Below are 141587 nucleotides of genomic sequence, written 5' to 3' on the forward strand. Positions count from 1 at the left end.
AAGAAAACTAGAAATGGCTTTTATTTATTTATTTAAATTTTATTTATTTGTTTATGTAAAGCTTTATTTATTTGAGAGAGAGAGAGAGAGAGAGAGAGCACAAGTTGGGGAGAGCGGCAGGGAGAGAGGGAGAAGCAGACTGTCCACTGAACAGGGAGCGTGACCCGGGCTGGATCCCAGGACTATGGAATCATGACCTGAGCCAAAGGCAGATGCTTAACGAACTTGAGTCACCCAGGCTTTTATTTTAAGTGGCTTTTATTTTAAAAACACTCAGTTTTCCTGGTTTATATTCCCTACATTAAAAGAAAAAGATTGTATGTATGTATATATGTATGTTTGTATGTATTTAATTTCTTTTAAAGATTTTATTTATTTATTTGACAGAGATCACAAGTAGGCAGAGAGGCAGGCAGAGAGAGAGAGACGGGGAAGCAGGCTCCCTGCTGAGCAGAGAGCCCAATGCGGGACTCCATCCCAGGACCCTGAGATCATGACCTGAGCCGAAGGCAGAGGCTTAACCCACTGAGCCACCCAGGTGCCCCTGTATTTAATTTTTGAGAAAGATTTTATTTTTAAGTAATTTCTACACCCTATGTGGGGCTTGAACCCACAACCTGACATCAAGAGTCACATGTTCCACCGAATTTGTCCGTGAGACTCCCCTTTCCGTACATTTTATTTTATTTTTATTTATTTGACAGAGATCACAAGTAGGCAGAGAGGCAGGCAGAGAGAGAGGAGGGGAAGCAGGCTCCCTGCTGAGCGGAGAGTGGGATTCGGGACTCGATCCCAGGACCCTGGGACTGTGACCTGAGCCGAAGGCAGAGGCTTAACCCACTGAGCCACTCGGGCGCCCCTTTTCCGTACATTTTAAAAGAATGTTCTGGGTGCCAGCATAGCTTGGTTGGTTGAGGGCTGGACCCTTGCCATTGGCTCAGGTCATAAGTCTGTTTGTCTTCTTCTCCCTCTAGCCCTCCCCTTGTTTACACACTTTCACTCATGTGCTCTCTCTAAAATAAATGAACAGATCTTTTTAAAAATTTTAAAAATAGAAATGTTCTTATAGAGTGAACCGATTTTTAAAATTTAAGTCTTTCACTAGACTACTTTGACTAGACTATATATATATAAAATATATATATTATATTATTATATATTATTATATTATATTATATTATATATTACTATATTACTCTACTTTGACTAGACTATATTACAAAATTCAAAAAGCATAAAATGGCATATGGTGAGGTTTCCCTGCATCCCGCAGCACAGTGCTACTGATAGACGTTAAAAATGCTATTATTTTTAAGGGGCACCTGAGTTGCTCAGTCAGCTGAATGAATGACTCTTGATATTGGCCCAGGTCGTGATCTCAGGATCATGAGATCATGCCTGAATAGAACTCCACACTGGGTGTATAGTCTGCCTAAGGTTTTCTCTCTTCCTATTTTGTTCTCCCCCGACTTTTAAAAATGTTATTAGTTGTCTTTTTTTAAGATTTTATTTATTTATTTGACAGAGAGGGATCACAAGTAGGCAGAGAGGCAGGCAGAGAGAGAGAGAGAGAGAGATGGGGAAGCAGGCTCCCCGCTGCGCAGAGAGCCCGATGCGGGGCTCGATCCCAGAACCCTGAGATCATGACCTGAGCCAAAGGCAGAGGCTTAACCCATTGAGCCACCCAGGCATCCCAAAAATGTTATTAGTTTTTTGTAAATCCTTTCACTGAAAAAAATATATAATTTTATATATAATATATATATTCACACATGCATAAAGTGCTTGCATATTCCAGTATTTCTTAGCATACTTTTCAGCACCTTGCTTTTTTTTTTTTTTACTTAACACACATCTTGAAGATCCTTCCCTTTTGTGCAGTTAAAGACTTTGTTCTTTTTATGAACACAGTATTCTAGTTAGTGGATTTTTAATAATTAATTTGTTTCCTACTCATGGACATTTCGGTTATTTCTAATCTAATGAATGTTTTTAAGTAATACAAAATTTGGACCTAATAAATAGATAGGGACCAATCTATTCTAGGGACTAATGATTTGACCATTGACTTTAAGAATTTCAAAGGCCATTTAGTCTTGTCCCTCACCCCTCCTCCCTTGAAACAAACACACAAATAAAAATCATAAAGAAAACAAGGGACCTGCTTCAGATCTTGTAGGTAGTTCATGGCAGAGTCTGGGCTAAAATCTGACAGCCCTTGGTTTGAGACTTCTTTCCAACAAATCTGTATAATTAACATTTTACTGCATTGTTAATAGCCTCCTTTAAAAAATATATCATCTTAGTGGTTTGAACCTGAGTTCAGAAAGGATAATGAGGCATTTTACTTCACTGTTCTCTCACCACCAGAACATTTTAATTTTTTAAGGACGTGGTTCAAAAAGAAAAAGCAAAGGGTACCTGGGTGGCTCAGTCTGTTAAGCATCTCATTTTTTGTTTCAGCTCAGGTCATGACCTCAGGGTTAGGAGATCAAGCCCCACCTCAGGCTCCCCACGCTCTCTCTTTCCTCAAATCTTTAAACAAGGCAAAGTGAAATGGTACTAAATAGTGTTAAAGACTCTTTGTTGAAAAGTAAGTGTTCCTCCCACCCCTGACCCCACAGTCCTCCACGGCCCTTACCCAGAAACAATCAGTGTTACTAATGTCTGGTGTGTGGGATACCTATTCAGAGACTCTGTGCAAAACCCTGCACACACACGTGTGTGCGCGTATGTCTGTGTAGCAAGCAGGACACTCTAGATCTCGTTCTGTGCCTTCCCGTTTTTGCCTTTTAAAGTTTCCCTAAAGTTGTTAATATGCAAGTTAAATCTGATTTTACATGTTTCTAACTCCTTGAAGGCTGGAATCCTCTCTTCTGTTTCTCCCACAAGACGTATAAAATATGCTGAAGGATTTTGGGGTTGGTTTTATTCTTCTAGTAATTAAGATCATACTTGACATCCTTCTGAATGGGAATCAGAATCAATGTGTGTTCTGTTCAACACTACTCCAAGCATTTGATGTAATGTATAAGTCAGAACTCAGTTATGAACATTGTTGGCTAGAGATAGTGATAGTGAAAAACAAAATAACAGAGTTCAAAGAGTCTCATTTTTACCGTTGGTCTTACCCAAGATTTCTAAAACTGGAGTTACTAAACAGTGATTAAATTGATGTATTTTTATTTAGTACATACTAAGCGCTAGGTATCCCATGGGACACAAAGATGACTCCGTCTCTACGGAAATTATTTCCTTTCTCTCTATTTGTGCTGTTGTACATCAAGAAATTAAGGGGCTAACTAACTAGTCTAGAACTAGATAAGCTCAAAGTAATCAGGCATTGGCTGTAGTTTTTAAAATAGAAAGTTTAAAAAACCATGGGAAACAGACTGTATTCTAAGTCACAAGATGCAAAATATGCAAGATATTATTGCCGGGCAATTTATGAATTATTTTCTTCTCTCCAACAATCATATATCTCATAGGTCAGTTTTCACCTGGTTGTGACTCTATCAAGTATCTCAGTATATCTCATATTTACAGGAAACAAAGTGGGCAAATACTACTGTCATTTACTAAGAACCTATCCTGTTCTGCTCACTGTGTCATACTTTGTGGTCTGTGCTTTATGTGCTCCAATCTAATCCTAACACTAGCTCTGAAATAGCTTTAAAAAAATACCTATCCCCTGGGTGCCTGGGTGGTTCAGTCCATTAAGTACCTTTGGCTCAGGTCATGATCCCAGGAGGCTGGGACTGAGCACTGCATCAGGCTTTCTGCTCAGTGGGGAGCCTGCTTCTTCCCCTGCCTGCGGCTCCCCTGCTTGTGCTCTCTCACTCTTTCTTTCAAATTAATAAACAAAATCTTTGAAAAATAATTATCCAGGGCGCCTGGGTGGCTCAGTGGGTTAAGCCGCTGCCTTCGGCTCAGGTCATGATCTCAGGGTCGTGGGATCGAGTCCCGCATCGGGCTCTCTGCTCTGCAGGGAGCCTGCTTCCTCCTCTCCCTCTCTCTGCCTGCCTGTCTGCCTGCTTGTGATCTCTGTCTGTCAAATAAATAAATAAAATCTTTAAAAAAAAATAATTATCCCCATTTTATAGAGAAGAAAATTAGAGTTCTAAGAACATAAACCAGTTGCCCAGAGTAATAGAGTAAACAACAAAGTTGAAATTTTTATCCTGCTCTATTTGACTGTGGGTTCTACTAACGGGTAAAATTTAGCAAAACTGGGGCGCCTGGGTGGCTCAGTGGGATAAATCCTCTGCCTTCGGCTTGGGTCATGATCCCAGTGTCCTGGGATGGAGCCCCGAATCAGGCTCTCTGCTCGGCAGGGAGCCTGCTTCCTCCTCTCTCTCTGCCTGCTTGTGATCTCTGTCTGTTAAATAAATAAATTAATTAAAAAAAATTTTTAGCAAAACCAATGGGACAATTTCAAATATAAAAACATTTAAAAATTAACCTTGTTACTGTGATAATTTACCTTTCTCCCATTTTGTATGAGTTAATATAGTTCATTGCACTAGATAAACATGGAAGACTATATGCTTTTCATTTTTTAAAATTTTTAAAAATTTCAAACATGTTTAAAAATAGGCTCCATGCCCATTGTGGGGCTTGAACTCATGACCTGGAGATCAAGAGTCACATGCTTTACTGACTGAGCTTTACTACCCCACACTATATACTTTTTAGTCATCTGCACACACACACACAAAAAGAGAAAGAAAACTGCATTTTGACAATGCCAAAATTCATAAATTATATTACAGTATAATATATATACAGTATGATATATGATATATGTATTAACTATATTACAGTATTATATATATACTGGAGATACACAGTTGAGATCTTGCATTAGTGAATGGAGTTTTTAGAAAGATAATTGATTCATGAACTAATTGTTGACTCTGGAAAGGGGAAAGGAACACATGAGATATCTCCCATTGGTTTTGCTGTTTAGAAATTGTTGACCTGGATCTTTCCAACCATTCAGCCATTTGGAAAGCTTTTTTTTTTTTTTTTTGTAAACATTTCTTGGACATTAATAGCTACCCTCTCATCCACAGCAAGTAAATTGGAAGCCATTGGGCACAATATGACCTCACCTGTCTGGATTAAGTTAGAGAAGGGCACTTGACTCAAATTTAGTCAATGAGAAATTCTTTGTTGCCTTAATATATCCTTGTATCCTTAGAAACAAAGTCTCCTTTTTTGCTTAAGCTAGCTCGAGATAGTTTCTGTTACTTTCAAGCCAAGAAGCTTGAACCAACAGAATTGCTCTAGGGATGGTTGTAAAATTCATCTCTCGGGGAAGACTGCTCTTTTGAAAAACAGTTTAATGGGTCTTCTGGGTATATGAAAGTAAAGCAAAGGTTCATTCTGGAATGAAGAAGCTCAGAACAATTATGAACAACTGCAATGCACAGTGATAAAAAGGAATGGCTTCATTGTGGGCAAGGCTGTCTTTGCAGGCTGCCGTGTTAATGCTTGTTTGCCTTTCTTTTTTATTTGTTTGTTTGTTTGTTTTTATTTTTGTTTGTTTGTTTGTTTGTTTTAGTACATGTGCTGCCAAAGCAAAAACTCCTTTTTATTTTATTTTTATTAGATAATCTCTATACCGAATGTGGGGCTTGAACTCAAGACCCTGAGATCAACCTACAGACTGAGCCAGCCAGGTGTGCCAGTCTTCACTTTCTTTGATTAGAGCTGGAGATAAAAAAGAGATGGGACTTCAGGGAAGGCAAGACTGGATAAAGAAAGCTTTTGTCCTGGCAAGATGAGTTGGCCCATGGAATAGGGTGACTGAGTAGAGGACCCCCAATGAAGGGACATGACCAAAGATCTTCAACAGTGAATTGTGCTATTTAGCTTTAAGACTTTCCTTGTATATGTTGAAGCTTCCTTTGAAAAATTGTTTAACGTGGAATCTAGTCTTAACTGTGCTTTGGGAAAATAAGGAGCTGTGCTCAAGCTTAAGAGAAAGGTATTGCTTGGGTGTATATTGGCACAATCACTTTGGAAAACTCAACTGTGTCTCGAATCCCCTCCAAGCCAAAAATTCTACCCTAGAAACATTTCTACACACATGATTCAGGAGACTATACAAGCATATTCACAGTAATATGTGGGGGTTGGGGGAGGAAAAAATAATCTAAATGTTGGTGATAAGAAAATGGATATATAAATAATGCTGCATGGCAGAGAAACACAACAGGGATGGATTGAAATCAAAAGTATAATGCAGAATGGAAATAATTTTATCATGGAAAGATAAGCAAAAGTATATATATATATACATATATATATAATAGTGTAGGAATATATATGGTAATTACATAAGAAAAGTTGAAATGGTTTTAGAAAGTTAGGGTAGTAATTAGCTTTGGGAAGAAGCAGAGAGAAGGTGGGACCTGTGAGGAACATACAAGAAGCTTCAACAATACAGGTTCAAGTTCTGTTTCATAAATTGGGCCATCATTCATCGGTATCCATTTTATTATAATATATAGCCTGCATTAACATGTTTTTTCATGCATGCCAGGCTTTTAAAAAAGAAAGAATAAAGTAATTGTCAAATTGTTTGACAGTGCAGAGTTAAATTTCTACTGACAGAGTGCCAATGAATGTGATTTAGTTTTTTTTTTTTTTTTTTCCTTCTGCTTTGGGGATGGAGGGGATGAGATTCCAACTTCCAAGTCTGTCTTGGAGTATCTGTGAGTTAGGGTGCAATTTCTTCTGCTCTCAGGACATTGATGATATCTCACCAACATTCCGAAGGAACTCTAAACCAATGGCATAAGAAAAGGTGGGACTGGGTCGCCTGGGTGGCTCAATGGGTTGAGCCTCTGCCTTTGGCTCAGGTCATGATCTCAGGGTCCTGGGATGGAGCCCCGCATGGGGCTCTATGCTCAGCAGGGGAGCCTGCTTCCTCCTCTCTCTCTGCCTGCCTCTCTGCCTTCTTGTAATCTGTCAAATAAATAAACAAAATCTTTAAAAAAGAAAAGAAAAGAAAAGAAAAAAAATGCTGGGACCGTATGGAGTTGGCAGAGCGTTACTGATTTTACACTGTTGCAAGATAGAACAGTGCTTTACATTTAACAAGTTGCTGTCGTTGGTTTAATATCCTTTTATGGTTCTATACAGTTTCCAAGGGTTGCAACATTTTCCATTCCTAGAAACTGAGGGGAGGGGCAATCCCTCTTTCCCTCTGCTTCCTTCCCACCCACCATGCCTTGGCACCTGCTGTTCCCCATGCCGGAAAACCTTTCGCTGCTTTGTTATCTGGCCGACCCCTGGACCTCCCTTAAAAATTTAAGTTTTAAACAATGAGGGTTTTGAAGGGGCGGGGGGTGGGAGGTTGGGGGAACCAGGTGGTGGGTATTGGAGAGGGCACGGATTGCGTGGAGCACAAACAATGAATACAGTTACGCTGAAAATAAATTTAAAAAATTAAAAAAAAAATTGAAGTTCAAAGGCTAACGCCTCTTGCAAACTGTCTCCTCTCACACATTGACTTCTCTCCCCAGACCACCACAGCGCGGGGATTTCTGGGCAAATCAAACCTCATCCCCAACATGAGTTTGGATGTCTGCGAGGGTAGCGCCAAGGGTACAGAGCCCAGGATGCTCGGTGGAGCAGCCTAGTTCGAATCCCCCGGCTGCCCCCATCGCTGCGCGGGTTTGGGTTAATTAGAGCCTCGGTTTCTTTACTTTGACTGAGGGATGCTTTGACTCCGACAAAGTAATACTCGTGGAACCCGGCGACCGCTTAGCACCTCCCAGGGGGTTCTTGCGCTTCCTTCACGACAACGGGAGCTGCTCGGAGCCGCCAAAGATCTCTTCTCCGCCAGCGCGGTGGCCACTCCGAACCCCGCACCCCGCGTTAAGTCCTCCATCTGCGAGGAGGGGCCCTGACGCAGAGCGGGGAGGAGAGCGAGCTTTGGCGGCGCTCTAGCCCGCCGGGATCGCCGCGTTCTGACTCGCGAATCCTGATTGGCTGGAGGCCGCCGCTCGCGCGTGCGTCTTCCGGGCCACAGGGCATGCCCGAAGGAGCACGACTTCCGGTGCGAAGCGCAGTCGTCGCGCTTGTTCGGCCCAATGGCGGCCCCGCTGCTTCACACGCGGTTTCCCGGGGATGCGGCCGCCCCAGCCTCTGCAGTCAAGACGCTGGGCGCGTCGAGGACCGGGTGAGAGTCCGGGATGCTTCCTTCTGCGCCTCTGGGACCGAAGCCAGGGTCCGGGGTTAGGACAGCGGATGTGAAAGGGCCTGGGGCAGAGCTGAGGGAATCGTGGGAGCAACGGGGAGAGGGTCATCTCAGGTTCTCGGGAGTAAGGCCAGGCCCCTTAAGTGGGTAGTAAAGGTGGGAGAGGGGCTGGGAAAATGAATCTGTTCTCCGTTCCAGAGTCCCCATTGCTCCCCACGGGGCTGTCTCGTAGCGCCCCAGCCCGGGGGACTACCTTCTCCTTTACTCATCCCTCCCGCTTCTTCGTCTAGACGTGGAGAGAGTTCCCTGAGCTCTTATTTATCAGGCGAACGTTGTCGTTGATGACAAATGAACTCGTAATTTTCTGTTGGTGTTTGAAATTAGTTTCCACATACACGTTTTTTAAGTCTTCCTCAACTGTTTCTTTAAAAAACTATTTGTCATCCGAGAGAGGGAGAGCGAGCTGGGGGAGAGCCCCAGGGAGAGCGAATCTCAAGCCGACTCCCCGCGGAGCTCAGCGCTGGAGGTGGGGCTCAGTCTCAGGACCCTGAGATCATGACCTCAGCTGAAATCAAGAGTCCCACGCTTAACCGACTGAGCCACCTAGGCGTCCCTGTCTTTCTTAACTTTGAAAGCACCTAATGCCCATAAAACATTTTGGGGTTTAACTTTTGGAGTCATTAGTAGGTTGCTTTTTTACCCCTCCCCCCAACTACTCCGCTCTGAGTAAAGGGAAAAAAAAAACTTTGTGAAACACTTAGCAATTGTATCCTTCATAGTATTTATTAAGTACCTATACTTTTGTGGTTATACAGTTAAAAACAGTAGCTGTCAAAAGAGACATCTGTTGTCAACAGAGCTTAAGGAGGGAAAGACGGTGATCAGGCAAATAAATAAAAGAATAGCATGGTTTCAGGTAGAGGTAACCTGAAGAAATAAAAACAAGGTAATAGGGGGAGTGAGGCGATGGATACTTTGAATTTTGGCCCCTCTGACATTTGACCTTTAGCTTGAACCAAGACAGGAACTCAATGTGTCTAGATCTGGAGCATGAGTATTTCAGAGTAAGAGAAATGGGAATCAGCTTGGCAAGTCTGAAGAATAGCAAGGACACTATGGTTGCAGCATGTTAAGTGGAGATGAGGTCAGGTAGGTAGAGGCCAGTTTAACGTAGGACCTTGAAGACAGTGACACAGAGTTTGAAATTGTATTCTTTTTTTTTTTTTTTTAAGATCTTATTTATTTATTTGACAGAGAGATCACAGGTAGGCAGAGAGGCAGGCAGAGAGAGAAGGAGAGGAGGAAGCAGGCTCCCTGCCGAGCAGAGAGCCTGATGTGGGGCTCGATCCCAGGACCCTGAGATCATGACCTGAGCCAAAGGCAGAGACTTAACCCATTGAGCCACCCAGGCCCCCTGTGAAATTATATTCTAAGTGAGGTGGAAGACCTTTGTAGAATGCTACAGGAGAGTAGAGTAGCAGAATCTGTTTTAAGTTTTGGAAAGATCATTAGATCCCTGATTGAAGACTTTGGGAGGTTAAAGTGGAAGCAAGGAGGCCAGGTAGGAGGCTTTAGCAATAGTCCCATGGAATGATGTTGGCTCCATAAATATTAACTGTTACAAGTTTTATTATTCTCTGTCCTGCACTTAATAGTGTGATAATCTTGGTTCTACAGGCTTTCAGATATGCTCACATTAGAGAATGATTTCTTCAATTCTCCCCCAAGAAAAACTGTTCGGTTTGGTGGGACTGTGACAGAAGTCTTGCTGAAGTACAAAAAGGTAAGAGACGATAATGTGAGGTTTGGTGTCCTGTCTCCTGCCTGCTTGCTTTAAAAGATTATATTTATTTGACAGAGAGAGACACAGCAAGAGAGGGAACACAAGCAGGGGTAGTGGGAGAGGGAGAAGCAGGCCTTTTGCAGAGTAGGGAGTCTGATGCGGGGCTCCATTGCAGGACCCTGGGATCATGACCTGAGCTGAAGGCAGACACTTAATGACTGAGCCACCCAGGTGCCCCTGCCCCTTGCTTTATTGAGATGTAATTGATATGTTGAGGTTCGGTGGTTCTTCTTCTTCTTTTTTAAATTTTATTTATTTGATACAGAGAGAGAGAGATCACAAGTAGGCAGAGCAGCAGGCAGAGAGACAGAGGGAAGCAAGCTCCCTGCTGAGCAGAGAGCCTGATGTGGGGCTCAATCCCAGGACCCTGAGACCATGACCTGAGCTGAAGGCAGAGGCTTAACCCACTGAGCCCCCCAGGCGCCCGAGGTTTGGTTAATTTGTTGCTGGTTAGGATACACTCAAGTCTTTATAAAACTAAAGACCAGTAGATGTAATAAAGTGAATTTGAGATGTTAGTCTTGAAGTCGGTTATTTAATAACAGCATTATGTTATCAGCTTAGAATTAGAGTAATAACCTCTTTGCTGAGGTTGTGTATCTTCACATGCTTTACTTACAGAGTATCTTTTAAAAACTTGAGCAAGTGCTAGAATAAAAGTCATTATTAGAGCGTTTTTCTTTCTTTACAAAAAAAAATTTTTTTTTTGAAGATTTTATTTATTTATTTGAGAGAGACAGTGAGTGAGAACACCAGAGCAGGGAGGGTCAGAGGGAGAAGCAGACTCCCCACTGAACTGGGAACCCATTGCTGGCCTGATCCTGGGACCCCGGGATCATGACCTGAGCTGAAGGCAGACTCACCTGACTGAGCCACCCAGGCACCCAAGAGCATTTTATATCTTTTTTTTTTTTTTTTTTTTTTTACTTATTTATTTGACAGAGAGAAATCACAAGTAGACGGAGAGGCAGGCAGAGAGAGAGAGAGGGAAGCAGGCTCCCTGCTGAGCAGAGAGCCCGATGCGGGACTCAATCCCAGGACCCTGAGATCTTGACCTGAGCCGAAGGCAGCGGCTTAACCACTGAGCCACCCAGGCGCCCGAGCATTTTATTTCTTAAGAAATTACCTACGCATTGTTTGGGACAATAAACCAGCTCTATCAGTAGTGGTTGGTTTTGTTTTTGTTTTGATTTTGTTTTAGTTTAGAAGTGCTTCTACTAAATCGCGGTGATGGAGGGAAATTAAGAATGTTTGTTTTTATACGTATAAGCATTTTAGATCCACATATGTGTATGGATGGTATCTTGTGTCATCAGTTGTTGTATTTAGGTGTCAGTACACAAGTATACCTAAATGTGAACAACCTTTCAATATTCATTTTTACTTTTTTCCAAGCCGCCTAGCTGCACTAACATGAGTTTTTAAATGTTTGGAGTTAACAATTTTATAGTCCTGATTTGTAAAAGTTATGATGTTCCTTTTGTAATAGTTAAAAGTCCTGCTATTCATCTTTAACAGGAAACTGAAGCAAGCAGAACTACTTTTTTTTTCTTTTTTTTAACCCTGTTCTTGTTTAGGGTGAAACCAATGACTTCGAGTTGTTGAAGAACCAGCTGTCAGATCCAGACATAAAGGTAATTAATTTACATTTGATCGTGAGCAGAGTTGTTGCCACTTCGTACAGATTTAGTTTGCACTTTTGGTCCAGTTCCATTCTCTAGAACTTGCTCTCTCTGTATGATCCCTCACTGTAATGCAGCCCCTCTCAACCAGGGGCACTTTTGCCGTTGAACTGGAGACATTTTTGGTTGCCCCGTCTTGGGGAGGGAGGGCTGCTACTAGCATCCAGTGAGGTGGGTGACGGGGTTGTGGCTAAAAGTCCAGCAATGCACAGGGTGGCCCTCCATAACAAAGAATTTTCAAGTCCAGGGTGTCAGGTTGAGATTGAAGTGCCAGTTCTCAGATTGAGATCTGTGCTTTATCTTTCCTTTCTGGAACCTCTTTCCTCTCTGCTCCGTGCTGCTCTCCTGTCTCTTAAATGCGAAAAGAAAAACATAAGTTGACTTGTCTTTCAGGCTAGTTCCCTTTTCAGTGTTTTTGGAAATGTTTCAAGAGATGTACCTTTTGGGACGCCTGGGTGGCGCAGTTGGTTGGACGACTGCCTTCGGCTCAGGGCGTGATCCTGGAGTCCCGGGATCGAGTCCCACATCAGGCTCCCAGCTCCATGGGGAGTCTGCTTCGCTCTCTGACCTTCTCCTCGCTCATTCTCTCTCTCACTGTCTCTCTCTCAAATAAATAAATAAAATCTTTAAAAAAAAAAAAAAAAAAAAAGAGATGTACCTTTTAAGATATGTACCTTAAAGCTATGGGTCATGTAGGCACAAGTAAGTGAATTTTGTTTCCCTTTTCTTCCCTGTATTTTCCAATTTTGGAAAGAGTTGTCTCTTACCATGGCCCTAGTAGTCAGATTGCCTGGGATCAAATCCTTACATGGTTTTCCCAGTGTGTGATCTTGGGCAACTTGTTTAACCTCTCTCCCTTTGTTTTGTCTTTGTAAAACCAGGAAGACAGTAGAGAGGGGTCTTTTACATGTAGAGGTTTTAGAGGATCCAGTGCGTTAATATATGAGAAGCACTTAGAACAGCCCCTGACACAAAGGGCTTTGTAGTTGTTAGCTCTAGTTCCTGCTGACAGCCTGCACTTTCTCATTCCCGTGCATGTTTAAGTCGACTGTGAAGTCCTCTGTTGTGACAACTGGGACAGAGAATACCAGTCCTTTCTTACGTGCTGATTTTAGCGGACTTCCCCCCCCCCCCCCCCCGCCGCTGCCAAAGCCTCACATGAACTTGTAGCAGTTGACACTGTTGGCTGCCCACTTCTTAAAACCTTCCCTTCAGTTTCTGGGATCTTCTTGTCTTCTTATAACTTACATTTAATCATTCCTGTGACTGGTTCTTAAATTTGGTGTTGGTGAGGTTTCCAGACTTGACGCTTTCCTTCCTCCGAAGATTCTTCTTTCATGATCTCCTTAGGCCGTCGTGGCTTTGGAACTCACCCATGGCCTGGTTAACTTCCAGGTTTGTATCTACAGCTCAGAGTGCTCATGTGGGCTCCAGACTTGTTTGTTTTAAAGGTTTATTTATTTATTTGAGAGCAAGAGAGAGAAAGAACGAGCAGGCACACAAGCAGGGTGGGGTTCAGGGAGAGAATCTCCAGCAGACTCCTGCTGAGCACGGAACCTGACATGAGACTTGATCTCAGGACCCCCAAGATCATGACCCCAGCCAAAATCAAGAGTAGGATGCTTAACTGCCTGAGCCATCCATCCTCCCCTTCCCAATTTGTTTCTTTTTTTTTTTTTAAGGAAATTTTTTTTTTTTTAAGATTTTTATTTATTTATTTGATAGACAGAGAGAGATCACAAGTAGGCAGAGAGGCAGGCAGAGAGAGAGGGGGGAAGCATGCTCCCTGCTAAGCAGAGAGCCCGATGTGGGGCTCGATCCCAGGACCCTGAGATCATGACCTGAGCCGAAGGCAGAGGCCTAAACCACTGTGCCACCCAGGCGCCCCCCAATTTGTTTCTTAACTGCTAGGCCACAAGTATTACAAATGCCTCAAATTTAGTATTTTCTCTCTCCCAAATGCACTCCTCTATAGTCTTCTTTATGGGCCTAACTGACGTGTTGCTGACCTAGTTCTTGAGCTAGTAACCTTGGGGTCTTTCTCGACTTTGTCTCCTCTCATTTCCATTGATTCACCAGGGCCTTTGGAGGAAGAAAAAAATCTTTGAAGCCTTCTTGCTTTGTTGGTACTCTTTGTTCTGGATTCTTCCCTTTACTCCTTTAGGTTATCTACATTCCATTCTCCTCTAGCTCCCCTATTGACCCTCCCCTCCCCCGCCAAATATTACCCTCCACAGTGCAGCCTAAATAATCTCTAAAGCATATACTAAACATGTTATTTTCCCGAGGGAGACCTTCATGGCTTTTGCAGGAAGGCCCACCTTAGCATGATCTGCTGCATTTCTTTGTATGTTCAGTCTCACTACTTTATTCCATGAATTTGCCACATTTTTTGTCTTTTTTTCTTTTATAAATTTTTTTAAAAAGTCATCTCTACACCAAGCATTGGGTGCCACTTCTTTTAATCTTTATCTCTTTGCCTGTGCCTTTTGTGGCAGCAAGGCCTCTGTATCCACTTTAGTTAGTCCCTGTTGGAGCATGGGCTCTGGCTTCATGGCCTCTTCTACTGGCTTTGTGACTGAGAGTAAATATACAGCACTTCCGTGCCTCATTGCCCCCAGCTATAAAGTGGGAAGCAATGTTAGCACCTGCCTCATGGGATGGTTGTAAGGATTAAACGACTTACTATATGTTCAAATCTTAGAACAGTGGCTGGCATGGTAAATTACTATATTAGTTTTACTGTTATTATTACTTTATCTACAAAATTCCTGTTTGAGGTCCAGCTGAAGTATCCTTCCCCCCCCCCAAGATTTTATTTATTAGAGAGAATGAGCAGGGAGAGGGGTGAAAGGAGAGAGAGAGAGAAACAGACTCCCTGATGATCAGGGAACCTGAGGCAAAGCTTGAGCGTAGGACCCTGGAATCATGACTCATGCTGAAAGCAGACTCTTAACCGAGGTGCCCGTGAAGTGCCCGCTTTAATGGAACTTTCCTTGGTTCTCTCTAAGCTCATGGGTGTTCATTCACTCTGTTCCCCACCCTTCCAGCACATCTTCCTAATTACAAATCTGACTTACAGGGACTTTGGTAGCCATTTATCTCTGCCCCCTTTTGACTCCCAGATTTGTCTGTTGACTTGTTTGCCATATACTCTAGCTGAAACGGAACTGCTTTTGGTTTTCTGAATACATGCTTGTTGCTCTATGACGAATGTAGCCCCCAGAGAACATTCGGTCTGTTGAGAGACAGCAGAAGTGTCACTTCCTGTTTGAAGCTCTCCCTGACCCTTGTGTTCTTCCATTGGTACAAAGGACCATTTTCTTTGTGTTCTGTTGTTGCTTTTAGGATTTTATTTGTTTAAGTCATCTCTTCGAGCGCCCGTGTGGAGCTCAAACTCACAGCTCCAAGATCAGGAGTTGCATGCCTTCCAACTTAGCCAGCCAGGTGCCCCACTGCGGTTTTTATCAGCCGTTCTCATTGTATCTTGATGTACCAACAGTTGCATCATTGTGTCTCTTGTTCGTTCAGAGAGTGTTGCAAGTGATTTTCAGTACTAAAGCACCAGAGTCTGCGACGAGTTTACTTTGAAAGAAGGAGCAGTTCAAATGCTAGCTTTATCATTTTGTTGCACCTTTTTTTTAGTGGAAAAGGGATAGGATAGAGTTAACTCATTTTTTATTTGCATGTACCTTAACTTGTCTTCTCTGCTTCAAGCCTCGGTGAGCTACCAGTAAAGTTACCTTTACTGGTGGTGGACATGATGAAATTACCATAGTGCACATGAGTTGCGATTTACTTGATTTTACTGCCCGCTTACTTGGGGTTTCATCAGGAAAAGGTCGGTCCCATTGAAGTTTGTCGCTGCACATCACAGACGGTCAGCGGTTGAATGTATGGGGATGGGCTCCTTCTCTTTGTGGAGCAAGGCATTGTGGGAAAGTGGACAGTGTCGTTTTTGACCCAGTCAGACAGGTTTGAACCCAGTTCTTTATTAGCTTCTCAAATGGGTAGGTTGCTTATTAATTTCTCTTGGCCTCAGTTTCCTCAGCTGTAAAGTGGGAACACCAGCAGTCCCTTTTCAGCATTGTTAGGGTCGGTAAGAGATGCACTTGTGTGCTCTTGGCACCATGCCTGGAGCCTGCTGTGATCTCACTAAGTGGCGCCCCCATCAGTGGTCTGTAATTGCAGGCACAGCCCTGGCTGGTTGTCACGTAGGTACGATATGGTCTGTGATAATCTCCCTAGAAGCACAGCACTGTCTGTTAATCGTCTCCCGTGATCGTCTTTTGTTTGTTTATATGGTCCTTTCCCTCCTGAGCCTGAATCAGCATTAACCATTTCTTTAAAAATTGGGGGTTTATAGTTTGTTCTTATGTATGTTGTGCATATGCATTCATACAAACAATATGTTTTATGTTTACCTAACCGATAACATATTTTATACATGGCTTGTTTTCTTTTAGCCGTTTTTTGCATGTTACTAGAAGTTATTAATAATAAACAGTTATTTTCTTGCCTAAAAAATGCAGGCTCCCATGCTGAGCAGGGAGCCCAATGCAGGGCTCGACCCCAGGACCCTGGGATCGTGACCTGAGCGGGAGGCAGACATTAACCGACTGAGCCACCCAGGCGACCTGACACTTTTTTTTTTGAGAGAGAGAGAGAGTTGGGGGGAGAGAACATGCATGAGCCAGGGGAGGGAGCAGGGAGAGAGAGATTCTTAAGCAGGCTCTATGCTCAGTGCAGAGCCTGATGTGGGACTTGATCTCAACAATACCGAAATCATGACCTGAGCCGAAATCAAGGGTCAGACGCTTAACCAACTGAGCCACCCAGGTGCCCCTATATGTAACAGATCTGAATATGTGTGTGTGTGTATTAAAAAAAGTATATATATATACTTTATATATATAATATTTATATATATTATAATATTTATATATACTTATGTATTTACATATTTTATTGTAATATATTATATTATACATTTAAATATAATGCTTGTATATATGAAAAGTATGTGCATATATACATAAATATATAAATATATATATTTATATGTAAGTATATATAATATATAAAATATATAAATGTATGTATTTATATAAATATATATTTAAATATATAAATATATATACTTAAATATATTTATATATAAATATTATATTTAAATGTATAATATAATATAAATATTATATAACATATATATAACATATATACACACACACACACACACTTTTTTTTTTTTAAGATTTTATTTATTTATTTGACAGAGATCACAAGTAGGCAGAGAGGCAGGCAGAGAGAGAGGGGAAGCAGGCTCCCTGCTGAACAGAGAGCCTGAGATCCCAGGACCCTGAGATCATGACCTGAGCCGAAGGCAGAGGCTTAACCCACTGAGCCACCCAGGCGCCCCTGGATCTGAATATATTTAAGTCTAGTTATAGATTGGCTTGAGAAGAAGTTACATGTATTGACATCTCTAATTAATTAGCTTAGACTGAATGTTAACATGTTCGCACATCAGCATGAAATTAGAGGAAATTGAGGTAACTCTTGGTCCTTATGGTGTTACAGTGTTTGAATTTGCTATCATCATTCTGCAGTTTGAAAAATTCTCACGTGTCAACATTTGAGGTGTTTCCACTTAGGGCAGACAGAAGCAATCAGAATGAAGTATTACATTTAATTCTCTTTCCTCTGTGTCAGAGTTCCTGTGTTACTTTTTTTAAAACAGGGAAAGGTATCGTATCGTCCTTCTGTTTTGATACAAACTAAGAAATTTTCAGTTCAATTTTGGTTTTAGTACAAGTTTGTGACTTTTTTCTCCTAATTTAAATATTATTGGCAGGTGCTTGGTGCAAGATAGGTATCATCTTTTCAGTTATTTTAGAGGATTTTGTGATTTTGACAGGACTTTTCTTTGTTTGCCTTAAGGATGACCAGATCATTAACTGGCTGTTAGAATTCCGCTCTTCCATCATGTACTTGACTAAAGAATTTGAGCAGCTGATCAGTATTTTATTGGTAAGTTGGCCGCTTATGTCATTGACAAGTTTGTGATTCAGTACTTTGAAAGCAGAACGCATTGTATCAGTAAAATATTTCTTTTGTGTGTCTCTCCCTCCCACCCTTAGAGACTGCCGTGGTTGAATAGAAGTCAGACTGTGGTGGAGGAGTACTTGGCTTTCCTCGGCAATCTTGTATCAGCGCAGACTGTCTTCCTTAGACCCTGTCTCAGCATGATTGTTTCTCATTTTGTACCTCGTAAGTGGTGTTTTGCTTTCTTTGCTTTTTCATTTTTTTACACACCTCTTTATTAAGATACTACCCTCTCAGAACCCTGTGGGGATTGTACCAACATGGAAAATTCTGAGATGCATATTGGCAGCAGTTTTGGTACCTATCTGTTCCCTGTAAGGATTTCTGTGGAGGCATCTAGATTTGTTGCTGGGATTATTACTATTTTTTTTTAATGTAATTTGCTTTAGTGAGATTTTCAGGAAGTGTGAAAAGTCAGGAATTTTTAGCTTTACCTGTAAAGTTACTTGACTTTTTTTCTTCTTCTTCTTTAGACTGCACATTCAATCATTGTACTAAGTTTGGACAATGGAAAAATCACTTTTTTGTGTACCTGTTGATTGTTTAGGTTGGTGACACAAAGAATGACATAATTTTTTTTTCCCCTCAAAAGCCCGAGTGGTCATTAAGGACGGTGATGTCGATGTTTCAGATTCTGATGATGAAGATGACAGTAAGTATAAAGAGGACTAAAGCGAGGGTTTCCTGCTGAAGGATAAAGTATAGAGCAGCTCCAGGATTTATTCTAATGCTTAGACTGCAACAAATGACAACCTCTGATAGACTCTTTTTTGTTACATTCAGCAGTCACATGTAATCAGTTGCCCTTAGTGCATTACTTATGTCATCAATCTACTTAGTCTTCATTGATGGTTGGTTCTGGAGAAATATCTTAAATTTAATATTTTGCTAATAAACGACTCAGTTTTGGTTAGGAGGTGGTTTTAGCTAAAAAACAAAAAACACATAATTTTTTGGTTTTCAGTTTTATCTTAATGCTCATACTCTCACTTTTCTCCTTGTAGATCTTCCTGCCAATTTTGACACATGTCACAGAGCCTTGCAAATAATAGCAAGATATGTCCCCTCGTGAGTATCCTTTTGCTTCTTACTTTGATCATGGTCTTTAAGTCTCAAGAAAATGGTAATCAGTTAGTGGGGATTTACTATGTTTATAGCATCAAAACTCAAGTTGTATGGTACATGTTTTTGTATCCTGTGATACAACATTCTACAAAAATGGCATTTTAGTTCTCTCTTCATTGTCTGTATTGAAATTATTTAAAAATTAATTTATGAATTAAGGACTTAATTTAAATTACGTAAATTCTTAAAGCTTGTGTGCAAATTTTCCTCCAAATTTTGTATAGTGGTTGAAATTTTGTTTTTGTCTTCAACAAGATGTGATACCCCAAAATTTTCAGTGAACAACCCATGTGTCATTCCATATAAATAAAAATTGTAGTTCTAATTTTGTATGTTGATTATATTAAAAAAATTTTTTTTTCTAAGGATTTATTTTATTTTAGAGAGGGAGAGCCTAAGCAGGGGGAGGTACAGAGGACGAGGGAAAGAATCTCACACAGACTGCCCTCTGAGTGTGGAGCCTGACGTTGGGCTCCATCCTACAACCCTGAGATTGTGACCTGAGGTGAAATCAGGAGTTGGTTGCCTAACCAACTGAGCCACCCAGGCACCCCATATTTGCATTTTTAAAAAGTTAACAGTTCTAAGAAAAGCTTGGGTTTCTTTTGGAAGGGTGGACTTCAAGTTCCCCCTGTGTTGCGGCCGGCGCGACAAACCGACCAGGAACGTGAGGGTAAGAGGATGGTGAAAAGAAATTAAGAGACAAAGAGATGGGGGCAGGAGGAGCACCAAGGAGGGTGTCCCCTAGTGCCCAGGTTTATTTTGCAGAGTTCTGATTTATACCACACAGCAAGGGAATCACCTCCTGTACATCTGGTGCTCGTTTCTGTTTTGGCCTGAGAGTAGCTGGCCATGCAGAGCTGTCAGACAGCCTTGACCTTCATGGTTTGGACACGTAGGCCATAACACAATATTCACAAAACACAGGAGCCTTATTAGCTTAGTCTTGAGACAGCAGCTGCAGTGGCAACAAGCCAGACCTTACAATGTTCTCATAACCATCACCAGGGAAACATGGTGGCAGTCTAGCTCGCCACCCGGGAAAGTCCTCAGTTGAAGAGGTTCCCAATAACTGTTGCTCTATTGGGTTAACCCCTTCTAGGCACGAGGCTCCCAACACCCCTGTAAGTTTATTATTTGCTAACTTAAAAAAAAATGCTCAAGATGATACTTTTTTTCTGCTTTTAAAAGTAAGATATGTGAAAGCATTACAGAGGGAAACGTTTAGATTTTAAACTGACGCTCTGTTGCTTTTGTAGGAAAAAGAATCCCCCTTTGATTTGCCATTGATATCAAAGTTAATAGGAGGCTGTTTCCCGCTAAGTTGACATAGATCTTCTCTGAAGCTATGTGTTTATGTCAAGTTGTGATTATTTGAAGTAGTTAGTGACCATTTGCTTCCTGCATCCATATTTACTCTTAGAATGGAAATGTCACCTTCCAAGAAAGTCCAGTTAACATGGATTGATCTTTAAATTTTTTTATTTTTTTAAATAGGACACCATGGTTTCTTATGCCAATACTGGTGGAAAAATTTCCATTTGTTCGAAAATCAGAAAGAACACTGGTAAGAAATTTTTTCATGGGGAAAATAATGGAAAAGTTATAATTTAGTTTTAGGTGATTTTTTTTTTTTTTCTTAGCAGTTGTCTTCCAGATTAAACTCAAGACTAAGAACTCAAGACTAAGATTCCTTTCTTAGGAACTCACTGAGGATCCCCAGGCTCTTTTTCCCTTACGCAAGTCAGGGAAATAGTCCATTTCAGAAATATCTGAATAGGCTTAGTGATAATATAGATAAAAATTACTAGAAGGTAATAGTTTATACATTACCAATTGTAAACAAGCCTTATTTGAATATGAAGGCAGAACTGTCTATGGATGATTTTTTCCCAAGTTTTGTGTAATATTTAGATGACCTGTGGTTTTCAGTAATGATTATTGAACAGTGGTTTCTTACTAAGCATGCTTTTTTTTTCTAAGTAAGGTATTATATGTATTAAATACAGAGTTAATAAGGTTTGCTAATGTTTGTGATAGTCTGTTTCAAGTGGCATATTATAAATCTTGTATCTCTTATGACTATTGATGTAAAAATACTCAACAGCCCACTAGAAAATGGCATTTAGCAACATAAAGAGTTAATGGACTATGACCAAGTGAAATTTATGCTGGGAATGCATGGTTCGTTTAATACCTGTTAAAATCAGTTAATAAAGCACACCATGTCAGTAGAATAGATGACAGGAACCACGTGATTATTTCAGTAGATTCACAAAAGTATTTGAGGAACACCAAAACCCTTTCATGACAAGAATAGAAGGCAGCTTTTTCAACAGGTAACTTCCCACTCAATGGTGAAAGAGTGAGAACTTTCCCCTAAGATAAGGAACAGAACAAGGATGTCTGCTTTTGCCACTTTTGTTTAGTATTGTATTAGAGATTCTAACAAGGGCACACAGGAAGAGGAAAAGACACCCAGATTGGAAAGGAAGAAGTAAAAATGCCTCTATTTACAGATGACATGATCCTGCATTTAGAAAAATCCTGAGGAATTCTCAAAGCACTATTAGAACTAAGATGAGTTCAACCTGGTTATAGAATACAAGATCGGGGCACCCGGGTGGCTCATTGGGTTAAAGCCTCTGCCTTTGGCTTGGGTCATGGTCCCAGGGTCTTGGGGTCGAGTCCCGCATCAGGCTCTCTGCTCAGCAGGGAGCCTGCTTCCCTTCCTCCCTCTCTCTGCCTGCCTCTCTGCCTACTTGTGATCTCTGTCAGATAAATAAATAAAAATCTTAAAAAAAAAAAAAAGAAAATAAGATCAATATACAAAAGCCAGTAGTACCAGATAATTTAATGGGGCAAACAAGTCATTTCCACAAGTGGTTGTGGGACAAGCGGAAGTCTACATGAAAGAATGAAGCAGGGCCCCCCTACATGTTAAACAAAAATGACCTCAAAGTGGATGAAAGACCTAAATGTAAGCTAAAAAAAGGGCTCTTAGTAAGAACACATAGATGAGCACTTTTGTGACCTGGGATTAGGCAACAGTTTCCAGATAGGATGCCCGAAACATGAGAGCCACAGAAAACCAGACCAATTCGACTTCCTTACAGCTAGCCAGCTCTGCTTCATGGACCCCTTCCGGAGAGTGAAAGACTGCTCAAACCTAGGAGAAGATACTTGCGAGTCGTATAGTGGATAAAGGAGTAATCTAGAATATACGAAGCACTCTTCCAATGTCTTGATAATACAAAGGCAAATAACTCAAAAAATGGGCACACGACCTGAGCAGATATTTGTCCAGAATTGATAATGCTTACGGTCAATGCGCAAAAGAAAAAAAGCTCAACATCACTAGCCATCAGGAAAAGGCAAGACGAAACCATAACAAGGTTTCACTTCACAGCCCCTGGGATGGCTGTACTTAGAGGGACAGACAGTAACAAGTAGTGGTGAGGATGTGGAGAAGTCAGAACCTTCCCTTGTTCCCTTGCTGGGGAGAGTGGGGAATGGTTGGTGCTGGAAGTGCTTTGGGAAGGCCTCTAGACCGTCCCTCAGAAAGGTTGAACAGAGAATTGCCATATGACTTAGCATTGCCACTGCTAGGTGTCTAACCAGCAGAAAATACATGTCTACACAGCACTTTACAAGATTATTCAGAAGCAGCATTATCTCTAATAGCCTGAACATGGGAACAACCAAATATTCACGGGTCAGTGCATCAAAAAAATGTGTTACGTGTATACAGTGTATACAGTGGGTATTATTGGGCAATAAAACAGAGTGGTTTACTTGCTACGAAGTGAGTGAATCTTGAAAACATGCTAAAACGTCACATAGCAGAAGATTCCACTTCCATGGCAGGTCTAGAATAGGCAGATCGTTAGACAGAAAGTCGATCAGTGGTTCCCTAGGGCTTGGGAGGACGTACACTACCCAAAAATGCCCTGCCCTTTTTAGGTGATGAAAATGTTATAAATCAGTTGTGGTGACAGTTGTACAACCCTGAATATACCGGATACTGTTGAATTGCACGCTGTAGATGAATGGCGTATATCTCAACAAACCTGTTTTTAAAAATGCTATAGAGGTATACAGATTACAGATTTAATTAATGGGGGTGTGGTGGGGGGCATTTGGCTGGCTCGCCGATGGAGCGTGCGGCTCTTGAGCTCAGGGCTGTGAGTTCGAGCTCCACATTGGGTGTAGAGATTACTGAAAAATAAAATCTTAATAAAATCACCCTTCCCAAACAAATTTAATTTACTGGGGGGTAATTAGATTAGTTAGATTGAATGATGGAGGAACTGTATAGTTTCTGTGTTGCTGAATAGTCTGTTTTTTTCTGTTTAATTGAAATTAAAGATTGTGTAATTAATGTTTTCTTATGTCATTATGAAATACCCTCTGTTGAAGCGTTTTGTCTTTTTATGTTTTAGGAATGTTATGTTCATAACTTACTAAGGATTAGTGTGTATTTCCCAACCTTGAGGCATGAAATTCTGGAGCTTGTGATTGAGAAGCTACTCAAGTTGGATGTAAGTATTTGATAATCGGTTTTTCTCGTTGATTTTCATTTATTAAATACATAGTCATAGTACGTGAAACAGTAGTAGCAATGATGGAGAAGAATCCACATTTCCACCTTTGATTTCTTTGAACATTTCTGGAGCTTGGTGGATGTGCTGGGTTATAGAGATGGCCCCATTTCTCCTGGTTGGGAAACAAGGCATTAGATGGTCACAGCCATGTGAAAGTACAGTTGTGGTAAATGCTGTGACTGGAACACACGGTCGTTACGTGCTGGTAAACCCGATATCGTGCGAAGGGGTGAGGAAGGCGTTCCTAAGGAGGTGATGTTGAATTCTTAGATCTTTTTTTTTTTTTTTAAAGATTTTATTTATTTATTTGACAGACAGAGATCACAGGTAGGCAGAGAGCCAGACAGAGAGAGAGAGAGGAAGGGAAGCAGGCTTCCTGCTAAGCAGAGAGCCCGATGTGGGGCTCGATCCCAGGACCCTGGGATCATGACCTGAGCCGACGGCAGAAGCTTTAACCCACTGAGCCATCCTGGTGCCCCATCTTAGACCCTTTTTTAAAGAGGCCTGCAGTGGGGTGCAGTGGGAATGAAGGAAAGTCATGGATGCTAGTGACGGGGGAGAAAGGGCGAACTGGTCCTTGAAACTGGGTTGGAAGTGGGGAAGTAGTGGGTAAGAGAGCGCTTGCTCCCCGGGGAGTAGAGTCGGAGTTAGCAGTAAGAAGTCAGGAGGTGGTTGGGAGAGGAAGAGTTCCTTTGTGGATGGATTGGGGGGCAGCTGGGCACCAGATGGAGTGGTAGCGGTGGGGAAGGGCCAGGGCTCCCTGTGCTGTGGTGCTGGTGAAGTGGGAGACAGGAAATGTGCCGAGGGGGAGGAAAGGCCAGGGCAGACACCTGCAGGGGATCTGGAAGGAGGAAGGGTTTAGTCAGTGGTATGAGCTACTGTTGATGTTTTTAAGGAGGCTGAACAGAGCCAAAGTCCTTGGAGTTGGGGATTAGGGAGTCTGTTGCCGTGTCTCTGGAGGGGGGTGCTGCGTTTTGGGGGGCCAGTGTGTGTGGTTGTTGAGTGGGGCTGCTGGAGGCCTTGGTGAGGTTGTAGGAGGGGATGGAGCTGGGCTGTTGGGAGACGTGAGGTTTGTGGACTGTGAGTGTGAGTGATGGAGGAGAGCCCTGATACTGTGGCAGGGACGAGGCCGCAGTGTAGCGGGCCTGGGGAGAGCTGGAGGAGGGTGGGCAGGCTGGTGCGCGGCTCCCTGGGAGGACAGCTGTCTGGCCTGCTGCGTGTGTCACCTGTAGAGTCTTCCCCTGGGTCGTACTGGGCAACGGTGGAGAGCACATTTAGAAAGAGGTCGTGTAGAGAGAGAAAAAAGGCAGGATTTGAATGCTGTGTGGAACAAGGTGTCTGAAGGACCATATACCAAAGTGACTATTCAGTAATTCAGATTGACTTGCATTTTGTCATTTTTCTGCTCAGCTGATGAATGATATGCTTCTTGTACAACATGTAAGAGTTGGGATGCATGTTGGGTTTGTGGAAGCTGCAGCACACTGCATTTCATAATGATTTTATGGAAGTGTGTAGTGAAAGGGTTTGATTTGTAGTCTCGTAAATTCCTTTGTGACCCGGGCCAGTTTGTAGGTTTGCACCATAATTGTATATTGAGTCACAGTATCAGAAGGGATGCCCATGTGGACTCCTTTAAACTATGTAATGTGAGGGGCGCCTGGGCGGCTCAGTCCGTGAAGCGTCTGCCTTCTCGGGGTCCTGGGATTGAGCCTCATGTCTTCTCCCTCTTCCTCTGCCTGCTGCTCTGCTTACTTATGTGGTCTATCTCTGTCAAATAAAGAAATAAAATCTTTCTTCTTTTTTTTTTTTTTTAAGTATGTATAGCAGATGAATTTCCAGTACCCAAATAAAGTACTTGTATTTTTTTTTTTTTAAAGGAAGAGAGGGAGCAAGTCATGGGGGCAGGGTGCAGAGGGAGGGAGAGAGACTCTCATGCAGGCTCCACATTGAGCACAGAGACCACTGTGGGGCTCGATCTCACAACCCTGAGATCACACCCTAAGCCAAAACCGAGAGTTAGATGCTTAACCGACTGAACCATCCAGGCATCCCAAAGTAATTGTATTTTTTATTTTACTTTATTTTTTAAGATACTATTTGAGAGCATGGGAGAGAGCAAGCATAGGAGCGGGGTAGGGGGGTAAGGGGAGAGGGAGAGGGAGAAGCAGGTTCCCTGTTGAGTAGGGAGCCCTGTCCCAAGACCTGGGATCATGACGTGAGCTGAAAGCAGACACCCAACTGACTGAACCACCCAGGCACCCCCGAAATAGTTGTATTTTCACTGCCATCATTTTTTCCCCCTTTGTTATAATGTAGGTGAATGCATCCCGGCAGGATATCGAGGATGCTGAAGAAGCAGCCGTTCAGACTGGCAGTGGGCCAGATGCCACCGAAGGACTCTTCAATATGGTCAGTGTCCCCCAGGGTGGGTGGGGGTGGCTGACGGCCCCCCATCTTCTCCAAGGCTTTAGGTTAAAACAGTTGTTCGGCAGACTTGGAAGTGAGGTTGAAGTGAACGGCTGCCGTCAGGTTGCTTACTGTCCAGCAGACTTCGTTTACTTCCAGGGCTTTGAATGTGGGAGTGGTGAAGTAGGTTTCATTTTTGTTCTTAGTTTGTGTTTTCTGTTGTTCTGTGTTTTTGTTTTTTGTTTTGTAAACCACATATAGTTTGTGAAGGAGTGATACATAGGAAAGCATACCAGTGTGATTTCTCTGTTTTGTAAGTCTTAGGCCTTAATGCAGTACTTCTCTGCCTGGGGCCAGGCTTACTGGAGGAGGAGGAGGGCTTGAGAAGGGCATTTAGGTCACTAGGGACAAAGGGCGTGAAGAAGCAGGAAAGGGCAGGGGAGGGAACTAAGCCAGAGTTTGCTCCCAGTAGGAAAACAGCTGCAGCATGATGACCCCAGATTCCATGTGGGTCCCAGCTTGAAGTCAGGGAGACAGACTCCCGTCACCCCTTGTCAGCTGGGGAGGGGAGGAAGGAGTGCAGGGGCTGTTCTCTGGAGAACCGGTGCTCCCAGCAGCTGGGGCACGGGTACTCTGTCCTGGGAGAGGAGACCTGGCACCAGCAGGGCCCAGCACAGTGGGTCCCAGGAAAGCTGTGGTGCTCACGTGGCCTTGTGCCAGGTGGGCTTTACCCGTGACTCTCTGGCTGGGCTCGGAATCTTTGGAATGCCATTACGGGTTCCGGGTCACACCTTTGGTGGGGAGCCTCTGCCTAGGGCGGGGGGCTATGTCTTCTCTTTGTTTTATCTTTCAAAGGAAATAATCAGCACTGAGAATTTTCCCTCTTACCCCTTTTACCCCAGTTTTTAATGTCAGTTTGTCCCTTATCTTCAAAGGATGAGGACGAAGACACTGAACGTGACGCCAAGGCTGACCCTCAAGGGCTCGATCACATGGTGCATCCTGTAGCCGAGCGCCTGGACATCCTGCTCTCTCTGCTGCTGTCCTACCTCAAGGACATCTGCTTCGTAGATGGTAATGACCCGCACTCGTCACAGTAGCCGCATGTGAACTCGGCAGCGCCCCGGCTGTGTGCTGGGTGTTTCTCATACGTGACGGAGTCCTCCTAGAGGTCCTGTACAAATCACCGTTTCAAGTATGAGGAAAGGAGGGCCTAGGGAGATCCCGTGACTGCCGGTGTGACACAGCTTGAGAATGTTGGGACCGGATTCGGGCTCAGCTGAATTTGTCTTCAAAGCCGCTGATGGTTTCACTGACTGTCGTAGTTGGGGATGATTCCTGGAGTTTGGTCAGTTTTAGGTGGAGATCAAAACACACTCGAGTTGCTCAGGACGTCTAGGAGTAGCGCACGTCAATACAGGGTTGGTGCTAGGGATTGAGTTTGGGGGTATAGTGCTGTGAACACTTCGGGGCACTTCTTGCCATCCTGGAACTTTGTGCATCTGGAGGCTTTGCCATGGAAACAGGATTCTTCCGTTCGCATTGTGAAGATTTGCGAATGATAGTTGGCCACTCAGAATAATTTCTAAGACTGGAATCTGAGTTGACTGTATTATTATTTTAATTTTTTTGTGGTTATTACATAGTTGAGAGAAAATTTGCAAACTATAGGAAAGGATTAAAAAAGACAATTTAAATGTCTGCATTTGTACTATTCAGAGAACCATTATTAGCATTTTGATCTGTTTTTCTCTTATGTTAGCATGTGGATATTTAGGAGTGTGTTTTTCACTGGGTTTGGGGCTCATGCTGCGCACAGTGATTCATAATCTGCCCTTTTCCCCCTGCTGTGAACATTTTCTCTGATCATTTCCTATCCTTTGAGGTTGCTGTTGATTGTGTGGATTTAACTGGTCTCTCTTTTTTTTTTTTTCTCCCTCCCACCTCTTTTTTTTTTTTTTTTTTTTTTTTAAGATTTTACTTTTTGGAAAGAGAGAGTGAGCAAGTGAGGTGAGGGGGAAGGGCAGAGGGAGGAGAAGCAGGCTCCCTTCTGAGCAGGGAGCCTGATGCAGGGCTCGATCCCAGGATTCTAGGATCATGACCTAAGCCAAAGGCAGACACTGCACCGACTGAGCCCCCAGGCACCTTCCCCCATCATTTTTTTGCTATTATAAATGTGTGATAAATATCCTGTGTGTTTGTGTGTGTGTGTGTGTGTGTGTCTGGTAATGCGCCCGTGATCAATTTCTGGCAGTAGAATTAGTGGATCAAAGGGTTCTGCTATATAAATAGTAAAATTGCCCTTTAAAAGGGCTTCCTATTTATGGCATCACAGCGGTGTGTGAGGGGAGGGCCTGCTTCATTGTCGGTGCCGGATTAGTATAGTTCTGAAGGAAAATCTGTGCAAAATAAAAATGGCATTTTGTTACAAACATAGCTTAGTGGATGATGTTTCATAATGGTATCTTATTTTTAGAAATTTGGTAAACGAAAGTGGCAGCTTAAAAATGATGTGTAAGGCTGAAATGCAAAACTGTCTCTTTAGGCAAGGTAGATACCAACAGAACAAAGGATCTGTATCGAGATCTCATAACCATCTTCGACAAACTCCTGTTGCCCACCCACGCCTCCTGCCATGTACAGTTTTTCATGTTTTACCTCTGCAGTTTTAAACTGGTGAGTACTCTCAGCATGGTCTTACTTATTTTATTCTTGCCCATGATTTTCCCTTAAAAACTGGGATAGGGGTGGGGGGACTTGGGAAAGGACACAGGAGGTGAGCATTTTTTTTTTCTGAAGCTCACTTTTCTGATACCTCTAATGATAGCTCTTCCTAGGCCAGGTGCTCCGAAAGTGGCATTCCGCGTTTTCTCCACTAGGTGGTGCCCTTTCCTCTCATTCCAGCCCTGGCTATTAAAATCCCCGTGGATCTTTAACTGTTTCTGTCCTCATTCTCTCAGTTGATCCTAACTAGCCCCAAACAACTTCTAAATCCAGAGTTTTAAAACTTTAGGCATTGGCTTTCTGTTTGGGGGGGGGAGAGAAATATGGACAACTGTTCCTTTGCCACTGTTCTGTAGCTTTCTAGAAGTGTCAGGAGAGTACTGGGCATGGATAAGAAGGTTAAATTCTTTGCCCCGAAGTATGTGTGCCCCGAAGCTTTTGAATATAGCTATTTGGGGAGAAGTTGGAGTTTGTGCCTTTTGTTTAAAAAAAAAGCTTTAGTCTTTTTCCTATGATGAGCATCATTAGTCAAACACTGTCCTTGAATCTGTGTCTGTGTTTCTGGGTAAGGTCAGTACCTGTGGTCAGAGACTGGGAGCTGGCTGGCCCTGTGACAGCCCTGCTGCACGGCTCCCCCGCGGGTGTGGCTTGTCCCTGCTTTCCATTGCTGGCCAAATGGCGGGATCAGTTGCAGATTCCAAGGCCCTGTCACTGAGCCTACGAAATCTGTAGGGTTGTATCTAAATTTCAGCTTGTTTGGGAAACTTTTTTAAGGCTGGGGAACGCCTTTAGTTTTTAATACTATTATCTCAGAATGTTGTAAAATTAAGAACCCTGAGAACTGCATATGTTCCTTATCTGGCGGTATGACAGATACACTACCATTGTCCTCTATGCTTGTGGACAGTCTTAGGATTCCGATAGCCAGAGATTTCTTCAGCATTAAAAAAGATTAGAGCAATACCTTCTCTTTTTATAGGGATTCGCAGAAGCATTTTTGGAACATCTCTGGAAAAAATTGCAGGATCCAAATAATCCTGCCATCATCAGGCAAGCTGCTGGAAATTATATTGGAAGCTTTTTGGCAAGAGCTAAATTTATTCCTCTTATGTAAGTAACCTAATTTTCCAAGTGCTTTTTCATGTCGTGCTTTAAAAAGATTATAGCATTGTTTTAAGTCAGAGAAATACCTGCTCTAATTTTTGTCTGCCTTTAAAGTGAAAAAATCTATTCCCCCATTCTGCATAAGACATTTACATTTCCAAAAGGCAATTTCAGAATAAAATGTCTTCTTTATATATAAAGCCTCATATGGAAAGCTTCTGTCCTCTGTTTTGCATAGTTATACTTGATCAGAAGCCCGTTTGTCTTCATGGATATTGTACAGTGTTTGTATACTGTTTTGATTCTTTTTATAGGTTTGTTATTTGTCATTTGCATTCCGAATCAGTTGTATCTTAAAGCTGAAGAAAAAACTCTTTTAAAGGTAATAGAAAGATCTGTTTAGGAGGCCAGCTCTGGGCCTACTTCTTCCAGTGATGTATTTGGGCCAGTCCCTGACAACTGATAGCCCTCTGTCCACTCTACCCTACATTGTAGGCCACAGGACTTCATCAGAACCTTATAAGGAAGGACGAAGTCAGTCACACACAGTCTCTTCCTTGTAAGCTGTTGCTAAGTGTGCCCTTTCCTGTGGCCTATTGCTCTGAGAGGGCAGGGAGGCCGTCGGAGGAGTCCTTCAGAGTCCATAAGGAGACACGGTCCATCCCTCGGGGCCCTGGGCAGCTTTAGGGGCCTGTTCTTGCTAGAAGGTTGCATTGCAAGTTCTACCTTAGAATTGAAAAGCTGTCTTCCTGCCACCCATCCATTTCCTTTTTTTGTTTGCTGCTTTTCTGTGCCCACGGGGAATAGACGAAGAAGCCTGCAGACTGACTGTTCTTTGCATGTAGTGAGGCAGCTGTGTGTTTTTACGTCACTCTTGGTTTTGTGTGAAGCAAGTGAAGTTGACTTGGGTTTTTCTTGTCCCTAGTACCGTAAAATCGTGCCTGGATCTTTTGCTTAACTGGCTGCACAGATACCTTAATAACCAGGACTCAGGAGCAAAGGCATTTTGTGATGTTGCTCTCCACGGACCATTTTATTCGGCCTGCCAAGCGGTGTTCTACACTTTTGTTTTTAGACACAAGCAGCTTTTAAGTGGAAACCTGAAAGAAGGTCAGTGGTGTGGTTGATGGGGGTGAGCTGGATTGTTCTAGAATACTGGCAGTCTTGAGAAAGGGGGGTCGTTTCTTTTTTGAGAATTTGATGAAAACTGTGGAGTCAGAATACTGCCCGTGCACTCAAAACTTTGACACATAATTTCAAGCAGCCCTTAGACCCCTACAGCCGTAAAGGCCCCTGTTGAGCAGAGAATGGCTTGGCGGTGGAGCACCTCTGTTTTCGAGGGTGACGTCTAGGCTGATTGTGAGCCGTGAGGGGGCTCTTCCTCGGGTGAGGCCCAGCACAGTGCTTCCTTCCCTGCTGGTCCTTGTGCCGGCCTGGGAAGGGCGGGCGTTGTTCCACCCTCCCAGGGGGACTCTAAGCAGACGCAGGATATTGATTGGCAGGATTAGATGAATATGATTCTGAAGCTCAGGGTCATAACAGTCAGGCTGCTTTGTCTAGGGGCTTAAGCGTTAACCTACCAGTTTGCAGTTTTGCTAATTTCTAAGGGCTGCATAGAATTAAAATCTACCAGATGAAGTTTGTGTGTCAGGTTAGTATGACAAGAGCAGTACCAGTTAAGTCCGTTTAAATGGTTTTTTTACTTGCATGAATAACTCAGATGGTTTAATAGGCTGTTTCCTCTAAACCTCAAAATCTGACATTCTGGGCTGGGTCTCTGGTGGTTGTGGGGGCTGTCGTGGGCATGTTAGGATGGTTAGCGCCCTCTGTCCACTAAATGCTAGTAACACCCTCCTGACCACTGCCCGGACTGTCTGTTGTGACGCTAAAACTCTGCAGACACTGCTACAAGTCCTCTGGGGGCCCAGCTGCCTTGAGAGTTGAGAACCAGCGCTCTGAACCGAAGCTTGTGTGTGTTACATTGTACTGTTTACTCCTATTCTGTTACTTCTCAGAAGGTTACAGCTAGTTATATAAACTAGGAGTAGGACAAGGTTTTAGCCCTACTTAAGCAAAGTATCTGCTTTTTGGGGTATAAATAAATGGTAAGACTCTTGGTTAAAGAGCATGTTCTTGTAAGCCATGACAGTATTCCATGTTTAGTTTTATCAGAATATTCATCAAAGATGGGGCACTTGACTGGCTCAGTCAGAAGACTGAGACTCTTGATCTCAGGGTGGTGAGTTTGAGCCCCATGTTGGGTGTAGAGATTACGTAAATAAAACTTAAAGAAATACATTAAAGAATTATCTAAAAAAATTTACTTAAGCATAAGTTGGTTTGCTTGCAAGGTATCTTTTACTAATAGAGGAGAGAATTCTGTGTATCTGTTCTAGGAGAGTGGTGTCTAACTTTTACTTCTACCTCCGTAGTTTCCTTGTAAGCACAAAAACAGCTGTCACACACAGGAATAACTTGCTCAGCTTCACTGGTAATTTCAGATGTGCAGCAGGTCTTGCTGTTTGCTTGCTCTCGTCAGATTGGCATACGTGTCTGTCTGACGAAGTCGGGAAGGAGGAACACCAGATCATCGTCATTACCTCTCGGGAGTAGAGACCGCACTTGTTGCCTTAGCTCCGTACTGACTTCGTGATTAACTGAGATCAGATCACATGTTTTTTTTTTTTTTCTGTACAAACTCAGAATATCCTGAGTTTACAAATACCTAAATTCCAAATTGTCATAGAAGTTTATAGCCCACTAGGGATGTGCACTTACTTCCAGGTCTTTGAACGAATACACTGTTTTCTTTAGAAAAGTTGACTTAGGGGCACCTGGGTGGCTCAGTGGGTTGAAGCCTCTGCCTTCCGCTCAGGTCATGATCTCAGGGTCCTGGGATCGAGCCCCGCATCGGGCTCTCTGCTCAGTGGGGAGCCTGCTTCCTCCCCGTCTCTCTGCCTGCCTCTCTGCCTACTTATGATATTTGTCTGTCAAATAAATAAATAAAATCTTTAAGAAAAAAAAGTTGACTTAGTCACAAGTGGGTGTGGTTTGGCCTGGTGACTTTCTCCGGGCTCTGCCTGTGTGACTGCGTGGCTCTCTCCTACTTGAACCATTTCTGTAAGTGACTTTGTGAGAAATATTTCTGGTGTGTGAAGTACTCCGTGCTGCTTCAAGGTATTTCGACGGTTAAGTTTGTACATTTTAACAAATGTGTTGTTTTTTAATCAAAGGTTTGAGATACCTTCAAAGTCTAAATTTTGAACGTATAGTGATGAGTCAGCTAAATCCCCTGAAGATTTGTCTGCCTTCGGTAGTGAACTTTTTTGCTGCAATCACGAGGTAAGTTACTTACACTTTATGGGTGGAAATTATTTAAAAATAAGTTTATGTTAGTATCAGTATTGTACAGTTCCACTACATTTCTGTGAAATTAGTAAAATTAGTCACTATAATACACATAAAAACATGTAACCCCATCATTTTAGGAAGCATTGTAGTTAAGCTTTTGTTTTTATGTTTCTATACTATGGGAAGTTGCTAGTGCTTTGTGTTCAGAGATGATAATTAAGCAGAGGCCTCAGCGCTTAAAAATGAATAAGGCAACTAGGAAGCGGAGAGGTGCAGACCGAAGGTGTTTCTCACGGTAATACACAGAGTCTGGCCGCGGGAGGGGTACGCAGCGGCCGGAGATGTGCTGGTGAGCAGCGGGCCTGTCAGGCCCTGCGCGGCGGGGGCTGGGTCCCCGCGCACCTGGAGGCGCATCACGCAGGACTCCCTGCGTCCTCCCAGTCCGGGTTGTAGTGCTGAGTCCTGACTCAGTCCGGGATGGTGGCACCCTGGGGAGACGGGCTGACCTGTGAGAAGGGTCTCCCCGGTGGCCGAGCCGGTGCGCGAACGCAGGCGGTCTAGCGTTATTCCCCGGGTGATTCTGCTTTGGGTACACAATGAGTTGGGGACTTTGAGCCCTTGATCCGGGTGTTCAGGGTAGGATCATAGCTTAGAATCTTCAACACGTAAGGGTCTGTTCTGTTAGAAGACGAAGATAATTCTTCATCCCTTTGTCCCTTAGACCACCTGCTGCTCTTATTCAATAATCTTATTTTTCCTCTGCTGGGCTTGTAGTTCAAGGTGTTCTGTCTCCTGGGATTTCAGAAATGATAACAGGATCAAGGAAAGGAACAGACGATGAGCAGGAGCACGGCGGGGGGGCAGTGTGAAGGGTCCCAGCACAGTGTGGGGGATAGCAGGCAGCCGACGAAGAGCAGCAGAGGCAGGAGCCGCTAGACTCTTCATGGCGGGGAGCCCGCTGTGCGAGAGGCTGCGGGTCTGGGGTCCGGAGTGAGGCCGAGAGCAAGAGCTGGGCGAGGAGGTCTCTGTCAAACTGATGCAGTGGCCCGTGGCTGCTGCTTTTGCTTCCCTAACGGGATGGGGATTCTTGTGGACCCATAACTTGCATTTGATTTGATCTGCTGAGTCTTACTCTGTCCATTTGTTTTTAATCAATCGTTTGTTGGGATTTAGGGGCCATTACATTTTCAGAATTGGGGGCGGCAGCTTAGGGGCCTCGTTACAGGCCTGTCCGGTGGAGCCCTTACCTCAGTGGCCAGGTCTGTCCCTCAGCCACCACTGTCCTCGGAGCACCCCCTTTCCACCAACCTCCTCATTCTCTTACAGGTCGTAGACGTCACTTAGACAGTTTGCAGCATCTTGCAAACCGTAAGAGTCTTCCCTCAAACACACTGATTTTTAGTGAGTCATGAGTATCCTAAGCTTGCTGGCGGTGCAGAGCGATGGCCACACCTTCCTGCTCCTGGGCAGGTGTGTAGGCAGCAGGCCTGTAAGCTGCCCCCTAAAAGCATCGCTTCCTTTTTTACATGTTTTTTTCCTTGGACGTGTTCTGTGTGACAGCATCTTTGTGGTCAGCCTGGTTGTCACACAGACAGGCACCTCCGTGCAGACTTAGCCGCGAGGTTGACTCTTCGTCGTGTCTCGGCTCTGTCCGCAGTAAGTACCAGCTGGTCTTCTGCTACACCATCATCGAGAGGAACAATCGCCAGATGCTGCCGGTCATTCGAAACACGGCGGGCGGGGACTCGGTGCAGACCTGCACGAACCCGCTTGACACCTTCTTTCCCTTCGATCCTTGTGTGCTTAAGAGGTGGGACTCTTAGCCTGCGACCGGACGGGGGGTGGGGGGACTGTATGTGGGACATGTATTTGCTGGGGTTTTTTTTGTCGTAAGTGGCGCTCCCGCTGTTTATCAGTGGCTCAGGGTCCCCTTCACGTGTTTCGGGTCCCCAAGGCAGAGAAGACCTTTTAGAGGCTGAGAGCTGTGCAGACCTGTAGTTCAGGAAGAACCCCAGAGTGACACCAGAGGTTTCTCGTTTATCTTTTGTTTTTCTGTAAACCAGTTGGTTTCAACCTGAAAGGGACTGGGCATAGAGGTGCCTGGATGGGAAGGGCACTGCCTTTTGTGGCTCAGAATTTTCTGCCAGGTGACTTGTTCCTTCCTTTAGAGAGCACGTTCCCCGCTGTTGCCAAGGATGAACGGCAGCCATGTAGTTTATCTGGGTGGGTGACGGTGAGAAACCTCCAGGCCAGTCTTGAACTTGGCGTTTGTATAAGGAAACAGGATTTCTGCGTGCTGTGCAGTTTCTCGCTAGCAGCCCCACATTTAGGATTGGCTGGTCTCCCAAGGCATGGTTGACTGAAGCCACCACATTGGTCTTTTTTCCCCGACTAATCTTCAATAGACTTACTGTAGAAATATAAAAAAATGAAATTCCAGAGTAATATAATTTTGTTTTCATTTGGACATATTCTAACTCATTGTCGGTCCTGGCAGAGTTGAGAAATAATTTCACTTGAAAATAAAAAGATGGAAAAAAGAAAATAAAAAGATGAGAAACAGTAGCTGAATACGCCTTCTGAGTAGATGAAGCTTTACAGACTGGGAGCCCCATTATGTACGGTACTGACATCCAGTATTTTTTTGCACGACAATTATTTGAGCCGTAGTTTTTATTTTGGATAGTGGATCCTGTGAGAGAAGAGCCAGACAAATCTGACCTTTAGTGTGGCATTGAACGTGAATTTGAAATTGACCTCTGTCCACAGGTCGAAGAAATTCATAGATCCTCTTTATCAGATATGGGAAGACATGAGTGCAGAAGAGCTTCAGGAGTTGAAAAAACCCATTAAACAGGTAAATTTGTGACTCAGCACCCTGGGAAGCTCCAGCGTGGTTACAGACCACAATCAAATGGTCAACAGCAATGTCACACTTAAAAAACACATTTTATCGGGGCACCTGGGTGGCTCAGTGGGTTAAGCCGCTGCCTTCGGCTCAGGTCATGATCTCAGGGTCCTGGGATCGAGTCCCACATCGGGCTCTCTGCTCAGCAGGGAGCCTGCTTCCCTCTCTCTCTCTCTGTCTGCCTCTCCGTCTACTTGTGATTTCTCTCTGTCAATAAATAAATAAATAAAATCTTTTTAAAAAAAAACCAAAACACATTTTATTAATTCTGCCTTTGCAAAAATCCAAACTCAAGTTGTATTCTTACGAAAAGAATTTTTTGGTTTTTTGATGAATGTTTAGACACTTGGTAAGTGAACTTTGGGAAGTGAAGGTTAATCAGCTCAGCAAATTCACATCTTCGTGAGATCACCACCACCAACTACCAATCTCAAATTTATTTAGGTCTCGTTTTTCATAAGTAGTCATTGGAAACTCTTTTTTTCTTTGTATTAAGCTTGGGTTGGTGGGGGGGGGATCGTTCCTTCACTCATTCACACTGTGTTAGGTACAAGGGTGAGGACGCTGAGCAAGAAAGACGAGTGCCACCTGCCCTCTCTCAGCTTAAAATCTGTTCAAAAAAATCAGACCTAATGAGTCGTTACAACGTGTGACGGACAGTTGTGTGGGTGGTTGGTAATGAAAAAGGACGCGTCAGGGGAAGCTTCCAGAGTTAAGATACGTTTCTTTACTTTACTCTTTCCAGAAGTGGCGCCTGAGAGGAACTCTTGAAATTTCACACCGCCCTGGTGTTCCTACTGATAACCTCTGTTCTTTACACAGGAGGTGGTGGAAGATGAGGAGGATGATTTTTTGAAAGGTGAAGTCGGGATCACTCCAAGCTCCTTTGACGCGCATTTCCGAAGTCCCTCGAGCAGTGTGGGCTCCCCTCCCGTGTTATACCTGCCAGACCAGTCCCCTGTGGTCGCAAGGATTTGTGACTGAGGCGGGCATTCCTCCCTATCATGCCCGTCAGCACCAGGGCTCACCCTGTTTGGACTACAGTGAGGACATGCCTCAGGCATCTTACTTGCAAAGTAGACCTACTCTACTGTCTGAACGGACGTGGACGTGGTTTTTTTCTTTTTTACTCCCCTCCAGACAAGGAAAAGACTGGATATCATGTGCAATATTTTAGAATGGAGTTGATGATAAAGGTTGAGGACTTGGCTGTTTAATGTATATTTTATTTCTCTTAACAGCTTTCGGACATCATTGTGAAATTTCTAATACTGGCAATAGCCTATTTTAACCAATTGCATTTTTCATACAGGTTTTGTCTGAGCCGTAGTCACAAGACTGTGTTGATCTGATTTCTTTTCAGTGAAAAAATGCTCTATGTAGATGCTATTCAGTGTCTTTAAAATGATTTACTTTGGACACATTGTTGCCCGTCAGCGGGAACTGGATCTGTGTGTTGGGATTTCAGTGGGGTGTAGGGGGGACGGGAGGAAGGTGCGGAGGGGGCCAGAGCTGGTCCCTGATGCTGGAAGCTGGAGCTGTCAGAGAAGATCCCCAGGGACTTTGGAGACCAATGAAATCCTGGAGAAGTGATGGAGGATTTAGGGAAACAGACGCAGACAAATCCTACACTCGTGAGTTTAAAAATGGATTTAGAAGAAACACCGAGTTTGGGGGAAATGGAATTCCCATGCATGGAGAGTGGGGTTGGACTTTTATAAAACGCAGCACCTGACATTTTACCCTGGGGTTCCCAGGAGCTATTAGAACGGAAACTACTCATTTTTAGTGCAATGTTACTTGGATTTTTTTTTCTTTATCTTTTTCTTTTTTTTAAACTAGAATCAGTTGGTCATTTTGAGAATTTCTCTGTGCTAACGGGGCGGGGGAAGGGGGGCTTGGGTCATCTGGTGGATGGTTTCGCTAGCAACAGTAGACCAAGGTCACAGTTCTGGCTTCTGTCTCCTGGCTCTTCGTATTGTGGATTTCAGCTCAGTGAGATCTTCCTCTGGGGAGGCTTTTTTTGTACTTTTATATCTAAACACTGAGAGAGAGGAGTCGACAGAACCTCACTTTATGACACGTGTGCAAACACTGCTAGATTCATTTTGTAGCCAATGCATATTTTAGCTTCATTCCTTATTTGTGAGCTTTTTTGTTACTTGCAAAAACGGACATCTCTAAACATATTTATTTTTCTGCCACTTTTCCTATTATTTAAGGCAAGCGATATTTTCTTGATCACAAATATTTTGTAATGAAATACTTTCTCTTTCCTAGGGCTTTGTATGTTCTTGTATAATTATATTGATGGCAATGTAGAGTAAATATGTTTTTGGAAAACAAATTTTTATGGGTTTAAAAAGTTTTGGATATTGCAGATTTTCTTTTGTTGACTTGGTGGAAAGTGATTCGAGAACCTTTGGGTTCTCTGTTCCTTTAACTGTTGGCAAAATGGTGGGGTTTTTGTACCCTGGGTAAATGAGTACATGAAAGTGTGTCCCTATAAGGTAACAGTAAGTGGGCCTTTGTGGGTTGAAAAGTTTAATGTAGTTAAGGCTATCTTTGTAAACAAATCTGTTTAATTTCAAAGGAGTTGGAGGGAACAAATATTGTGGAAATAAAACAATGGCATGGTTAATCTGGACCTTTGGTTCTTACACCAGTAAAGGAGTCAAGGGAGGTACCCCAATAAAGAGGCTTCTAACACTGATGTGGTTTCTGTGCTTTTTACTGATCTCTGTTCAAGCTCCGTGAGAAACTGCAGCTGAGCCCTTACTCCGTCAGAGGCAGAAGTTGCGCCACAGCGGCTGCGGGTGCTGGGAGACGAAGTACCTGCTGGGGAGGAGAGCAGCTTCCAGGAGCAGCCAAGTCAGGGACTCCGTGAGCATGCCCAGCCACTAGAGCCCCCCCACCCCACCCCAGGCCTGAACGGGTTCCAGCAGAACAAACACTCATTTGAAAAATGCACATGCTTTAAAGGAACATCAATGGGGAGGGAGGGGATTGGGAAATTTCCTTGGGAATTCTAGAAAAAGGATTTTCTATTCCTCTTATTGAAAAGTAGGCCTTCATTCGGGGTCGGAGTTCCAAGGTCTGTCTTGTCTTTCTGCTATGGTCGGCTCTTCCTTAATGAGAAGTGGTGAATTAGCAAGTGTGAACAGGCCAGGGACTTCTCAAGTGTCACGGATAACACAATCGGCGTTTCTCTAGCCAGCTGTGTGGACCTCAAGTCTGAGCTCCACTTGGAGCTGTAAGGTGGACGTAACTATTACCGACCACAGGGTTGTGAGGATTCAGTGAAAATGCATGGAAAGGCAGTAGCTGTTGAGGGGCCTAGTGAGAAGGTAGTGAAGCAGGAAGTACTTCCATGGCAGCGTCTTTCCGAGGCAAGGGTAACGTTCATTCCATCCACACCAGTTGCCTCCTTGGTACCGGCTGAAGAGATCTCACCTGGAGAAGTGGCCGGTGTTCGCCACCTGCCAGGCATTGCTTCTTAGTTTTGGTCCTAGAATCCCCCTGGGAGCTTTGAAAAACGAAGGTGGTGGAATTCAAATGTCACTCCAGTGTTTGCTCCGTGAGGCGGCTGCTCATCTCACCGCTAGTTTCGTAAAGTTGCCTTCTGGTTACCGTAATGTGGAGTTGGGTCTGTTTAAGGAGTATTTCCAAATTTCATAACAGAGAGCCCCTAGGTGAGAGGCCTCGCACCCAGATAACCCGTCCTCAGTAGGGACTAGATGGTATCTTGTTGATCTTCATTCCCAGGGTTCTGAGCCCATCAGTGCGGGCCTCCTGGACGCCAAGCAGCAAGTGTTACTGAGGGTTTCTGCATGTGGGGGGCTAGCCAGGTTTCGGCTCTATTTTCGCAGTTCAACGTTCATTGTTACTGAACACAATCCTGTGGAGGAGCACAGCAGCTTCCGCAACTCAGGTAACCTGCTCAAGGTCACGACAAGAAGTAGTAGAGCCGTGATCTTGACTCAAGACGCTCAGATCCCGGAACCCACACTCCGGCCAGGCTGGCTGACCCGAGAACTGAGCCAAGCAGGGCACCAGGAGCTGAGGCCCCGCCTTCCCTGGGCGTCCACGCTTTCGGGACTACATTTCCCAGCGCCCCCTGCGGAGGGGGCCGGTCGCGGACCGCCCCCTCCCGCTTGGACTACATCTCCCATAGGGCCGTGCGGCCCCGCCCTCCGTTTCCCCAGCCGCTCCGGGATGCACCGCCCCCTGCCCCGTGGGACTCCAGTTCCCGGCGGCGCCCGCGGGGGGCGGGGCGGGGCGGCCCGGGGGCGGGGGCCGCGGGCGGCCCGGGGCTGGGGAGGCCGCCGCCTCCCTGGGCCTGCCGGGGCGGCCGCCTCCGCGATGCCGCTGCTCGTCGAAGGGCGGCGAGTGCGGCTGCCGCAGTCCGCCGGGGACCTCGTGCGAGCCCACCCGCCTCTGGAGGTGAGCGGGGCCCGGGCCGGGGGGAGGGGGGCTTCGAGGCGGGCCCGAGGGACCCTGGCGGGCGGGCCCACCCCCCTCGCCCCGCCGCCTCCAGCCGCGCTCCCGGAGGCAGAGTTTAAACTTGGCACAGCGGAGCGGCCGGCGGCACGTCGGGAGCCCCGGCCGCCGGCAGCGACTCTCTGCCCCGGCTCGGGGCGTCGGTGCGGCTTTCCCCTCCCTGGGACGTTCGAGGGCGTCCGCCGAGGCCGGGCGAGGGGCCGGCGGCCCAGAGAGGTTAGGCGACTTGCCCGAGGTCGCACAGCGCGCGGGTCGGAGGGCGCCCGGGGACTCCGCGACCGGGGGCAGCCGGTCCCCACCCCCAGCCGGGCTCGGCCGCTTGAGGCCAACCGGGCAGCGCCCCTGCGCGCCGGCAGTCGTGGGGGACCGCGCCCCGCGGGGAGCGGCTCCTCCCGGCGGGGCTGCGGCCCGGGGCATCCGGCCGCTCCCCCCGGGCTCCTTCCCCCCCACCCCTCATCCCCCTCCAACCCGAGGCTTAGGGCCCCCGGGTATTTTTAGCCAGAAGAAAGGGCCCTGCTTTTCCCCCAGCTGAGCCTTGTTGAGGACCACGCCCTGATGGGTTAGGTTTTGTTTCGTCTTCTGCTTTTGTCCTCAACTAGTTCTCCCTGAACCCTCAGTCCACGCTTAGGCAGAGAAAGGGGTTCTTAATGCGAAAAAGAAACGGGTCCAGGTCCGGTTGAGGGGGAATCCGTCAGCTCGTGGACTGGAGTCAGTTCGTTCGTCCTGAGCTGCTGCTGTCTGTCGGGCACAGTGTGCGCGCGCGTGTCCTACAATCAGGGCCGAATGCTTCGCAGCCGAGTGAGAGGGGCTGGTCTTAATCACAGAAGGGCTCGGACGCCCTGGGCTGCTAACTGCCCTCCAGGAAGAATGCCTGTTTTCCCTCTGAGAGGTGAGGCGTGGGAGCTTGACATAGCCCCGGGGGCTCGCGGAAGGTCGTCTTGGGGTCTCGTGTTTTGCGTTGCACACTTTGGAATGATTTTGTCTGCATACTTGTGTCGAGCTGCCCCCCATCCCCCTCCCCCCGAAAGTGGGCTTCCTGAACAGTGTGTGTCTGTTACTGCTTCGTGTTCTCCGAGCCTAGGGCAGTCTCTGGTCACGAATCTGCACTTTGTAAATACTTGTTATATCCATGAATGAACAGAGGGACCCCGAGAATGACCCGAAGGATGGGGAGTAGCAGGGGAAAGGGAAAACTCCGTGGTTCCCAGCCTGCAGGTCAAGAAAACAGCTGTGATGTTAGCATCGGCTGGGGTCCGAGCGGACACCGGGCCCTGTGCGAAGCGTTTTCCTGGGGCTGCATCGCTGTTTCTCGTTAACTGTTACGAAGTCAGAGTAGGACTCACCAAGGGGAAAATCAGCTGCCTGCAGAATTTTGGTGACACTCTTTTTATGTTTCTCTGAGAATGTCTGTGATAAAAGGTCAGAAAAATGAGAGTCCCAAGCGTCAGGCTCGGTGGGGAGTCCGGCCCGGCCTGTGTAGGGGGGCGGGGGCAGCACGCATTCCAGGAAACTGGGGGTGCTCACCGGCCTTTGCAGCAGTCTTAGGGAAGAAGGATGGACGCAGGGGAGAGATCAAGCAGGGGAAGGAGGGTGAGGGCATTCTAGCTGAGCTGCATGGGCAGGAGGGGAAGCGCCCCGAGGGTGGCTGGACTGGCCTGGGCAGAGGGCGTGAGCGGAGAGTAGATGGTAGAGACCCAGGGAGGTGGGCGGCCCCGGGTCAGAGGTTTCGGTGGATCTTTCAAAGAATAAGCAGTGGGGGGAGATGAAAGCTCTCATTAAGCTTTCTGTAACAAGTAGCCTGTCCCCTTTGTCAGAACATAGAAATGTCAAGAGGACCACAGGCACAACCACAAACCACGACGTCTTGGTACCCGTCTCAACAAAGGGTTTTCTTTATATAGGAGTGATGTACTTCTGAAAGTGAGCGCAAACTACATACTCTGGTCGGTGATGTGTCTTTTTCCTGGAACAATGTGGCCTGTGCCGCAGTGGCAGTTAGAAGCCGGTCCCTAGCCAGGCGGGGCACAGAGCAGCTGCCGGCCCCGTTCCTGGAACTCGGGGACTGGGCCCCACCTGTGGAAGCAGGTGCTCTCGCTAGGCCTGTTTGAGAGATGAGCCCATTTGAGAGATGAGCCCTTGGAGGCACACACAGGTGGAGTGAGTTGCCCAGAGTCCCGCGTCCTAGAAGTGGCGACGCCGGCGTGGGGACCCTGGTGGCCTGCCTTTGGCTCTAACGCGGCTCTGCTCAGTGTGGATCCCGACTCTCCCCATATTTGGGGCTACTTAGGTGCCATTACCATGTAAGACCATGGAAAGCTCCGTTCCTCAGTCACACTGGCCACGTTTCAGGTGCTGGACAGCCGGGTGTGGCTGGTGGCTACTCTGTGAGGCAGGGCGGGTCTAGGTCAAGGTCCGCACCCCAGAACATTCCTTCAGGGCGTGCGCTCTTCGAGCCTTTGCTTTTACCCAGTCCCCCACGGGGGCTCCGTAACCAGTCCCCCCCAGCACCTTGCTAAGTGAGGTGCCGTAGGATTCCATGACATGAACGCACCGTAACTTAGTTCCTGCCTCTGCACGCAGGATGTTTCTAGGTCTCCTGCGTTACCAACATTCACAGAGCTCAGTCTTCATCAGCCTCTGTTACGATTCCCACCCGTGAAATTGCTGGACTCGAAGGGTTTCCGAGCAGAAAAGGAGTGTGACAGCCACGTTTAGAACTGACGCAGCCATCGGGGAGGGTAGTGTGGGTGGCGAGGGGGGCCTCCGGGTCAGGGAAACAGGCAGGCATGGGGACAGCCCCCTAGTTAATCCTCACGCAGGCTAAGGAGCAGACGGCATCATTCCCGTTTCCCCAGGGCAGGAGAATTTGCAGGAAGAATGGACAGACTCCAGGAGTAGGGTAAGGGGACACTGGGTCATTCTGTGACTGGCCAGGACTGGGGTCAGCCAACTGCAGCCCCCGGCCCGATGCTGTCTCTGCACAGCCCTTGAGCCACGAGTGGCTTTTAACATTTTTAAATGGTGGGGGAGGGGGTGGAAATCCAAAGAGGCGTATTTCGTGACCTGTGAAATGACAAGTTAATTCAGATTGTGGTGTTGTCCATCAGTAGAATCTTCTGGGTTCACGGCGCCTGCCCGGTTGTTTACATGTTGTCTCTGCTGTTCTCGGGCTGCACGGCAGAGCCTGGTGCTTGCAAGATGAGACCACAGCCCCCAAAATAGTTCCTCTCGGGCCCTTTTCAGGGAAAAGTTTGCTGAGCCCTGGCTTCAGCGAGCCGCGCGAAGGCAGAGGAGTTGGGAAGTGAGAGGCTGCCGGGCCGGGGGCTCCGTAGGGATCTGAGTGTCCAGAGAACGTCGGAGGTCCAGAGGACGGGGCTCCTTTATTTCGGGATGGGGTGGGAGGTCCCCAAGGAGCTGTCGGTGTTTTTCCACAGTGGGGACGTGCGGCTAAACTTTTTTTTATTTCTTGAAATTGGGAAACCAAAACAACGTGTTCTTTTCGCTTTGTGGCAGCATCTCTTCGTCTTCTTTTTTTTTCTTCTTTTTAAGGATTTTATTTGACACAGAGAGAGACAAGTAGGCAGGATGGAGGCAGGCAGAGGCAGAGGGAGAAGCAGGCTCCCCGCTAAGAAAGGAGCCCGATGCGGGACTCGATCCCAGGACTCTGTGATAGAGACCTGAGCCGAAGGCAGAGGCTTAATGACGGAGCCTCCCAGGGGCCTGGGCATCGTCTCTTCTGATAACGAGTTTATGCTCCTGTCTGTCGGGGAAAGAGGAGCCTGGGGTTGGGGAGAGGTGGGGGGCTGGGACGATGTGATTTCTGGTCTCGACTTTGCTTTCGGGCGGTGACCCCTGGTGAAAGTGGCCTTCCCCCCTGCTTCCCCCAGCCCTGAAAGAATAAAGCCAGGGATATGTGTGCAAGGAATACGGGAGAGGAGACGCTGCGTTCTCCCGGCTCTGGCTCGCCCTGAAGGTGAGAAGGCGCCCTGGGTGTCAGGATGGCGAGTCCCGCCGGTCCCTCTCGGCCCGACTGACGCGGCAGGTTCTGGGCTCCTTCTGGTTGGTTCCACGGAGGAGCCGCTGTCCTGTTCACAGCTGCCTTGCTTCCACTTAATGCAAGTTTGCCAGAAGAGAACAAGGTGTAACTGATCCAGCTGATCGTGGTTAGTGAGTGAGTTAATTTGTTTTTACATCTTGTGTTTTACGAAGTCTGCAAGCACCAGCCCGGGTGAGCCCCAGCCTGGACACAAGCCTGTGAGACCCGAAGGCTCTGCTCCAGGCCCCACGCTGCACACAGCCCTGTCTGCCCACTGGGAGGGGAATTTGTTCCCTCTCTTGCTTGTCTCGAGTAAGAAGGAAGTAAGGACACAGCTTGTGTCTCCTGTAATGATCGCAGCGTATATCCACCTGATGTCTTTGGAAAAACTTCAGATGTTTTCATTAAAGAATTGAATGCCTGTGGGGTTTTTAAAAAAAATTTTTTTTTTAAGATTTTATTCATTCTACGGAGAGAGACAGAGAAGGAACACAAGCAGAAGGAGTGGGAGGGAGAGAAGCAGCCTTTCCACTGAGCAGGGAGCCCGACACGGGGCTCGATCCCAGGACCCTGAGATCATGACCTGAGCCAAAGGCAGAGGCTTAACGACTGAGCCCCCCGGTGCCCCTAATTACTGTTTTTTTAAAATGTGTTTTTAGGCTTAGAGTCTAATAAGAGTTTTGAACCCCGAACTCCAGTGTAACTGCCATCCTGGGGGATAGGTTCCCTTCGGGCGCGCCGTCTGGGATCCTGCACTCGCACGCACGGGTCTGTGGAAGAATTCAGGCTCATGTTCAAGGAGAGGAAGTCCTGACACCTGATGGTACCCCGGCCTTTCCGTGGGGTGGCGAACTTCCGGCCGCTCATTTCCGGTTTTCTGCGCCGGTAGGGACCCCACCCGAGAGCATCTGCAGAACTGAGCTTCCCAGGTGTAGCGGCCCCTGAGCCCTGCCGTAGAACTGGCACACTTAAGAGCTTTTATGTTTTGGGGTTTTTTTTTTTTTAATACTTCCGCATGCTGTCCATGTACATCGCCGAGCCACCTTCCTCTGTAGTCCCCGGTGTTGCTGGCCGCCCGGCCGTCGTGAGCCGCGTGGGGAGGTGCGTGTTTGGGGTGCATACTCAGTGCAGGGGTCCCACAGTGGGAGGGCCAGACTCGGGACGGGGACAGTCCTAGCCTCCTTCCCACAAGGGCTGTGGCTGCAGAGCTGGCTGGGGCGCTCGCCCGGACACCCCGATTCCCTGCCCAGCGGCAGAGCTGGGCAGAGTCTCTTGCTCCCGAGTTAGGTCTCGTATTGTAGGTTCATCAAAGCCCAGAACCGCACCGTTCCTCCGCCTTGTCCCCTGCCACAGCCGCCACTGCCCTGTGAGCCTGGCCCGTCCTCTGCGCAGTGCCCATGCGCCGAGCCCTGCCAGCCCTCGCTGGGTACTCAGCCCTACTAATTGCCATCACGATTTTATTTGATTTTTTTTTTTCTTAATTAAACAGGAAAGAGCCAGACTTCTCAGAGGTCAGTCTGTTCAACAAGTGGGACCCCAGGGCCTTCTGTATGTTCAGCAAAGAGAGCTGGCAGTGACCTCCCCAAAGGATGGTAGGTTAGGAAGCAGTGAATTGGGCATTACCCCCCAAGGCTACTGGATATTTTATTTTCTTTCTTTTTCAAACAGGCTCCATCTCCATTCTGGGTTCTGATGATGCCACCACTTGTCACATCGTGGTCCTGAGGCACACAGGTAGGGTGAGAGGCGCGAAGGGAACCGTTGCTGAAAGCGGCCGCCCGCGTGGGGCCATCAGAGCCCGTGCCCGAGTGTCCCCGGGTCCCCTCCGAAGCCCAGCCCCGCTCCCCTTCTCTTGAGTCTGCACGGCGTCTCCCGGGGCCCCTGTCAGGAGGCTCCGCGGGCAGCACAGGTGTTTCTGTTCCTCCTCCGTCCAGGCTGCCCCGAGAGATACGGTCCGGAGAGACAGGAGCAGGTGCGCCGTGCGTCCCGGGTTCTCAGTGGGAATAACCCGAGTCATCCCTCCCTTCTCTCCAGGTAACGGGGCCACCTGCTTGACCCACTGCGATGGAACGGACACCAGAGCGGAGGTGCCCTTGATCATGAGCTCCATAAAGTCCTTCTCCGATCATGCCCAGTGTGGAAGGTGAGCTCCACGCCCGTCCGTCCCGCGCCGTCGGGAGCTGTGCGCCGTGGTGTGGAGGAGCCGGCCAAGCGGGAGGTCACGGCCATGGCCGGCTTGCTCCAGGGGAGCACAGCTGGCACAGCGCCGGGCCTTCGTCTGTGGTTGTGGGGTGACGGGTACAGGCTGACGGTCCCGAAGGTCTGACTTGGAACCTCCAGCGGTCTCCTCACTCTGTGTGCTTTTAGAGGTTCACCTGTCGGACCTCGCTCTGTTAGACCCCAGATGCCGTTTCCCTGGGTTCATTCATTCATTCATTCGTTCGTTTGCTCTCAGCCATTTGGCGGGGACTTCCTCCCAGCCAGAACCCGTCCCCAGGCCACAGCCACAGCCACGGTAGACAGAAGCTGCCCAGGGCGCTCACATGCTAAGGCGGGGGGGGGGGGGGGTGCCGCGGGAAGCCCCACGGGCTGGTGCGCACCGGGAAGGGCTGGAGGCTGCCCAGGCAGGGAAGCTCGGCCTGGGTTTCCTTCGTGGCAGCCAGGCCAGGCCGGCTTCAGGGGCCGGTGAGCCGTGCAGGCAGTGCCTGATTTCCCTGTGCTCCGGGCCCCACCGGCAGGAGGCATCCTTCCTTGTGCGGTTCTGGAACCGTCAGTGCGCTGGCAGGGGTGCGGCAGGGTACCCCGGCAGGCAAACCCAGAGGCCCCAGGCCAGCCCCGTGGCTGTCTCAGCTCCTCTCGCTGGCTCACGTTTGTGGGGGCCCCTTGATGCTTGTCCTGGTGCTGGTGACGTGGCCAGTTCAGGTTCCTTCCTCAGGAAGATTTTGTTGGTCCTAGAAAGCGCTGTCCCTCGCTGTCCTGGGCTGCGGACAGATTAGCAGATGAGGGCGGGGAACACAGTGTCCAGCAGGGGAACTGGGCATTTCCAGCCACGGGGCTTCTTGGGGCTCTGCTGTGCTCGTGTGTGCGGGGACCGTCCTAGGGAGGGTCACTCCAAGAGAGTGGCACAGTGTCCCCAGCTTGGAAAAGCTGATGTACTGGGTACACATGGCTTTAGGAACAGCCCCGTTTCCTTCTGGAAACGGAAGTGATACTCCCTCCTTCCGGGTGAGGTGGACGGGACATAGTGCGGTGAGGGGGCCCCCCACAGTCCCCGCAGTGGCTGCCGCCTCCCCTCCCCAGCCCTGCAGCCTCTCAGGCTGAGTGTGTTAAGAGGTTTCTGGAAGCACCTCGCGCTGGGTGGGTGAAAGTGTGAGGCAGTCCTGTCCCTGCAGAGCTGGGCGTCTCGTGTGCAGACGCAGCTCCCCTTGGCCATCAGGGCCCCTGGGCGGGGTCCCCAGAGGCTCCCGCAGCCCTGGCAGCCACACCCGTTTCCCCCAGTGCCGCCCAGACGTGTCCTCCCTGCGCCACGGCCCGGACGCGGCCCGGAGGAAGCACTGCTGTAGAGCGAGGCTTCGTGGACGCGGAGAGCTGAGATCCCAAGCACACCCAGGGTCCCCGTGGCTGTCGTGCGGGCCTCTGACCACCGTCCCGTCTCTTTGCCAGGCTGGAGGTGCACCTCGTGGGAGGCTTCAGTGACGACAGGCAGTTGTCACAAAAACTTACTCATCAGCTTCTTAGTAAGTGCCGCGCTTTCTCCCCAGCTCTGATCCAAGTCTGCACACCCCGTAGCTTGGGTAAAGTCCTCATTCGTGCCACACCTCCGGGGGGGTCCCTGCAGCTTGGAGCCCTGGGCATGGCCCTGCCGGGACTCGTGCAGAACAGAGCTAAGTTTTCCGGGGCTGAGGGGCCTGAGCTGAGATTTCCCGGGCACCAGCAGTCGGCGCCGTGCTAAATAGTCGGCACTGAACTGTGTGAAGACGGAACCCCGCTCCGGGCAGGAACGTCCCTCTTCATCTGCAGAATATTAAAATCAACGATGCCACTGTAGTCCTACCAAAGTCGCATGAAAAAAAGCCCCGCTCTGTCCCCGTGCTCACACGCAGGGGACCAGACGCTGCTACAAGCTGCGGGCGAAGCGACCTGGCCCCGGGGCTTCAGTCTGAAGGTGTCACGTCCTTGGACCCAGTAATTCCCACCTGGGACTCTAAGAAAATCATGTGTGTTGTGCATAGAGCTTTAGGCCTAAAGATGGGCAGTAAGAACATTCTTTACATTAGGAAGCAGTTAAATGTCTACGAGTAAATAGTTAAGGAGCCACTAAGCAAGTCTCAGGATTACCTGGCAGGCAGATGCATACAGTCGGGACACAAAGTTGCTCCCAGTCCCGCAGCCCCCGGTGTGGGCTCAGCAGGGCACAGGGAAAGGCACGCGCTGGGATTGTGGCCGTTAATAACCCACGTACTCCTTACACTTGCCTGTATTTTCCTTTTATTTATTTTTTACAGTGATAAACCTTTTTATGACTGTTGATCGGGACAGAATTTACTTAGTAGTAAAGAGCTTACGAGTCCGCGGTCCCCCCACTGCCCTCACCGGGGAGACAAGAGGGGATGGCCCAGTCGGTTTCCTTTGGGCCCGAGGCTGGGAACGAGCCTGTCACTCGGCAGGTGGGGTGCGGTGGCGTCAGTCTGCGGGAATCTGGCCTCTGCAGACGGGCCAGGTTGTGGCTGGAAGGTTGGACAGGCATGGCTCGGTGGCTGCTGTCCCTCCGGCCCTGTCCCGCCTCGCTCAGCCTGTGCTGCTAACCAAGAACTCTCGTTGTAGGTGAGTTTGACAGACAGGAGGAGGACATTCACTTAGTGACGTTATGTGTGACAGGTGAGTTCCGCCATCCTCCCCAAGACGGGTGCCCTCCCCCTAACGGAAGACTCTGCACGAGCACCTCGGTCATGGGAGATGGTCCGGCGGCGCTTGGCTGATGCATGCCCCACTGGTGTCCTGTGTGGCCACGACCACCCCCAATGCCACCTCCTGACCCTGACCCTCCTTACCCTGACCCCCACCTTCTCCTCTCTGACCCGCCACTCCCCTCTCCTTCCTGGGGCTTTTCAGAGGCTTCCCCAGCTCCTGGGAAGGAGCAGCAGCCACCACGCGGCCCACGCCTGAGGGTGTGGCGTGCCGGGAGGATCCAACTCGGGATGGGGCTTGCGGACCCCAGCCCCACAGCTCAGGGACTTGGCAGGGACACAGGAAAACCGTCCCTTGCATGTTCTGCTTTTTTTCCCCTTTCTGTGGTGTGGGCTCCTCCTTGGCTTTGATTATGGAACATGAAAGCAACTGTTGAGTATTTTCTTAGACATTAAATCTTGAACTTTTTTGTTGTTGTTGTTAGAATTAAATGACCGGGAAGAAAATGAAAACCACTTTCCAATCATTTATGGCATCGGTAAGTAGTAGGATTCACTGAGGGTCAGAGGCCAGTCCCGTGCTGACGGGACCACGTGGTGAGCCCGCTGGGGCACCGTTTAGGTTCCTGTCCTGGCTCCTCTGTGGGCCATTGGGGGGTCCGGGGCAAGGAGCGTGCCTTCTCTGACTTCTGTCTACAAAACCAAGAATGTCCGCACCCTAAGGCCATGAAGGACAAACAAGGCAGCCGGTGGGAGGCAGACCCGGTGGCAGTGGTAACGGGGCTCCAAGCAGCTGGGGCCTTTGCATCTCCTTACCCATAAGCAACCTCGTAAGGTCTGGTTGTGAACACAGTTCCTCCTAAGGAACATGTAAGGCTCTCCCGGCTCCAGAGAAGCCGGGACACAAACACCGGATCTGGCCATGATCCCAGGCCACACTTGTGCCCCGGGCCAAGCAGGGGGTTCGGCCACGTGCCCGCCGGGAGGAAGGGCAGGCTGCTGGGGGCGCCACGCAGCCACCCTGGGTTGGGAGCACAGTCTCCCCTCGGCTGGCCCAGGCCCCAGCGGTGTGCGCAGCGGGCTCGGCTGGAAGGCCGTGGTGTCCCTCGCCACAAATGGGGCCACTGGAGACCCCTCACAGTGGAAATGGAACAAGAGGACTCTCCTCTCTCTCGGGGAGACTTCGCACTTTGTTACCTGTGTTAGAAATGTAAGATCACGCGAACTTTCCATTTGCATCTTAAGTCAAAGAAAATGTCGCTTGTCCCCCGCAGCTGTCAACATTAAGACCGCGGAGATTTACCGAGCATCCTTCCCAGACCGGGGTCCGGAGGAGGCACTGCGGGCTGCCCGGGCTTTAACAGGAGGACCAGTGAGTGTGAAATCATCTTTGTGTTAAGGGGTTTGGGGAAAAAAGGGCATCGCACTCCAAAGTCTCAAGTTTTATAGACCTTAGAAGGGAACACTTTATAGGAGTTTCTTTAAAGCTATGAAATGATCAGGGCTCACCTCTCTCCGCTCCACACACAACACGGAAGAGTAAGGAATGGTTTTAGGTTGTAGGCGCTCGGCCTCGAAGGGGTACAGGGAGGTAACGTGCGCGCCCAGCATCCGGTGCAGCGAGAACGAACCCCTTTTTGTGGGTGCAATCTTTGCCTACACACGACTCACGAGGAAAGGAGAGCCAGGCAGCGGGGAGCGGTGTCTGCCTCTGCCCCTCGGCAGCCACACACGTGTGGACCACGTCCTTAAAGGGCGATCTGCTGCAACAGGTGGATTCGCCCACAAGAATCATCAGGTCACTTTCCGCAAGTCTGATCGCCAGGGATGCTTTTTAATACTAATACCTTAATTTTGAAGGAAAAAGAACCACCCAAGCCTTACATGTCATTTAAAAATGCCTGAAGGGTTCTCTGGCCCCTTCCTGGGGTGAGACCAACCCGCGCAGTCACAGCCCGGGAAGGGACGTGCGCGCTGACAAGGTGGGGACATCCTCCTGGGACACGAGTGGGTTCAGAGCACGCTCTGCTCAGCCTGTGCGCGGCTGGAGACAGCTCCCGCGCTCTGTATGGCGGCACCGTGGCCTGGGCTCCGCCAGCACCGGCACCCAGTTCAGTCTCAGAGCCCAAGCCTGACGGCCGCCGGTTAGAGGCCCCATCCCGGCAGCAAGGGGGCTCGGGCCTGATGGCCGGCAGAGACGCACTTGAACGCGGCGCTATCTCGCTGCCTTCTATCGGGCGGCCTGTGCGACCTGCTTCTGCGTGGCCGGGTCCGCAGCTGCTCCCCGCAGTGCTGTGGGCCGCCGCAGGCCAAGTGCCTGTCCCTCTGGGCCTCAGGTTTTCACCCCAAGTGGGAAAAACTTGGTCTTCCTAGAGGACTGTTGGGACTGAAGGAGATTCCGCTTGTTGCTCACCCAGGGCCAGAGCAGCTTCTGTGAGACACTTTCGAGAAGCTTGTCCTCCGGGTAAACGCGGGGCTGTGGGCCTCCCCTGGGCTGGCTTTACTGGCGGGTTCTGAGAAGCAGGGAGCACGCCTCACGTTCTGCCCCTGAAATGTCGTTTTAGATGATCAGTATCTACGATGCAGAGACCGAACAGCTGCGTCTGGGGCCGTACTCCTGGGTGCCCTTCCCGCACGTCGACTTCTGGCTGCAGCAAGACGACAAGCAGATACTAGAGGTGAACATTTACGGGTTGGGTAAATCTCTGCACGCTGGTTTCTTCATCTGTAAGGAAGAAAAGGTGCTTAGAGCAGAGCTGCCCGGCTCGCGGTGGGCAGCAGTTATTTCTAGGCTGCGGTCGGCAGACCCCGTTGAACTTCTAGGTCAGCGGGGAAGTCAGGTCCCAGCCGGGCATCTGCATGGGTCGGGACGAGGATGAAGCCAACCTCCTTGCCCCATTGGTGCGGGGCCCCTCCCGTCTGGTCACTCTGCAGTGGCTCGATGCTCGGTGACCTGAGTGTCCAGGTCCGGGTTTAAGAACATGGAGATCCTGCCACGGCTCTATCAGGAAAGGGATAGAAAGGGAACAGCCGGGTTGTTCCTCTCTCTCATATGCACAATCTTACCTTTCCAGAACCTTTCCACTTCGCCTCTGGCTGAGCCGCCCCACTTTGTGGAACATATTAGGTCTACCTTGATGTTTTTAAAAAAACACCCATCTCCCACCAGCGCACTGTTTCCTGGAAACAAGGCTCTGCTCTACAAAAAGAATGAAGGTGGCTTGTGGGAAAAGATCTCTTCTCCCGGAAGCTGAACACGGGATCACCAAAGAAAGCAACTTGCCGGCCTGACGGACCACCGCGGGGCCTGCAAAGAACACGCATCAGAGTCTCCATCTGCCGAGTCCTAGGTCTCCCTCCTTACTGTCCCTTCAAATGACTTTCAAAATAAAATCTTATTTTGGCAAAGGCATTTGTTACAGGGGTTACTTTCTGCTTCTCGGAAGCTGACCTCCAGCCTCTCCTTTTTGGTAACAAGGGCACCAGAGGAGCCGCCTGCCTCGTGACTCGACAAGCAGCCATCTCCGATGCGCGGTGAGTGCCTCTCCTTCTGCTACGTCAGGGAGTAAAGGGAAAATGGTAAGTTTGTTTAAAAAACAGTATTTAAAATGCACTAAAATTCTCTGAAAATTGATGCATCTCACAGAGGGGTTTTTTGGCCCCCAAAATGTTTTAGAAGCGTCATTTTCAAAGCTGGTATCATACTTCTAGATGAATGCTAGGTTCAGAATCTGGTCGGTCTGCTCTGCAGTATAATCAAAATAATCTCCTAGGAGACTGTATTTAGTGAGAGCTACACAAGGCCACTGAAGTCTGTTGTGTCAGGTGTAAGGTCATTAAAATGCCCCAACTGTGATATATGCCAGTCATACCTGTAGAGACCTTTATGCTTCTGAAAAGGCAGGCATGGGGTCTGATCAATTACTGTGTACAAACTGAACTCACTGGTAACAATTTCAAGAACCTTTATTGAAACCAACATTCAAAGAGTGTCTTAAGGGTGAAATTCTGTTTCAGCAAAACCAATTTAACAATTCCAAATATATATAAAAACGTTTAAAAATTAATCTTGTTAAAGGTGATAATTTCCCCTTTCCCCATTTTATCTGCTATACTTCATTGCACCAAATAAACAGGGAAGACTAATCATCTGCACCAAAAAAAAAAAAAAAATTACATATTGACAAGTGCCAAATGTCAGAGATCACATCCAATCAGAGTCTAATTATAGGCTTAATACGGTGTAACTAAGGCTTCCAACAGGACAGTCCACAAGCCCAGTGTGAATCCCCACTACCTTGAGGCGGCCATAGCCTGACTTGGCCGGACTGAAGGCACAGGGGCCGTTACCTAGGATAAATGAAGAGACGCGGTAATTCTGGAGAAGTAGAAACGGGCAGTAATTAAGGGCTTACTTCTAGTTATTTCCGCAGTGGTCTGGCTTGCCTAGCCCGAGCGAGGGGACGTCGCTGGTTCTTGTTTCTGAGCTGGGCCCAAAGAGGTGAGTTGCTAGTGGGGAGAAGCCACAGAAGCTCCCATGTCAACCGGGTCAAAGATCTACTTGTTCTAGAATTGGAACTTAGTTCACATTGGTTAAGAGGAGCATCTCTATCAGGTTTTCAGATATTAAACGTAGAAATGAGCACAGCCTGCACCTATGTGCCAATTTAAAAGCTTTACCCATATTTAAAAATATACATATATATGGTCAAGAGTTTTACAGTTACTCTTCATAGATAGTCCTTTAATGTGTTTACAAATAGTACATAAAGGGAGACATGACCTGCGGCGGGGGGCTCCCGGCCCCCACAGCCCCGGGGAAGCAGCAGCGGGCACAGGAGGCCCGGGCTCAGGCTCGCTCACTATCCCACTGAATCCGTCTCCTCCGAGCCGAATCCACACCCACCGAGCGCTGCGGCCCCACCAAACCGAGCGCCCGCCCGGCCCGCTGTCCCCGCCGCCGGGTGGCGCGAGCCCAGCGCGCTCTAACGAAAGCGGCCTCCGCGAGTGCTCCCAGGGGCGGGCACTCGAGCGCTAAGTGTTGTGAATCAAAGTGTTTACGTAACGGGGGAAACCGGTGCGAACTACAGCTGGGCAGACAGAAACGACAGGAGTTGCTCCACAGACCCATGGAATGAGACAATCAACTGCCCTTCTAAGAAGTCTGGCTTTCAGGCACAGATGTGTGCAAGAACGCCAGCTCCGCACAAACAACAGTCCTTTCTCGCGCGTTAGCACGTGGCACGGTTCACATTGTCAGTAGAACTTCTTCCCTGAAACGATACTACAGTCTCCAAGCCCAACACTGACTTTTATCTTAAGCTCTCCGGTTCTTCTACCTGCGGACGGTCGTCTTCCGGGCGCTGGGCCCCGCTCCGGAGGGCACCCGTCTGCTCGGCGTCCTGCGGGGCGCGAGGGCCGGGAGGGGGCTCGGGGCTGCCGGGCTCCGGGGTGTCGGGCTCGGGCGCGCCGCTCAGCTGCTCCGCCTTCTCCAGGTCTTCACTGTGGCTGACCGAGCTGGTCTCGCTCAGAGCGTCGGAACCTCTCAGGGACCTCCTGAAAGGCTTCTGGCCTAGAGAAAGAGTCACGGACCGCGCTGAAAGCTCCCCGCGCTCCCCAGCTCGGACGCCCACGAGGGAGGAGGTGAGGAACGAGGACGGGCAGGAAGCCAGTGTGGCTGAGGCCGGTTGACAACAGGTTAGACACGATGCCAGCCCTCGGGACCCTACCGCCCCGTGAAGCGCTACAGAGAAATTTCTCCAAGTTAAAGCTCCAAGCAACTGCCAAGGTTAAAATGAAGCAAGTCTTAAGAGAAACAGGACTTCGGGTGAAAGCACCAAGAAAACAGAAGGACGCAGAAAAGCCCCAGGACGTGAAGGTCTACGTTCCCCAGAGGAACCGCCAGTTCTCGGGGTTCATACGCTCCCCGGGAGACGTTCCATACCTGGAAGTCTCTGCTTCGTGCGCGTGCCCGAGGGGGTCTGCGGGGGTGTGACGCCTGTGCCTTGTACCTTGTAGACATAGGTGTGTTCCGTGGACTCCAGGGAGCCTGCCGAGGAGAGAGCGGTAAGCGCGTGCCACCCGGGGAGCTGACCCAGGCAGTCTCGTTCCCCGAGAAGCTTTCTCCGGCCCTTCGGCCTCGCTCAGACCAGCAGAGCCTTTGGGCCTCCAGAAATGCACTGGGAACTGGAGAAGGCCCCGCAGGAGGGGGAGGGGTCCCCACCCTAAACCTCCCCAGGGATCCTGCATCGCTGGGACGGTCCTGGGACGGTCCTCGGCGGCAGGGTGGCCCGAGCATGCCTGCGGGTCCACGTGTGTGTGGGGAAGGTGCTTTGGCCACAAGGAACAGCCGCCTTGCTGATGGCTGAGGCCTGGCATGTCAATCAGATTATGGCCCGAGGACAGGGCGGGCGCCCTCATTTTCTAGGGAGGGACCTCGGGACGAGGGCACTGTTCCCCCACCAGAACAGGAAAGGAAGTGAGCCACAGCGGGACATCCTTCCCGGCAACTGCTACTACTTGCTGGCTGCCGGCTGTGAAGTAAGCTGGCCCGGGCTCCAGACTACGACCTTCTCGTCTCCCCTGAGAAGCTGGGGCCAAGCACGCAGACTGTGGCAAGCACTCGGCTGAGCGCCAAGCAAAGGACGCTGCGTGGAGGACGTGACGGGCCGGGGAAGCGCGTTCCCACAGGATGGTGGGGGTCTGCTCTCATGTCGCCGCAGCCAGGGGGCCGGAGAGGAAGACAACACCGTAGTGTCCCCGGGGCAGATGCTTCCTGGCTTCTGGGACCAGTTCCTGGTACAGACCCAGCCCCAAGCTCGGGCAGTGTGTGCACCGGGCTCCTCCACTCGAGTGGGGCATCCCAGGAACCAGGATAAAACTCGTAAAATCAGTGAGACCTGGGATGATGTTGGTCAGTCCTACCTGCTGTTAAGTTAAAGGTTCTTCCCTTCTGTGAAGCTTGTACCGGAGAAAACCAATTGAGCACGGACCCCACGACGGGGATCTGTCGCAGCACCCCCTGCAAAACACACCCGCTGTTGCTCACGGCCATCCTGCCGGCGGCCCCGGTGCGACGGCAGCTGAGAGGTCTGTCTCCGGCTCACCTCTTCCAGAAGCCGCTCCTCGTTTGCCTTCTGCAGCTGAACCTGGGCTTCCTGGATCCCTTTTCGAACCACCTCTGTCATGTTTTCTAGAAGCTGTGTTAGGACCAAGAAAGACTTTATTTGTCGAAGATTTCTGAAGATTTTGTTTAGAGAGAGAAAGTGAGTGTGTGTGTGTGCACGCGCACGTACAAGTGTGGGGAGGAGCAGAGGGAGAAAGAATCCCAAGCAGACTTTGTGCTTAGCCCAGAGCCCAGTGTGGGACTCGATCCCATGACCCTGAGATCATGACCTGAGCCAAAATCAAGAGTGAGACACCCGGCCAACTGAGCCACCCAGTCACCCCCGCTATCTAAGCTTGCCTGAGACCTAGAACTATTACCATAGCACAGGTGACATTTTTCAGAAGTGTAGTAGTAAATGAAATCTTGCACTTTTAAGTGTCAGGATAGAAAGTAAAATAGTAAATTAAACAGAAGAGGATAAAATGCCTGGATAAGGTAAGACACCCCTTGGTGGCCAGTCTCATCTGTCAGGAAAGGGACGAGAGAAATGTGATCTGTGTCCCCCCACCAGAAAACAGACACGCGGCTCAGCACTCACGGAACGGAATTGGAAGTGACAGAATGAGTCTAGAAAAACCTTCAGGAAGTCCGCCCGCGACTGAAGAGAGCCGGCTCCTCAGCTCACAGCCAGCCTCCTCTCCCCTCCCTAGCGGGAGTGGCCCGCACACATGCTTTGGTTTCCTCAGAGCCATCCTGCCTTAGTTCCTTTGCTCTGCTTCTAAGGGATCTCTACTGACCCAAGTACCTGGTCTGCAGAACATCCGTGAGGTCTATAGTCTGGTCTCCTTAACAGTTGGCCAAAAGGTCTCTTACTGGCAGGAAGTTCTGCTGTGAGAAACATGTGCCTCACGCAGCCCCAGGACCAACTACGCTCGGGAAGTCTCCCCTCACCCTGTCAGGCAGGGGTGACTATGTCTTCCGAACGCTCTGCTACCCCAACTTCTCCCCCACGGCATTTACTGCCTCGCCTGGCTTTGCGGTTCTCGGCCTCCCAGTTGTGAGCCCACCCAGGGCAGGGACTGTGTCCCGTTCCCATGGGCTTCTGGGTTCCGGGCGCAAGGCTTAGCTCAGAGGAAGACTTCACACACTTTTCAGGAACAAACAGGTATTTCTGAGGGGAGCGGCTTCCTTTGGGACCTCCACTAGCTGCCTCAAGAGAACCCAGGAAAGGAATGAGACGCAGATTAGTCTTACAGACCCGTGAGTTCTCCTCAATTTCTCGGGCTGTGACCGCAATGGTCTCTACCAGTTCTGAAATATCCACATCGTCACTCGCCATGCCAATGTAGATGCAGCTCTTCATGCTTTTGTACTCAGGACCTGTGGGAAGAAACAACCAACTGACTCGGTTCCCCGGTCCTGGGTCACAAGACAGTCCGGGGCCCAGTTTCCTGTAAGACGGCACGACCAGGCACAAAGGAGCCTCCTCCTGGGGCGAGGAAAGTGCTAATGGGGACACGGGATGCCCGGACAGGCGGTGGGAGCGAGAGAGAGCCAGCCCACCCTAGAAAGAACTAAACCAGCATTTCCTCCCAGGAAACAGAGCCCAAAGTCCCTTAACCAGTCAGAAAATGGCCTTCCGAAGTTCAGAGTTGATTTATAAAAATAGTAGTTACCCATTTTAAACGTAAGGTCGGATTCCAGTTCATTTAACTTTTTCAGGAGCGCAGCATGGATTTTTTCCCCTTCTGGATCTAATTTCAAACTGCTCTTGTCATCGTTAGCATGTTCGTACCTACAGATGATATCAAGTGACAGTATTTCAGTCTGAAAGATCAGACACCTCTTCACACACAGGACTGCGAGGGGTCTAAGCTACTGGCTGTTTCCAGGAAGGTGAGACACATGGCCGAGGAGCCTCGGAGTGTCTTCGGGTCAGACACTGTCAAGAACATGGCAAGGAAGGCCCAAGTCTCCAGTCCATGAAACTTAAGAGAGGCCAGGTCTGGAAGCCTCATTTGTAGCAGAAGCAGGGAGTGTCCCGGAAGGGACAACCGTGTGCACCAAGCGACGGAGGCAGAGCCGTGTGCTCGGCCGATAAGCTGGTCCCTGGTCTTAGTGATCTGTGGCTCCCTGTACCCCGTGGGAGTACCATCAGCCGTGCACTTTTAAGCACCCGCCGCCCCCAGTAACCTGCGAGCTGGCACAGAAAATACAGGGATCTCTAGTTTACTGAGGGCAAGGGCGGCCACGCCACCACTGCGCTGGGCTTTTCTAAGTGTCCAAAGGGTCTCACTCAATTTCTAAGAGATGTGTACGCTGTGCTCATGCAGAGCCGGTCCACAAAATGACACCCCCACGGTCTCTGTACGGCCGAGCGGGACGAACACGTACCTGACAACTCCTATTCCAGGCCAGTTCGGGTCATCGACGTGCAGGAGACCTGCCGTGGCTGTCACCTCCTGCTTGAACTCCTCCCGCAGCTGCAGGGTGCAGGTCAGGACCGGCAGCTTGCTCTGCACGCAGGCCGCGAGCTGATCCACGTCCTCCCCCCGCGTGCCTAAAACTGAAACCGTCCCCAGAGAGCTCAAGAAATGTGTAAGAACATGGAGAAAAACAGAGGGCAGGGCTCCGCTCTCACTGTTCGGGAATTCGGCAGCTACAGGGACATATGGTTAGCAGGAGCTGAAGCAGTAGAAAGGGGAAAAAAAAAAAAAAAAAAGGCTACCAAGCCCCTCTGGAGAGAGCAGGCGTTGGAAATGGACACAGCCCGCTCCTGCAGGTTCGGACACGGAAGACAGAGTGAGCCCCGGCGCCACATACAGTGACACTCAGACAGAGAAATCAGATTCTTCTCACGGACTCAGAGCATGGCACGAACATCATACGACATGCTAGAAAGGCCGAGGCAAGCACATGGCTGTTGCCGCACACGAGCATCATGGGAGGGAGGATTCTGGCAGGGGTGTGCAGGAGGCAGGAGGGCAGGGTGACCACAGCTCCCAGGACAGCCTGACGCCCCCACGGCTGCAGGACCTGACATCGCTACCCCCGCATGCGACTCAGACAGGGCAAGGGATCCCACTGAGCCTCCGTAGTGCTGCCCCGGTGTCCTCGGCTCGCTCCACTGGGTTTACAGACTAAGCCTCTGGGGCTCAGGCCCCACACAGCAGGTGCAGAAATCACTGCCACACAAGGCCACCAGCCGTCTTCGTGGCGGGCTTTTCTTTGCAGACAAATGCCCACAACCCTCTACTTTGAGGCTTTAGATCAAGTATCTTTCCAAAAATGTTTAAAATATCTGATAAAGAAAAAAATCAAAGATTTTCAGAAAATCTTTTAAATCATCTCAGAAAACAGAATCATCACAGTTTTTAATGCATCTGTCAGCGATTTCTCAGTCCCATGACCGGAGGCGGCCCCACCTCCGGCCCCCCCAGGACAGGCGGCATCCCAGCCAGGCGCAGGTCTGGGCGGGAGGCCCCTCGCTGTGGCGCCCACATGTGTGAAACGGCCAAGACGGGAGCGCGCCCAGGACGGTCCACCGTGGGAACCCAGGTACCTGCAGCCGTCTAACAGCGGCTCTGTGCAAACCGCCTGGGGAGCTCTGAGGCCACAGCCATGGCCTCTGCTCCACAGACCCGCATCTCAGCAGGCAGGGCAGCCCCGGGGTCCGCAGCTCCACGATGCAGACTGAGCACCACGTAGGAGCCAGCAAAGGGCCCCCAGACACCAAAACACAGGGAGACTCGAGTGACTGGAGAAGGCTATTTCTGAGAAGTTACTCTGGAAAACTCATCTACCTATGCGTAGCGCAAAGGCAAAGAAAAAGCCCCTTCGAAGGCAGAGCGGAGTACCCCACGGAACAGCAAACGAAGCCACAGCCCGGACTTGAACACACAGCTCACCGCCGCTCCCAGAACCAGCGCGGGCAACCCCCAGAGACCCGTTACCTGCCGCGGTCATCAAAGGGCTGAACCGGATGCACACGCCCTCCACTTCCAGGTCCATGACCGTGAGGCCGCTCGTGGGCACCAGCTGTTTGAGCTGCTCTCCCAGCTGCGGGGACAAGGGCACGGTGACGAGGCTCCCCCAGGGAGGGACCCGCCAGTCTCCGCACCCACCCGCACCCACCCAGCCCCAGGCCCGGAGGCTCCCTGGGGCAAGGCCCCCGAATTCTTTTGATTCTCTTTGAATACTTGTAGCCACTTCATTTAAACGGACTAAAAGTTCTACCCTTTTTATTGTTAAAAAATACAACTTCAGTGTAGGAAAATCTAGGAAATACAGGCAAACCAAAAGAATAAAATAAAAATTACCCACAGCACACCACTGAGAAGCACCCACTGCTCACGTCTGATAGACCCATCCCGGGTGTCTGTTTTTTCTGTTGCCATAAAACACGACATTCTACATACTGGACAGTAACCTGCAGCTTTCCATGTAAGCTACGATGACCATTTCCTTTCTGCCATAAACACCCAGCGACATGGTTTCTAATGGCTGTTCTGCCTGTCCTCGTATGAATGGATCTGGACTCATCAAAGCCCCCAGGTGGGGCCTGACCCCCGTTACACCACATGGCTGTGGTGGACACCCTGACACTGTTCAGAACATTCTTTACACACACATCCGGGAAGCACAATTTCTGCATCGAATGGCAGCAGGAGCACAGTGTCCTCGGCCTGCGCCATCCGATGGCCAGGTGCTGGGTGCGTCTGGCTCACGAGCCCTCTGACACGACTGCGGACGCTCACAAGGCCCAGGCGGCCGCCCCACAGTCCCCGTTTGGCATGTGGTTTCGAGCCGTCCTCAGCGGCCAGGAAATGGTCAGCCGAGGGAATCACGCTGGAAGGCCCCGCCCGAAGTTACGAGGCCCGGGGACCCGTGATCCAAGGAAGAGCCCTGGAGGGAAGCCCTGTGCCTCCACGGGAGCGTCCTTCCGGGGTCTGACTTCCCTGTCGTGAGCAGTGAGCACGTGCGCCCCCACCTGGGCTGGAGAAGAAAGGGCACCGGACCGCGGTTCTTACCCAGCGATTCAGGGCGTCACAGCAGTGTCTTTCCCGGCCGACTGCTGAAGGTGCCGCGCTGGGCACGGAGACGGTTCTGGGCACTGGATCTGACACCAGAACACAGGGGAGTCACCTTCTAGAAACACAGCTCTATATGCACCCCTCAAACCCTACTTCACTGAGCTCCCAACATGAGCCCAGGGAGAAGTCGCAAACATTCCAGAAACGAAAATGTATAGCTCGTGATAAATGAGTAAACAAAACATGGTCATCCTCCAAAAGGAAGGAGGTTCTCTCACAAGCTCAATAGGGATGACCTTGAGGACATTCCACTAAGTGAAACAAGCCGGTTACAAAGACTCATGCCGTAGGACTCCAGTGACAGGAGGTTCCCACCAGTCAAACTCAGAAGGTGGATGGGGGTCGCCAGGGGCTGGGAGGGAGGACAGAAATGGGGAGTTAGTGCATAATGAGTGTGGAGCTTCAGTTTTTAAGACGTCAATGTTCTGGAGAGCTGCTGGACAGCGACGTGCATACATTTAACCCCACTGAACTGTACACATAAGATGGTAAACTTTTCTTTTTACCACAATTAAAATTTCTTGAAAATGTGTATCAGGGGGTTTTAAGCTTCCACATTTTTTTCCTCATGAAAAATATAATGCTTGAATATAGTCTCACAAATAGAATTCTTAATTTCATTTAAGAAGTCTTTCTTTCAGGACGCCTGGGTGGCTCGGTCGGTTAAGTGTCCACCTTCGGCTTGGGTCAAGTCCCACTTTGGGCTTCTTGCTCAGTGGGGAACCTTCTCCCTCTGCCTGCTGCTCCCTCTGCCCACTGCTCCCCCTGCTTGCTCTAACAAATAAATAAAATTAATCTTTAAAAATGGAAGAAAGAAGTCCTTCTTTCAAGGAACCTTGAGAGGAAATGAAAGTCTAACACTTTAAGTCACCAACTAGTCTTAACAACCACTGTGCGAGGTAAATCAGAGAACCCCAGAGGACCCAGAGTGGGCCTCACAACAAAAATTATCTCCTTCCATTTAAATGGTCTGCGTGCCTGTTCGTACCAGGTGCTGTGCTGGGCACGTGGGATATAAGGCAGACAAGGCTTCTGTCATCCTGCTGTTTCTATTCTATTGAAAAACACCATAAAGAAAAAAAATTAAATCACCATATTCTGTTGCTGGTGGGAAGAAAGAAGGTAGGGACTCTGATATAGTCACCTAAGACAAGACAGACACGGAAGGCCTCTTTGAGGAGGCTGTACATTCTGGAGACCTGACTGAAGACAGGAGCCAGCCAGAAGACTGAAGGGCAATGTGCTTGAAGCAAAGGGAACAGCAATTGCAAAGGTCTTGCTCTAGGACAGAACAGAATGTTCTAGAAACTCAAGACCAATCTGACTAAAGCACAGTGATCAAGATGAGAGGTGGCCTAAAGGAGACAGCAAAGGGTAGACCCCACAGGCCTGACAAGGTACAGAGCTTGGACTTAATTCAACAGAAACAGTAAGATGCTGAAGGGTCTGGGCAGTGACCAAGCACCACGGGACCGCCACATGCATCACCAGCCACTCTGCATTCAGAGAATGATCTGGAATGAGGTGTGTGCAGTACACAGACGTGAGAGCTCAGTTCAGCGGGTACTGTGGCTGTCCAGAGGACACATAACTGTGCCCTGCGCTAGGATGGTGGCACTTGGGCAGCCTCTAAATATAGCCTCATGTTATTCCCAATCTCAACTGCCCAGGTCTTTAATGTGTGTTTACCCTGTATTTTAAAGTACTTAACAAATAAGCTACGATTAAGCACAAAAAAACGAGATTCGAGGGCCCTACTTCAGATACTCACATTCACGGTATCTAAGTGTGTATCCAGATCTCTATTTTCAAGGGACTCTTACCCATTCATTCTAGCGCTAGTCTAGGGACTAGCATTTGGAAACCACTGCTTTGATCATAGGAAATGATCAGCAAAATGCTAAGGCACTTAGGCCTGGAGTTTTTGTGAGGTGGTGTTTTGTTGTTGTTGTTTTCCCAGAGTGAGTGAGCGCAAACACAGGCAAGAGCGGGGTGGGGGTGGGGAGGGACAGAAGGAGAGGGAGAGATCTCAAGCAGGCTCTACACCCAAGGTGGAGATCATGACCTGAGCCAAAATCAGGTGCCCCTGAAAATTATTAACATTTTCTGAAACAATGACTGAAGATTTTAGCAGTCAAAATATTTTGGACTATCTATATACGTTGTAATGGTTTAAAATTTGAAGCCCTTAAACACCAACACAAAAACAAAACTTTTTAGAATTGCTTACCTGAGCCTGGTAATTCCTGGAAAAACCTGAACACCACAACTGGAGAACTGAGCTCATCTTCCACCTGAAAAATCAATCTGCTATTACCAAGTAACATTAAATCCCAACACCTGCAAAATAAAACCAGGGGTTTGAACATCAGGCTACAGATAGCATGTTTTCTTAATCAACATGTAAAACTCCAAGGTTAATTTCAGCTGCTACAGAAACAGCAATCAAGGGTTTAGTAAAATTCTTAGAAGTAATTCTCAGCCAGCTCCGAGAAGGCTCTCCTGCACTGTGACATCTTGACATTGGCGCGCTGAAATTAAAGCAGGAGGAAACTGCATCACTCCTGAACGTAAGCCTGCCATTAAAGTCAAAGGAGGCAAGGAAAAAGTATAACCAAAATCCATATTGGGAGAGCTGAAGCTTTCAAGAATCCAGAAATTAACGCTAACTCAAGCAGGACTGACTGTAACTTTTTTTCTTTTTTTAAGATTTTAGAGAGCAGGGCATGGGGGCTGGAAGAATGGGCTCCGTGCCCAGTGTGGAGCCCAACATGGGGCTCGATCTTATGACTCTTGAGATCATGACGTGAGTGAAACCAAGAGCTGGACACTTAACTGACTAAGCAGACATCCAGGCGCCCCTGACTGCAACTTTTTATATTCACAGACAAAATATTCTCACATTGTAACAGTCTCAGAGCAGGATTTAAGTCTTGCTGGCAAGAAGATAAACACAGTCTCCAGCTGAAGCTTCGTATCTTCTCCATCACTGAAGGGGTCCTTATATTTGGGACAGGTCAGATGACTAACTTCATTAATGGATTTCATTACAGACAAAAACATTCGCTGCATTAAGATAAGCCAGCATGAAGTTCATGTCCACCATTGCACACACACACAGCTGGCCATCAGCTCCATCAGAGGGTCAGGATACAAAGGGAACAGCAACACCCTTGACAGAATATGGCACACAGGGACAGAAGATCTCTGAGCATTCAACAATTCTAGTCATAAAACCTATTTCCTGGGGTGCCTGGGTGGCTCAGTGGGTTAAACCTCTGCCTTCGGCTCAGGTCATGATCTCAGGGTGCTGGGATCGAGCCCCCCATCCGGCTCTTTGCTCAGCGGAGAGCCTGCTTCCCCCTCCCTCTCTCTGCCTGTGATCTCTGTCTGTCAAATAAATAAATAAAATCTTGGGGCGCCTGGGTGGCTCAGTGGGTTAAGCTGCTGCCTTCGGCTCAGGTCGTGATCTCGGGGTCCTGGGATTGAGTCCCGCATCGGGCTCTCTGCTCAGCAGGAAGCCTGCTTCCTCCTCTCTCTCTGCCTGCCTCTCTGCCTATTTCTGTCTGTGAAATAAATAAATAAAATCTTTTAAATAAATAAATAAATAAATAAATAAATAAATAAAATCTTTAAAAACAAACAAACAAACCAAAACCCTATTTCCTATTTTCCAGGGTGCCAGGGTGCCTCAGTCAGTTAAGCATCTGCCTTTGGCTCAGGTCATGATCTCAGGGTCCAGGGACTGTGCCCCTCATCGGGCTCCCTGCTCAGTGGCGAGCCTGCTTCTCCCTTTCCTTCTGCCCCTCCCTCTGCTCGTGCTTTCTCAAATAAATAAAATCTTTTAAAAACAACAACCAAAACCCCCCCAAACCTATATTCCAAGACTCTCCATGGTGGAAATGCTAACATGCAAAGCATGCAAAGCCAGGAAGGAGCTGGCCCAAGGTCTTCTCTACTAACCTCTCAAAGGATCACACGGATGTGACTTAGATCAAGCAGAGTGTGTATCCAACCTACCAACCAACCGGGCTGGTTCCTGCGCTCACCCGTCATCTCCTCTGCCTGTCACGTTAATACATCTAGTAATACTTTAAAGCTGGCAGGGCTGAATGTCTAAATAGAATGGAGCAAACCCAAGATGGAAACAGCCACAAAAGCAACAAACTTCTACAGCCATTCCCCATCCTCACTTAGGATAAGGCAGGACGATTCGAGTACCGAGACTTCTATATATAGTTTAATACAGTCCTTGGTTTCTTGTTTCTTTGAGCTTGGTGGTCTCAAATGTCAGTGCATGAGAAATATTGTCCAGGGTTACATGCACAGAATTCTGGTTCTAGCACACGGCAGACTGAAATGCTGGATTCAATATCCTGATAACCCATAAAAACCTTTAAACCACAGCTAGGCTCAGAAGAACAGTGAACCCAGGAAGAAGAGAAAGCAAAGAACATTGTCGGCCGAGCCGGGGCTGGAGGAAGGGGAGCAGACAGAGGAAGGCGGCTTTCACATCTAGTGTCTTCAGGCTCATGTGCGGATGGCGCTAAAGGACCCTCAAAGGACGGTCCTGAGAGGAAAAACTCCACCCGCTGGTCAGCAAGAGGCTTCCCGCTGCCTGAGGCTCTGTCTGCAAAGGGAGAGAAAATTCTCTCACGAGAGAACAAAGCATCAGTGCACACCGCACTGGGCTTGATGTCCTAAGTGGCACAGGAGTCCTAAAGCTGTGGACCTGACAGGACACGGACCTGGACCAGTCACACACGCAAAAATATCTAGCTCACAATGACAAGTTACCACACACACACACGGAGCAGGAATCAGCAGACACGATCCAGGGGTGACCCAAGATTAAGCAACAATCAGAAACAGACGGTAACCACCATGCTTACAGAGAAATGGAGACCAGCAACAATTAAAAAAAGAAAAAAAGACCAAAAGCACCAACTTGAACAAGAACTAAAAGGAACATGTTGGAAGGAAGAAAAGGTCACTGAAAACACAAAGTGAATGGCTGACGCAGATGAGAGGCCACTCAGGAGCAAAGAAAGGCCTGGAGAAACTCCCGAGGCAGCAGCAAAGAGGCAGCGATGGGACGTGTCAGAGGGACGGACGAACATGGAGTGACAAGGTTCAGTATGCTGCCAACTCAAGGTCCAGAGGTAAGAAGAGGTCACAGTTGAAAAAACAAACTTGACAGAATCGATTAGGGAAAAAAGGAACCCTCACGTTTAATAAGTGCAAGTTCCACGCAGGAGTTCTAGAAAATCCTCATTTAGACCCACCACGGTCAAAGTAGCAGAACCCAAGGACGGAGACAATCTTAACAGCCAGCAGGAATGTCAGCTGCACACAGGGGCCCTGTGAGGTTTCAGGGGTAAGGGGGAAACATCAGCTTCCCCCTAAATGCCGAGCTTAGAGCGCAGCCCACGCAGCCAGCAGAGCGGGTCAGACAGTGGCCACAACGCGCTGCTGAGAAGACAGGCTCCGCCCCGCGGAACGAGCAGCCGCCCCAGGTATCCCGGCGGCCGGACGAGGCCCTGGGTTGCTGAGCAGGGAAAGCGTGGCTGTGCTGCAGGGCCGGGAGGCTCCTGAAGGGTCAGCCCTCTGACCTGGGGAGGCAGCCCACGGGGCCTTGGAGAAGGAGCTACGGTGCTGCAGACACGGCTCGTCTTCGACACGCCGGGGGCAAGTCCTGGCTCAGCCACCTACTACGACGGGACTTGGGACAGGCAGCCACAGTGGAGAGAGAAGTGGCGTCACTCCGCCACAGGAACGTCCAGTGAGGACTCAATGCCTGGGATTCTACGGCAGCGCCGCCCAAAGACCCAAAGCGAAACTGTCCAGTGAGGACTGGTAGTTCATGAGGCCTTACATTCTTCATCCCGCTTTGTCTCACGTTATCTGATCTGCCTTCGTAACCGGTCACCGAAGCAGGACGAAGAGGAAGTTCTCCTGAAAACTGACCGGGAACAGAACGGCCCCCTGGTTAAGGACACGGGCCTTGCGGTGTGAATCTGAGCTCCACCATGTCCTAGCTGTGTGGCATGAGCAAGTCACTGAACTGCTCTGAGCCTGCTTCCTCACCAGGAAAGAGGGGACAGCCCTTGTGACCAACTCACAGAGTGAATTTATTATTCATGCTTAATACCTACTCCCGGCCAAATACTAAACTTGGCACAGTGTGAAAAAGCCAAAAGCCAAAAGTCGCTGCCTTTACAAAGCTTTTACAAAGCAAAACAAACAAGGACACACATGGTCTCAGGTAATAAGAACCGCAATGAAGGACACACCCAGGGGACAGAGTGATGGACAGTGGCAGGGCTGGTTTACACAGGACAGTCAAGCAGGGCCTCTCTGAAGACATGACATTTGGTTTTTGTTTTTTTTAAAGATTTATTTATTTATCTGAGAGGGGCAGGTAGGAGGAGAGAGTACGAACAGGGCAGAAGGAGGGAGACAGAGAATCCTTGAGCAGACTCCCAGCTGAATGTAGAGCCCAACTAGGGGCTCAGTCCTAGGATCCAGAGATCATGACCCGAGCGGAAATCAGAAGTTGGATGCTCAACCGACTGAGCCACCTAGGCACCCTGAAGACATGGTATTTGAACTCAGATCTGAAGGGTAAGAACGAGTGAAATGAAAAGAAGGGAAGGGGATAGTGCTTCCAGCTAGAATGAAGAGACTACAGGGAGGGGTAAAGGAAGGAACGCCCAGAGTCAGCGCCGCACGCATCTCACTCCCAGCGGCTGGGAGGGACGGTTTCCGCAGCAGCAGCGCTGCACGGGGCTGGCCAGCGGCTGTACGTCTCCAGAGAAAAGCATCCACTGGAAGGAGGGCTGGGGCAGGGTTCCCGGGCCTTACACAGATGCCCCAAACCCACTGGGGATTAACCAGCACCAGCACAATCTCCCAGCCTGGAGGAGGAGGGAGAGGGGACATGAGGAGCCCAAGTGGGCTCAGCGAGGGAGGGAAAGAAAGTCCCCTGGCCCAGCACTGCCGTGACTCCTGCCATCTTGCTCCTGCTAGTCCATAGTCTGGGCTTTTCTGTTTACTAAAGGAGTCCAACCAACATACCTTCACTGACAACTGAGCTCACGGGCTTAGGCAGTTAAGAAAGAGTGACTCAATGTCACAGGGCCTCAGCACTACGGCTGAAATTAGAACCCAAGTCTCCTGATTTACATGCATCTCTCTGCTTCTCCAAAGGGCCACTGTCCTCTTCCAAGCTAGAATTTGGGTCATCTCAGGTCAACTGAGCTCCAAGCTCCTACTCTGAAGCCAACGCAGAGCAGCTCCCATCTGACACTGAACGCAAATCGTGTATTAAATGAAAATCTACTGTATTAACTTGAACCCCAAACTAACTCAAGTATTAGTTCTACACTTAACTGTGTCCTGCAACACCCAGTGACCCTGTTTTAAATTAGAATCTGACCTATATCTTCTGAAATTCTAAAATATGATGAAGAAAACATGCAAACATTCAAGCCTGTACTGATACTTAGTTATTAGCCCTGCTAAGTCCTCACCTCCTTGTCTGGGAACTACCCCTAGACAGCACTCTCTGACAGTCTGGCATCTTGTAGGGAGATACCCGGGGAAGACAAGAGCAAGGTCACGTGCTTATCTCTTCCTTACTCCGCACTCGGTGCAAATGAAAACTCTGGTGTCAGAAGGTTTATGAAAATGTCGTCAAATACTGTGAGAGACAAAATGACTTTTCATATCAGGAAGATGGGTGTTTTAAAATCGCTGGTGGCAAAGTCAATTGTGTTTGTGAGATCTTTGTGTATTTCTAAATGCATTTTTTTTTTGTGCATTCTATTTACCATAGTAAGGCTACAAATGATTATATGAAAAGCACCAAGGGGGTTTAGCAAATGGTAAAAATTTCTAGGGTTTGTGCTTTCTAAGACTTAAAGTCATCAGGATTCTCTTCCAAAGAATGCGGTTTTATCAGAATTATCACAATGATCACTCTAACTTGCACCTTAACTATTCACTTCAAAAACTGATCAAATTATATACTCTACCAGGATTTTGATGTGGTTCACTTTCTTCAAACTTTCTTGTAACCGCTGACTCTGCAAAAGACAAAAAACAGCTGCTAATCACTAGGATTTCATTACATTATATGTATTTAATAATTACTTATTGTAATTTCAGTAGATAAACATAACTTTTTTTTTTAAAAGATTTTACTTATTTACTCCACACAGAGAGAAAGATCACAAGCAGGCAGAGAGGCAGGCAGAGAGAGAGGAAGAAGCAGGCTCCCCGCTGAGCAGAGAGCCCTAGGGAGGGCTCGATCCCAGGACCCTGAGATCACGACCTGAGCCAAAGGCAGAGGCTTAACCCACTGAGCCACCCAGGAGCCCCAAACATAACATATTAAGAACTGGTTTTCAGGAGGGTCTTTGAAGGCCTGCAAATCTGTCAGTTAATGACTCCTGAATTAGGCTGTCAATTCTTGCTTTTCAACAACTGTAACTGTTCCCCCATCTTTCAGTTCAAAGTTACATGTAGTGCTTCCAGAAAAGCTTTTTCTATCAGACACAAGTGAATTTCTCATATTAGCAGCATAAGTCATTCATTCTTTCAAAACCTACTCAGTACATGGCAACAAGTACAAAAATGAACAACTGTATCAAACTGAAAAGCTTCTGCACAGCAAAGGAAACCAACACCAAAATGAAAAGTCAGCCTACTGAATGGGAGAAGACACTGGCCAATAAATTATTTAATAAGGAATTAATGTCCAAAATATATACAAGTCCTACAACTCAAGGGGAAAAAACCAAAATCCGATTGAACAATGGGAAGATGTGAATAGAGATTTCTCCAAAGAAGACATCCAGACATCAGTATCACCCCTTGTCAGGGAAACACAAGTCAAAACCACAATAAGAGGTCTGTCAGAATGGCCAGTATCAAAGAGAAAAGATACAACAAAGGTGGGCAAGAATGTGGAGAAAATGGCAACTCCTGGAGCACTACCGGTGGTACGCAAACTGGCACAGCCCCTGTGGAAAACTGTACGGAAGTTCCTTAAAAACTTAAAAACAGAACCACCGTATGATTCAGCAATTCCACTTCAGGATTTTTATCCAGAAAAAGCAAAACCCTCCAATTTGAAAAGAAAACTGCACCCCCACGTTCACTGCAGCATTGTTTACAACAGCCAAGATATAGAAACAACCTGAGTGTCCATCCATGCATGTGTGAGTGAAGAAGAGGTAGTGCAGAATATACACACACAACGAAGTTTTATTCACCGTAAAAAAGAATGAAATCTTGCCATTTGTGACAACATGAATGGACCTTCAGGACAATATGCTAAGTGAAATAAGTGAGACAGAGAAAGACACATACTGTATGAGAACACTTATATGGGGTATCTAGAACAAAAAAAACCCATAAGCTCGTAAATACAGAGAACAGACTGGTGGGTGTCAGAGGCAGGGAGCAGGAGGGGAAAGACGGGTAAAGGTGGTTGAAAGATACAAATTTCCAGTTGTAAAGTAAGTCAGTCACAGGGATGTCACGTTCGGCATGGTAACGACGGTTCTGAACTATACTGCTTATCTGCAAAGCTGAGAGTAAATCTTGGAAGTCCTCATCACAACAGAAGACAATTCTGTAACAACGAACAGTGACACGTGTTAACTGGACTTGTAACTGTGGCGATCACTTCCCAGTACACACAAACACCAGTTCGTTACGCTGTTCCTTAGGCTGTCCTCCGGAGACCGATAAAACGTTACATGCCAGTTAGAGCTCCTTTCCAGGAGGAGGAGGAGGACGGTGATGACGGTGATGACGACGATGACGGGAGGAAGTGGAGGCGGAGGGTACCCGGAGAGGCATGACCGTACAGATAACCACATGTGCTACGTGTCCCTGCAGTCTCACGCGCACTCGGAGCAGCGGGGAGTCAGCGACAGGCCATCAGAGGCACTCGGCGGTCCTGGAACCACCTACAGCGCTTGCTTGCAGGAAGACAGAGCCGCAGTGACCTCGACAGCTTGGGAGCGGACGCCTCATTACTTTCCTGCGCTCTGCCAGCCCGAGGGAGTTGAGGAGCCCTCCCCTGACGCCCAGACCTTCCCTGCAGTGCCCGAGTTACCACGGCCATAAAGGCCTCTCCCTTCTGAACAACCAAACCTCAAGACATGAGCCGACAGTCCAGTGACCACATTTATTCCAAAATGTGCTCCTGTAAACCTAATGAACAGAAACCTCAAAATCATCTCATGTAAAAATCAAACTACTTCATGTACAGTGTTTCTGCTGCCTCAGAAATGAGTGTGAGAACGAACGATCCTGACATAACAGACCCAAAGACAGCTGCTGCAGGGACGCGAGGACACTCGTTTCCCCTAAACATAAAAATGACACGTGAGGAAGTGCTGATTCCACAGAACACGTTTAAAACAAAGATTTATTTTTAAATCCGTCTGCATGGGATCAAGCACTACTGAAAGAGCCTCACAGGTCTGAGCTCATTCGGCCCTACAATCTCTTATTACATCACCCGTCTACCAGGTAAGCAAACAGGGGACGTCAAGCTTCCAGACGCAGCTCTCAAACGGCATAAACATGACTTTCTTTGCTATCTAGAGCATAATTACATCTTCACAATGAGAACACCTCATACGGAAGGAAGGAAAATTACAGAACTGTCCCCAGAGCCTTGCCATTTGGGAGCCCAAACCAGCTGGTATTAAAAATATACAGCCCAGGGGCGCCTGGGTGGCTCAGTGGGTTAAGCCTCTGCCTTCGGCTCAGGTCATGATCTCAGGGTCCTGGGATCAAGCCCTGTATCGGGCTCTCTGCTCAGCAGGGAGCCCGCTTCCCCCTCTCTCTCTGCCTACTTGTGATCTCTGTCAAATAAATAAATAAAATCTTAAAAAAAAAAAATAACGCGGCCCATCTATCATCAACCCCTAGCAGCCATATTTCCTCCCCCTCAAGAGACAGCCATCAGGGGCCTCCTTTACCACCCTCCCCGACCACCCTCTTTTGCTTCCTTCTCCAATCCTTGGCTCTCGTCTTGTGACCCCCCCTCCTCCTGTGTTCACATGAGCATTCCTCTGAACTCATTTCTGTGGATGCAACTGCTGGGTCACCCCTGCAGTCCCTCCCAGAACGTTGCACAGGAAATGTACGCATGCTCTCCAGTCACTTAGGAGAAGCCAAATCCAGGCAACAAGGTCATGGACGGAGGGTGAGGCAACCGGGCAGTTTTCTGTCACTGCTTTTGCCACAGTATTGGTGGCTCATTTAAACTTGAGGTTTCTACTCACCAGCTGGCAGGCGTGCTTAATCCTCTCCACAATCCCATCAAGCCCCAAGTACTGTAAAGACAACCACAGCGGCAGGGCACGGAGTTTGTCCGCTGGCTTGTTTGATGTAAGACCGGCAACTAAAGTCTAAAAAAGCCAATATGGTTTTAGTGATCAAAGCCAATGAACACACAGATTAGTCACCATTTTCCTCTGCACTTAGTGTTTGTCAGATGCTACAGCAGGCACTTGGCTGGCCTTATTTCTCTGATCACCTAAAGGCCCCAGGAGGGGAGTATTCTAGACAACCCAAGTCAGAGAACTTGCTTTCAAGGGTTCACAGCTCAGATGTAGCAAAGCCAGGATGAGAATCCAGATGGGTCCCAGCCCAGAGCCAAAGCTGTTCTGAGTATCCTCAAACAGGGGACCATTATCAACTGAGCAAGACATTAACTGCTTTAGTAAGAATCCCTCAAGCTTATTTTGCATAGGCCTGTCACTGAGGGATCGACCATTAAGAACCACTTCTTAGGAAAAATACGCTACAATTTTCTAGACAATGGAGATCGAGAGCTTTAATGACTTTTAATAGTTAGGTCACTTCTGGGAAACCTTTTCTAAGGAAATAATTTGAAGTACAGAAAAATGCTCATTATTTTAGTAACAAAAATTTGAAAACATCCTCAAAGTTGACAAAAGGAGAATGATTAAATTGAGGTAAGTTAGAGAATATTACACAGTCATAAAATGTTATAAAACGTTCTTCATACACATGGGGGCCTCTGAGAATAAATAAAAAAAAATACACAGTACTGTTTCATTTATGTTAGAAACATTTTTTTGATTAAAAAAAAAGTCACAGAACTGGCATTAAGGAAATTTTTCACTTTTTCCATGTTTTGCTCCCAGACTCCAGAGTGATTAGCCACTCCCCAGTCCCTCCCAGTGAGAGTGAGCTTACCAAGGCTGGGTCGTCGTGTTTATAAAGGGTGACCGCAGGGACAGCCGGCAAGCCCAGCCATGGACCTGGAGTCAATGTCATGCTGTCACATTTGGTCGCAGCCTACCAAAGAGAAAACAACTTTTTGCTACAGACTGTCAGAATCCATTAAACCCAACGCCCTCCTCCATTCATTAAAAAACATGAAAAGCCATCAGGGATTGTTGTTGTGTTTAAGTAGGCTCCATGCCCAGCACAGAGCCCAACACAAGGCTTGAACCCATGACCTTGAGATCAAGACGGGAGCCAAAATCAAGAGCTGGATGCTTAACCAACTGAGCCACCCAGGCACCTTGGGGATTAAGTGATTTTAAATCCTTCTTAAAAACAGAATATTTATTAAATCAGTCACATACCAGCACTGATGAGGAGACATAACCTAGAGCCAAGGTTGCCAGATTCACACTGGAAAAAAAAAACGCAACACAAATTATTTATTGCTGCTTATTCACTGAGTTTATACTTTCAAAAAAAAAAAAAAAAAAAGGCTGTGCTGTTTCAAACTGACATTAAAATGTCTTTCAGCGGGGTTATAAGTGTATCACCAGAAAATGCAGTATATACAAATTTCAGCAAAACCTTGAAAATGCACTTTAATCAAATGTGTTTCAGGGGATGTCACCTGCTGATGCAACGTAATGGCTGTCTTATTTTTTATCTTTCAAACCTATTATTTTCCAGTCATCAGTGCTTTCCCAGAGTGACAAAATAACCCAGCCCATATGGTGTGCCGGGGATGGTTTCCTGTAGCTGCCCATTATCCTCCCCTAAGCCATTCTGGGAAACCACCCCCTCCTCCTCCATCAGACCACAGCTCTGGGTGGAGACACCGCCTCCTGCTCCACGGGCGAGCACATCACCTACATGATGGAAGTGGTACCTTTCCCTGGCCACGGTGAGGGACTCAGTAGGAGACTTTTGCTGGGACTTCTGACCCTCAGGACAAAAACCTGGAGAGCAAGCTGCGGCCACTGCAACTACTTTGCACCAACGTCGCAAAGTCTCTACAGGAGGCACCACAGAGGAAATGAGGCCCAGTGACCGGGGCAGAGGGTGGGGGGGAGGAAGATGCCGAGCCCTGGCTGATGCTGCGCCTAAAATAATCCTAACACCACCTTTTTAGTTATGTAAGCCGATACAATCTCTTCTCGCTCACGCCACTCTGGGTTATTTTGTTACCTTTACTACCGAACCCAAAGAGCCCTTAGAGATAAACATTAACAACAAAGTTAAGAGCCTGGACGCCCGCCCCGATGAGCACTGCGCACAGGCCCACCAGAGAGCCAACCTCGCCCTCCACTCACCCCTCCACGTGAAGCCACATGCCATACTGCTCACAGAGTTCTTTTAAACGTCCGATCTTGTCCGTGTGCCCTACTGCCGCGGTTCCTAGGACGAAAGACACAAAAAAGGATACTAAAAGGAACAAGTACTTTCTGAGTCTTTACAGCATGATAGAAGCTTTGAAATACATTCTCTCTCGGAAGGAAGTAACATTACATCCGTTTCATTGAGATTAGCTATGGGAACTGGCTTAAAATCAACTTTTACAAGTTGGTTACTCAAATTCCGATGTGCGTAGTCTCCACTGTATGTATCTATAGAAGTGAGCTTGTTAATACTGTTATTTAAAACCTCTTTATTAAAGCTTTTTTTTTTTTCCTATCTACTTGATGTTCTTTCAGGAGAGAGGTATTCAAATCTCTCACTAAGATAGTGGGTTTGTCCATTTATGTTTGTATTTTATCAATTTTTCCCAAGGTTTTCCCTGATCTATTTCAGTTATGCTCATCAGCATTCATAACTGCCGTGTCTTAGTGGATTCCATGCGTTGTAATTAGTGCGGAGTCTACCTTATCTCACACTAACACGCCTACAGTACTTTCGTTCTGTCACTATGTGCCCAAGATACCCATTTTCACACTTGTTTTTTGTCACTTTCTGGGTTATTTTTATGTAGGTGTGTCTATTATAAATGTAAATAAATTTGCGGGTTTTTTTTTTTAACTCAATATGAGAGGTTCTTTGTTTTAATATAGACCATGCACTCTAAAGTCAGCTGAAGCATACTGAGTGCTTTACCCTGTCCCCTTGTTAAGTCCTTTTACACTGCAGGCTGGATAGGCGGGTCCCTCTTCCTGGAGCGTGAGTAAAACAGGACTCAGTGCTTTCTCCTGACTGTCCCAAACTTCCAGTTACCAGAATCCCACCTTATTAGGTTGCAAACCCTCACCAACTGCCTCAACAAACACAACCACTGCAAGTGGTTCTTTTGCAGGATTTAGGTCTATAAACCATTTCTAACTGATTTTTGTATACAGAGTGAGGTAAGCAAAAGGTTCAGGGTTTTTTTTTTTTCCCCCATGTGCATATCTCCTTGTCCCAAAATCACTGGTGGAAAAGACTTACCTTTCTTTCTTTGAAATACCTTTGCATCTTTGTAACACGTCAAGTGACCCTGTACATGTGAGTCTATTTCTAAACTCTATTGTCTTCACTTAATCCCACACTGTCTTGATTATCTGTGGCTTTATACTAAGTCTAAAAGCCAAATATAGCCTGAGTCTTTGAGTTTTGTTCTTTTTCAAAATTATTTTGGCTATCCTCAAATCCTCTGTATTTCCACATAAATTTTAGAATTGGCTTATCAACTTCTGGAAGAAATTGAAGCCTGCTGAAATTCTGTAGAATCTACAGATTAATTTGGGCAAATTAAGACTTCATAATATTGAGTCTTTCCACAGATGCATATGCTGTATCATTCTCGAATTTCTCTCAGCAACATTTAGTTTTCAGTGTACAAATCTTGCATATATTTTATTACATTTATCCATTAAGTTTTCATTTTTTTGATGCTATTATGAACGGCATTTTTAATTGAATTTCAATGGTTTGTTGCTGGTATACAGAAATCCTGCAACCCTGATCAATTTGCTTATTTTCAGAAATTTGCAGAAAATTTGCAGAAAAGCCAATGGCTTTTCTGTAGTTTACTTACGACTTTCTGTCTATATAATCATGCCATCTGCAAGCAAAGACAGCTGGTTTTCTCTAGTACGTGTGTCACATCGTTATTTTTCTTGCCTTACGCACTGTCTAGAGCATCAAGTACAATGCTAAATACGATGAGGGAAGCAGAACAGAAAGGGGTGGTTGAACTGCCATGTTCAAGGTGGACATTTAAGGATGACATTTTAAAGTTCAATTTAGAGGGGCGCCTGGGTGGCTCAGAGGGTTAAGCCTCTGCCTTCACTTGGGTCTTGATCTCAGGGTCTTGGGATCAAGCCCCGCATCGGGCTCTCTGCTCAGCAGGGAGCCTGCCTCCCCCTCTCTCTCTGCTTGTGATCTCCCTCTCTCTGTGTCAAATAAATAAATAAATAAATAATAAAATTCAATTTAGAAAGGAAGCACACAAAAGAGAGAAGCACTTACAACCTAAATGAGAACAGACGCACACCCAGTAAACTGACTCCCCAAACAAACCCACAATTAAAGGGAATAAAAGGGGCCCAGTGTAGTACTGTAATTCTCACCACAGTGCTGATACAAACTACCTTAACCATGTGGCGCACAAACATTACTTTAGACTTTTTGTTTTTAAGGCTAAGTAACTAGTCTTTCTCTCATATCTGAAATGGTAGATTCAGTTCATAATACCCACCAGCATTTGCTACAAGCAACAGGGGCAGTTTTCCTCGTTCTATATCATCTTTAATCAGTTTCTCCAGGAAGGCAACATCCTAGATAAAAAGGCAAACCACAAAAACATAAAGCAACTTGCATAAAAAGCTATACAATAAAAAATTCTAACTTTCAAAAGAAGCAGATGACTCTCAAAATAAATCATGCTAATCAGTTCTTATCCTTTTTTTTTTTTTTTAAAGTAGGCTCCACACTATGACCCTGAGATCAAGACCTAAGCTGAGATCAAAAGTCAGATTTTAACCAACTGAACCACCCAGGCTCAACTCTTATTCTTGACCATTTTTCTATTTTCACTGATCACAGAGACAAAAATCAAACAGTTTACCTTGAAGACTAAGTACAAAATCACTTAAATGAGATCAAAGTTAAAAATTGCATATATACCGGACAAATATTTCCCTAATTTTAAATACTTATGAGAATATATTCTCTCAATCCCCCCCCAAATAGCCAAAAATTTATTTCCAGTATTACTCATTGATGGATCCAAACCAGAACATCAAACTATCTTGGAAAAAGAAACAGGGAACCCTAAAATCTATCCCTTTTGTTTCTGGCTTCAGTATGAAAAGGCTTAACACTTGAGCGTCTAAAAATCAGCAGAATAGGGAGCGGGAGGGAAGAAAGAAAAAAAAGATGAAATCAGAAAGGGAAACGAGCCGTAAGAGACTCTTAATCACAGGAAACAAGCTGAAGGCTGCTAAAGGGGAAGTGGAGTGGGGGATGCGGTAGCTGGGCGATGGGCATTAGGGAGGGCATGTGATGTAATGCGCACTGGGTGTTAGGTAAGACCTATGAATCACTGAACTCCACCACTGACACTAATAATACACTATGTTAATTAATTGAATTTACATTTTAAAATTTTAAAAATTAAGGAAAAAAAGCAGAATCCAACTCCAAACCCACATTACAATAAAGAACCTCATTTTCAAAATCTGCCATTTACAAATCCAGACAACAATGATAACCTTTCAAAGGATGAGCTTTAGAAGAAATTCTGGTGCTTAATAGGACTCCCAGGTTACTACTTAGAGCACGTGATACAGTAATGACAAGATTCCTTAGGAGGCAGGTGTTCCCAATCTATCTATCACCCAACCTTCATGGACATTCAACCCCAGAAGCATGTACTATGCAGTGGGAAGATAAAAGTGATAAATGAACAGGCCAATAATTATGTGGAGGCAAGCAAACAGAATTCAGTCGAAAGGAAGACAAGGTTTCAAAAACAATTCTGTATTATTTTACAAACCAAAAAGAGAACTCACCATCTGATGCTGGGATCCAAACATGGTGTTACATGGCACACGACACAAGCAGGGGAAGGGCAACCCGAGCTACAAGAAGAAACACACCATTTCGTAAGAAAGAGCTCTGCCACCATTCACTTACGCCCCCTAAAGAATGTGGCTCTAAGAAACTCAAAATTACCCTTTTTAAACAGTATCTCTCCTTAGGAACTTTTAATATTATGAACAGATGCTGAAGTACATCTAGAGAGTCAAGTTTAAAAAAAGGGTGAATTTCCAGGAGCAGAAATTCTTTTTTTTTTTTTTTAAGATTTTATTTATGTATTTGAGAGAGTGAACACTTGTGAGAGAGCACAAGCAGGGGATGGGGAGAGGGAGAGAGAGAGAAGCAGGCTCCTGGCTGAGCCAGGACCCCGATGTGGGGCTCTATCCCAGGACCCCGGGATCATGACCTCAGCTGAAGGCAGAGGCTTAACCAGCTGAGCTACCCAGGCACGGAGATTCTTGTAAGAAGATACAGACAATGTAATATTCTATGTCAACAAAATGAGTAACTATCAACGTGTGTTCTAAATGGGTAACTATCTTTGTTATATTCCAGAATATACCAAAAAATAAAAACACATCCAAACCAAGAAACAACCAAGCTCTAAGCATTTTGGGAGATAATTTAGGATCCTTCCTCCAAGCATTAGTGACAAATAACACCAGCAAAAGGCATCCAAAGAACAGGATCTCATTTACGGATCCACCCACTCCTAAAACAGCAATAAATATGGATCAGCAGATGTACATTTCTTAAAAGAAACGCAGTCAGTGTTATGAATGGAGATAGTAATTGTCAAATAAATTTTATATTCTTTATTTTTAGCTTCCCAATCCTTGAGGAGTTTATAGTTTAAGAAATTTTTAAACAGTGGCAGCATATTGTCTTGTGTAACTAAGACTTGGTAGTACCATTTCGAGACCAAAAATTTAATGAGCACACTTTCTCCCCCTTAGTGGATTTTTTTTAATTATGAAAATGAAGCCCAAGTCAAACACACAATAAAAAATATAGAAGTTTAAAGTGAATATCTCCTCCCACCCCTAAGCCATCAAGCCACTACTGTTAACAAATTAGTATAAAACCTTCTAAATATTTTCTAAGTATTTATAAAAATATTTTTTGAGGGGCACCTGGGTGGCTCAGTGGGTTAAAGCCTCTGTCTTTGGCTCAGGTCATGGTCCCAGGGTCCTGGGATTGAGCCCTGCCTTAGGCTCTCTGCTCGGTGGAGAGCCTGCTTCCTCCTCTCTCTGCCTGCCTCTCTGCCTACTTGTAATCTCTGTCAAATAAATAAATAAAATCTTTAAAAAAATTTAAAAATGTATTTTTTGATATGAAAAACATGCACATGTACACTTTATTTTTTAAATTTTTTTTAAAGATTTTATTTATTTGATAGACAGAGATCACAAGCAGGCAGAGAGGCAGGTAGAGAGAGAGGGGGAGGAAGCAGGCTCCCTGCAGAGCAGAGAGCCCGATGCGGGGCTCGATCCCAGGACCCTGGGATCATGACCTGAGCCGAAGGCAGAGGCTTTAACCCACTCAGCCACCCAGGCGCCCCCACTTTCTTTCTTTAAAGCAAGCTCTGTGCCCAATGTGGGGCTTACACTCATGACCCAGAGATCAAGAGTCACATGTTCCACTGACTGAGCCAGCCAGGCACCCCACACATAAACACTTTAAAAAACATGAATATGGCCACTGTATATATACTCTTCTGCCATCTGCCTGACTTAACAAAATACCTTTATACTTTTTTTTTTTTTCAAGTAAGCTCTATACCCCATGTGGGGCTTGAACTCATGACCCCAAGACTAAGAGTTGCATGGTCTTGTGACGGTATACCGGTGCCCCCACACAGCTTTTGAAAGTTGGACTGCTGTTCCTAAGCATTGGGAATGTCCCAATTCCAACTGGAGTCACTGTCTCAATTGTCCCAACTGTCTTGCTGACCCAAGACAACTGTGGGCCCATAAGAACCTGGCTTGTAGTAGTTAGGAAGTGATGTGTTCCGGGTTTCTGTAAGGATATTATAAATCTGCTCTTTCTGTACACACTCAGAAGAGGACATAAGGGGTGCCTGGTGGCTCAGCTGGTTAAGTATCTGACTCTTGGTTTCAGCTTGGGTCATGATCTCAGGGTTGTGAGACTGAGCCCCACGTCGGGCTCTGCGCTCAGTGCGGAGTCTGCTGTCCCTCTCCCTTTGCTCCTCTCCCTGCTCTTGCTTATAAACAAATAAAATCTGGAAGAAAAAGAAATTACATAATTTCTTGCCACCAATGTCCACAGCTCATAATCAACTTAAGTCCCTGAGTTTCCCCCCATGTATCTCCCCAGGACTCCTCCATCTTACAAAAGACAAACCCTCTAATCCTATGGGCTTTGCCTTAAAACAATCTCGGCAAAGAGGCTGAACATTTTTTTGTAGCCCACCTAATCGGGCTATATGTACCATGAAATTAAAAAATGGTAATGCTCTTTGATCTAGCAATTCTAGACAGATTCTGAAAATCTATTTAAACAATACAGAAAATAGGGGCGCCTGGGTGGCTCAGTGGGTTAAGCCACTGCCTTCGGCTCAGGTCATGGTATCAGGGTCCTGGGATCGAGTTCCACATCGGGCTCTCTGCTCAGGAGGGAGCCTGCTTCCTCCTCTCTCTCTGCCTGCCTCTCTGCCTACTTGTGATCTCTGGCAAATAAATAAATTAAAAAAAAAATCTTTAAAAAATAAAAAATAAACAATACAGAAAATATTTCCTTAATACAGAAGAAGTTATGTACACAAAGATGTCCATAATAATCCTATGGAAAAAGCATTACCTGAAAATGGTCAGATAAAATAAAAGAAGGTGAACACTATAATTGCCCAAAAGGGAAACAGTGTTTAAAATACCATACAGCCACTTAAAGGAATATTATGAAGATATTAAAAATAAACTATAGTTAGAAGAACTGTTCAAACAGCGTATGTACCCGTTATAACACTAAATGAAAAAAGCCAGACATAACCACGTAAAAACACATAACCGTGTAAAAACTCTGCAAAAAAACATGCTGACTGTGGCTGCCTCTGTGCAACTAAACACACACACATCCCCCACACCTGGGAGGCTCAGTTGGGTAAGTGTCCACCTCCTGATTTCAGCTCCAGTCATGATCTCAGGGTTGTGAGACTGAGCCCCACATCAGGCTCCACGCTGAGTATGGAGCCCACTTAAGATTCTCTCTCCCTCTTCCCTTTCCCACCGCTTGCATGTGTGTGTGCTCTGTCTCAAATATATATATATATATGTATTTTTTTCACACACAGACACATATATATCCGAAAATTCATTAATATACTTTAATATATTTGCTGACAATGACAAAACAAGCATATGTTTCTTTCCTTTTGAAACTGGAGCTAAAGAAATGGAGCTAAAGAAAATACTATAAAGTTTCAGGACAGAACAAAACACAATTGCTTTAAAATATCCACCGTATACCACCTTACCTGATTACAAAGGTACTGGCCCAGGCCAGGCCTAGCAGCAGCGCTAAGATATATGACAGGTTTTTTATTATATAACACATTGAAACCATCCACTACGAAGTCTTCATAACGAGAATGAATAGCAAGCCTGCAGATCTTTGCAAGTCCTTCTCTTTCTTCTTCGTGGAAATAGGCGCAGCCATTTTCATACCTGTTAAGAGACAGCCATATATCAATATGGTCTTATCGTTGGGTAACTCACATTTTACAATCCTAGTATTATAATCCTGGAAATAATTCCTTTTTAACCTAGAAACTGTCACTTAGAATGGTCAGAGGGAGGTAGGGGTCACCCACATCATAGACGGCTGACCACACCTTACAGCCGGAGGCTACAAGGAACAGAGGAAGGGGACGGCTCAGTCGGTTGAGCCCCCAACTCTTGATTTTGGCTCAGGTCGTGATCTCAAGGTCCGGAGACCGAGCCCTGAGAGGAGCTCCCTGCTCAAGCAAGGAGTCTGCTTGTCACCCTCTCCCTCTGTCCCTCCCTCTGCTCGCTTACTCTTTCAAATACATAAATCTTTGTTTATGCCTCAGAACAGAGGCAAGGATTCTTCATCTGTACTCAACTCCACACAGAGCAGCGACTATGAAAAACAGTAGAGAAGAGGAATCTCTCTGATGTAAAAAGGCTGAAATCATGGTTTTGGCTTATTCTACAAGAAGGCCAGCATAAATAACACACTCAAACTTCTTAGCAAAGAAACATCCAAAGTAAATAAAACATCCTAAAGTAAATAAAATTGTCAAAAATGCTAGGCAACCCAACTTTTGCTTTTGCTATTATCTGCCTGGGGCCAATTACTCTTCTCAGTCTTTCTAGAGAAGGAGAGAGAATTCAATTACAGGTGATAGACTATTACTAGAATAGAAGAAAATTTCTTCTTTGCAATACAGTTACCAATACCGTTTATATTCTCATCAGGCCAAGCTCTTTCCCAACATCTAAAAGTGTGTCTCTCACGTTAAATCTTACAGGGTTAGGCAAACATCTCTTTTTTTTATAAGTAACAGCATAAACACAAAAATACCACTGTGTCTTCTACTGACTCCTCACCTGCTATAATTCCTTAATAATGCCAACATTATCAGAGCATAAAGCAAATTTCCATCTCATAACACACACTCAAATTCCTTATGGCAGCATTTCCCTTCTACTAAAGCCCAAGCTAGTATTTGGATTAAAAATACTTGAAGCATTTTTACTACTCTATCTTCTATCAACATATGCCAAGCAGGAATCCTAAAAATAACTAACTCTGACATTATCCAAACTATATGTGCATATGTTCTTGGCTCTTGACATATGCTCATTCCTTCGCTCATTTAATCCTCGTAACAATACCATGACATAAATATTAATGTTATCCCCATTTAATAAAACTGAGACATTCAGAGATTAAGAAACCCTTCAAGAGGAAAGGGAAAAAGCAGACATGAAGTTAAGTAGCACAGCTCCAAAAAAAAGTCTGTACCTAATTCATGTGTGTCCTTACCTGAAAATTCTGCATAGCCATAATGTAGTGTCTGAAAGTATCCTGGTCGTAAGTTTTCTAAGCTTCTCTTTGTCCAGGGTTGAAATATAAGCTCCCAGACTATGCCCCAGCAAAGCTATATGACCTTGTTCTCCAATATTCTGGATTCTATTAATCAAAATGAATCATATTAAAAGAGTATTTATTTAAAATTTTAATTTTTTTAAATTTAAAAAATTTATTTATTTAAAATATGAATAAAGCAATAAAACAAAACCTAGAGACACAGAGTTTTCACAGAAATCTGTCAGACTTGACATCCACTTAATGGCCTAGAAGTCAAATATTCAGATAAATTTAGGAAATTCATGTATATAAAGTACTAATAATCTGGGGAACAAAAAGATTTAAAAAATTCAAATCCTAGGAGATATATATCCTTTTTATTGAGTATCTACTAAATATACAAACTGAGAATAATTTTCTGTCCCCATTTTTTTTTAATTAAATGTCAGCTGTAAGAACTACAGAGCATAATACTGAGATACACTGGGCAGAAAATTTTCTCAAAGAATCATTGATGAAGATCAATTCCCCCACATACACGCTGTCTGTGGGCTGTTTATAACAATACAGCCAATTCAAGGAGAACCACATAGCATTTTATGCGTAATTAAAATGGAAGGACTAATTTCCCTTATAAAAAGTATAAATCGATAAGAATAAGACCAAAAAATTGGACAGGATACTGAGCAAAGGATATATTTCATAAAAAAGGAAATATAAATGGGCCTATAAAAATGCATAAAAAGAAACCAAACCTGACTCATAAGGAAAATGTGAACTAAAATTACGCCGACATATCACTGCTCACCTTGCAGACTGGCAACCGTCCTTAGGTCTGCTAAGAGCCTCATAGGCAAGGTGTGGGCAGAGAGATATTCTCATGCACTGCTGGTGGGCCTACAAACTGGCATAATTCCACAGGAAATTTGGCAGTATCTATCAAAATTACAAATATACAAACTACCTGGCCTAGAAATACCACTTTAGGACTTCGATCCCCAGAAGCCCTCGTTCGTATGATAAATGACGCACGTACAGTTACTGGCAGCCGCAATGCTCGCGACAGTAAACATGAACAGGAGAGCAATTAAATAAAATATGGTTCATTCATCAAAAGGAAAACTAACCAGCTCTTACAGGCAAAAGCTCTTTGTATACCGATAAATAATGAACGCCAAGACATAAATGAAAATAGCAATGTGCAGAACAACATGCAGTATTTACAGAGTGGAGGGAACGGGGACTTGTTTATGTACACATACACATAGGGTATCTCTGAAGAACACACGAGAACAAGCGTGGAGGGGGAGGGGAAAAGTATGAAGGAAATTCCCCTTTTCATCCAAGACCTCTGTAATTTTGGAATTCACATCAATTTTGGGTTCAGGTAACACATGCCATCGTATCACTGACCGAAAACTGCCTTTTTTATTGTTTGAAATTTGAAAAAGGAGAATACCGTTACTTATCTCCCCCAAATTAAATTTAAAACAACTAGCTATGAAACTAAATAAATAGCTAAGTTAGATGAATAAAAATAAATGGATGATTCACAGACAGCGGGGCCTGCCACCAACAGATTCAGCTGCGGCAGTTCTCAGCGGTCCGCAGCGGAAGCGTGAAGCAGAAGCCAGCCGCGGCAGAAAGCCCTCGGCCGTGTTCTCTGGTCTCTGTGCCAGCCCCTCTCTACGACTTGATGCCAGAGAAACTACAGGATTGAGTCTGAGTGAGCGCCTTCCTTTTGTGAAGTATGTTCCCTGAAATATATTAAATGTCTCTCCGAAAGGGAAGAAATGACCACTGTTTTAATATCACACGTAACTCTGAATGAAACATAGCTCTGTTTTGGCAACTTGTAAGAATGCAATCACTGTTTACGGGGGGAAAAAAAAAAGAATGCAATCACTGTCAAAATCAAGAACGCATAGACCTTCAAACAGAAGCTGCCAACCGTCCCACATTACCGGGCACTCTGGGGCTCCTCGTCTTCATCTCCGTGCATCAGGTTCTGAACTAACTGGAGGAGGCTCACCATGTCTTGTCCACTGCAGAACGAGAAGAGAGCTGACGGGTGGGGGGAAAGAGCACACAGCCCTCCCCACGCTACCTCCCTCACTTGAACCAGCTCTGGCGAGTTGTTCTTTCTAAATTGAGCATCAGAATGTGCTTGAGATACACTAGACATCTTTGAAAAACAAACCTCAAACGAACCGAATTGGCAACATAACCATGTCATTATTAAATCTTCCACCCCAACAGGAGATCGAGCTCTGAAATGTCACCAGTACTACGTCAGCATTATTTCTCTACCCGTGCATCTGAGTCCAAGGAGAACATTTAACAAGCATGTTAAAGAACCTACACAGTCTTTTTAAGACGCTGGAAGGACACAGTGGGACTAAGACTACTCCGAGGCCACTGGCACAGCCAGTTTCCCTCCGTGGAGGAGTCTTGCCTGGCTGTTCTAACAGCCTGGAACATGTAATGCAAGCATCGCTTCTTACCCCCCCTCCCCAAGCAGGGAAACTGGAGATCTACTTCGAGTGCAAACAGTTTTACTTCTCTCCAAGATAGGTTATTAAACGCTTATTACCGTGAGGGGTTGAAAACTTATGAGGAGAATCTGAATGGCTACGGTAGTAAGCAATGACAAGGGGACTTGTAGTAACTGTAATGTAGAAATAGTACCGCTCCATTAATGAGAATATGACTCACAAAAAGGTTCTCTTTTGAAAAAGCAACACAGACAAAACAATGCCCTAATACCCCTTCTCCCCAAGGTGCTGACTTTCACGTGAGAGGGGCTCTGGCCCTCGGACACTGTGGAGAGAGTGGGGGCTAGGCACGTGACCTTGAGCAAGCTGCTGAAACTCCCTCAGCCCCACTACAGAACTCTGAGGACACAATCGGTGCATGGAGCACGTTTATCGCCGTGCCTGGCAAACACGATCTCCCATGTGGGTGTCAGCATTATTAAGTGTGACTGCTCCCGCTCTGTGGCTTTAATGCCCCCCCATTCTGAGAATTCGAGAAGTTCCTGCTACTACCTCTTGCAGGGAAATTTCTGTGCGATCAGCAGAACCCTTGCATTCCCTTCCAGAGGTGTGCGAAGAGGGGGTGACAGGACTTGATTTGTGTTCTCAGCTGTAGAACTCACTTCACATCCAAGGGCTTCAGATCAGCACGGTCAGGCTACAGGCAGGAAGCCTATCTTAAAATGCTAGTATCTGGTGTGTTAGGTAGGACACTAGTTGACACAAGTGGTCCTTCCTCTATGCTTCTCTTTTGCAACCTTGTATATATTCACATACAGGTCAAAGGACAATTGAAGGGAGTTGTACTGTTTACCTATGTGCAGTTTCCTGGTTATAAAAAAAAAAAGCTTGAGGGAAGCTGGGCTGGGACTTTAATTCCAGACTGAGTCTTAATCTCCGGTGAGTATCTTAGGTACACAGCTACTTATTTTTCTGATCTTGGCCTACTAGCTTCAACCATACACACTGGACAGATTGGCTTAGTTGCCAGAAAATATATATATAAATCACCCTGCCTACAAAAGATTGAAGATGACATTTTCGTTTTACTGTATTATAAAAATGATACATCTTATCTAATTAACGTATCTCTTACCATAAAGCCCAGTCTACTGAATAGAGGACAGGTTTCAAGGATGAACGAAGTATGACAGTCAAGTTACAGAATTTTAAGTTTGTGCATCACCTTTGAGTCCTGAAGTTCTTAAATTCTGAATGGGAAATTGAATTAAATGCTGAATGGGAAAGGGTGAGAAGCAGGCAGATTCAGTATTATCACAACTAGCCAACGGCATTCCGGTTTTCTGATACGACATGGTACCATACAGGACTCTCAATTTGCTCTGTGCTTATCACAACTAAAATTATCCATCAACTATAGTCTGGAAATCTCAATTTAAAGAAAGCACATACCCAACTAAAATATGTATCTTCATTGTCACCTACCTGCCTTGGAGTGGCCCCGGAATATCTCCTGATGATTTCTTTCCATTTTCTTCCTCTGTTCTTCTAATTTAAAGGAAATAAAAAATGATTGTTCTATCTTATCAAATTTCTAAGATTTGAACATATAAACATGTGATGATGTTGCCTTTAACCTCTTAGTAACTGACATAGGATTTGAAATACATTTACCACATCTCTTGCCCGATTCCTGTTGCCCTAGCCCCAGTTTGGGGTACAGTCTGAATTTCAGGAGAGGAACATGAAATGAATAACACTTTAACCCATTTTTTGGTTAGCTGATGCTCTACATGACCTAAACATAGAGCAAGGAGCATTTATAGAATTCAAATCAATCTGTTAAGTAAATGAAATTCTTAATAGGCAGAACTGAAAATTAGTAAGTCCTGCCCCACAATTTCAAAATCTTTTAATTACAAAGTACCTTCTATGCAAAACAAACACCGTCTTTAAAGTCAGATGAAGCTAAGCTAAGTGTGACATTGTGAAACCAAGAGGTGTTTTTACCAGCAGGAAACCAGTGCCACCAGCTTCACAACAGGCTAAACACGTTTAATAGGGTCACTTCTGTTCCAGGCTCACCTCTGACTGTCCTCTAGCATCTTCATGGCCTCTTTCAAGTTTTTTCCCATCTCAGCTAATGTAGGGTCTGCTATCTGGGCAACAAATCAAAAAAGGTTAAATTGCAATAATCCTGTATTACTTCTGCAACATAATTCAACCAGAAAAATTAAACGCAAGTCCATTTTCTTCTGGGGTTATTAAAAAACACATGGATCTATTATAAAACACATGAATTTATTATAAAATACTTGTTTTACAAGTTCTCTATTTTTGTTAAAATTTTTTTTAAGATTTTATTTATTTATTTTAGGGACAGGGACAGAGTGCATACGTGCAAATGGGGGGAAGGGCAGAGAGACAGAGCATCCCAAACAGCCTCCTCGCTGAGTGCTGAGACCAACCTGGGGCTCGAGTCATGACCCGAGATCACGACCTAAGCCAGAACCAACAGTCAGATGCCTAACCAACTGATCCACCCAGGTGCCCCGAACATACATTTGATTTTAAAATTCCGAAGTACAAACAGGTAAAACAAAAAAACCAAAAAAACCACCATTCCTACTCCCCAGGGAAGCCACTCAGGTGTGACGTGTATCTTTCTAAACTCACACACCACCCCTATGAAGTCCCGCAACTTGATTTTTTCTACCTTACAGTGAACATGGTTCCATGTCAGTATATATCCACTTCACTTGTAGTGGTGACACTATACCTGACTCTATGGCTATTTCATCATTTAGCCCATCTTGAATTAATGTTAGATGATTCCAGTTTTACTCCCCCCCCAGAAGCCAAGTTCAGAGAAGTATGATTAGTATTCTATTTGTTTTATCGCTGTAATAGGCTGAAAAATGGCCTCTCCAAACAAATTCACGTAGTACCCTGGAACAGGTGAATGTTACCTTACATGGCAAAGTCCTTGCGGATGTGATTAAAAATTACATTAAAGATCAGATCTTTAAAGTTAAAGATCTAGAGATGGACTGTCCAGGTGAGCTCTAAATGCAGTCACATGCATCCAGCTAAGAGAGAAGTAGAAGGAGACTACACACACACACACACACACACACACACACACAAATACACAAGAGAAGACCGTGTGAAGACAGAATAGAGGGAAATTTGAAGGTCTGGTCTCAAAAACTGGAATGATGGGGTCAGGGACCAAGGAATGAGTACTGGGGCAGGCAACATCAGCTGGCCCAAGAAAAGAAGGGACTCTCCCTTCGAACCTATTGAGGGAGTTCAGCCCTGCCCACACCGGACTTCAGCCCACTGATATAGATTTTAAACTCCTAGCCTTCAGAACCGTGGGAAAACACATTTCTGTTGTCCTAAGGCACCCAGTTTGTGCTCATTTGTCACAGTAGCCACAGGAAACTAATATCCTCATAAATCTGGAAGTGATTCCGGGGCACCTGGGTGGCTCAGTGGGTTAGAGCCTCTGCCTTCAGCTCAGGTCATGATCTCGGGGTCCTGGAACTGAACCCCACATCGGGCTCTCTGCTCTCTCTGCTGAACAGACAGCCTGCTTCCCTCTCTCTCTCTGTGTGTGCCTCTTGGCCTACTTGTGATCTCTCTCTGTCAAATAAATAAAATCTTAAAAAAAAAAAAATCTGGAAGTGATTCCAAAAACTCTGGAAGCTTCCACAGCAGGTCACAGTGAATGCCTCCAGAGAAGGGAAACTGGAAGGACAAGCATCAGATCAGAGGGAGTCTTTTCAGCTCAAGTCTTTTAGTTCTTTTCTGGTTTTATTTTTTTTTAAAGGTTTTATTTATTTATTCGACAGACAGAGATCACAAGTAGGCAGAGGGAGGCAGAGAGAGAGGAGAAATCAGGCTCTCTGAGGAACAGAGGGCCCGACACGGGGCTCGATCCCAGGACCCTGGGACCATGACCCAAGCCGAAGGCAGAGGCTTTAACCCACTGAGCCACCCAGGTGCCCCAGTTCTTTTCTGGTTTTAGTACCAAGTGAATTTTTACTTCCAGTCAAAAGATAACCAAGACAATATTCTAAAAAATCTTGCAAAATTAAACACACAAACCCATTTTCCTTTCTTACTTCTTAATCTCCCTAGCAATCTTAAGGCAAACCAGTTGTCTTGAATCTCCAAACAAGCTGGGTTACAAAGAGTTATGGAGGCTTTCTTTTGTTCGCCTCTTACCCTTCAAGTAAGGGTATTTCAACTGTATTTATGCTTTTTTCCCTTCAGACTGCCTACTGTACCTAATCATAACGTACATGGAGCAAGTGTACAATAGATTGTTTTACAGTTAGTACTGCCGTATCTCCTCAAAATTGTTTTGTTTTGGAGCACCTGGGTGGCTCAGTTGTTAAGCATGTGCCTTTAGCTCAGGTTACAATCTCAGCATCCTGGGATCGAGCCCGCTGCCATGGGGCTCCCTGCTCAGTGGGAAGCCTGCTTCTCCCTCTCCCACTCCCCCTGCTTGTGTTCTCTCTTTATGTCTCTCTCTGTCAAACAAATAAATAAAATCTAAAAAAAAAAAAATGATTTGTTTTGTTCTGTTTAAGAGAGGGATAGAGAGACTCTTACGCAGGCTTCATGCACAGTGCAGAGCCTGACATGGGGCTCGACCTCACAACCCAGAGATCTGAGCCAAAATCAAAAGCTGTACACTTGCTTAAGTGACAGAGACACCCAGGCACCCCTCTCCTCAAAACTGTTTTTAAGAAATGCTACTCAGTTTATCCATGTAAGTTTGGAAAAATGTTAACTTTAGGGATCTAGCCCAAGGATTTTCCATTTGTGTTCTTCGGAGTCTCAAGACTTCCAAGAAGAACTTTGGGGAAGTGGGGACGGACAGGCAGTTGGGGCTTTTAGCTCCCTGTCCCCAACTAAGGAGATCAGATCTGTTTTACAACAAGAATTTCACCTTTCACTTGTAGAAGAAATCACTGAAAAAAAAAAGAAGAAAAAAGTGAAGTATACTGTGTAAACCTCTGGTGTACCATTTGAGAAGAGAAGAAACAAAGATTCAGAGAGGTAAAGTGACTGGCCTAAGGTTACAGAGCAAATGGGTGACAGAGCAGTGCCAGAACCCTGGTTTCCTGACTCCTGTTTCTGACCTTTCTGGTCCACCACACAGACCCCAAAACAGATTACAAAATAACCGCGTAGCCACGTCCAATACGATTTTACACAGGATAGAAAAATCATTTTATTTTATTTATTTATTTATTTATTTATTTTTTAAATATTTTATTTATTTATTTATTTGGCAGAGAGATCACAAGCAGGCAAAGAGGCAGGCAGAGAGAGAGAGGAGGAAGCAGGCTCCCTGCTGAGCAGAGAGCCCGATGCGGGACTCGATCCCAGGACCCTGAGATCATGACCCGAGCCGAAGGCAGCGGCTTAACCCACTGAGCCACCCAGGTGCCCAGAAAAATCATTTTAAAACTGGTGTTTGCAAAAAAAAAAAAAAAAAAATTCACAATTTTAATGTAACCATAAGATGGCTTACAAAACAATCTCAAATGGTCTCTGTGTTCTCAGTTAATGATTGTGAGTAGGATGAGGAACAGATAATGGTCAAGAGAATGTACCTGAACTCCTCTGTCTACTGGTCATGTTCCTCATTACCCTTACCCTCTGTGACTCTCCAGGGTGAATCTTCTGGCCAAATGAAAAGATAAACAGGTCTGTTTGATCAACCATACATCCCTATTCCATGCTTGTAACACTTGCCCTGTCTGAAATGTCCTTCTGCCTTTTAACTTTCCAGCTATTAAATCACAATTCAATACTTCCAAGAAACTGTGATGGATAAAACCACTTCACTCTCATATTACCTTTAAAGACAGCAATACTGTTTTTGCTTAACCATAGACTCTGTATCTGGTGCCTGACAAAAAGAATTGTATTTATGGGAACAGAAACACGTGTATATGGAACAGAACATGTGAAACCGGGGCCATTCTAATATGCAACTGCCATTTATCCTTATGATTCCTTGACATCCTTTACTGTGGATTGTTTTAGAGATGATCTTTCCAGTATATTCTCTCCAATTAGATTATAAGGGGCGCCTGGGTGGCTCAGTGGGTTAAAGCCTCTGCCTTCGGCTCAGGTCATGATCCCAGGGTCCTGGGATCGAGCCCCGCATCGGGCTGTCTGCTCCGCGGAGAGCCTGCTTCCTCCTCTCTCTCTCTCTCTGCCTGCCTCTCTGCCTGCTTGTGATCTCTGTCAAATAAATAAATAAAATCTTTAAAAAAAAAAAAAGATTATAAGCTCCCTGAAGGCAGGGATTCGGACTACTCATTTTGAGTGTATTTGCAGGACTAGGGGCCTCAAGTTGGCTTGATTCTTGGACTGTCATGTTACATCTGAAACCCGTTCGGAAGGCAGAACATAATGGGCATCAACACACCAGCTCTAAGTACGACACAGCTAGCATTTCCCTATAGAACTGGAACATGGTTTTTCAGTTGAAAGTAGACAAAATAGCTGACTTAGTTTAGAACTCGCTTCTTATGAACAGTACTTATTTTTAAACACGAGAATTCACATGTGATGACAAGACACACTGCGCAAGGCAGGAGGGAAACGCAGCTTCGCGTTCTCCGGTGTGAGTCTCTGCGTACAGAGCCCGTGCTCACTGAGAGGAATGGCTTACATTTAAATTGTTCTGGCTCCTCCTCTCATTTAGGAAGCGAAGTTGAGGGTGGAGCAGGTGGCGGAAAGTGGGTGGCTAGGGAAAATAACATTTATAGTTAACTTTCAGTAAATTAAATCTGAGTGTGATGGGACTCCAATGCCACACACCCTCAAGGGCTTGTTAACTGGAGAAATCCAAAATATAAAGTGTTACCCAGCTGCAGGATGATAATATGCTCCGTCAAGGAATGCTCTAAGAAAAATGTGTATTTGTTCATTGGTTCCTTCAAACTCAAAACCATGCCTCCTCGGGCTTCTAGTGAGGGCAGCTGTGATTTTCTAATTCATATTTCTTATCCTCAGTTCCTGTTACAGTGCCAGACGAGGCAGTTGCTAATACACAACAGAAGGGCAATAGCCAGACACAAACCTAAATGTGTGAATGATTAAGCTTGTGTATCAGGAGATGTCTGGGTGGCACAGTCTGCCATTGGCTCAGGTCACGATCCCAGGGTCCTGGAATCGAGCCCCACATGGGGCTCCTAGCTCAGCGGGAGCTTCTCCCCATCTGTGGTTCCCCTGCTTGTGCTCTTTCTCTGACAAATACAATCTTTACATACATACATACATATGTGTAGACTGCTTATTTTAAAAAAGGTATCTATTATTCAGTATTTAGATTAAGATTGTTTTAGGCTCTTGAGGGGGAAAAGAGTAGTATTCTGTGCTAGGTTCCTAGGAAGACTGTCCTATCATTTTTTTTTTTTATTCCTTAGCACCAAGCACACGATGTAGCACAGAAAAAGGGCTCAATGAGATCTGTGATCCTTGTTAATTACTAACAGTTACTGGACTGCTTCCTATATTCCAGGCATTATGCTAACTAATACTTTTATATGTATTATTTCCTGACTAATCCAAAGGCAGTTAGTATGCTTTAGGGCTGGAATTTATTTTTTAATTTAAATTCAATTAATTAACTTAGTGTATTATTAGCTTCAGAGGTAGAGCTCAGGGATTCATCAGTCTTCTATGACACCAAGGGCCCTCCTCACTGTCCATCACCCCACCGCCCCACCCCCCTCTACTCCAGCAACCCGCAGTTTGTTTCCTAAGATTAGGAGTCTCTTATGGTTTATCTCCCTCTCTTCATCTTTGTTTTATTTTTCCCTCCCCTCCCCTATGATCCTCGGTTTTGTTTCTTAGATTTCACATATGAGTGAGATCATATAATTATCTTTCTGACTTATTTCACTTAGCATTATATCCTCTAGTTCCATCCACATTGTTGCAAATGGCAAGATTTCATTTTTTGATGGTTGAGTCATATTCATTATGTATATATCCCACGTTTCCTTTATTCATTCATCTGTGGATGGACATCTAGGCTCCTTCCACAGTTTGGCTATTATGGACATTGCTGCTATAAACACTGGGGTGTAAGGCCAGAATTTAAAACAAAGCCTATGCTACCCTAACCACTCTTAACTCTTAGTGGTTAGTGCTCTTAACCACTAGGCAATACTGCTTTTCAATTTTATAAAATAAGTAAACAAAGCAACTCACACTTTGAAAAAACCCTGTACTCAAAAGTCTTAATTAGAGCTAAGGCCTCCCACTAACCTTTTTAAAAGTAGGCTCCACGCCCAGCATGGAGCCCAAGGCAGAACTTGAACTCATGACCCAGGGATCAAGACCTGAGCTGAGATCAGGAGTCAGGTGCTCAACTGACTCAACCATCCAAGTGCCCCAGACCTGGTGTTTAAGATGATCCTTCCTTGATTAAAGTTTTCAGCTAGATAAAGTATATCAGAAGGCTCTCCCTAGTGGGAAAAATTCAGTGTCAACTAGATGACTAGATGACCAAAAACTTACCTCCAAACCAGGGCATTTTCAAGAGTGAAGGAAGCAGTATTAATAATTAAGCCATGACAATAGGTATAAACTGGGAGAGTCCTGGGCCAACCAGGATGTACAGTTACCCTGGCCTTGACTAAAACGTTCATTCCACAGCTCATGCCCTTGTTCCATCCAGCGGAGCCCATGGAAATGTCTATGGTCACGGCTGTCTGAGTTACAAGGTAAAATCAAAGACAACGTATAATTTGCAAAGAGTGGACCTGAAGTCCAAGTATTGTCAAAGACTTCCTTTCCTGCCTATAAACACATCTGAATCCATTTTCCCTCATTGAAATCTTGAACAAAGTGACCTGACTGAAAATCTGGGGCCTACCAGGAAGAACTTCAGGAAAAAAGGTCCCTCTGTTAAGGAAAAGGTCAACAGATTCCAACCAATCCTTTAGAGACCAGGGGCCTTTCCATTGTCTTTCCTAGCAACCTTAAGCAAGCCAATCCAGGCTGTAAAGTATGGCAGGGGGGGGGGGGTCAGATGCTTTTCTAGGAAAGGGAGCAGGAGGTCAACCTAGACTTTTGAGCTAGACACCCATGGCCTCTGCTCACCCAGGTCCCTAAGTCTTAAAGAGGCTTGCAGCAGTCAGACCGTTGAAACAGTGCAAAAACGCATTTACAAAGTGTGTGTACCTAATCACGAAACCACTACATGCTCATTACTGATGATGCACAGACAGCTATTAGAGTTAGCACAGACAGCTATTAGAATGTTAGTTGTTAGACTGTAAATTCATAAATTATATTTTCAGTTACGGCTGATTCTGCTGTGTAATGAAGTAGATTCAGTATTTTTGCTTCAATTATATCTCAAAAAAGCACATGGTATGGCTTAATGCAATTTGAAGGCTAAAGATGAACCATTCAATTGTTTGTACGATAACTGTCACAGAACTGCAACAGCTCATTTTGTAAAACAAGCTCCATCATTCATTATTTTACAAACATTTAAGAGCCATTTTTTTTTAAGATTTTATTTATTCATTTGACAGACAGATCACAAGTAGGCAGAGCAGGAGGCAGAGAATCAGAGAGGTAGGGAAGCAGGCTCCCTACTGAGCAAAGAGCCTGATGCAGGGCTCTATCTCAGGACCTTGGGATCATGAGCTGAGCTGAAGGCAGAGGCTTAACCCGCTGAGCCACCCAGGCGCCCAAGAGCCATTTTTATACTAGTTGATTTTCATCACTTTCAGTCAGTGTGGAAGAGCAAAATATCCTGCCACTATCAGAAGAAATACTACACTTGTAATGTTAAAACATCATGAATTAAAGTTCTCAAATGTTGGAAGAAAAAAGTCAAGAGTCAAATGCAAGGGAAAACAGTAAAAGAAGTCATGGAGTAATTTTCAAGTTTTCTAAAAGCTTGTAGAAGTTCTAAATTTATCTGGAGTGGGGCTGCAGGGATTAACAAAAAAAAATCACTTACTTTTGCTCTAGGCTAGAAATGTATTAATTCAGTATAAAGTAATGCTGGCACTATTCCTACCCTTATTTGGAAATACATCCTATTTGTTTTGTTCTATTTCATTTTTTGAAAAAGATTTTATTTATTTGTCTGAGAGAGAGAAAAAGAGAGCAAAAGCACAAGCAGAGGAAGTGGCAGGCAGAGAGGGAGAAGCAGGCTCCCCACTGAGCAAGGAACCTGATGCCGAGCTCGATCCCAAGACCCTGGGATCATGACTGGAGCTGAAGACAGGTGCTTAACTGACTGAGCCACGCAGGCATCCCAAGTTCTTTTTCATTTTTAAAAACCTGCTGATCATGACCTGCTAAGTTGATTTGACATCCCGTATACAGGATGTAACCTGTGGTATGGATGTTGGGAGTTACTACCCAGCAGATAAATAATCATTTGTTAATAAAGTTTATTTACCAAGAAGTTGTTTATGAGAACCTTTCAAAAGTGGAAACTGCAGTAGAAAAAGAATTTTAGGGCATAAAATTCGACAACAACTGCTCTACAGTCAATTTTAGAATGTTCTCACAGCTTCCAAGCAGGCTTAATCGAGCTCTTGTATACATTTCCTCAGTGGAACCAAGTGTGACAACAAGAATCATATACTTACTTTCAAATGAATTAGGAGGAAAAAAATAACACCTCGAACCCTGAATTCTTAGACACTACTATTTAGTAAAATCTAAGTTTAAAAAGGAGGGCATATTACAGAACCGAAAGCGTATCTGGGACCCACTGTTAAGAGGCACAAGGGAACTTTTAGGGGAGATGCGAATGTTCCATATCTTGATCGTGCTCGTGATTCTATGTCTGTGTATAACCAATAGCCAAAATGCAACCTGGATCATCAAAGTGGGTATTCTTATTACACATAAATTGTCCCTCAATTTTAAAAAGGTGGGTGAACCGATTTTAAAGTCAATTTAGAAGAAACATTAAGCAAATAATAGTGTAAATGGCATACTGATGTGGCAAAATTCAAAAATGGCATATGAATAACGGCTATTTAGGAAATACAGAGCTACCCCTTTAAAAAGAGACAGACCCCGGAAGAAAGGGGAAAAGGAAGCCTAAAATGTAATCTTAAAATCTAAAAAGCACAACATTCATCAATAGAAGTGATACTGTAGTTTTAATAAACGTTTTCATTGGCGGAATGTTCATAATTGGGGAGTTCCAGGACAATTACCAAAGAAGAACTAAGGCATATGAGAATGCCAGCTGCTCGTAGTGGACAGAAGACTGTGGTGTCATCAAACGCTAGTTTACAACATATGCATTAGACATGTTAAAAGAAAAAATCACCACCTTGGAATCTGAGTGGCTCAGTCGGTGAAGCATCTGCCTTCGGCTGGAGTCACGATCCTGGGGTCTAGCCCCACATCGGTCCCCCTGCTCAATGGGGAGTCTGCTTTTCCCTCTCCCTCTGCCTCCCACCCCACTCGTGCTCTCTCTCATAAATAAACAAAAATCTTTTAAAAAAAAATCACCCCCTTTCTTCAATCAAAGCAATCAGAAAAACTCTAAAATCCCGCTTGGGTTTTTTTAATTATTATTTTATTTATTTTATTTGAGAGCAAGTGAGCGAGAGAGGAAGCATGAGCAAGGAAAGGGGCAGGAAAGCAGATGCCCCAATGATCAGGGAGTCCAACTCGGGACTTGATCCTGGGACTCAATCCCAGGACTCCAGGATCATGACCTAAGCCAGAGGCAGCCGCTTAACTGACAGCTTAACATACGCAGGAGCCCCCAAATCCTTTCTAACATACTAACTACTGTGGCCTTCTACATCTTTCTACATCTTTCTTTCAAGGTGAATCCCAGAGAGTGATAATCACACAACATCATCAACTCTTAAAATCATTTCTTTTCCTCTCCAGTGAAGACACAGTGTCTGCTATCCAGCACTAGCTCGACAAGCACCCCGAACACTCCACATCTCTGAGCAGCACCAAGCAGCAGCTCCAGGAACACAGCTGTTCCTTTCAGGTCAACGACAAGAGAAAATTTTGGACAGGGATTCTCTGGGAAGTTGATATAGTGCCTTGCAAACCTGGCTTGCTGTCTTGGCATCTCAATTTCTCCATTTGTAAATACTTTTGCCTGATTTCAACAGAACAGTTTTTCACTAAGAACTAGGCACTACTGGGTGCCTGGGTGGCTCAGTGGGTTAAGCCTCTGCCTTCAGGTCAGGTCATGAACTCAGGGTCCTGGGATCGAGTCCCACATCAGGCTTTCTGCTCGACGGGGAGCCTGCTTTCTCCCTCTCTCTCTGCCTGCCTCTCTGCCCACTTGTGATCTCTGTCCTAAATAAATAAAATCTTAAAAAAAAAAAAAAGAACTAGGCACTACTGTCTGTGTCTTCTAAGAAGTGGATACTCTTGGAAAACCTTTTTAACTATCACGGACTCTGCTTGAGTGTGTCTGTGAGAACAGGAAGACATACTGTAATCACTGGCTCATTAAGGAGCTTAAGATTCCTAGTTGAAGAATATTCAAATATTCCATCGGGCATTAGGATCTGATCTTACCAATTCATCAAGAGAAGAGGAAAAACAGAACATGTGGGGAAAAGAAGGGGCAAAAATAGCAGGGAAGTAAGAATCTGGTAGAGATAAGGAGGCAGCAGTCAGTTACATCAGATCAAACCCGTCACAGAAGCATGCAGAGGGTTTAGAAAGGCATTCAGATCACTCGCTGTAAGATATGTGTTGGGAATGCTAGGGATTCAAGTCTAAGTTTCAACAATGTATTCCTAGAGACCACTCCTCTGAAGAATCAATTCATTCAGGCTTTATATATATCATGAATAAATGCTTCCCAACAACTACACAGATGGAAAAGTACCACACACCAGGCAAGCTCTATTTCTAAGACGTTTACTAGTTCATCTGGAATCACACACTCATTCTGGAACACACAAAAAAACTGCCTACAAAAAAGCAAGCTAGAGTCCCTTGAAAATAGAAATCTTTCACTGAGATGTGCTTCTCGTAGGGAGTGCTTCCTAGGATTTGGTGGGGACGGAATCAGAAAGATACAGAAACCCATTATCCTCACCAGTATCACTCTGTCCCTTACTGAATGGGAACTCTGTAGGGCTAATGCTCCTAGCCACATCTCTGAGGAAAGGAACCCACCGATTCTGAAGCCTTTGTGTGGTATCTATGCATCTTCAGACCTTCAAGGTTGAACTGTGAAAGTGCCTACATTCAACTGTTTTTAATGCACAAAACCCACACAACCTCATAGGCTTCCACCTAATACAATGTACAGTCTAGTAAGTAATTCAGTCTGGCTAGGGTCCTGAGATCACTGTGACTAAATGTTCCATGTCATGGAGTCCCATTTTATTTTTTAAGTAGGCTCCCCACCCAGCCGGGAGCCCAACACGGGGCTTGAACTCATGACCCTGAGATCCTGACATCGAGACCTGAGCTGAAATCCAGTCGAGACTCAACCCAACTGAAGCACCCCAAGGAGTTACAGTTTAAAGTGAAGGCTTTATCTTGCTGTTTCTGCTTTTCCGCATATAGGAAGAGGGTTTTATTAGAAGAGCGTACTCCTCCCTCAGTTCTTTTAAACTCAGAACGCATTTTCCACAGAAATAAAAAGTGGACAGGATCCCAGGCTAGACTGCAAAGACTATGCAACTTTAAGGCAACTAAATATTTAGCATTTAATAAAGCAAAAAACCACAATAACAGAAATCAAACAAAAAAATAAAAAATAATTAACATTTTTGACTATTGCTTGGAAAAATAGATGTAAGCTAGATTTTGGATATTTTCAAAGTGACTAGAAACATATTTTTTAAATATCTGATTTAAACTTCAAAATGTAAAACGGGTTTCCTTTCCCTTACGATCTACCAGCAATTAATATGAGGCACAATTGTATTGTAAAGTAAGCATTTACATTTTATTTACATTTTTTAGAAACTAGAAAAGACAGGGTTCTGATAGTCTACCTAAAGAATCTCTTCTACAAAAATCTTTCCTGGCCACTCAATTCCATGCATTTCCCTTTTTATCCTTAATACTTTTTATCCCACTATGCTATGTAAGGATTTGTCGAAATAGGTATGCCCCTACCAGAACATAACCTCCTGCGAGGATCAGGTCTTACTCACTTCATGTTTCTCTCAGCACGGGGCTCTGACCATAGCCGGGCTTCAAGAAAAATTATAACTCAAAGCAGGCCACTGCTTTAGGTGAAAACAGCTGACATTAAACACAGGCAACTCCTCTCTAGAATTTTAACTCATAATCCTAGATCTGGTGGCACACACAACAGACTGGGGACCATCAGAGGCTCGGTCACTGACTGCCTCTGCAATCTTGAATAAATAAAAAATCCCCGAGGCCATAAATTTTCAGGATCAGGAACTTTGTCCCATATTTTCCTGGACACCCAGCATTTGATAATCATTTACCACTTTGGCCACCAAGCACCTGTATGCAAAACCCTTACACGAGGATGATATAGGGATCAGCTTTAAATGAATGTCAAAATTATAGGCCATCATCTCCCGTCCCCTTTTCTTGTAAGGCCTACAAAGTCAGACCACAGAAAATGGTTCTTCCCCTCCACCTTTTTTTCATTTGAGAATGGTTATTTCAAACATGGCTAATAGGTATTCCTTTTGTGAGCTTTTAAAATACAAAACAGGAATAGAAATTCTGGCAGTCTTTATCAGTAATAATCAGGAACGTTCCAGTCCCGCTCCTATTGCTCCTTAAAAACTTATCATCAGTAAGATGAAACAATTTTCCAAAAACAGATCCAACGAGGGTGGGGGAGAAGTTTTGCTTAGAAGGAGTACAGGAAAAAATAATGGGTTGGGTTACAATTATTTTGATCAGAAGCAGGGTCAAAGTTGCCTCTTGCAGAGACAAAAAGTAAATACACAACAAATAAACGAGCCCCACTCTCTAGTGCTGCCCAAGAGAATCGTCTGTGGTCATGGAAATGTTCTATGTCCGCTCTGTCCGAATGCACAACCACAAGCCACACCGTCACTCTAGAGCACTTGAAAAGTGTCGACTGAGGAACTGCATTCTAGATTTTAATCTTAACTAATCTAAATTTAAGAAGCCAAATACAGCTAGTGTCTCCCCTATTGAATGGTGTAGCTTCAGATTTTCTAAGTCCGTGGGTCTCAACCAGAGGCAGTCTCCCCACCCCCCAGGGAACAACTTCTTCATTCGCCGACTCTGGTTCTCACACTACAAGAAATGCTACTGATGGAGACCAGAGATGCAGCTCAACATTCTACAATGCACTGGCCAGCTTCTCCCAACACGGCATTAACCAGCCCAGCATGCCAGCACAGCTGAGTTTAAAGTTTACTCAGGCTGGAATTAAAGTAAATGCAAATAAATTGCAATATGCTTTGTCCAAACATAATACCCAGGAAGAACGAGCTTTTTTAAGGAACAGGAAAAGGTCTGGGCTGTTGTACAAGTTTAAAGGAGCAGGTCTTTACTGAAAAGTGTATGCAGGTGTGTTAACTTAAGATCTAAAGCATCAGAATTGTTATTTCCTGTGGCATTTTTTTAAACTTGATTATTAACCTAAGTAAACACTGTGAGACTATGCGACAGAGCCTTGCCCCTTAATGAGTTGGACACAGAGTACTGGGGGGCTGAGGCCCCTAAACCTACTCTTCCAGTCTGAATGCCTTGCCCCTTCAATTGACCTATCTTGGTTTCTTGAGACCTCACTAATTTCAGATACAGCAGAGAGTACTGGGAAAGAAGAGCGGTCAGGACAAGAAAACGGCTCTGTCATGGCAGGTCTCACATCTACATATTACCTAAAGCAAAGGCAAGCGTACAGAATTATATTTGGACCAAAGGAAATGTACTGACTGACTGTACTAGATGAGGACGGACTACTACATTCAGAGAGAGCTATTACTTGAAATTAGAGGATGGGAATCAAGTAACATTGTGGGTTCTGTAGCCAGTGTAAATTATGCAAGGATCCGTTTAAATGGGATCATTCAGGACTGCTCAATAGTTTTATATTAGCAATGTACAATTTAGCAGAACAGCCTATCCCTCAAAGAGACAGGAATAGCAGACACAACTCAATGTTTTTACTTTGATTCAAACTGTTTTTCAGAACATGAAACCCTCAATGTTCACATAGCAATTCTTTTTCTTTTCTGCCCACTTAGCACCAACCAAAATCGCTCATTAGATGTGAACAGGGAATATAAAAATAAGACACAGTCTTAGTCCTCAAACAGTTGCATTCAGAATTTCCACACTGGCCTAAGGCAGAAACTTCCAGCCCACACATTCTGAATTCCTCAGAGATCACTGCCATTTTTGTGAATGCTCCAGCCGTAGGCACTCTGGAATTTCATCGCACTTCAGATCCTCATTTGGAGTTTATGATCCTTTGGCATCAATTAACATTTATAGAGAGAAACCAGTATAATCGAATAATTAAACGCCAGAAAAGTAGTATTTAAAGTGGGATTCCAACCCACTGTTTTTGCAGATTTGCCTGTAAGAAACTGTTCTTGGAGGAAAGGTCACGCCAGTTCTTTAGGTTTCTAACTGAAAAGACACAACGCCCATCCTGTCTTATGAAACTGGACAGGAAACAACACAGAAGAGGCAATTTTAGTATCATTTTATATTCAGCTACTGGCCTAACACAGGTACCTAGACCAGGGGTTCTCAGCCTCAGCATGACTAACATTTTAAGCACATATTCTCTGGTGCTGAGGCTGTCCTATGCAAGGTGGAATGCTCAGCAGCATCCTTAGCCTCTAACCACTAGATGCCAGCAGCACCTCCAGCCCCCCCACCCGCCCCCCAAGCTGTGACAACCAAAATGTTTCCAAACAAGCTGCCAAATGTCCCCTAGGGAACAAAACTGCAATGGTGGTTGAGAATCACTGACCTAGCCTGTAACTCAAAAGTACCACAAGGTAGGGATGCCTGGGTGGCTTAGATGCTAAGCATCTGCCTTTGGCTTTGAGGAGAATCTGCTTCTCCCTCTCCCTCTGCCTGCGGCTGCCCTTGCTTGTGCTTGCTCTCTGGCAAATAAATTAAAAAAAAAAGGTACCACAAGGTAGACACTGTGTACTAATCAAAAGCCTGGAAAGACTTTATTCCTAGCCAGCAAAACACATAAGGTTAAAAACATAATCTTTTTCTTTTCTTGACTGTCTTCCACCCAATTTATAAGAAACCTTCCACGCAATTTATGAGGTGTAAGCTATACATCCGGCTGAACTGGTACAATTACTCCCTTCAACTTTCCAGTGACAAGAGACCCAATCTACAGCAGATGCCACACTTGGCCGGGGGGGGGGGGGGGACACCATGACAAAGTGTGACATTTCTGCCAGTTCAAAACCAAAATAAGGCAGCACTGCTCCCGAACTCTGCATGCACAAAAGAACAAGGTCTGCACGAGCAGACTCACAAGCTCGAAGACGAAGAACGTGGAGGGAAGACAGGTATCCAAGCGCTGGTTCTCATCTACCAGCCCTAAATCAGGGACAATTAGAATCCATCCCCCTTGCCAGAGCAGTGAGCCAGGTACATCCCGCGGCTGCTCCCCCAGGGCAAACCAGAGGAAAGCTAGGCTATCTGGACACTTCGGATTCCCACCCACTCCCCCACCAGAAAGGGGGAACAGCAGTAACCCCCAAAACGCAACTCACCACCTACAGAAGACCCACCCCTTCTTGACCTCGGGGCCAGGGGAGGGGTGGGCTCTTCACAGGTGTTCACAATTGCAGCGTCAGAATCACGTGCGGGAACTTGTTAAACAGGCAGATCCCCGGTCCGCCCCCACTGAGGGTCCGACCCCACGGCCGAAAATCTGGCTGTTTACCAACGGCCCCAGGGGATTCCTAGTCATGCTGAAGTTGGAAACCCACTGCTTCAACACCGTTTCCCCCCTGACTTGGAGACCACAGAAAACCTACAGGCTAGCAGTTGGCTCCGAAACCACCGGAGCTTCTGTCCACGCTCTTCTGGGGCCGCAAATGGCTAGCTGTCACCCGAAACGGGGAGCGGAGCTCGGGCAGGCCCCAAGGTCGGCCCCGCGGCTCCCGCACCGGGCTAGGGGCAGAACCGGCCCGGCCTCTCTCGGGCCACGGGGACCCGAGGGGCTCCCGGCCCCATGACGTGACCAGGCCTCAGCCGCGAGCGCCCAGCCGGACGCCCTCGCGGCCAGGCCTCCTCAGGCAGGGCCAGTTAGCCCCTGGGCCCCTCCCCGGTCACAATGGCAGCTCGCGACGGGGAAACAGTCGCCCCGGAGCCAGGAGACCCCGGGCCGCAACGCCGCCACCTACCCCCTCCCCCCAGCCCGAGTACGGACCTTCTCCAGGGACGCGTCCATGGCTGAGGCGGCCGGCGGAGGCCGATGGAGGCTCCGCGGGCCGAGTGCTACTTCCGCCTCCCGCGGCCCGCCGCGGTATCCACGCTGGCAGCGCTGACGTCCCCCGCGGCCGCGGCCGGCGGGGCGGAGACGAGGAGGAGCTGCCTGGCGTCGCCGCGGGGTGGGAAATCTGCGGGGCTTGGGGAGGCGGGGAGGCGAGGAGGCGGGGAGGCGGGGCGGGCCCCTCGGGTGGGCGGGCCCCCTCGAGGGTGGGCGGGGCCCTCTGGGCTTCCGTACCTGGCCGTCACGCCGGCCAGCCCTAACGTTCCCAGGTGAGGGGGGGAGGCACTGTGGAGTCGTTCCCAACACTCAGAAGCCCATCGCGGGCTTCGGGGTAGACATATCATAACCGCCAGTGATCACTCCTTCTCTGAGAGTCTGGAAATGCTAGTGACGCACCTGTACTTCCGGGCCTAGGCTTCCAAGCTGTCCCCACTGTCAACATCCCTCAGGAATGGAACAGGCCATGCACCACGGAAGGGCGGGGCTGGAGAGCGCCCCCGCGCCTGCGCAGGATCGGCCGTGGGCTAGGGTTTGCGGGGCTCCAGGTGTAAGGTTCTCCAGTGACGCGTGCTCAAAAAAGGTGCTGGTGCGATCCGGAGTATTTGTCTCAGATCCTCCCGAAGGATCCAAGACGGGAAAGACTTTGAGACACCTGGTGCAGCTTCCTGCATTATGTGGAGCCGTAATTATGACTTGTCAGGTGATGATAATAATAATACAAATAATAATAGTCCGCTGCTCCTGTTCCACTTTATAGTGCAATGACCCTGTGATGGAGAGGTCGTTATCCATTTCCCAGTGCCCGTCAAGGTGGGATCCAGACCCAAGCACCCTCACTGCGGCGCCTGTCCAGTATGCATCCTGCCTCCATAATCGCTCCCCTTTTTGCCGTACAAGCCTGTTTCTCACGAATGCGAGAGGGCATGCATTTGCTTATTCCTTTAATGAGGAAGACTGCAACAGACCTGTCTACCACGTTTGCAGCCACTAAAGCACTTCACCAAAGACCGATGACGTTACAACCACAAAACCATCCCCTTTCTCGCCTTTTCTGTGCGCGTCTCTTCTGAAATCGGCGTAAATGACGGGGTCGCATTTTCAGTGTAGTAATTACATGTTTTGTGCTATCTAACTTGTGTTTGGTAAATTGCCCAGTTATGTTAATAAAATTGTTTTCTACCGAAAGAAGCCTTGTGTGCCGGTTCAGAGCGAAACAAATCACTTTTTCCAATTTATTATGAAAATGTTTAGGGACCCTTGGGTGGCTCTATCGGTTAAGCATCTGCCTTCTGCTCGGGTCATGATCCCAGGGTACTGGGATGGAGCCCCACCTCTGGCTCCTCGCTCAGCAGGGAGCCTGCTTCTCCCTCTGATTGTCGCTCCCCCGCTCGCTCTCTGACAAATAAATAAAATATTTTTTAAAAGGAAAGAAAACAGTCAAACGTTTAGAAAAAAAAAAAAAGAATTGTGCAGTGAACAGCCACGTGCCCACTTTCTAGATTCTACAATGAACATTTCCCTGTATTTGCTTGATTTTGTAAGCATCTAATCTATTCATCAATATGTCTTCTGTTTTGATACACTTCAAAGTGCAGACATCAAGATATTTCACCCCTGAACATTTCATCGTGGATATCATTAAAATTTCCTAATTTCTAAAGCCACCTCCAAGTGTCTTTGCATTACCATACAAAGTAGATTGTACAAAACAGAAGCTAGAGAGATGAAACTAACATTTTCTATTCTGAAAGTAAACTTTAAAACATGAAAATTATTCCCCCCATGAAAAATGGGAATAACTGGTTTAATATTTATCCAAATAGTACTGCCTTCGGCAGCACATACACTAGTATTCACCCAAATATGTTTGTCGGCTGCCACCTTGGACAGTTTGAAAGTTTTAAGGGATTTTTTTAAAAGACTTTATTTATTTTATTTGACAGAGAACACTCACAAGTATTTGACAGAGGCAGGCAGAGAGAGAGGGGGAAGCAGGCTCCCCGCTGAGCAGAGAGCCCAATGTGGGGCTCAATCCCAGGACCCTGAGGTCACAATCTGAGCCGAAGGCAGAGGCTCAACCCACTGAGCCACCAAGGCGCCCCTTAAGTGTGATATTTAAAGACCTGAAGAGTGTTCACTTTTATTTTGCGAAGAAATAAAATTAAGTAACAAAAATCAAGAGGTGGAGAGGATAGGAGAGCTGGTGCAAAGGGCAATAAATTTTCCATTTTATAGAGTAAGGAAACAGTAGATTCTTTCTAAATAAAGTAACAAAGATTTTTTATTTACAAAATAGAAGGCGAAATCTATGGAATGGGAGTGGGGGTTTAGAGATGAAGGAAAAGAAATTGGCACTATCCCATTTTATATTATTCTGCATTATCTGAATTTTTACCATTAGTATTTCTCTTATGAATTAAAAAAAAGTTAAGTAAATTACCTGTAAAAAATAGATTTCAATCATTCTTTAAACCTTACCTGGAAATTTTGGACAGAAGTCTGCAATTCCTAAAGGCAACTTGAGGTGGCAACGCTGAGACCTTGCTTCCTTAGCTTCGTCAAGTTCATGAACACAGTTAAAAAAACAAAACAAAAACAACAAAAACAAAAACAGGTTTTATTGTTAAAATATAGGAAACAGCTTAAAAGAAATGGATTGTCCTTGACTAACACTCTATAATCACCATCCCCTCCCTGAGAGGAAACTTCTCAGACACCCCATAAGTCCTCTGGGAGCCCCTGCCCAAAACAAATCTGGCTCCCCCCAACCCCAAGAAAAAATAACCACTTTCTGACCTTTACAGCAATCATGTCCTTACAATTCCTTTGCAGTTTTATCACCCAAATGTGCATCCATAAATACTATAAAAATATATCCATAAAAATATATACATAGTTTCTTAACATAGTCTCTCTGTATATTTTGTTATATATTATACATAGTTTCTTAACATAGTCTCTCTTTATATTTTGTTATATATTTATATATGTCATATGTATGTCATATATATTCATATACATATATGATATTTATAGTCACTTTTAATCCATAAGTTTTCCTATATCTTTTTTCTTCCCTTTACATTTGATTTGTTGAAGACATCAGGGTTACTATTCTAGAATTTTCCTTAGCCTGGATTTTCCTCCGATCTCTGTATTTCCTGCAAATCAGGAGATGGATCTAAGGCGTAATCAGGTTCAGGTCTGAAGTTCTGGGGACCTATTCAGAGACAGCTGTTGTTCTCTTTATCAACAGGTTTGTAGGGCGCCTGTGTGGCTCAGTTGTTTAAGCAACAGCCATCGGCTCCGGTCATGATCCTGGAGTCCCAGGATTGAGTCCTGCATCAGGTTCCCTGCTGAGCAGGGAGTCTGCTTCTCCCTTTGACCCTTCCCCTCTCAAGCTCGCACACTCTCTCTTTCAAAAATTAAAAAAAAAAAAAATGAGGCATGTGCTACCTGGTTTTCTCTTTTTGTGTTTTTAGCAGGTGCTAACATTCTTTACGTTAATTCTGACCTAAATGAGAAAAGCTGTGAATTTTCTCATGCCACCCACATTTTTATATCCAAGGAAGTTTGCCAAGATATGATTCTTATCACCCTTTCGTGGTTGTTTGAAGTAATTTTAGACTTGTAGGAAAGTTGCAAGAGGAATACAAAGAATTCTCTTAAACTCTTCACCCAAATTCCCCAAATGTTTTAATGTTCTCTTTAAATGAATACATGAATACGGACACACACGTATTTTTTCCCTGATTCATTTCCTAGTTGGTTGCAAATGATGTCCTTTCATCTCTAAATAACTTAATGATATTACTCTATTCATATTTGGGCAATTTTCCCAGTAAAGTCCTTAATAGAAAGTCTGGAATAGGAGCACCTGGGTGGCTCAGTTGGTTAAGCATCTGCCGTCGGCTCAGGTCATGATCTCGGGGTCCTGGGATCAGTCCTGCATCAGGCTCCTTGCTCAGTGGGGAGCCTACTCCTCTGCCTGCCTCTCCCCTGCTTGTGCTCTCTCTGTCAAATAAATAAATACAATCTTTTTAAATTTTTTTAAAAATAAGGCATTAGGAAAAAGTCTGGAATAGTGTGCCCTTGAATAGTTCTTTTGTCTCCATGTATCTCACAACAGGTAGGAGTACAGGACAAATATTTTGTAGAATGTCCATCAGTGGGGGTTTCCAACTATTTTTAAGAAAATCCTAATGTTGATATTTAGAATGCTTTGTGATTTTCCTCCATAAACACCTTGTATGGGCCAGAGCCCCACCTGATAGAAAAGTAGATGAATTTCTTATTATTCACAAATCGCAGATAATAAATAACCATGTTTACCTCCTAAGAAGCCTACAAAAAGTTATAAAAGCATTCTTTCACTGTAGACTTATAAAGCAAAGGTATAAACAGTAGATTACGCAGGGGCCAGCTTTTCCCTGGTTCATAGACGAACACACCCTACGAGCTCAGATCCTTGACCTAATTCAATCTGGGCTCTTCAAACCAAAGAGCTACTCAGGCCAGTTGCTTAACACCATGCTGTTTTTGCTTCCTCATCTGAAAATTCAGGTTATACTCTTCTTTTCGTGCTCTTTAAGCATCCATGTGGCCTTTACATCAAAAAACAAGCAAACATCCACCTCTTCATTCAGTTACATTTATGGTCTCAATTTTCCTCACACACGTACCACCAACTCATTTCTTTTTTTTTTTTCTTTTTAATTTTTATTTATTTATTGGACACAGAGAGAGAGATCACAAGTAGGCAGGAAGGCAGAGAGTGGTGGGGTGGGGGGAGCAGGCTCCCCACCGAGCAGAGAGCCCAATGCAGGGCTTGATCCCAGGACCCTGAGATCCTGGGCGCCACTGAGCCACCCAGGCGCCCCCACCACCAACTCATTTCAATCCGTCTTCATTCCACCCAAACCTCGTTAAAGTCATCCCCATCCATTATACACAATGTGTCCGCTGCCTTAGATCCAGATAATGGCCTCCTTTTGGAAACTGAGACTCCCCTTGTCTCCCAGGATCAGATCTCTCAGTTGTGCTCTCTGCCTGCCTCTTCTGCATCCTTCTTCCTCTCTTTGACATTTCATCGCTGGATTTCCTCTTTTCTCCCTCTGCCTTGTGTCCTCCGCTCTTTCCCTCAACATCTACACTAGTGTTGTTTTCAAACTGACAGTCAACTCGCTAATGAGTTGTGAAATCAATTTAGTGGGTCATGACTAGCAATTTTTGAAAAACTGAAATGGAATAGAAAACATCATGGTGCATTATAGGGCGGAGGGATAATTAGGAAACAATCCAAATGTCCATCAACAGGCAAAAAGGAAAATACTTCTTGCCTACCTGTGCGACTCCAGCCATATGAATACTGAACCCCATAAAAGCCAGCATTTTCTGTAAGGATCCTGGTGGCACACAGTAATTATTTCAGGCTTTGGGGACCATTCAACTTGTCACAACTTTGCAGAGCATAAAGGTACTCATAGACAATATGGGAACAAATGGGCCAATGGTATGTCTCAATAAAACTTTATTTATGGACACAATTTTGAATTCCATACCATTTTCACACTATGAAATATTCTTCTTCTGTTCCCCCACCACCCAGACATTTTAAAAATATAAAGTCATTCTTAGTGTTTGTACTTTTTTTTTTTTTACACTCCTCGGAATTTTATGTAAATAGTCGGTGGGCCAGATTTGGCCCATAGACCATAGTTTGCGGACTCCTTCCCTAAATGAACCTCAGAAACATGCTGGCTGAAAGAAGCCAAATACAAATGAAGACATACACTGTGTAATTCCAATTACATGACATGCTAGGCAGTGCAGACTCACCTGTAATGAGAGAAGGCCTGGGACCAGGGATGGAGGGGAATTAACTGCACATGGGTGATAGAAATTTTTGGAGGTGATATAAATTTTATTTATTTTTTTTTAGATTTTATTTATTTATTTGATACAGAAGGACACAGTGAGAGAGGAAACACAGGCAGGGGGAGTGGGAGAGGGAGAAGCAGGCTTCCTGCTGAGCAGGGAGCCCAACGCGGGGGCTTGATCCCAGGACCCCAGTATCATGACCCGAACTGAAGGCAGATGCCCAACAACTGAGCCACCCAGGCACCCAAGAAATTTTATTTTAAATTGTGGTGGTATACAGAGGTATACGCCTTTGTAGAACTCATTGAACTGTACGTGTAATATGGATATTTTTAATTATATGTAAAACCTACTTCAATAAAGTTGATTAAAAATTATCAGAGTGTATCACATGCAATAAGGGTCACCATGTTTCTGAAACATGTGATCCCGTTACGTACATTCATAGTTGGGCGTCGAACTCATTCTCTTCGGCCCACAACAAAGAGCTCCTGGACATTCTCCTTCCAGTAAAGGCACCATCACCCACCAGGTGGTTTCTCCTTCGCCAACCTCTTCCAGTCCTCTTAAATATCTCTCACAGGGGCACCTGGGTGGCTCAGTGGGTTAAGCCGCTGCCTTCGGCTCAGGTCATGATCTCGGGGTCCTGGGATCGAGTCCCGCATCGGGCTCTCTGCTCGGCGGGGAGCCTGCTTCCTCCTCTCTCTCTCTCTGCCTGCCTCTCTGCCTGCTTGTGATCTCTGTCTGTCAAATAAATGAATAAAATCTTTAAAAAAAAAAATATCTCGGGACGCCTGGGTGGCTCAGTTGGTTGGACGACTGCCTCCGGCTCAGGGCGTGATCCTGGAGTCCCGGGATCGAGTCCCACATCAGGCTCCCAGCTCCATGGGGAGTCTGCTTCGCTCTCTGCCCTTCTCCTCGTTCATGCTCTCTCTCACACTCTCTCTCTCAAATAGATAAATAAAATCTTTAAAAAAAAAAAAATATCTCTCACAGCTGTCCCCATCTCGATCTCCACACTTGGACCGAGCCATACCAAAGCAATCTCTGTAGCTCCACCATCCTGAACACACCCACCAGAGTTGTCTGTTAAACAGGAAAATTGGATCCTCTGCTTAGAAACCTTGGGTTGTCCATGAAGTGAAGTATGCCTCTACAAATGTCCTTCACGTGGTCTACAAATATGGTGGGGCCTCTTTCCACCTCCTTGGATCTCAGCTCTCATTTCTCCCTCCTCCCCCTCCTCCTTTTCCTTCTTGTCCTCCTTCTCCTTTTTTAGATTTTATTTATTTGAGACAATGAGAGAGAAAGAGAGAGAGAGAAGGAGCAGGGAGAGTGGCAAACAGGGAGAGAGAAGCAGGCTCCCCATTGAGCAGAGAGCCCGATGAGGGGCTCCATCCCAGGACCCTGGGATCATGACCTGAGCCAAAGGCAGAGGCTTAACCACCCTGGTGCCCCTCCTTTGTGCTTCTAATACAGCAAGCTCTTTCCTGAGAAGTGGTTCTCTTTAACCGGATTGTTCTTTCCTTCCATCCCCTTGTTAAACTTCTAACCTCTTCAGTAGAAGTTTAAGTATCATTTTCTCAGGGAAATATTCTAAGTGTTCATATAGGCAGTTGTACTCCTTCCGTGTACTTATTAGCACAATTGTAATTATCTGCTTAATGTCTGTCTCCCTTGATAGACTGTAAATGTTATTTCTGCAGAGACAGAGTCTGTCTGTAATATTATTTTGTCCCCAGTAACTAGCAGGTAGACTCTAAAAACGGTTGTAGAATGAATGGATGGATGGATAATGAATCTACACCCTGGAACAATGGAAAGATTTTATTTCCAGACATATCCGGTGTTTCCAATCTGGTTTTAATGAGTATTACATATTAAAGACATTCCATGGGCCAAGCAAGCAATTTTACATCCCAAGTCTCCTCCATAGCCCAGTGTCTGGAACATAGCAAGAGTTCAGCGAATGTATGAATTTGTTTATTGAATGAATGAATGAATGAATGAATTTATTGAATGCATTAATTCAACAAATACATTGTCAAGAGTCCACTGTATGCCAGGCAGTGTTCTAAGAATCAGGAATACAATGATTGAAACAGTCTCTGCATTTGCGAATCTTCCACTGGAATGAAGAGATAACAAGCAGCTCTGTAATGTTAAGTAACTGAAGGGCACCTGGGTGACTCAGTGGTTAAGCCTCTGCCTTTAACTCAGGTCGTGATCCCAGGGTATTGGGATTGAGCCCCACCTCCAGCTTCTTGCTCGCCCAGAAGGCTGCTTCTCTCTCTCCCACTCCCCTTGCTTGTGTTCTTTCTCTCACTGTGTCTCTATCAAGTTAATAAATAAAATCTTTAGAAAAAATATATTAAGTAGTTGTAAGTGCTATCAGAAAAACAGCAGGATAAGAGAATAGAGAGTAAATTATGAATTAATCCATCCCTCAGGCTATAAATTCTGTTCCAAAACATGGAGAATATTTGTTCACTGATAATTAGCTGGAAATAAAGGAAAATTAGCCAAACCAGCCACTACCATGGGCAGTTTATCATGACTTTTCAAGACCTTGAGGAAGGCATTCCCATTGATTTTTCTATTACTCGAAGGACCTTTCTTTGATGTTTGAGCAGTTCGTGCCATTCACAGACCTATTATCCTCCAAATATCATGTGAGCAGGATTGGGCATGAGGTCTTGGAAAATCTGAAGCAGGTGTGTTAATACTGATGCAGCCATATGGCAAAAAAAATTTTTTTAACTGACATTTTAAGCTCCATTTCAACTTATGTTTGAGACTCTTTCCTCCCTAAAGTAAAACTTAAGATGATACTGAATATTTTAGTTGACATGTTTAAAAAGGTAAAACAGTGTAAAAAAGATAAATTCTACCTTTCATTTGTTTCATATTTATTTACGTTTTATGAAATAATTCAGCCTTCTCTGAAACTTTGTTTCCCAAAAGATAATGAACAAAACATTAATATATAGTAATTAAAAAGGAAAGATGTGCAAATGGTCAATAAACACACAAAATCAACATTACTACTGATCAAAAATGCAAAAATCAAGTGAGATAGCATTTTAGCTTATTAAAGTAACAAAGTTTTTTTGTTTTTAATAATAATATCTACAGTTGGGGCACCTGGGTGGTTCAGTCCTTAGGCATCTGCCTTCGATCAGGACATGATCCAGAGTCCTGGGATCGAGTCCCACATCAGGCTCCCTGCTTGGCAGGGAGCCTGCTTCCCCTCTCCCAGTCCCCCTGCTTGTATTTTCTCTATCACTGTATCTCTTTCTGTCAAATAAATAAAATCTTAAAAAAATAATAATATCTACTGTTAGGGGTGCCTGGGTGTCTCAGTCATCTGCCTTCGGCTCAGGTCAGGATCTCAGGGTCCTACGATTGAACCCCACGTTGAGGATTTCTGTCTCTGCCCCTCCCCCTACTTGTGCGTGTTCTCTCCCTCTGTCTTCTCTCTTGCTCTCTCTCAAGTAAATATATAAAATCTTAAAAAAAAGAAAAACCAAAAAACCACTGTTAGAGTAGAAGAAAATAAATGCACTTATTCATTACTGATAGAATTTCAAATCACTACTAAACCTTTTATAGGTCCCAATGACACTGAACAGAATGCAATTTGGGAATTTATCATCTTCTGACTCCAAAATGCATTATTTTTGCTTGCTCTGTAACAATGGATCTGGGCCCTGCAAATATTTGCTCTTTGTCAGCTGGTGCAAGGTTAAGTTTTGTCAGTAGAGGGCGCCAGGGAGCCACTGCAGGAAGAGAGGGTTTGGATTCCAAGTTCTTCCTGGTTCAGTGCCCAGCTCCTGCAACTGGTCTTGAATGTGAAGAAAACTACTGTGTGTCTCCTCTACTCAATTCTCTATTACAACACTACTTCATTTCTGACACCAGATGTGTGGGTTTTCCACTCACCAAGCCATTTTCTGTGTCCTACCATTTAACCCAGTTCTGACACTGTCTACCCAGACCTCATGTGAGATCCCACAAGGGTTCAGTCCCACAGCTTGTCCTCCCCCTTCAGATGCCCAATGCAAGTGGGTTGTTTCTCTCTAATCCCATGGTCAGTTTCCCTGGCAACCAAACCCCCACACCTCCTCCCATTCCCCCACCTGACCCTGCCCCAGAGGCTTTCCAAAATCCACTTCATTCACAGAAACCCCCTGGTTGAAAGGGGCTTGTTCTGAGTAATAAGACACCCCTTTCAACTTCAAGGCTCTGGGGCTATTTCAGGAACTGAGGACAAAAGACCAAATACTGTAACAAAAAAATGCTCTCTTATCGCTCAGGAAATTCCAAAAGTTTTAGGAGCTCTCAGTCAGAACCAGGATGAGGACCAAATATATATTTTTTATTATAAATCACAAGATCCCATGTTGGCACCCCCAGCCCCCAGTGGTTTTGCAGCAGAGTACCCTGCCCCATAAAAGCTTACCCTAGAGGGCAGATTTCCAGCAAGTACCACCGGCCAGCAGGGCACGATAGCCACTGACATTGCCATTCCGTGAGCCAGGGCTGTGCCCTCCCAGCAAGGTCAGGATATCAGCCCTGGGAGGGCAGAAGTGTCTTCCTTGTGTGTTTTATTACCGTCCCGGCGGTAGCGCTATCCCCGTACAGCTGCTCCTTCTAAACTCTAGATTCTCGTACTATCCAAATTCTCGTTATTCCAATTCCCCATGAACAATTCTGCAGAGTCAATCCTCATTATCTGTGGATTCCATATTAGCAACTCAACTACTTGCAAAAGTTTATTTGGAAGCCCAAAACCTATCCTCCTAATAACTCCTGCTGTTACTCAAAATCATGATTCAACATTTGCTAATTTAAGTGTTCATAGCAACTTTATAGAATATAACTACTTTGAAAAATAAGAATTGACTGTATTATACTTCCTCCTTTTTAAAAAAGATTTTATTTAAAATTTTTTAAAAGATTATTTATTGGGGCGCCTGGGTGGCTCAGTGAGTTAAAGCCTCTGCCTTTGGCTCAGGTCATGATCTCAGCGTCCTGGGATGGAGCCCCGCATTGGGCTCTCTGCTTACCAAGGAGCCTGCTTCCCTTCCTCTCTCTCTGCCTACTTGTGATCTCTGTATGTCAAATAAATAAATAAATAAATAAATAAATCTTTTTTTTAAACAAAAGATTTATTTATTTATTCGACACAGAGAGAGAGAGATCACAAGTAGACAGAGAGGCAGGTTGAGAGAGAGGGGAAAGCAGGCTCTCCGCTGAGCAAAGAGCCCGATGCGGGGCTGGAGCACAGGACCCTGAGATCAGACCCAAGCCAAAGGCAGAGGTTTAACCCACTGAGCAATCCAGGTTGTCACATCCCTAAAAAATTTTTTATACAGTTTATTTATTTATTTGCCAGAGAGACAGCATGAGAGAGTACAAGCAGGGGAGCAGCAGAGAGAGAGAGAGAGGAAGAAGCAGAGTCCCTGATACGGGGCTCCATCCCAGGACCCCAAGATCATGATCTGAGCCAAAGGCAGACAATTAATCAACTGAGCCACCCAGGCGCCCCTGCTTTCCCTGCTCTAATTACGATGTGACTTCTCTCTCTGATCAGATCAGACGGGTAGAGTACTAAACTCCTTCCCAGATCGGTATTCTACTAATTAGTTATTTCTTCCACATATTAGTAGAGTTATACATTTCCTATAGTAACTGGAGTTTCAGAGGTTCAAAAAAAGCATAATTGGAGAAGAAAAACCTTCGTAATTAATTCACCTTTTATGTGGAAATTCTTAATTCATTTGTATTTTGAATAGGCAGTATCTTTTCAGCTACCTCTAATGTTGGGTTTTTCATGATTTCAGATTTTAAAATTTCCTCTCTTTTTAATGCATTTAGGAGGACTTACTTGCAAAGCTATTTCTTTTTTTCCTAAAACTTAACAATGGAAAATTAATGAAATAAATGTAATTGCTCTATTATCCCACACCAACTGTGGGCAGAATAGTTACTTAAAATAAAGCTGGTGAAAACAGAGTTTCTGAACCAGAGAAAAGCTCTACTTCAAATATTTCTTCCAAATGGCACCATTTCAAAATACCAAGTTGTAGGTTGGAATCTCAAGTCCACCATCCCTGTGGAGAAATCCATGCAAATATTTTAGTATTCTATTGGGGGAAGGGTAGAAGGCTGAGGAAGTGTTCCAGACTTGCTAAACGAGAGCAAAGAACAGATACAGCTTTAGCCTCAGTGTTTTGTTCCAGCTCTGGCCAACATCAAGGTGTTCTAAAACCCATCCTATGGATCCAAGCACCTTTCCCATAATTTGTGTCAATGTCAAGTCAATGTCAATGTCAAGGGTGTGAGAGTTTCCTGGGTCCTAGAGACAGAAATTTTAGGCATGGCTTTTTCACATTAGAGCTGAGATGTAATGATTTCATGACAGAATTGCTTACTGTTGTTCTTGCTTAAAGGAGAAACTGAGGGCGCCTGGGTGGCTCAGTGGGTTAAGCCGCTGCCTTCGGCTCAGGTCATGATCTCAGGGTCCTGGGATCGAGTCCCGCATCGGGCTCTCTGCTCAGCAGGGGGCCTGCTTCCCTTCCCCTCTCTCTGCCTGCCTCTCTGCCTACTGTGATCTCTCTGTCAAATAAATAAATAAAATCTTTAAAAAAAAAAAAAAAGGAGAAACTGAGGGGCACCTGGGTGGCTCAGTGGGTTAAGGCCTCTCTGCCTTTGGCTCAGGTCATGATCTCAGGGTCCTGGGTTCCAGCCCCACATTGGGCTCCCTGCTCAGTGGGGAGCCTGCTTCCCCCTCTCTCTCTGTCTGCCTTTCTGCCTACTCGTCATCTCTGTCTGTCGAATAAATAAATAAAAACCTTTTTAAAAAAGAAGGAGAAACTGAGGTTCTGGTGGGAAGCAGGCTTATAGATTCTTCTCTCTAATGTCCCTTCTGACCTTCTCCAGCTGGAGCACCTGTCCTTTATCTCCGAGTGCATGTTCAGACAGGGAGTAAAGTCACGGCAGTGCCTCACTCTTACCTCCATCATTTCAACCCCATTGCCCATCCAAATAAAAATAAATTTTAAAAAAAGATTTTATGTATTTATTTGAGAGAGAGACAGAGCACGAGCAGGGGGAGGGCTTAAAGGAGAGGCAGACTCCCCGCGGAGCCGAGAGTCCAATACAGAACTCGATCCCAGGACCCAGGATCATGACTTGAGCTAAAGGCAGACGCTTAACCAACTGAGCCACCCAGGTGCCCTCTCTTTTCTTTTTTACTTTTGAGGGTTAGCTTTGACTGACTGCTTCCTCTGCTCTTTGGAAAACAGCCCTGTCTTGCAGCCTTTTGAGCATAGAAGCCTTCCGTTTGTTAATAGAAATTTCAGAGAAATCTTAAAGAGGAGATAGAAGATTTTAGACACTGTGGCCCACAGGGTGGTTCTCACGAACTCCCCTCACTTAAATAATAGGAAATAATCACTATTACAATAAGCTTCATTGTAGGGGCACCTGGGTGGCTCAGTCATTAACCGTCTGCCTTCGGCTCAGGTCATGATCCCTGTGTGCTGGGATCGAGCCCCACATCAGGCTCCCTGCTCCGCGGGAAGCCTGCTTCTCCCTCTCCTGCTTCCGCTACTTGTCTCTCTCTTTCTCTGTTAAATAAATAAATAACATCTTTAAAAAAAAGTTTACAATAAGATTCACTGTAATCATCCTAATGTATTTTTAATGTGATCCATAGCCGTTCATTGAGACTCAGCTCCCACATCAGAGCTTACTCCCTGCTGAAAGGCCTCCTCGAAAAATTCCTCTTTTACATTTTCACAGAGTGCTGTGTTCTCCAGCTATCGCCCACTGTTCAGGGATATTAATGTCACATGGAATGCGTTGCCTCGTTATTGCCGGAGGGCTCCGAATCACAGCGGGCCCAGATGATGAAGCACCGATGTAATGAATTAATTTATCTTAGAGCATCTCCTCCTGCTTGAAGGCTATGCAAGTCCTTCAGCATTTGCTTGAGCAATAAGTTGTCCTTAATAATCGGATTTTTTATTGTTTTAAAGAAGAGACAAGTATATCACAACCCATGTAAAACCATCTCAGCCTTCTCAGTATTTATTTCTCTTTCTTTCAACTCCCATTAAGCAAAAACGTTGAGCTGCTTGATAAAGACAACCATATATTTTGGAGGGTCTATGTCCCTGCAGATGGTTGGCATTTCCCCTCCCTCCCTGGGTTTCTAGGAATGAATGGGTTGATGCATTGGATGCTTTGTAGGTAACAGACCCAGGTGTGGGTTCTCCAGGATTGTCGGCACCACACTCTGGGGTGCCAGATTTAGCAAAGTAAGCTTAAAAAACAGAGAGTGCTCTGTCCACTTTGAATTTCAGATGAGCAGTGAAAACTTTTTAGTAGAAGCCTAGCCCAAATATTGCATGGGGTATACTTATACTGAAAAACGTATGCATTGTTCATCTGATAATTTAAAGTTAACTGAGCCTCCTGTATTTCACCTGACCACAGCCCTAATCGCTCCCCACCCCACTTTCCTGCTTCTGAGCTCCAACTTTACTCTAGTATTCTAACAAATTTGATCAAGGGAATGGTGTAGGAACCATCAGGGAAATTTTTTTTTTCTTTTTTTCATAACGAAGGCCACAATTTCTTCTAGGCAGCTATCAGGCTTTTTTTCCCCTAGATTTTATTTATTTATTGACGTACATAGATCACAAATAGGCAGAGAGGCAGACAGAGAGAGAAAGAGAGAGAGGCCCAGCAGAGATCCTGATGCGGGGCTCGATCCCAGGACCCTGGGATCATGACCTGAGCCGAAGGCAGAGGCTTTTTAACCCACTGAGCCACCCAAGCACCCCAGGTTTTTGTTTTTTAATTAACATATAATGTATTATTTGTTTCAGGGATACAGGTCTGTGAGTCATCAGTCTTACACAATTCACAGCGCTCACCATAGCACAAACCCTCCCCAGTGTCCATACCCAGCCACCCTCTCTCTATCCTGCCACCCCCGGCCCCCCAGCAAACCTCAGTTTGTTTCCTGAGATTAAGAGTCTCTTATGGTTTGTCTTCCTCCCGATCCCATCTTGTTTCATTTTTTCCCAACCTACCCCCCACGATCCCCTGCCCTGCCACTCAAATTCCTCCAATCAGAGAGACCCTATGATAACTGTCTTTCTCTGGGCAATCAGATTTTTAAAAAAGGCATTGCAAATACAAATCCTTGCCACAAGTGCATAGTTTGCATATGCTTGGCATATCATAGTGCTCGAGAATATTGATCTATTGACTGACTGAATAAAAAAGTGCCGGGGCAACAGAGAAAACGGGCAATTTCATTTCAGCTAACATAATCAATGGCTGTCAGAAGCGATCAGAAGGGTTACAGAGAAGGAAGACATGATAAGGGGGATACAGTAGGCCAAATAATGGCCCTCTAAAGATGTCCACGCCCGAATCCCCAGAAATACTTTATTTTATACAGCAAAAGGGACTTCGTAGATGACCCTTGAGGTAAGGATCTTGAGATACGGAGATTATCCTGGGTAACCCAGATGGGCTGAATGGAATCACAAGGGTCCTTCAAAGAGGGAGACAGGCAGGTCAGAGTCAGAAATGATCGTGCGACAGCAGAATGGGGGTGGGAGGGCGGCCTGGCTGCTGACTTTGAGCAAATAGAAAGGGTCAAAGAACACAGAAATTGGCAGATTCTTAAGAATTGAAGAGAATGGATGTATTAGCCAACCAGGGCTGCCAGAACAAAATACCACAGACCAGGTAGGTGGGTTAAAAAATAAAATTATTTTTCTCACAGTTCAGGAGGTTTGAAGTCCAAAGTCAAGGTGCCAGCTGGGCTGGTTTCTCCGGAAGCCTCTCCCCTTGGCTGGCAGGTGGATTCCTTCTCTCACAGGATTCCCACCTTGTCTTTCCTCTGTGCGTGCACTGCCCTGGTGTGTCTCTGTGTACAAATTTCTTCTTCTTGGGGCGCCTGGGTGGCTCAGTGGGTTAAGCCGCTGCCTTCAGCTCAGGTCATGATCTCAGGGTCCTGGGATCGAGTCCCGCATCGGGCTCTCTGCTCAGCAGGGAGCCTGCTTCCCTCTCTTTCTCTCTGCCTGCCTCTCCGTCTACTTGTGATTTCTCTCTGTCAAATAAATAAATAAAATCTTTTAAAAAAAAAATTTCTTCTTCTTATGAGGGCATCAGTCAGATCGGACTAGGGTCTCATCCTGAGGGCCTCATTTTTCACTCAATTACCTCTTTTTTTTTTTAAGATTTTATTTATTTACTTGACAAAGATCATAAGTAGGCAGAGAGGCAGACGGTGGGGGGTGGGGAGAAGCAGGCTCCCTGCTGAGCAGAGAGCCCGATTGCGGGGGCTGGATCCCAGGACCCTGGGATCATGACCTGAGCCGAAGGCAGAGGCCTTAACCCACTGAGCCACCCAGGCACCCTCAATTACCTCTTTTAAAGACTCTATCTCCAAAACCATCACATTCTGAGATACTGAGGGTTAGGGCTCCAATATACCCAATTCAGCCCACAACAATAAGGTGGACAAGTGGAGGAAGTATTCAAAACAACCCATCAGTCCCCCAGAGTGATAGATGCTTAACAATGCAATGCAATGCAGAGAGATCCAGGCTTGGATACCTGGAGAAAGAACTTTAGTGGGACAACTGGCAATGATTTGAATGAGGTCTGTAGATTAGGTAACAGTATTACATCAGCGATTATTTTCTGGTTTTGATCATGGTACTATGGTTATGCAAGATGTCAGTATTTAGGGAAGCTTGGGTGATGCCTATATGGGAACTCTGTACTATTTTTGCAACTTTTTTCTAAGTCTGGAATAATTTCGAAATGAAAAGTTAAAATTAAAACAAATTCAAATGAGGGGCGCCTGATGCTTTCCCTCTCCATCTGCCCCTTCCCTCCGCTCACGCGTGCTTTCGTTCCAATAAAATAAATCTTTTTAAAAAATTAAAGTGAAATAAAATAGGAATAAAATGGGTAGAAGGGAGAGAGAGAAAGAAAATAGGTTTGGAGGCGTCAGGGAAGGAAGAAAAAGCAAGGAGGACTGAGTTCCTTGGGGTCAGAGATGGTACCTTGAGGTCCCCATTGGACACCCCCCCCCCCCGCTTTTGGAACACTGCCTAGGAGCTCAGCATGTTTTGTGAGGCAATATTCAGTGAGTCACGCATTGAAGAGAAGGCATTAGGTCCCTCCAGCCTCCCTTCCCATTCACGAAAGGCTTCATATTTCGCGTTCCGGATTTGTCTCCTAAGTGACAGGACACCGGGCTGCGTGCGTTGGAACCATGAATTCTTTGCATATAAACATTTAACATACACCGTCCTCTGGGTTACTGGATTTTGGTATCCCTTTTTTCGCACTTTTCTTCCCATCTCTTTCAACCTTTTTTTTTTTTTAAGATATAATTCACATACCATAGACTTCACCCCCCAAAGAACCGCACACCCCGTCACTTCGCATCCCCCCCACCCCCGCCCACTCTCTGACAACCACGGGTCTATTTTCTGTCGCTAAGCATTAGCCTATTCGGGACATTTCATGCAAATGGATCATGCATTCCGTGGACCGGCCGCATTTTTAAAGCTCAGCCCCACAATGGCTAGTGGCCAGGGGATTGGACGGCGCGGGTTGGGTGTGCTCGGGGCGCCCAATGGCTCGGAAGCATCTGGGAAGACAGGTGCAGGTGGCGGAGGCGGCGCGGAGGGCAGGGCGGGCGGGCGGGCGTGGCCCAGGGAGCCGGCGCGGCGGTCGCTGGCGGGCGCCCCCCGCGCGGGCATGGCGGCTTGGTGGCCCGCGATGCTGCGCGCGGTCCGGCGCTACCCGTGGCCCACGAATGTGCTGCTCTACGCGGCGCTCTTCTCCGCCGGCGACGCGCTGCAGCAGCGGCTACGGGGTGGTCCGGCCGATTGGCAGCAGACGCGGCGCGTGGCCACCGTGGCCGTGACCTTCCACGCCAACTTCAACTACGTGTGGCTGCGCCTGCTGGAGCGCGCGCTGCCGGGCCGTGCGCCGCGCACCGTGCTGGCCAAGGTGCTGTGCGACCAGGCGATCGGCGGGCCCGTGGCCGTCTCGGCCTTCTATGCCGGTGAGGGGCTGGGATGGGAATTAGGGGCCAGGGCGAGATCCGCCGGGGGGTAGGGGAGCAAAGGATCCAAGGTTGGGTCGACTGGAGGCAGGGGCTGGCGGGGCCCAGGGCTGGGGGCTGCAGGGGACTGGGATGGAGCGGGAGCCGGGGGCTCTGGGATCGACTAGGGCAGGAGGCCGTGGGGGGCGGAGGTGGAGGCAGAATTTCAGGAGGTTTCTTGAGAGGGTCAGGGTTGAGTTTCCAGAGCCGAGAAGTCTGGGAACCAGAGATTAAGTGGGAGAAGTTGAAAGGTGGTGCCCCCGGGGAGTGAAGGGGTTAGGGTCCCAGATTGCAGCTGGGACTCCAGGGTTGAGTATAAAGGTTTCAGGGGGGCCTGGTGCATCGGCTAGAACGGGAGGGAGGCAGGGCTGGGGTTCCATTTCCTCCTGGAAAAGGTCCACATGAATGTCGAGGCAATCACAGCCTGTGGCCATGGCGGCTGCCAGAGCTATGACCCAGTCGTGGGACCGGGCTGTCCTGCTCCAAAGAAAATCCCCTCCAGGGACTATGGGCCTCCTTTCCCCTGACAGACACTCCTTTTCAACACACCAAGCAAATGCAACGGGCCTCAAGACCATGGGAGCAGAGCAGGTGGAACCTGAGGTAGCAACAGATTCCCCCAGAAACTTCACGCTCAAGGCCTCAGTCCTGCTTTGGTAACAAGATTTTCCTTTGGGGTTCTGTCCCTCTGTAAAATCCAAGAAAATGTGAGTGGACCTTGGACCCTGCCTTGGAGAGCTCTCTGCCTGTGAAAGTCCTGGGAGGCCCCTCCTCAGAAAATCGCCCTGGGGCCAAAGGCCAGATTTTGGGAATCCTCCTTAGGGCCTTAAATACCAGAAACAGTGGGCGGGTTGTTGTGGCCTCCACCCTCCCTAGCATTTTCAATAGCCTTAAGGGAGGGGGGTGGGGGCTGTCACCAATTCCCCAAGAAAAGCCAAGGGTCCTGGGCCTGGCATTTAGGGATAGAGAAGGTCTAGAGAAGACCCAAGAGGGTCTTCTTTGCAGTAGCTGCTAATGCCTTCTAAACCAGGTCATGGGAGTCACATCAGTGTCTTGAAGAGACCGACACTGCCCTTTGGATCTTATTTTGGGGAGCCAGGTCTGGTTCCTTTTCTCACAAAGCCCAGAGGAAGCCTCAGCCAACCGCAGGGCCGATGGGGTCCGTGGGGGCAGCGACATCAAGGACCCAGGGAGGGGGCGCTGCTGGGTGCCTGGTCCCACGGTGTGACTTCCAGGCCACATCTGCAGAGGGGCTCCTTAGGTCCATCACTACAATTGCCTTGAACCCTGGTGAAGGAGTTGGGACCTAGGGGCTGAGCCTTTAGGAACTCAAACAACCCAGGAGGCAGATCCTCTTTGTTCTTCCCGTGTTACAGAGAAGGAAACTGAGTCTCCAAAGAGGTTAACCGACTTGCCGGAAGACCACAGAATCCAGTTCTCAGTCTTGAGTGTTGTTATGTCTGAAGCCCGGAAGGGGCCCCAGGAGGCCGGTGATTTAAATCTGAGGCTCCTGACTCGGATTCCGACCCAGATGGCTGCTTTGCTTTGCTTTGTAGATTTCTGTCCCAATTTCCTTCCCTTTCTTGTGAAAGCGGAGAGGGGGGTGGGGTGGGGCGGATGTTTGTTCAAGGCATTTCCGACTTGGAAATTGCCTATATCAGGTGATCCTTTGTGCCGGAGCCACCTTGGGGAGCTCGGATTGTGATGGAGAGGTCTGGCCTGGAATCCACACCTCGGTTGGACTTGGTCCCATATTAACCTCCCTGAGCTTCTTTTCTGCCTCTGTAACTCCCAGCCTCAGTGGATTGTTTGGGTGGGTGGGAGGAACAGGTGTCCAATGAAATAAGGCATAAGAAGTGCTTAGTGCTTATTAATTATTATTTAGTGGAACCCGATACTACCAATTCGGGCCTGGGTATTTTAAATCCTGTTCTAAGAAGCTCTTGCAATTGACTAAAAAAACCCCACTCATTTCCCCTTCCTCCTAATCGTATTTGAAGGAAACTTTTTAAAGCACTTTTATTTTTACTCCTTTCTAAAATAGGAGGATTTTTGTCTTTGCTCCCTGAATTTCTTCTCAGGGTTGTTGAACATACAAAGTTTTCAGGATGTTTTTAGAAAGGCTGAATTGGTGTTCTGCTTTCACATTCTGATTGGGATAATTCTGATTAGAAGGCTGATGGGAACTTGGTAGTTGCCAAAATACCCAGGATCCATCAGCCTTTTTTTTTTTTAAGACGGAAATTAAATTTTTAGAAATTTATTTAAATATTTTATTCATTTGAGAGAGAGAGCGCATGCATATGAGTGGGAGCTAGAGCACAAGCCAGGGAGAGGGGCAGAGGGAGAGGGAGAAGCAGACTCCCCAATGAGCAGGGAGCCCCCATGTGGGGCTCCTTTCCAGGACCTTGGGATCATGACCCAAGCAGAAGGCAGATGCTTAACCAACCGTCCAGGAACCCTAAATTTTTAAAATGTTAAACATTTTACAAAAAGTTTGGAAGGCAGAGGAGAGAAGTCACTGATCGTCCTGCTCTCTGAACACTGGGAATTCTCTTACAATTTATATATAACTCATTTATATATAAATACAGATCTTTCTGCTATCTCTTTGGTACCCTGCTATTTTCACTTCATATTTATCATTCCTTTAAGATTTATCTAGTTTTATTTTTTTTAATTCTGCTTATTTTTTAAAAAGATTTATCTCATTTTAGAATGGAGGTATGTTGTCATTGTCAGGTCAGAAGGGACATAATGAACGAGAGGTACTGTGGGTACTTCGCATATGAGAAGAGAAAACTTGAACTGTTACAGTTTTCTTTCTACTGAGTCTTGCAAATTTCCTGTGGTGTGTGTTTTTACAAATAGGTATGAGTATTCTCCAAGAAAAGGATGACATATTTTTGGACCTGAAACAGAAATTCTGGAATACGTACAAGGTAAGACAGACTTTGGAAAGGCAACCAAAATCTTTTAGTATATTTGTAACATTAGATACATTTTAAGAAAACTAATTTTTTTTTTTGAAGATTTTATTTATTTGAGAGAGAGAGAGCAGGAGAGAGGGAGAAGCAGACTCCCTGCTGAGCCAGGAGCCCAATGTGGGACTCAATCCTGGGACTTCAGGATCACGACCTGAGCCAAAGGCAGTAGCTTAACCAACTGAGCCACCCAGCTGCCTTTTAAGAACTATTCTTAAGGGTTCCAATTGGTTGGCACAAGGGTATAGTATTTTGACAGAGAGATCTTAAATTTGTTTTGAGAGAGAAACGAGAAGAAGCTTTAAGAGTGTTTCCAAGTTAGGAGAGACACGGTGTCTCTGAGTTTTGGTCAGTGTTCGCAATGATTCCTGTTTTTTAAATTTACTCTTGCTAGTGACTACAGTTTATTTAGTGAATTTTGGAGCCAAAGAGGCCATTGCAAAATAGGAAAAGCAGAATGTGAGTGATGAATGGAATTGTTGCGGAGCCAATGTTCCCAGGTGTCCATTCTGCTGAGTCCTTGTGAAGGATACCGTTCCCCAAGATTACTTCTAGACTTAAAGCAAGTTGCCTGTTGTACTGTTTGCTCAGGGCAAATATTCACACCCCAGTCCAACAAATATTTATTACCTTATTCAGTGGAGATTTATTGAGCCCTATCTGTGAGGCCTGCCAAAAGCAGGGATGCCTTCCATCTCTCGCCAACAGGAAGCTTGATTTTTACGAATCCCAATGAAGTGAAGTTTCAGGATTGTAGAATATACGGACTGGCCTTGGGCTTCGCATGTACTTAATTCCCTATCAGAAGCCGTGCCAAGCCACACCTGCTATTGCCTGTACTCCTTCTGGAATTTTCTGTTGACACTGAGCCCCAGCATCAGCATTGTCGCTTGATGGTTGCAGGGAGATGACAGGGAGTGTGGCGGCCACATTCTCAGGGATGGTCCTGTTCTTCCTTTTAAGGGGAAAGAGTATTCAGAACTAGTTACTTCTCCTGGGGCAGAAATTGTGAGCCTGTTGCGTCATCCGAATGCAATTTTCTTTGGCTCTATTTTGGAAAAAGGAACATGTTTTCCCACTATGTCATGGATCCTGTGGAGGTGTATACATTTAACATTTAAGAAAAGAGCAAGCAGCAGAATTGGGGAAGAAAGGGGCTTTAAACGGGGATTTGCAGATGCTTCAAATTCTCCTCCTTTAATGAAGACACACAGACCCACTTTGTTGGGTGTTGAAGGTCATGCCAAGGATCCTGGATGTTGGCAACAGTGGCAAGAGAAACCAGCTGGAGTGTTATGGTAACCAAGTTCACATAAGACACAGGGAATGGGAATAGGGATGACTGGAGAGCTACTGAGGAGGCAGAATTGGTAGCTCTGGGTGAATGGTGGTCGGGGTAATGGGCAAGGACCATCGAGGATGACCCACAGGTTTCTGGCTTGAGTCACTCCATGAGTGGTGACTCAATACTTGAGAGAGGACATAGTGAGCCAATTGGAAAAAGAAAGATAGAGGATTTCAGTTTGAGAAATGCTGAATTCTAGATGCGTTTAGAATATACAAAGGGAGGGCCACCTGGGTGGCTCAGTCGGTTAAGCATCTGCCTTTGGGTCAGGTCATAATCTCAGGGTCCTGGGATCGAGTCCCGCATCGGGCTTCCTGCTCAGTGGAGTCTGCTTCTCCCTCTCCCTTTGCTGGCTGCTCCCTCTTGCTTGTGTTCCTCTCAAATAAATAAATAAATCTTAAAAAAAAAAAAAAAGAATATGCAATGGAGATTTCCAGGTGCACAGAGGAAAACCCAGAGCTAGGGATGTTAGATATGGGAGAAGATGGGTTAAAACCAGGCTCTCGAGTCAACTTGATCAATGAAACCAAGAGCACGAATGGTAGGAGTCAGAAGACAAGAAGCATCCAAAAAGAATCTGTCACTAAAGGCTTTCTTGTAGCCCAAAGGATATGTGAGTAAGAGGAGAACTGTTTTGTTTTGTTTTGTTTTGTTTGCTTTTTTTTTTTTTTTGGTGGCAAAGGAGTCAACCCCCTGCCCAATCCACATTCTTAGGATGAAGGTAGAAAGGACACTGCCTAGTTTATTTGTTGCTGACATGTAGGTACTATTTGAGATTTTGGTTGATTTGGTGGGGTTTTTTGTTTGTTTGTTTTTGTGTGTGTGTGTGTGTTTTGCAGATGACATGCCATTTCTGTCTCTTTCCACAAGCTAGGGTAGGGGGGCTCAGGGGGGCTCTTAGAAATTTATCTGATAATTACATTCATCTCTTTCATCGTTTTTGAAAACTTTAATTTGGAAATAATTTCAAACTGATGGAAAAGTAACATGAATAGTTCCAAGAATACCCTTTACCCATCGTCACTGACGGTTAACGTTTTGCCCATTATTACTTTCTGGCTGGATCCATCTATATCCATCCATCTTTCTGTCTGTTTCCCGGAAGCATTTGAGACTAAGTGACACACAGAATTACCCTTTACCCTAGGACATTTACGGATCTGTTTTCTAAGTATCGATTTTCTAAGAATAAATAGTTCTCTAGGAAGCTCCAGCAGAGTTAGCAACTTCAGTACATTTAACAATGGTAGTGAGCCTTTTATCTCATTCACCTTCCTTCTGCCATGTTTGTCAATCGACTATCTGATGGCCTTTATAGCATTTCTTTTTCCTTTTAAAGAATTTTTTTTTTAATTTTTATTTATTTGACAGAGAGAGATCACAAGTAGGCAGAGGCAGGCAGAGAGAGAGGGAAGCAGGCTCCCTGCTGAGCAGAGAGCCCAATGTGGGGCTCGATCCCAGGACCCTGAGATCATGACCCGAGCAGAAGGCAGAGGCTCAACCCACTGAGCCACCAGGCGCCCCTCTTTTTCCATTTAGTACAGGATCCAATCTAGGGTCAGACAGTGAGTTCAGTTGCTGGGTCTCTTTAGTCTCCACTAATTGGGAACTTTTCCTCAGCCTTCTCTTACCTATTACAACATTAATATTTTTGAAGACTGCAATTCTGTTCCCCCTCCCCCAAACAACAAGAACCAACAAAACAGCAGCAACAACAAATCATTCCCTTTTGGGGGGCATTTTGTAATACACAAGAATGTCAGTTAAATTTGTTCTATAGTAAGAAATAATAGAATATATTATTTGCCTTAAATCTTTTTTTAACAACAACAAAAAATCAAACATTTTAGATAAAATAGTCACCTATGGCTCTTACTGCCTGAAATAGTATAAGATATTATTACTTTTTAAAAAGATTTTATTTAGGACGCCTGGGTGTCTCAGTTGGTTAAGGATCTGCCTTCGACTCAGGTCATGATCGTGGAGTCCCAGAATCGAGTCCCACATTAGGCTCTGCTCAGCAGGGAGTCTGCTTCTCTCTCTGACCCTCTCCCCTCTCATGCTCTCTCTCTCACTCTTTCTCTTAGTAAATAAATAAAATCGTTTTTAAAAAAACGATTTTATTTATTTATCAGAGAGAGAGAGAGAGGAGAGAGTGAGGAGGGGAAGGGGGAGGGAGAACTAGACTCCCCACTGAGCAGGAAGCCCCAAGATGGGCTCGATCCCAGGACCCCGAGATCGTGACCTGAGCCGAAGGCAGACACTTAAGTGATGAACCACCCAGACACCCAAGTAGAACATATTATTAACAAATCATTCCATGAAGAATGACAAATTTAAAACTTGACTGATGATCCTTTTATAAATATATTCCCGTAGCATTTGCCTGGGCTAACGTATACATATATGTTGTTATTTTGAAAGTGGCAGTTTAACAGAAATGGTGCTGATTCTGGACGTCTTTTCATTCTGGACCTGTGACTATAACTCCTGTAATCGCCTCACACCTCCAAGCTCTTTGCAGTGCTCCCACCCTCTCCTACTGGAGGGACTTTAAGGAGTCTGATGTAATCGGCTTAGTCTGAAATACAATCTCACCTCCGGGTTTTATCTGCCTGGTATTTCTTAATCTTCTGCATTGCTTCTTTGTGATTAAAAGGCATACTAATTGAGTTTTTCTGTATTCCAGAGCGGTCTGATGTACTGGCCTTTTGTGCAGGTGAGTTTCCAACTACTCAGAATGCTAACTAATGGGGCGCCTGGGTGGCCCAGTCATTAAGTATCTGTCTTCAGCTCAGGGCATAATCCCAGGGTCCTGGGATCCAGGGTCCTGGGATCCAGCCCTGCATCGGGCTCCCTGCTCGGTGGGAAGCCTGCTTCTCCCTTTCCCACTCCCCCTGCTTGTGTGCCCTCTCTCACTGTCAAATAAATAAAATCTTTTAAAGAAAATTTTTTAAAAAATGCAAACTGATGGCAGAGGTTGACATGGAGCTCTAGAACAGTCTTTCTTTCTGTTACAGCTGACCAACTTCAGCCTGGTTCCTGTTCACTGGAGGACAGCTTACACGGGACTCTGTGGTTTTCTGTGGGCCACCTTCCTTTGCTTTTCACAACAGAGTGGCGATGGCACGGTCAAGTCGGCTTTTGCCTTCCTTCATGTAAAGGAGGCCAGTGCCCTTGAAAGGTCCCCCAAGGAATGAGAAGCCAAGGACTCCCTAGCAATGCCGATTTCTTCCATTCCTTCCTTCTCTCTTCCTTCTTTCCCTCCTCCCTTCCTCCCTCCCTTCCGCCCATGCAGTGGCTTGCCTAAAGATAACAGAGTCTACTTACCAGTTCCTTGCTCCATTTTGGAGACTGACTCTCACATAGACCCCATTGTTTCATTATCCATGAGTACTTAAAATTTTATCCAAACCTTTCTTTTCCCCCCATTTTGGTCTGAAAGCCTCACTTCTCTAATATTTTTACTCCTCTAATTCTTTGGTTAATATTGGTAACAGTGACGTCATGGCGCTTTGCAGTTACTCCGATTTCTATGCTTATATTTTAATGCTGGTTGATTTAAAGAACCTGTTTTGATCATTTACTTAACGTCGAAAATCTCAGGTTATCCCGATATCACCCCCAACACATACTTTTGGGTCAGTTTAACTTTTATACCAGAAGTAGTCCTTAGAGAATATTTCTATTTACATAGAGCTCAATCGAAGAGAAGACTAAATAACCAAATTTTTTTCTCTCGAAATACTTTATATAATAATTTATGGTTATACTGATGGTCAGTTCTGTAAGTGCATTTTATGCTGTCAAAAAACGGTATCTGATTGGTGTGTCCCATATGGAATGTATTTTTCAGAGATCTTCTACTTTTGTAATTTTTTAGTTAAGCGCTTTTTAGTTAATGTGTTCTAATTTTGAGCCTATTCAGTGGACTGAAGGACCCCATTTTTCTAGACAATAAAAAACTTACAAAAATTTCTGGCTTCTTAAAGACATATATTGAATGAAGTTTCTAAGAAAATGAACAATTTTTCTTCCTCTGGAAGGAAAAACTCTATTCCATAAATTTCCAGGGGAAATAGTTACCCCAAATTTCACACTAAGATTATATTTTTTAAAAAAAAATCAATGCTTCCCAGGAGTACCTGTGGCTCAGGTGGTTGGGCGTCCATTTCTTGATCTTGGCTCGGGTCTTACTCGCTCAGTCATGAGTTTGAGCCCCAAGCTGCCTCCATGATGGCCGCCGAGCCTACTTAAAAAACAAACAAAGAAACAATGCTTTCCAATAAATCGTTATCAGTAATCTTTAAGGTAGACATGAGAAACTGGATCCAGACTTCCAGATTTACTCAGTTTGTCTAACCTCAAAACCAGTGGATCTAAAAATGATATGACTATCTGAAGAAGTTTCAGCAAACTTCACCCAAGAATTATACCAAAATGCTGCTGCTTCCAGTGAAGTCTTTTTTTTTTTTTTAAAGATTTTGTTTCTTTAACAGACAGAGATCATAAGTAGGCAGAGAGGCAGGCAGAGAGAGAGGATGAAGCAGGCTCCCCACTGTGCAGAGAGCCCAATGTGGGACTTGATCCCAGGATGCTGAGACAATGACCTGAGCTGAAGGCAGAGGCCTTAACCCACTGAGCCACCCAGGTGCCCCTTCCGGTGAAATCTTGTACGAATTTTAAGGTGGGAAGCACTGGAATGTTAATAATACATTCATCTTGCAAATTTGTATTTAAGATTAATTGAGAACATACCCTTCAATTTTTTACGCACCTAATTCGTAATATAAATTAATGTAGGTTTTAGGTATCTCATGTCTATGATTTATTTGAATTTAATCGGTATTAACCTATATTACCTTATTGGGACAATAGTAAGGAAATTTCTAGATACCTTCTAAAATAATTTGTTACCTACACTGTTTTGAATGTCGCTAATGTAACGGAAAATCTGTTCCATCACACTTAAGATGAATTCTTAAGTTTAGAAATTCATTAGAAATTGCATCTTGAGTAACTATGCGAAAGTACTAACTGGCAATTTCTTAGATGAGCTTCAATATTACTTTTTAGATGGAAGAGCAGTGCTTGCATTTTGTGTCAAAGTCCTTGGGAAAACAGACCTTGTTTAAATTGTCGAGAGGAAGAAGGCTTATTGCTCATAAACAAGCACGCCTTCATCCATCCCTACCCAAACCTGTGCTGCTGTATGCTGTAGAGAAGGTACAGCGTGTGTTCTCCGCATTTCTGCAAGTAATGTACTTGGGATTTTTATGCAATAGTGCTTTTGTGTTTTTGTGGGTGAAATGGAAGGTATTCCAACTAACGCAATGTTTGTCTATTTTTAAAAAGCTGCCAGTCTTGGTATAATACACTCTGAACCTTCCCAGGTGGCCCCTACCCTTCCTTCAGATTTTCCTATTCTGTTAAGTGTCTTTAACTTGGTTGTGTGTTGTTTCAGCAGGTTCTTCTGGCCCCTGTGCTTGCTCGGGCAAAGAGAAAAACCCATTATTCATTGTCCTTGCCAGGCTGGAGACAGACTGGATTTTCAGTTTCCAGTATGTGTGGAAAACAAAAGGGAAATTTGAAAGGGGAATCTGAGAAATGTCGAAAGCATTTACAAAATTTTAAACATTTTTTAAAATTTTAAATTAAATATTAAATTCAATTTAAAATTTAATTTCAATGAACATAGAATGTATTATTGGTTTCAGAGGTAGAGGTCAGTGATTCGTCAGTCTTTTATGATACCAGTGCTCATCCCATCACGTGCCCTCCATCATGTCCATCACCTGTTACCCCCTCTTATCACCCCACTCCTGTCCAGCAACCCCCAGTTTGTTTCCTATGATTCAGAGTCTCTTTCGGTATGTCTCCCTCTGATTTCATCTCGTTTTATTTTTTTTCTCTCTTCCCCTAGATCCTCTGTTTCAAAAGCATATTAAAAAAAAAAAAAAAAAGCTTATAGGATACTGAATTCTGATCCTCTTGTAAGTTAGCTTGAACTCAGGGATCACAAATCCTGCCGTAGGTCCAGGCTTTTGGGCTAGCTACCCTGTGGCTCAAATAGTGTCTCCCGGCATTCCTTTTTTCTGACTCTGATTGTCACTGATTGTCACCACTGACCACCACCACCAGGGAGGCTGTCTCCTTGGCCCTGCTACCATTAAAATTAAGAGTGCTCCTATCCCATCTTACTGGATGCCTGGTTTCCATCTCCAGGCCCGGAAATGGGCCTCTTACTTAGGTAACTCAGAAACGATGTCTCAGTCGAAGGAAGAGCTTTCTGTCCACACAACTGGGTGTGACCATTGTTATCATCCACCAGTATAACTGTAACCATAATCGTGATGATAACTGTGTGGAAAGAATCATGGCCTATTCCAAGAATTATGGACTAGAAGTAAAAACATGGATAATCAAATTCTCAGGACATTTAGTTCAATCCATAATTCAGTGCTTGAGCAGTGCCTGTGACAAGTGGTCAATGGAAAGCTTGAATATTACCCAAGCAACGCCACCCAGCCATAGGTTATTGGCATAAGCAGTGGGTACTTTGAAATCATGCTGCCCTGGGTAATCAAGGAAGGCTTCCTGGAGGAGATGCCTAAGCTGCATCCTGAAAGGATGGAAAGTCACAAGACTAAAGGGCTGTAAATTGGAATGGGGATGGAGGATCAGATGAGAGAAGATGAGATCTTGAAAGAGAAAGCTGAGAAAAGGCCTGTAAGTTCTAACATAGCGGGACATTTCCATCGACCCGTTCCTCAACTTTGGGTAATGTAAATGGTCCTAGCCAGCTTACTTGTGTTTAAATATCATGTAACACCTGCAACTTCTCAGTCTTTTTCATTTGTAGGAGAATTAATAAAAGTGATTCCCTTTTATCGATATCATGGTTGGGTGAGACAGAATTAGGGAATGTGAGAGTTTGTGTATGTTTAAAAATGTCCTGATACTGAGTTTGAAAGAAGCATGCAAAATATTTTTCTTGGAATCTGGGCAGTAGGTGATTCTGTAGACAAAGTAATTATTTTTCCTAAGGATTTATTTATTTGTTTGAGAGAAGGGGGTAGGGAAGGGGCAGAGGGAGAGAGGGAGAGAGAATCTCAAGCAGACTCTGTGCTGAGCACTGGGCCTGACTCAGGGCTTGATCTCAGGACCCTGAGATCATGACCTCAGCCGAAATCAAGAATCAGATGCTTAACTGAGCAATACAGGTGCCCCCCAAGTAATTTTTGACCCCCCTATACAGTCAGTGAATTTGGCCTTTGAGGGGGGGGCTCATACAAATGAGGGCATGCTTCAAGAAAACATTTTCTCTTTTGTATGGATGCTTTGGGGGCCAAAATAAAAACTGTTTCATGACCAGAAGGTATAAATACAGATAGGGTTCAAAGAGGGAAGCATTTTCACATTCTAGGACTTCATTAATAATTATAATTTTGGTTCTTTAATACATTGAAGAAAAATATATTCCTTTCACAATAAAATCCGTAGATAAAGAGATCTAACTTTGCCGTTTGAGGTTGTATCTAAATAGGATCCCCAGATCAACTATGTTAACCACAACCAACCAAATTAAAGGTAGGTCATCTCTTCAATTGAGGTACATTACCCAGAACTACAATTTCTAACTCATGTATCACTGCTTGATACTTTACTTGTTTACTGTTCTTCTTCCAAGGATTGTCATCCCTTAGACTTTGTTTGGAGCTCTCAAAAAATATTTTTCCCTGGGGCACCTGGGGGGCTCATTCATTGGGCATCTGCTTTCGGCTCAGGTTCTGATCCCAGGGTCCTGGGATGAAGCCCCACATTGGGCTCCCTGCTCGACGGGAAGCCTGCTTCTCCCTCTCCCACTCCCCATCCTTGTGTTCCCTCTCTCACTGTGTCTCTGTTAAATAAATAAGTAAAATCTTTAAAAAATATATGTATATATTTTTTTCCCTGTGTGGGCAATTTGCTTTTAATTCAGTGGCACTTTATGTGAATTTCTAGAGTATGTGCCAAAACAAATTCTATCCAGAACACACGCAACATATTCTGGAGGCAGCTTTCATTTGGAAATTAGATTCATCTTCTGAAAGTATTAGAACATTAGTAGATTTTTGTGTCTCAAGATTTAGACTTTGCATTGGCTACCTTCAATCTTCTTTACTGATAATGTTTGGAACCTAAAGGAACCAAATCACAGAAAATGCAATTTATTTTTTTTAAAGGTTTTATTTATTTCTTTTGAGAGTGAGTGAGCAAAAGACCACAAACGGGGAGGAGGGGCAAAGGGAGAGGGAGAAGCAGACTCCCACTGAGCAGGGAGCCCAATGCAGGGCTCCATCCCAGGACCCCGGGATCATGACCTGAGCTGAAGGCAGATGCTCAACCAACTGAGCCACCTAAGCGCCCCAGAAAATGCAATTTAAAAACAATTGAGGGGCGCCTGGGTGGCTCAGTGGGTTAAGCCGCTGCCTTCAGCTCAGGTCATGATCTCCGGGTCCTGGGATCAAGTCCCGCATCGGGCTCTCTGCTCAGCAGGGAGCCTTCTTCCCTTCCTCTCTCTCTGCCTGCCTCTCTGCTTACTTGTGATCTCTCTCTGTCAAATGAATAAATAAAATCTTTAAAAATAAATAAATAAAAACAATTGAAAGGGGTGCTTGGCTGGCTCAGTCGGTTAAGCATCTGACTGTTGATCTCAGCTCAGGTCTTGATCTCAGGGTTCTGAGTTCAAACCCTGTACTGGGCTCCATGCTGGGCATGGAGTCCACTTAAAAAAAAAATGGGAAATTTTCCTTTTAATACTGTTAATGGCCAATAAGTGAAAGGGGGAAATCTGGAGTTCAAAGATCAAGTGTCTGCTTGGAGTTTAAAGGTAAGGAAGAGCTGTGAACGGTAGCCAACCAAGGGGAACAAAAGAGAGTAATTAATAATTGAGTGACATTTTGGGTGTATGTCAGTTCAAAGCATTTCTTTTCCTAGTTCCCTTCCCCTCCCTAAGTCTGTCTTTCCTTACATGAATTTTTTTTTGAAGATTTTATTTATTTATTTGACAGAGATCACAAGTAGGCAGAGAGGCAAGCAGAGAGAGAGAAGCAGGCTCCCTGCTGAGCAGAGAGCCTGATGTGGGGCTCGATCCCAGGACCCTGGGATCCTGACCTGAACCGAAGGCAGAGGCTTTAACCCACTGAGCCACCCAGGCGCCCCTCCTTACATGAATCTTAATTCATCCACGTATTCTTCTTTCGAATGACTACACCTTCGATCCCTGCCCCCAATCACGACCGCCACCCTAACCCTCCAGGGAGAGAATCAGGGCCATGACAGGGACCAGAGCACTGAAGCGATGTGGCAGCCTTGCTTTTTAGAGGGTCGTTAGCAGAGATCTCCTCTTTGGGAGAATTCTGAAATGAGCAAACATTCGGAGGCAGCTTCTACTTGGAATTAGGCTCATCTTCTGAAAGTATTAGGAACTTAACGGATTCTCGCGCGGCCCAAGACTTAGACCTTGCGTTGCCCATTTTCTTTTCAGAGCTGTTCTCTTTTCTCCAGGTGCCCTTTTCCCACAGTCTCTCAGGCTATAATGCTGTGTCTTCCAAATTAGCTCTCATTTCCTCTCTTTGCCTCTCAAAACTCCCATTCTCTTCATGTGGCTGATTTGGGCTGGATGTAGAGATGTCGTTTATTAAACTAATTTGCTGAAATGTGGATGAGAGCCTTTCTAGCTGAGGTGTTGTTGTTGTTGTTGTTTTTTTTTTTATTGCTAGCACAAATCTCTGGATGGAATTTCATGAACTGTTGCTGGGGTGGGAAGGGGTAGAGAGAAGAGGATGTATTTTTGGCAGAAGACTTTGTGATACACTTTCTGTTAGGCCGTGCACTTCCCACTGGCTCAGAGCCAGCCGGGCAACAATGCTATGAACTTCCATAGTGGGAGGCCGTGATCTATTTGTATATCTGTGTGTCCTACCAGACCGTGGGCTTCCTGAGGGAAGGATGTATTTCTTTTTCTTTTTCTTTTTTTTAAGATTTTATTTATTTATTTGACAGAGAGAAATCACAAGTAGGCAGAGAGGCAGAGAGAGAGAGAGAGAGAGGAGGAAGCAGGCTCCCCGCTGAGCAGAGGGCCTGATGCGGGACCCGATCCCAGGACCCCGAGATCATGACCTGAGCCGAAGGCAGCGGCTTAACCCACTGAGCCACCCAGGTGCCCCAAGGATGTATTTCTTATATATATTTGTATCTAAAGTGTCCAGCACACAGCAGAAACTCAGTTAACAGTGTTGAATGAAGTTATGTAGTTTGTGGATTTCTCATCTGTTGTTTTTTGCTGGTGCTGAGAAATCTACACTGATCTCACCTTTTCTTTTTTCTTTCTTTCTTTTTTTTTTACAAGATTGCTATTTATTTATTTGAGAGAAAAAGAGAGGGAGTTGGGGAGAAGGGGGAGAGGGAGAGGAAGAAACAGACTCCCCGCTGAGCAGGGAGCCTGATGGAGGGTGTGTGTGTGGGGGGGGGGTTGATCCCAGGACCTTGGGATCGTGACCTGAGCCAAAGGCAGACACAGACTGAGTCACCCAGGTGCCCCCGGACTATTACCACTTTCATTTTCATCCCATTTGCAGGCAGCTCTCCTGTCTTAAGCTCAGCACAGCCTAGACCTTCAACCTGTCCATCTGTAGGCTCAGACAGTTCTGTTTTCTTCCGGATGCTTATGACTTGTGGGCTTTGGTTTCCCCGTGCCCATCTTGCACATGTCCCCAGAAGGATGTCTCTTCACATCTCTACAAGGCTGGATTGTTTGTCTTTCAGACTAGGTGGAATTATGGTAGTTGGACTCTCTCTAATTACTGAGAAACCTTTTGTGATGGTTAATTTTATGCGTCATCTTGACTGGGTCCGGGGAGTTCTAGATATTTGGTCGAACATTCTGGGTGTTTCTCTGGGGGTGCTTTTGGATGAGGTTAGCATTTAAATCAATAGAATGAGTCACGCGGATTACTTTCCCTAACATGAGTGGGCCTCATTTCATCTACTAAAAGCCTGAGTAGAAGAAAAAAGGCTGATGTCCCCCAAGTAAGAAAAAAACTCTTCCTCCTGCCTGCCTTCAAACTGGGACGCTGGCTTTTTTTCCTGCCTTTGGACTCAAATGGACACATAGGTCTTTCTGGGTTTCAAGGCTGCTGGCCTTCAGATAGGGACATGCCATCAGCTCTCCTAGTTCCCACGCCTTCAGACTCCAACTGGAACTAAACCATCAAGCTCTCCTGGGTCTCCAGCCTCCAAATCACATGGTAGATGAACTTGCCTCCACAGTCATGTGAACAACTTCCTTATAATAAATCCGTATGTATACACACACACATACATCTTATTGGTTCTCTTCCTCTGGTGAACACTGACCAATACCCCCTTGTTTATGTGCATTAGTATTCCACGGTTCATGGTTCATGCACTGTGGTTGTCTGTGGACCATGATCACCAGCTCGTAACTGTTACAGAATTACAATGAACATTACTTTCTGGGACCCCTGAAATCATACCGTGTAGGTGGTCACCCACCCTTCATCTGTAGCCTCTCTAACAGGACCACTAATTATATAATCTGAAAACAGAGGTTCGGCCAGATAACCAGGTAACTGGCAAATAACTAACTGCACATTCACTTAGCTTCACAGTGGATGGAATGTGTGTGTTGTGAGTTGTGTGAATGTTGGGGACGGAGAATGGATTCTAGTTAGACTGTAAGCCCTTTTGGCGCTCAGACCGTTAAGGGCTCCATGGGCTCTCTGCTCTCCCTCTGCCTGCCGCTCCCCCTGCTTGTGATCATTCTCTCTCTCCTTGCCAAATAAATAATAAAAATCTTAAAAAAAAAAAAAGTACAGCAAGTGACTCTGCCTATATTGTGTTATTGTGCTATGAATATTCTGGGAAATATGTAAAGGAAATGAGATTCATATCCTGTAATCTTCCCTAATCATCTCTATTGGTAATTTGAAATTTATGCCCTTCCCTTGGATTGGGATACTAGTTGTCCTTATCTGTTTATATGTGTTGTCTGTCACGGAATTCTTTCCAAACGTTTGGCTTATTTCCTATGTATGTACAGACATACATATTCTCACAGAGCTGAAAACTTAGAATTAAAATTTTTCCCAACTGGTTTCTCAAAAGCCATTCTTTTTGAGCATAAGTAAGAAAAAAAAACTTCAGTACTGGGTTGCCTGGGTGGCTCAGTGGGTTAAAGCCTCTGCCTTTGGCTCAGGTCATGATCCCACGGTCCTGGGATTGAGCCCCACACTGGAGGTCCCTGCTCAGCGGGGAGCCTGCTTTCTCCTCTCTCTTTCTGCCTGCCTCTGCCTACTTGTGATCTCTGTCAAATAAATAAATAAAATCTCTTTTAAAAAATCACAGCATTAGGATTCCTCTTACTAATACCGTGGAGGCAAACTTGAACTTCAAGTTACTAAGGCTACTTTTTCCACCAATCTAGTGCTGACATGGCTCCTTTGGTCTGCAGTCCGCTATTTTCTTCTTTTGTGATTTAAATTCTTTCCTACTGTCTTGACGGAAATAGATTTCCCTGCACACAGTCCAGGAGAATGTGTTCGTTCTCCACTGAGAAGATGCGTTCGAAAAATGTGTTGCATTGCTCTGGCGTTGAGTTCAGCCAACATTGGTATGACTGTCCTGTTTGTGAATGTGTATACTCACGGGCCTCAAGGTCACATTGATCTTTTCTGTGGCTACTCTTGCCATATTTACTGCATCTTCATTTAAGGTTCCTTTCTGTTGCTTCACTATTAGAATCAAACTCTTGTGGGGGCGATTGCGGGGGCTCAGAAGGTTGAGCGTCTGACTCGTGGTTTTGGCTCAGGTCATCATCTCGTGGGTCCTGGGAACGAGTCCAGCATTGAGTCCAAGCTCGGCGGGGAGTCTGCTTGGAATTCTCTCCCTCTTGCCCTCCTCGCATGCACGTGTTCTCTCAAATAAATCAATAATTTTTTAAGTAAATCAGTAAGTTTTAAAAAATGTTTTATTTCTTTATTTGAGAGAGAGAGCAAGCAAGCAGGGGAAGCAGCAGGCAGAGGGAGAGGGAGAAGCAGGCTCCCCACTTGGAAGGGGGGACTCATCATGCAAGGCTCGATCTTAGGACCCTGGGATCGTGACCTGAACCGAAGGCAGCCATTTAACCGACTGAGCCATCCAGGTGCCCCAGCAAATAAATAATTATTTTTAAAAAAGAAACTGTTGTAGGTAGAAGAGAGAGAGACACACGAAGAAATAGACTCTTAACTCTAGAGACCCCACTGATGGTTCCCAGAGGGCGGTGTGTGAAACGAGAGAGGAGGATTAAGGGGCGCCCTTGTCCTGGTAAGCACTGGGTGATGTATGGAAGTGATGACTCACTATATTGTACTCCTGAAACTAAAATTACACTGTATGTTAACTATCTGGAGTTAAAATTTAAAAAGAAAATACTGTTATGGGTATAATGGACATAGTAAGCAGCTATCAGGAAGTGAACTTGGGAGTACCAGAGACAGAATTCCCTTCCCGGTACACAACGCTTGCCTTTTAATTCTAAAATGTAAACGGGGATTGATCATATGGAATTAACTTACACATAAAGTTCAGGTTTGTTAAATTTTCGTGTACCATTCTATCTGAATATATTCTGTTTAAGAGTTGTAAACCGAAAAATTGAAATAAAAACAACTAAACCAAAGTGAAAATATTCCCTGTTCACCTGATTTCTGTAATAGCAGACTTCCAAATTGAAAATCAGGAGAATGTTCTTAACAACAATAAAAAAATTGTGTCAGTATAGGCTCTTGTGCATTTTTGGCCAGTTTTCCTTTTTTGCTACTAAAAGAAAGTGGGGGAAAATTTAGTTTATGCTGGGGCTAAATGCCAGAAAAAAAATGCTTTAGTAATACTTAGAGGTCTTAATAAAGAAACATGAAATATTACATTAATATACTGAACAGTAAGATAAAAACCCACCAGGCAGAAATTATAATCTGTCACATTTTTGCAGACTGTTTTTTACTCCATTATGATAAATAATAGGAAAATGAATCACGATTTCCAGGATTTGGGCCAATAACAAATTTGTGAGGATAAGGTTAGAGAATTTCCTGCAGGTGATGTGTGAAAATTTTGAATAGAGTTAATGACTGCGAATGGTTT

The 141587-nt window shown here is 45.7% G+C and overlaps 5 protein-coding genes and 1 non-coding gene across 8 annotated transcripts in view; 4 read left to right on the plus strand and 2 right to left on the minus strand.

The window, feature by feature from the left end:
* The window catches only part of LOC122895666 (transmembrane protein 238-like), a 14307-nt gene extending 8670 nt beyond the window's left edge, over positions 1-5637 (plus strand). For both annotated transcript variants that reach the window (XR_006382254.1, XM_044233223.1), the window contains exon 4: positions 5615-5637. The gene's annotated coding sequence lies outside the window, so the exon portion shown is untranslated. The remainder of the gene's footprint in view (positions 1-5614) is intronic.
* Positions 5638-8066: 2429 nt separating this feature from the next.
* RRN3 (RRN3 homolog, RNA polymerase I transcription factor) lies at positions 8067-38780 on the plus strand. The gene is made up of 18 exons (XM_044234179.1): positions 8067-8194; positions 9890-9995; positions 11633-11689; positions 17678-17767; positions 17878-18007; positions 18435-18494; positions 18847-18910; positions 20465-20534; positions 23410-23508; positions 25891-25983; positions 26916-27054; positions 28526-28656; positions 29684-29814; positions 30734-30918; positions 33042-33150; positions 34817-34969; positions 35929-36016; positions 36890-38780. The coding sequence occupies exons 1-18, from the start codon at positions 8106-8108 to the stop codon at positions 37049-37051; spliced, it is 1956 nt and encodes a 651-aa protein (XP_044090114.1). The 5' UTR covers positions 8067-8105; the 3' UTR covers positions 37052-38780.
* Positions 38781-40395: 1615 nt separating this feature from the next.
* NTAN1 (N-terminal asparagine amidase) lies at positions 40396-52922 on the plus strand. Its single transcript, XM_044233619.1, has 10 exons — positions 40396-40510; positions 46093-46195; positions 46272-46337; positions 46638-46746; positions 48267-48340; positions 49428-49481; positions 49996-50049; positions 50785-50882; positions 52075-52188; positions 52585-52922. The coding sequence occupies exons 1-10, from the start codon at positions 40430-40432 to the stop codon at positions 52762-52764; spliced, it is 933 nt and encodes a 310-aa protein (XP_044089554.1). The 5' UTR covers positions 40396-40429; the 3' UTR covers positions 52765-52922.
* A 536-nt stretch (positions 52923-53458) lies between these two features.
* Positions 53459-105153, minus strand: PDXDC1 (pyridoxal dependent decarboxylase domain containing 1). Of its 2 annotated transcripts, none has more exons than XM_044233618.1 (23): positions 104972-105153; positions 88657-88730; positions 88057-88116; positions 86041-86121; positions 84032-84178; positions 82497-82686; positions 78976-79044; positions 77661-77739; positions 75304-75388; positions 74356-74404; positions 73961-74062; positions 73021-73146; positions 69748-69798; positions 63942-64005; positions 61649-61737; positions 60572-60677; positions 59013-59184; positions 58295-58413; positions 57877-57998; positions 56617-56709; positions 56435-56531; positions 55455-55559; positions 53459-55082 (listed from the first exon to the last, which is right to left on the minus strand). In XM_044233618.1, the coding sequence occupies exons 1-23, from the start codon at positions 104990-104992 to the stop codon at positions 54823-54825; spliced, it is 2361 nt and encodes a 786-aa protein (XP_044089553.1). In that variant the 5' UTR covers positions 104993-105153; the 3' UTR covers positions 53459-54822. The 2 variants fall into 2 exon arrangements, with proteins under 2 accessions (XP_044089553.1, XP_044089552.1); XM_044233617.1 differs by having other exon boundaries at positions 88057-88119.
* Positions 85421-85490, minus strand: LOC122896232. Its single transcript, XR_006382392.1, has one exon. It is a non-coding gene; the product is annotated as a small nucleolar RNA SNORD45 (small nucleolar RNA).
* A 17556-nt stretch (positions 105154-122709) lies between the features above and the next one.
* Positions 122710-131372, plus strand: MPV17L (MPV17 mitochondrial inner membrane protein like). Its single transcript, XM_044232561.1, has 4 exons — positions 122710-123029; positions 125940-126010; positions 130087-130116; positions 130418-131372. Exons 1-4 carry the CDS (start codon positions 122720-122722, stop codon positions 130595-130597), a joined length of 591 nt encoding a protein of 196 aa, XP_044088496.1. The 5' UTR covers positions 122710-122719; the 3' UTR covers positions 130598-131372.
* The last annotated feature ends 10215 nt before the right edge of the window (positions 131373-141587 follow it).

Source organism: Neovison vison, chromosome 14 (genome assembly GCF_020171115.1).
Source record: "Neovison vison isolate M4711 chromosome 14, ASM_NN_V1, whole genome shotgun sequence".
NCBI classification, from domain to species: Eukaryota; Metazoa; Chordata; class Mammalia; order Carnivora; family Mustelidae; genus Neogale; species Neogale vison.

Excerpts from the sequence above, each read along its gene's own strand:
- PDXDC1 (XM_044233617.1), bottom strand. The coding sequence starts at position 104,992 with ATGGACGCGTCCCTGGAGAAG. Across the intron at positions 86,122-88,056 it reads CCGGGGCCACTCCAAGGCAG|TGGACAAGACATGGTGAGCC; the intron begins GTAGGTGACAAT and ends CTCGTTCTGCAG. Across the intron at positions 55,560-56,434 it reads AACCTTTAACTTAACAGCAG|GCTCCCTGGAGTCCACGGAA; the intron begins GTAGGACTGACC and ends TCTCCTCGGCAG.
- NTAN1 (XM_044233619.1), top strand. The coding sequence starts at position 40,430 with ATGCCGCTGCTCGTCGAAGGGCGGCGAGTGCGGCTGCCGCAGTCCGCC. Across the intron at positions 46,338-46,637 it reads CGTGGTCCTGAGGCACACAG|GTAACGGGGCCACCTGCTTG; the intron begins GTAGGGTGAGAG and ends CCTTCTCTCCAG. Across the intron at positions 50,050-50,784 it reads TCCAATCATTTATGGCATCG|CTGTCAACATTAAGACCGCG; the intron begins GTAAGTAGTAGG and ends TGTCCCCCGCAG.
- MPV17L (XM_044232561.1), top strand. The coding sequence starts at position 122,720 with ATGGCGGCTTGGTGGCCCGCGATGCTGCGCGCGGTCCGGCGCTACCCG. Across the intron at positions 126,011-130,086 it reads AATTCTGGAATACGTACAAG|AGCGGTCTGATGTACTGGCC; the intron begins GTAAGACAGACT and ends TCTGTATTCCAG. Across the intron at positions 130,117-130,417 it reads TGTACTGGCCTTTTGTGCAG|CTGACCAACTTCAGCCTGGT; the intron begins GTGAGTTTCCAA and ends TTTCTGTTACAG.
- RRN3 (XM_044234179.1), top strand. The coding sequence starts at position 8,106 with ATGGCGGCCCCGCTGCTTCACACGCGGTTTCCCGGGGATGCGGCCGCC. Across the intron at positions 17,768-17,877 it reads AGCTGATCAGTATTTTATTG|AGACTGCCGTGGTTGAATAG; the intron begins GTAAGTTGGCCG and ends TCCCACCCTTAG. Across the intron at positions 33,151-34,816 it reads TTTTTTGCTGCAATCACGAG|TAAGTACCAGCTGGTCTTCT; the intron begins GTAAGTTACTTA and ends CTCTGTCCGCAG.